This window comes from Monodelphis domestica, chromosome 6 (assembly GCF_027887165.1).
Source record: "Monodelphis domestica isolate mMonDom1 chromosome 6, mMonDom1.pri, whole genome shotgun sequence".
In the NCBI taxonomy this organism is placed as follows: domain Eukaryota; kingdom Metazoa; phylum Chordata; class Mammalia; order Didelphimorphia; family Didelphidae; genus Monodelphis; species Monodelphis domestica.
This window is the reverse complement of record NC_077232.1, coordinates 130,221,551-130,342,871: the sequence shown is the minus strand read 5'-3', so window position 1 is coordinate 130,342,871 and position 121,321 is coordinate 130,221,551. Positions and strand designations below refer to the sequence as shown.

At 35.6% G+C, this 121,321-nt stretch overlaps 1 protein-coding gene across 3 annotated transcripts; it reads right to left on the bottom strand.

Annotated features, from left to right (window-relative positions):
- Nucleotides 1-30,626: 30,626 nt before the first annotated feature.
- SLC30A9 (solute carrier family 30 member 9) lies at nt 30,627-103,410 on the bottom strand. 3 transcript variants are annotated; one of them, XM_007496510.3, is made up of 18 exons: nt 102,954-103,410; nt 97,044-97,229; nt 90,469-90,531; nt 87,381-87,480; nt 85,463-85,555; nt 84,596-84,678; nt 83,054-83,112; nt 80,456-80,523; nt 75,273-75,375; nt 71,575-71,630; nt 69,207-69,342; nt 66,991-67,030; nt 66,314-66,385; nt 65,541-65,648; nt 58,609-58,774; nt 51,400-51,529; nt 49,603-49,716; nt 30,627-34,443 (listed from the first exon to the last, which is right to left on the bottom strand). In XM_007496510.3, exons 1-18 carry the CDS (start codon nt 103,393-103,395, stop codon nt 34,399-34,401), a joined length of 2,064 nt encoding a protein of 687 aa, XP_007496572.1. In that variant the 5' UTR covers nt 103,396-103,410; the 3' UTR covers nt 30,627-34,398. The 3 variants fall into 3 exon arrangements, 2 of the variants coding, with proteins under 2 accessions (XP_007496572.1, XP_007496573.1); XM_007496511.3 differs by lacking the exon at nt 90,469-90,531; XR_008912863.1 differs by lacking the exons at nt 30,627-34,443; nt 58,609-58,774 and having other exon boundaries at nt 49,619-49,716.
- Nucleotides 103,411-121,321: the final 17,911 nt, after the last annotated feature.

The following is a 121,321-nucleotide window of genomic DNA, read 5'->3' as shown; positions in this document are numbered from 1 at the left end:
AAAGTATTTAATGAAATAATGAGATTTGCAATAAAATATCCTTCCCGTCTCCACAAACCCAAACTGCAGTCTCCCACAAATATGCACACCATCGGCGGGGAGAAGTGAGCACACATAGACATCAGTCATTGGTATCCACATGTGGAGAATAATCACACTTCTAATGCTGTGGGACTACTGATGCTTTCTGGTGATGTCCTACTGCCCTTACTGAGCCTGCTCCCCACGGTGGCTTCTCTGATGGGCATGTGGCACTGCTGATCTCATGGGGAAGGCTAGCTATATAGCTTCCATCAGTCCAATTGGAATATTGGTGATTTCCAATGGTGATTTCCATTTAGGCCGCTCTCCAATAGGTGCATTTCTCTCTAAGGATTAGTATCATCTGAACGTTGCTTTGGTAATGCCTAGGTTGAAGCCCATAGTCTCAGTTCTCTGCTATTGGGGTTCTTCAAGGCTTCCCAAGCCATCTAAGTCTCAGCACTCTGGAGTTCAGTGGCCAGAATCTTTACTTCAAAAGGGCAGGCTGACATCTCTTTAGTTACAATCACAGCTCACAAATCCAGTCAGGGTACTCCCAGGCACTGAGATTTGGTCTTTCTTTTTGATTCCTAAATCCCAGAAGAGATCAAAGCCCTTGGTTACTGGTTACTATCTAAGGTAGGATAGATACTTCCAAATCCTCTCAGGATTAGATTGCAAATAAAATCGACCCTGAACAAAAAGTAAGCCAAGGGCCCCATCATCTTGTTTTTGCTTATCTTTTGGCAGCAAAACCTGATTGATGTGGTGGTATTTTTTGGCCACCAGAAAAACCTCTGTGTTCTTTACCTCTTTATGAAAGGGAAGGTCTCCTGCTGGAATAGGAAAGCTCAAGAGCCATGGTGGAATCACCTGAGCAGAACCGCACATGTTTTCTTGTCCGTTTGAGTGGTACAGGTAAAGGACCAAAGACATTTTAATTATTTGCCTTAAATTAATGAAAAAAAAAGACTCTTGCAAACATTGGATTTGAAGGCAGTCATTTTCTTAAGAGGAAACATTGTGTCCAAGTAGTTTTCAATAAAATTCTAGTTTCTTTATACATTCACACACTATAAAATCCAACACATGTTTATAGTCAATATACTATTAAATATACTAACTCAGGAAATACCCATTAGATTTACACTTCTCAATGCATACAACCAAACTTATTAAACAAAGAATATAAACATTACCTCTCTACAAACTACTAATCTGCTTCTTAGAGGTTCCAGGAACCATCTTAAATCTGCTCACAACAAAGTTCTCTCTCTGAGGCAGCTAGTTGGTTCAGTGGATTAAGAAACAGGCCTGGAGATGGAAAGTCCTGGATTCAAATCTTGCCTTAGATACTTCCAGTCTATGTGACCCTGGGCAAGTCACTTAACCCCCATTGCCTAGCTTTTACCATTCTTCTGTCTTGGAACCAATACACAGTATTAATTCTAACATAGAAGGTAAGGATTTAAAAAAAATAAAAAGGAAGGTGTTACGAGATAATATCCAGGAATGGATGTACCCTAAAATGTGCACAGACCAGCAGCAGTAGGGTCAGGAAGGCACTGATGCTGAAACCACAGTACTTGAGCATCCATTTAAAAAAAAAAAGATTCAGCAGATCTTTGTACATCAGGTTCTTAAAGGGACCTGGAATAATTTGCCAGCTCCATCTGTGACCTCTCCTGTATTCTGATTTCCTGCTGCAATAGCCTCTAAAGGAACTCGCTGATGGTCTAAGGATCTGTTTCACCATCTTTTGGCTTTCAGTAAAGGTATCTCTTTTCTCCTTTAAATCAACTGATGGAGATAGTGATGCTAAAATTTTAAGCTTGTCCTTGGGTTTAGGACAGTTTCTCCAAGCTCCATTATTCAGTTTGCTCCCTGCTCTTCTAATGCTTTCTAATCAATGGCTTTGGTTTCTTCTAAGAGTTTCTTAACTCGTGTCTTAAGCAGCAAATAGCAGTTAAGCAATAATTCTGTGCCATTAGCCTCTGTGCTAAGCACCTTATAAATACTATGTCATTTGATCCTCACAACAACCTGTGGGGTAGGTGGCACTATTGTCCCCATTTTGCAGTTGAGAAAACAGAGGCAAACAGCAGTTAAGTGACTTGCCCATGATTACACAGAGAGTATCAGAGATCAAATTTGAACTCAGGTCTTCCTGACTTCACTAGCACCCTACCCACTACACCAATTAGCTGCTTAACATACAATGGGCCAATGTAATCTATCTGCAAACTGTTCCTGGAGCCCTGCCTCAGTTGATAGATCTGGGGAGCAATTTCAACAAATGATCCAGCCTTCTGGCAAACTGGTAAGAGTAGTATTACAGATCTTATACTTGAATCCATTTTGTCTTGTGTCCATTTCACTAAGATTCTATCGCATCACTATCCCCCTTTACCTCTCTGCCTTAGTTTGCTCACATGATCCACTATCATACTGAAAATCTAATAACTGGCTCCACCCAAGCCAGCTGTAGCACACCATCATCTTCCCCAAGCACAGAAAATCCAAGGCAAGGGACTGTGTTCTGCTGATCTTCTACCTTCTGCTACCAGTTACAATAGTTTGGGCCAGTCCAAGCCTAATTAATCATCCCTAAGCCTTTAACCTCCTCGTGATCGAGCCGATAGATTCACCACCTGAATGATAAACTCTTAGTAGCCAGAAAGTATCTCTTTCTTCCAGTTTCTGAATAAAGTTGTTAAAAATTTGACCTAGTTCAGCTCTGTTATAAATTCTGGCTTGTGAACTAGTCACTACATCCTCTCCATCCTGAAAAATCTGGAGATGGGTTAGAGGATGTGAGACCCACTAAAGACTTTCTAAATCCTCATCACTCTGGCAAGTGGATCATTTGACCCGCAGTCAAATGGATCACTGTTCCTCATTTGCCTTTTATTTACAGTTTTTTACTGTCCTATATCTAAAAACTACTTGACAAAGTACTTACAGAACCCATAGAATCTTTATTGTTTTTATGGTCTTGAACCATTTTCTGTTTCCATAGGAAAGGAGTCTCATTTCTGTAGCATAATGGCTATTTTTCTCTCCTAATTTTTTAAGTAAAAAATTCTTGATATCTTATAGGGGATATTCTCTGACATATTCCAGTGGTTTCAGCTTGTAAAAGTCATAATAAGTCTTCTTGCCACTGAGCTACTATCCCTGTCTTGGTCACCCAAGGTTCTTGGAGGACTTCCCCGATCTGCAATCATCTACCACTGCACCTGCTTATGAGTTCCCATTTTATCTCTAGGGTATCTGAAGAGATGAGGCTAGTGGGATGCTTTCTCTTTCCATGTCGATTCAATATCCCAGATTCTTTCTGACATTGCTTTTCTCTAAACCATCTTCAGAACTCCTTTTCTTTTACTCCATTGACTTACCCTTTCCCAAATTACTGCAATTTTTTTACACAATTTAAACTCATCACAAAACTTTTCTTTTCTTTGATCAGAGCTGAAACCCCAAGGTTTACAAACAGCTTCTTACTGTACCAAATAAACTTTTTTGCAATTTGTTTTCTTACTTAAAAACTTGAAGATGTATGGTCTATTTTAATTCCTTCTTGGGTGACGTTGCTTCTAATTTAACCTGGCAATTAAATTCTATGCCATTGACAGAGGACCACAGTGGCTGATTAAACCATCATCCTAAAATGAAATTTTGCCTTTTTCCAAATTTTTTGCCTTTTGGTTTAAACAAGTCTTTCTTTAAAATCTACAGAAAAGTTAATAGCTGTAATAGGCCATTCTGAAGGACCAGAGAAAACTTCCACATTTCAAACTGAAAAATGGCATGCTTCCCCACTCCCTTCTGCTTTTTTCAAAAAAAAGTACTTGCTCTCTATCTTAGTAACAACTCTAAGACAGAAGAAAAAGGGATAAGCAAATAGATCTAAGTGGCTTATCCAGGATCACACAGCTAGGAAGTATGTGTGTCTGTGTCTGTGTCTGTGTGTCTGTGTTAACATTCAAACCATATTCCCACCATAGTTTGGAAATACCTGTTAAAAGGATTATACGTCATTCACAATTCTAGTCTCTTTAATTCTCAATATCATAAATTTCTGCATTTGGGAGAAAGATCTTCCCTTTTAATTGTTTCCAGAAATAGGAACACAGAGATGGGAATATATCCTTAGAAAGGTTTGAAAGGAAAGAAAATTCTCACTCCTTTAACCATTTCCTTTGGCTGATCAGACTACAGTGAAAAGGGCAATTGGATTTATCAGAACATAGAGCAGACACAATGTTGACACATGTTCTCTATGTTACATGAAACAAATACAAATAAAACATCATGCACACTCTCATCTCAAGACCAAAAAAAGCACAAAAAAATTTTTTATTATGGATCTGAAGCCCTTTTACAGTTCTATCCCACCTTTGTCAATAAATGCAGCACAGTGTTGCTTACACCTGATTTACTGTTATATACAGCTAACTATTATATCTGGTTATATGACGGTTCCTGTGCCAGGAAACACTAGACGTTTACTTCTCAATGCATACAATCAAACTTCATAAATCAATCGATGCAAATAATACAAGCATCACTCCTTCTAAAAACAAACCACCAACCTGCTTCGTGGAGGACCTGGGAAAGGTGTTAGACAGATGCCCAAGATAAAGTTCCCTCACTACTACTCTGGGTTCCCATCCAATGTGGTCCTCTGCCTCACAAGTCACTGTCCATCAGCACTGACCTCAAGGAAACTCAGGATGCTCGAGTCTCAAGTGCAGGGTAAGCAGGATTCTGTCTTAGACAACACAGGAGCAGGCTGAGGGGTACCATACTAGAACTGTCCTTACAGTTCTAGCTCTCCATGTTCTAATTTGTTTACTACATAATTTGGTGGGTGGTTTTATTATATAAGATCTTAATAAAATTGTTTGGCATATGTTTCCATTGGTGGTCTGTCCTATAGCGGGGCAGATATATTGATATGATTATCAATTATTTAGGAACATATGCCAGTTGTTAACTAGATCATGCCTTGCAAACTTATCTAATTATTGAAAAACAATTTAAAAGAAAACATCTTATTCAAAACTACAAAATCACAAAATAGAAGCTTAAAACAAAATCAAGTATGCTGAGATGACACTTATTCTTGCCATTTTGTTACAGTATAAAACTCATTCTTACTATACACACACATGCGTACACACTCCCCAAGCATTGTTCTAGTAAGAGGAGGGGGGAACCTCATCTTTCTGCAGCTGCTACTTGTGACCTTTGAAAAATGAACAAATGTTGATTATGAATGGTTTTCAGGCAACAATCTGAGCATACAGCTTTGTAGCTGTTGCTAAACAAGGTGTTGATGTGATGGCAGATTCCTGCATTAAAATGTCACTCTTGCACATCTTATGTTTTTATCTCACTTTAAAAATCAAATATTTTTTCATAAAATCAGGGTTTTTAATCTGAAGAAAATGTAAAGGAAAATGCATTTTGTCACAAAGGCATTTGCCTTTAGGAAGAATGTGTATGTATTTTGGGTTTGCATTTTTTAAATACAAATGCTAGCTAGGTAAGCTGTGTAGCAAGGAGTTTAGATTAAAGACAAAATTGTTAGAACTACAGACTGGAACCTGTGGGGTTACAAATAGTTCGTCTGAAGGCCAAAAATTCAGAAGGATGAGCCAGGAATAGAAATAGAAACCACCAGACAGTCAATTCTGTCTGTGTTCATGGCTCTGTTTTTCCAACCTTCCAAGCAATAACAGAGCTAGTTGAATTAAATAATTTAAAAATGCAAAGCTTCAACAAGTAGCAAATTTAGTCCAAATGAGTTTTAGAATAGCCTCTTCAACTGTGACGAAACTGAACAAATTTCTAGGATGTGTATGTTGCCCATGTAGGTTATGTGTATGTCCACATGGGTCTGTCTAAATGTAGTTCTTAGGATTGTATGAATTGATACCTCTGGAATTTCAACCACCCCACTTCAAGGAGAACTTTTATTTCTGCCTAGAGAAAAGCAGAATAGAGCCACGAGACTAACCCTCTCTGATCTCTTAAGAAAGGGGATATTAGACTAGAATTGTATCTATCCACCTCATCCCTTCCCACAAATATTGCTGCTCTAAGGGGAAAGGATTTTTCAGGTTCAAGCTGCTTTCCCTATCTATCCCTTATGAAGGGAAGAAGTATCCCCAAGTTTGACCCTTTTCCACCAATTGCTAGTTATACAAAGACTATCACAAGGGGACAGCTGGGTTGCTCAGTGGATTGAAAGCCAGGCCTAGAGACGGGAGGTCCTAGGTTCAAATGTGACCTCAGACACTTCCCAGCTGTGTGACCCTGGGCAAGTCACTTGACCCCCATTGCCTAGCCCTTACCATTCTTCTGCCTTGGAGCCAATACACACAGTATTGACTCCAAGATGGAAGGTAAGGGTTTAAAGAAAAACAAAAACCAAAACCAAAACCAAAAAAAAGACTATCACAAATAGAAAATAATGAATAAAGCCATTTGTCCAAGTGGATAGTAAATGAAAATAAGAGAAAGTATATAGATTAGAATATGCCAGACAATACACAGAAAGAATAAACTCTCCCACTGGGAGAAAGATATTTTAGCACAAACAAGTTCCCAGTGTCATCTAAGAGGAAATTATGTGAAGTCTCTAGTGAAGCAAGCTGGAAGTCAGGCACATGTAGACGTCTGGTTTTTCTCCATGTTGACTTCTTTCCCAAATCTTTCTCTCCTTCCCCAGACCTTTCCCTCAAGTGAGCCTGGAACCTCTGGTGCAAAAGTCAAAAGATTTCTCTTCTCTCAGGTTCACACCAATTCTGATCCCCATTCAGGCACTGACCAGAGAATAATTCTTTCCATCAATGAGGAAAGTCTTAAAGCAAATGAGCCAGACCTGAAACCAGGTTTGGTTTTTTATTTGTTTGTTTCTTTTGTTTTATCACAACTGAAGCTTTAAAGCTGAATATTTAGGAATTTAGATTTCAGGTAGAATTGGGTACAAGTTGTAGCAACTGTAGATAGGTGCTGTCAAAACTGTGAAATAGGTGGTAGTTTTAGGAAGGGAAAGATGCATCTTTGAAACTGGCTAGATAAACTTTAGAGAATACGATTTAGTCCAATTTGCATTAAGAAGGAAAAAACCTTATTACATTAAAAATCTATCAAATTATTAGGAATTCACTGAATTGTACGCTAAAAGAACAATAGAAGAAAGGAAGGAAGTTGCAATAGGTAGAATCCTGGGCTGGAGACCAAAGAGAATACATGTGACTTTGGTAAAGTTAGATAATAGTTAACATCTATATAGGACTTTAAGTTGTACAAAATTGTTTACATGTATTATTGCATTTGCTCTTCACAACCACCCTCAGGAGATATGTGCTATTATTAGTCCTACAAACTAGGAAACTGAGGCAAACATACATAGACCAAGTGAATTGCCCCTGGTCACACAATTAGTAAATATCTGGGCAGGATTGGAACTCACCTCTTTCTCATTCTAAGTGCAAGATTCTATCTACTAAGCCTCCTGGCTGTCTATCATCATGATCATCATTGAAATTAACCTCTCTGGTCTCAGTTAAAGTTTGTATTTGATTATTTTTGACATACCTCCCAGCTCTACATTATAGAATCTTATGACTGATGTAGCTTTACAGTGAAAATAAAATTCACTCAGAGGATTATTAAGAGAAAGTTCCCAGGAGCAGGAGAATCACAAATCATGGAATCATGGAAAAATATTCTAAATTTTAAAAACAACAACTGAACAAGAACAACAACATAGAGAAAGTCCCACTGAACAAAGGGATCTAACATATGTCAGTAGCACTTTACATGCATTCATACAGCCAGGATTTGTGATCTGGTTGGGGAAGTCTACCCAGTGGCCATCTCAACCCATCTCTAACTTACAGATAACTCTTAGAGGTTTTCCTGAGGCTCAGAATGGCTAAGTGACTTGCTCATATCCACACAGCTACCAAGTGTCAGAGGAGAGGTTTGAAGCCAGATCTTCCTCCCTCCAAACTCAGCATGCCATTGAGCACACTACCTACATAGCTATATCATTCCATTTAATAGCAAAACCTAAAATAATCAGGCACATGCCCAGTGAAAGGAAAGAAGAAAGTCTAGGTCTATATAATGTCAAAACTATCGGGCTAATTCAGGGAAAAATTAATTTGTGAAGTCTGCTATTTTGTCCTTTTCTCTCCTCTCTCAAATCCAGTTTGACTTTTTCAAAGCTTTTTGATTAGCATTGTATTAACCATGTTAGAGGCAGAGTGTACTCAACAAGAAGTGATTTTTTTTAAAAAATTGGCATTTGCACTAGTCTTTACACTTTTAAAAATTACCTTTATTTTAACATTCGTTTTTCAATTTTGAGCTCCAAATTCTCTCCTTTCTTCCAGCTCCAACCCTACTCATTGAGAAAGCAAGAAATATGATAATCATTATACGTGTGAACTGATGCAAAGCACATTTCCATATTAGCCATGTTGCAAGAAAAACAAAGCAAAAAAAAATATGCTTCAATTTCCACTCAGAGTTCATTGATTCTCTCTTTGGAGGTAGAAAGCATTTTTCATGAGTCCTTCAGAACTGATTTTAATTATTGTATTGATCAGAGCAGATTATTCTTTCACAGCTTATCATCATTCTGTTTACGGTACACACTGTTCTTCTGGTTTTGCCTACTTCGTTTTGCATCAATTCATGTTTTCACAGGTTTTTCTGAGAGCATCCTGCTCATCCTTTCTTATAGCATGATAATATTCCATCACAGTCATATCCCACAATTTGTTCAGCCATTCCTCAAATGCCGACCATCCCCTAAATATCCAATTCTTTGCCACCACAAAAAGCTGCTATAAATATTTTTGTGCACATAGGTCCTTTTCTTTGTTCTTGGATCTCTTTGGGATACAGACTGGTAATGGTATTGCTGGGTCAAAGGGTCTGCACAGCATTAAAGCCCTTTGGGAATAGCTCAAATTGTTCTCCAGAATGGCTGAACCACTTTATAACTCCACCAACAATGCATTGGTATCCCTATTTTTACATATTCTCTCTGACACTTGTCATTTTCCTTTACTTTCACATTGGCCAGTCTTATAGATGAAGTTAGTACCTTAGACTTGTTATAACACATTTCTCTAATTATTACGGAAGAACATTTTTTCATGCGACTACTGATATCTTTTGATTTTAAAAGTGATTTGTAATTATAGTCATATAGTTTCTTTGTGTGTCTTAGCAGGCAGATTTCCAAATTTTTAAAAGCAGTTCTTAAGAAAAATAGTGACTGTTAAAACTATGATCGTTTAAGATAATGGAGTATGCACAATGGAGAATGAAACAATTATTTGGCTTGGTCAAAATGATTTTTATCATTTTATTGGATTTTATCATTTTATTAGCTTATTAGCAGATAGGAAACACTGTACACCTGGCTAATGGGTTAAACCAGAACTTTTCTTCTTAAGTTCACTTTAATAGAGTACTTTTAAATTTGCAAAGCATTTTCCTTCCTATGTACCTGTGAGACAGGTAGCACAAGTATTTCTGACCCCCATCCAACCCCCACATTATAGATGAGATAACTAAAACAGAGAGATGATGTCACTTGCCAACCATCAAGGACTTAGTAAGGGGTGAAGCCAGGACTCAAATTCACATATTTTAATGCCATATGTATTCCATCAACTCAGTATGTAGGATATTGTAGACAAAGTGCTGCTTTCTTCAGTTCTATGGGCAGTGGACAGTGAAACTTCAGATAAAGCACATATCTCAGTCTAAAACAGTGATGGCAAACCTATGGCACATGTGTCAAAGGCAGCATGCAGAGCATTCTCTATGGGTACATGACCACCTTCGCCCTCCCCTACCTGGTGTTCATTACTAAAAAGGCAGAAGGACTTGGATGGAGCTGCTCCCCTCCTCTCCATCAAGCCTGGCAACATTTTTTCACATGCCCCACCCCTCTGCCCAACAGCCAATGGGAGCACACAGGGGGTAAGGTGAGTAGCTCACAGGCAGAAGAGTTGGAGGGGAGGGGAGCCCTCTAACCCCTCCCCTCTCCATCTCTACACTTACTGAATACATTCCTCTCTTACCTACCCCTCTACCCAGCAGCCCAATGAGAGCACTTCCTCTCTCCTGTGTGGGGTAAGGGGGTGGGACACAGGGCATGCCTAGCACTTGGGGGAGAGGCATGACACAGCACTCAGTCCCTAAAAGGTTTGCCATCACTGGGCCCCGAGAGCACTGTGAATCTTCATTTTTCTCACCCACTTCAATGCACATAGGCAGACTGATCAGGTCAGGTCACCACTAATCCTTGCTTCTGGAGAAACTGAGGCTGGTGAAGCTCTTGAGTTTAAGCATTTCAGCCTCAAGTACTCAGTCAGTGAGCATTTATTAAGTTCCTAGTCTATGCTAGGTACTGTGCTAAGTACGTGGGGGTACAAAAAAGGGTAAAAGAGTCCCTTCCCTCAGAGACCTCACAGTCTAAAGAGGGAGACAACATGTAAACAATATGTTCCAACAAGATACCGGCAGGACAAATTGGAGGTCATCAACAGAAAGAAGACACAAGCATTATGGAAGGTCCAGTAAAGCTTGAAGGAAGCCAGAAATAAGGAGGGAGGACATTCCACGCATGGAGACAGCCAGTAAAAATGCTCAGAATTGGGAGATGGAGTATCACATGTGAGGAACCAAAAGGAGGCCAGTGTTGGTTGTCTGCACTAAGGCTAACGTTAATATAGTGAACCTCAGAGGTATGGAGGAGAGAGAGAAATTGGAAAGAACCAGGCTATTTAAGGAGGCATTTATTGGCCCAAATCAGAAATAGAAACACTGTCAGTTCATGCAAGACAAGAAGACCCAATCTCTAAGTAAGTAAATAGTTAGAGAATAGATAATCAAGCAACACTATTGTTATTGACAGTTCAATGCAATTGAACAAGCCTTTATCAAAAGCTTATACAATCCAACTGCTTTTTTAAAAAGACTTTTTTGGTAGTAGGAGGATGTCAGTTGAAATTTTTCAATTAACAGATGTATTTTTAAGAACAATCAGGGAAATTTAAAATAATGAAAAGTGTGAGCTTAGGGAGCCCAACTGCAAAAGAGAGCAAGCCTGGATGGGAGAAAAGAAAAGCCGATGAGAAAATGATGGCCTGGGCTGGGACCAGCATCTTTTTACCCAGACTGTTCCTCTAACACTGTATGTCTATCTAAAAGATCTCAGGATAAGCCAGGTTTTGAATAGCTGCCCTCCATTCTTAGCCAGTTTCTTGGGGAGGCTGGATTACATTTTCCCCCCAAGGGGATTATAGAAGCAGAAAGAAGATCTTTTTAAGTCTTTCCTTCTTTTTAGATACCAGAGACAAATTTCCTTTCTCCTTCCTGGCAACCCAGAAGCATTTTCAATTCAACTGAAAAATAATTACATTTGATTGTGGCTTGTGTTGTGTTTTCTATTAACATTTTGTGCTGAATAATTACCCTTTCAATTCCTGGTATATTTTTGGATGGACTATTTTTCTGAGACTGTGGAAGAATGTCAAACTAGAAGCAGTCATATGATATACGATAGATGCATGCTATATACATGCAAATATATACATGCGTGCACACATATGTATATATTCACATTCACAGCCCAGATGATATAGATACTGATGACAGGGATAATAATGATAATCAACATCCACATTACATAAAGTGCTTGCTAGATTCCAGGCACTGTGGTAAGCACCTCGCACACAATCTCATTTGATATAGATGTAGATAGACAGACAGACAGATAGACAGATACATACATACATACACACATACATACATAGAGACAGACAGACAGGCACATAGATAGAGAGAGAGATAATTAAAGAGGCAGATAGAGACAGAGACTGAGACAGACAGACAGGCCCATACCATAGATAGATAGAGAGAGATAGAGAGAGACAGATAATTAAATAGAGGCAGATACAGACAGACACTGATACAGACAGACACATACATACACACACATGCATACATACATACATACATACATATGTACATACATACAAAATATATATAGATACATACATAGATATACAGATACATAAATACAGAGAGAATGACAGAGAGAGATGATGGATGGATGGATGGATGGATGGATGGATGGATGGATGGATGGATGGACAGACGGATGGACGAACGGGCAGACAGACAGACAGATAGATAACTAAATAGAGGCAGATAGAGGCAGAGACTGAGACAAACAGACAGATAGACATACAAAAATATATAGAGATACATACAGAGATACAGAAATACAGAGATGATGGATGGATGGATGGATGGATGGATGCATGGATGCATGGATGCATGGATGCATGGATGGATGTGTAACAGTTAAAATTTAGGAATATGGGGAGACTGAGGCAGGTAGAAATTAGTTTCTCTCTGCAAGGAGTATTATATTTTTTAGAGGTTTATTAAAGGTTAAAGATTAAAGAATATACAAGTAAGAAACATGTGCCTAGGCCAGAGGCCTAGACAAAATAACCTCACATCACGGAAGAGACGGGTCTGCTCCAAAACGGAAGTCCAAAAAATTTTCACCACAACAGATGGATGTATGGATGGATGGATGGATGGATGGATGGATGGATGGATGGACAGATGAGCAGACAGGCAGAGAGGTAGTAGGTAGGAGAGAGAGATGCATAAAAAGATAGGGATCTAGATAAACTAATGTGAGAGCACAGGAGAGGATCTTAGAGTCCTCCACTTTGCCAAGCAAAAAGAACTGAGCACCCAAATGTAGTTCTGCCCAAGCACCTGCATAAGCTTAACAGAAATAAAGGAATGTTAGAAATATTAAGATTTTTTTCCCCTCCTGGGATGCCAAATTATTTGTGAAATTTTCCCACACCAAAGACCATTCTTCTCCCTGGCCAGGCTGCCAGTGTCCTTAGCCTAAAAGAAACAAATAGCCCTTGTTGCCTCCCTCAGTGCCTTCATGCAAAAGCAACAGTTACCAGTGTAATACCAGGATTTTAGGAAGGGAAAACACATAAGGATTAACATTTAAATAGTTTGCAGTCTTTATCTTTCCTTGATACACCAGGCATAGTCCACAGGCTTTTCAGCTTGTCCCTTTTTCTCACCCAAGTTCAAAAGAAATAAATCTAGGACATGAACACTCTTTAATACATCTTTTATTTTAAACCCTTATTCGCTGTCCTAGGAACAACTCTAGGACAGAAGGGCAAGGGCTAGCCAAACAAGGTTAAGTGATATGCTGAGGACAACACAGCTATGAAGTATCTGATAGATTTGAACCCAGGTCTTCCCATCTCCTAATTTGGTACTCTACCCACTGGGCCACCTAGGTGCCCCTTTTAATTCACCTCTACTAAATTGTCTACACTCTATATCTACTCCTACCTAGCCTTCACTAGAGGAAAAAAAATTTTTTAATTCTCCTTTCCTTACTGAGTTCCAGGTTTCTCAATCCCATTCCATACATTCTTAGGGTAAATGGGCACCACATTTCTTTAATAAGTTTAAATGGCATCAAAACGAAAGTAAACAATGAACTCCAGCTTCCAAATGTGGGCTACTTTAGCTGGTATCATAAAAGGGAGGAAAACATTTTTCTTTCTCCCACACCACTTCTTCTTCCAAGATTGGAGAAGAAAATGGAAAGCAAATGATTTGTAGTCGGTTCCCTTACTCCAGGGCATCTTGAGGTAGAGAAGGAGCTGGGAACAGGACCCACGTGGCCATACCTTCTGCTTCCGGCTTGATTGACTTGATCAGTTACTAGACAATAGTGCCTCACCTAGAATAAGCTCTAATGAATGCTATTGGCTGACTCCTCCCCTGAGCTCCCAGTTTCCCCCAGTTCATCTCTGCCCTTTAGCTTGTGAATGGTACCCCGAAGTCCTAGAACGTGCTGCGCTCTGATCCTCTCAGTATGTCATAGCTGCTTCTCCAAAGATGGACGGAGTCCTGTCCAACATGTCCTTTGGCAGGTGACCATGGGCAAATGCTCAGATTCATTGCTCCTGTTTTACTCATCCCTGGGGAAACTAGTGATTGGCAGGGATGCTTCCAATACTTTTGTCCAAACTCAATTCTGAACATTTCTCTAGGGACCCGAAAAAGCTGAAACATCTTCCTCTCACCAGTCCCTCTCCCAGTCCTTGCACCAAAGCTGCTTGACAAAGTCAACACGGCATGGTTCTTGGTGTTTTCCTGAATGTCAGTGTACCGGGGTTTTAGGACAATGCCCAAATCCACGTAAGATGGAATATACATGGAAGATATCAAGGACCTGCTTCTGGAGAAGCTTCCTTCTTTGACCCACTCTATGGGTGGGAGCAGTCTCTCCCTCTCTTCCCCCTTTCAAGAGGCATCTTGAGATGAAAATGTTCTTCCCCCATAGCATGGGTAACAAGAAGCAATTTAGCTAAGGAAAGTGCCTCTCTGTGACCCTGAGAAATGAGCTTGGGATTTGGGCCATTTCCTTGTTTTCCAAAAGAGAAGCCCTGAAGAGCCAGAGTTTGGGGACACAAACCCAGGGTGCTTTGGGCCTTGGAATTCTGTGAGATTCCTACCACATGGAAACTGAGCTAAACCGTAAAACTAAATTCTTCCCTTCCCTAGGAGCCAAGATGATAGAGGGAGGATTTTGTCTCACCCTAGTCTGGGATTTGCCTCAAGTCTTCCTAACTCTATACTTAGTGCTCTTAGTTCCCTGACAAGAGTAATGTTCTGTTCCTACCTAACAATTAGACCTTAATCATCCAGGATCAGATTACAGCTAGAGATGTAGGGACAAGTAAAGGGGATTCTGGTAGCTTTAGACAACAATTCTGGTGGGGCATGACCTTCCTTTTACCTGCCTTCCCCTCACAAAGCACAAAGCCTAGGAAGAACTTAATTTGGCTGATGATAAAAATTCTTTCCATCTAGAACCTTTTCTCCTTCCCAGAATTTCAACATAATTCCTCCTAATAGCTTTTACTGGCTGTGTATTCAAAGCAATATAATAAAAAAAAAAAAGTCTGTTCTGAAAGGTTAAAATGAAATGTCCAAATGAGTCCAGGAACAGGATATTTGTGGCAAAGACAAATGGACGAATAGAGGGGCAATTAAAAGAAGCCATACTGAACATGCCACAAATATAAAAGGACTTTATTTTCATCATTGCAATTAAGCAGCTTTGCTAAAACAAAAATGTCCTACAGACCTGTCCATCTTCTCGAGTTTGTGCAAGGCTTCATCCACTGGATGCTTGACAAATCCTACGTTATATCTTGCTTGTAAAATATTTACATTCAAAAGGTAAAAAAAATTAAATTATTCATGGCTATAAACAATCCTTCCCATATAGTTATCGGGGCAAGCTTACCCATTTATATTATAAGCAGACACAAACGCTGCATGATTTAGCCACAGATGTCAATCTATGATTGCTCCCTCCAGTGTCCTTTCCCCCATGCTCTCACCAGAAAAGCAAATGGAATTGTTTGGATAAGGTTCTTGTGTGGAAGGCCATCCACTGTCTATCTGAGTCATATAGGTAACCAACAGCAGAAATGGAGGGAAAAAAGAAAGTTCTGGATTGTTCTGCCCCAAAAGGCCATTTAACCAAGTTCACCACTGAAAATTCTCTTCCTCTCTGGGCCTGCATTTCTTACTCAAATGCTCTGAATTAAAAAGCTTGAGGCTGATCATCACTCTTTGGGATCAACGGAGGCACATCCCAATTCATATGTCCAAGCCTTAAACTAAAGGTGGTGACCCACATCTGTAACCCCTACTAGGAGGAAGGCTGAACATAGTGGTTTGCTTGAGCTGGAGTGTCCTGAGATGAAAGGTTCAGGACCAAAGATTTAACTGAGGGATAAAGTCACAGGGATGTCCATTTTAGGTCCAACATCAATATGGCGAGCCCCTGGGATTGGATTAGGGAGGAAAAGGGGAAGAAGCTGCCTAGGGATGTAGGAATTGCCCAAGTCAAAAACAGAGGAGGTTAAATATTCCCTGGGTATCCACAGTGGCATCAGGCCTTCAGTGGCCACTGTACATCCAGCCTGCCCAAGGTAAAGAGGCTTGGTCTCAAAAATAAATAGAAGTCTTTCAAATGAATATCAGTCTTGTGTTCTTGAAGGTCCATTTCCCAAAGCTTAGTAATCAAAGAATTATCAACAGCTGTGGCATAATGAAGAATTTCCTAGTTAAACCTTTCCTCTCCAAATCATTATAATTTTGGCAAAGTGAAAAGGAGAGGCTGAATAACTTTTGAAACATACGCCAAACACATACCAGTATTCTAGTATTGAGGGTCACAGTCCAAGCAGCTCGAGAGTACACACCAGAAAAATGGCTTGTCTGCAAGACGAACCACTTGAATACCAATGTGCTAGAGTTGAGTTCGCTTAATGCTCAAAATATAATCTTTATTCCCTCTCTCCTCAGTGACTTTGCAGAGCAGATATACTTGTCAAAGGAAGACACCAGCTTTCTCAAAGGAAATTTTGTAGATAATACTGTCTCTGTCAGAGAAAACTATCTTAGAATTCAGACAGAAAAGAAAAAATACACATCCAAGGACGGATCCACAGTGTTCAGAAAGAACATTCATTCATAGAAAGACTCCAGATCTATGGGAAATACAGTGCATTTCTTAAAATGCACGAGACAAAGATTTTTTCAGTCATTAATAATGTGAGCATATTTGGGGGAGAAAGAGGAGAAGACTGAGCAGCAGTGAAGGGAAAAGCTAGCTTGCTATGGATCGGTTTTTCCAAAATGTACTGAGATCTTGAGGGATTCAAGAATAATAAATAATAAATGTATAGGGAGGGAACTGGACTAGAGAGTCTTAGAGGACCTTCCATTTCTAATTCTCTAGGATAAAACAGGGCTCTAAAAGTACAGTGAATGTGCTCAGTTGGATAAGGAAAATGACTATCAGATCCAAATGACTTCTCAGGAAAATTCCTCACCTAGAAATCTTTAATCTTTGAGCTTCCAAACTTCTGTAGAAAGGAATACTATAGCTTGGGGCAAGCTCAAATAGGCTTGCAAGAGCCAACTGTTAAGTTTTCAATGAAAGTATTTGGAGGGCTACAATTCAGGGGTTGATTTACTGTTTTGCTGATTACCTAGATGTAATAAAATGAAAGGGAAAATGATAATAATGTAGAGTAAATGCTAAAGTGTGTCACTGAGTACATTTTGGGGGGAGAAAGCTGAATGTTAAACATTTACCAGCACACGGCTGATTGTAGTTCATCTTAGATGTCAAACTAAACATGGCCTTGGAAGTTATCTACAAGGTAACCAAGGTTCTCACCACTTTAGTAAAGCACTAAGATATTTTCTATGATTAGCCCCCTGCGAAATTCCCTTTGACAATCTCCCAAATAATGTGAATATATCCAAAATTCAATAGCAATAAAATGACAGGGTAGTTTTCATTGTCTTCTTAAGATTTATTTAGCATTCCTGTTCCACAATGAATAAATCAGTTTGAAGGTTCCAACAAGAAGCAATATTTTGTCATTGAACTCTACACCGTTATGTCAGTTTGCCCAATCCCTAGGGGGAAAGTGTACATTTCAGAATATGCATAAGGCATTATCTACAAGGACTCCAGATCTATGGGAAATACAACAAAAGTAAAACTCGCACAACATTTCAAAGATGGAGAGCATTTTTAAAACACACGAGGCAAAGATTTTCAGTCAGTAAAATGCACTGTTCACATTCACAAAGGCCACTTCATAGTTCCACCACTTGGCATTCTCTGGGACTACACAGCATCTTCTTCCCCCTAACCCTTAGAGGGCCCCTAACTAGAAGAAGCCAAGCCACTCAATATCAGCAGTGATAGGAAGGATAGAAGGACCAGGCAGCCTTCTCTACACCTTATCCCCCCCGATGAAAGCCCAAGGCACTCATCTCCCTACTCTTCCAACGCGCGCTCAAGACTGGATGCTAAACTATCATTGCTCCAGGAAACAGCTCATCAACTAACTGCCCTATTGTACCATTTGGCATTTTTGGAACTTCCCAGACCTGAACTCCAACCCTGGTCTCTCCCCAAAATATAGGGTCCTCCGTTGGAATGTAAGTTCCTAGGAGAGACAGACAGACAGACAGACAGACAGACAGACAGACAAACAGAGGAGAGATAAATTTATAAATTCTTTCTGACCTGACTCTCCAAATTGGAAGAGAAGATGCTGATGAGGCCACCATGTGCCTTTGTGAGGAGCAACATTGGCATAAGAGCTTTGGAACTGCTTCACGCTACCTCTGAGAAAACATGCCTAGCACTTGATTCTCTTGGGGGCCAAATCTGGATATGGAGAAATGCTTTGGAGGCATTAGATATAGAGGAGAAGTTGGCTCCTCGGCATGCCCCGATTGCCACCGCTGACTACTTGGAGAGTTTGAGGAATATCTTCTTGGGTCAGATAGAGCCTTCCCATTTGGTTTAAACTGAGTTAGCTTGCTTGGGGGATGGGAGGGGGAGAATTTTATTCTCTCTCTGTATTTCCTAGTACATTCTAATCTGTTTAACTTCCTTGACTTTTTTTAAATTGCTTGGATAAATAGGTTTTTACTCATTGTTCACCATATAGAACTAGCAATTGATAGGAAGGAGTAAAACTGGCAAATGTAAGCTTAAAGCTACCCTCCCACCTTTTAAGGGAACTTAAGTGTTTTGAACCTAAAAGTTGCGGCCCTAACCCAGGAACACTGAGGAGAAGATCCGGTTCCATGCCAGCACCCCATTCTCAGAGAACAGGGCAGCTGTTTCTAGGCCTCTTCCAGCAAGAAATCTTAGTCTCTCTTGGAGAAGGAGGCAAGATAACGGAGAAAGCTCCCCGTCTATTCATTTCGGCATCCCAGGTGTAAACACGCCTCTTATACAGGGGGACATGCCCATATACACCTGTACAGAGAGCATTTACCAGGCAAGGACTTCACTAGACTCAGAGGATGCTCCCATTGTAATGAGGAAAGATGCTGGGGTAGCAGTAGCCATAGAGGCCGATTCCACAGAGTGTTGAGGCATTAGGGAGGTGTAGCACAGCTGGAGGCTCCGTGGACAAGCCCCAAGAATTAGTCCCCTGTGAGGACGGGAGGGCCCACAGGTTTCTCAGTTTCATTGGCACAGGTAACCCACAGACGATGGGTGCAGACTGGCACTCTGATTTGCCCCTGGGTCATCCTGGCTCCAGAGCCAGTTTTCTATGCAATCTGTCATTCTGCCTCTCACATGCCTGATCACAAACTGTGATCCCTTGGGCCTTTTTATGCATTTGCAGTTATTTTCAAAATACTCAAATGGATTCGATCTCATTGACTCAGGAGCTCCCTTCCTAGATGCAGGTGGCAGCTGTGGAAAGGAAACTAAAACAAGTTCTGGACTTTCTGCCACTGTGTTGGAACAGGCAACAATGGGAATATTAGAGAGAGAAGAAATTGACAAGACTGACAGTTGGTGGGGGAAGGGGCAACTGGGAGTGGCAGTTGGTCTTGTGACGAGCTCTTCCTTCCTAGTCGCTGGATAGAGGTGCCTCTTCAGCCCGAAAAGACAGGCCCAACCTGCTCTAAAAGTCAGAACTTTTCTTGTTGCTGTCTACTGCTAAGATTTTGAAATTAAGAAAACTAGCACAGATATAGCATAGATGGAATAAGAGAAATCCTCCACCAGTCTGTGAGGCCTGGCCTCAGCTTCAAAGCTGAGAAAGACTCCAACCTTATTTAGGGATATCCATCCCTCTTCCCTTTACCCTGATACCTCTCCAATCCTGGTTATTAAAATTTATCTTATTTGAATATTGCAATCAGATAAGTAGACTATCTTTTCTGGGGCATAGAGGGAGCTGAACCTCGGTTCAGTCATCCAACTACAAACGGTCCTTATCAGCCCCCTGCTGGGTGACCAAAGTCTGGGGAAAGGCTTGTCCCTCAGGAGGGTCCATGTTTACCTGCTCTGGGGCATCTTTGGCATCAATCCATAGAGAAGACATCCCCACAGGCTATCATAAGTGGCCCATTTCTCAGACAACCCCATTTTGTTAAAAAAAAAATAGCCTCTCAACAGGGGGCATATCTTTCCTTTTGCCTCACCAGCAGCCATATTCCCTCTCTCCCTTCAACTCCTCCATTCCCTGCTACAAACCTTCCATATCCACTGTTCTTCTTAGCCACACATCTTTTCTGATAAACATTACACAGCCCACTTGTGCAACTTTCCATCCATGGAGTCCACCCCCAATCCTGACAATGCAAAGATACCTATAGATCACTGACTCTCCATGGAACATCCCTTTCTCTCCATGTGTAATGAGGCCATCTTCATCTTCCTATCATAACAGCTCATATTTATATACCACGTTCTCTGTGTCAGACACTGTACAACGGTCTCACTGGCGAACCTCACACCAGTCTTGGGATGTAGGTGTCATTATTATCCCCATTTCACAGTTGAGGAACTTGAGGCAAAAAGAGATTGTGATGGCCCTCACCTCACACAAATTATGCGAGTCTCCACTCTACAACTCTACTCTACTCTACAAAGGTGGCTTTTATGATAGGGTTCCTTGAAAACATCCTTTAGCTCTGCCTTTCAGAATCCCTCATTGCTTTTTTGCTGCAGTCTTCCTCTCTGTCTTCTCCCATGACTTCTCACACTGGTTTTAGTTTGGAAGCGGCAATGGCTTGGTTTTCCATGTCTTATTGCAGCTACACTGGTAAAACATTAGTCTTGAGAACACAGACTTTTGCTTTGGTGAGTCACTGCAGGTCAGCATAGGAATCTTTTAATATATCAAAAGAAATCTAGCCCTCTTCTTCCTCCCATTCCTGGCCCAACTTGTTCACTCATCTGTACTATCTGTCCCAGATATACATACTGTATGGACAAGCTCTACGAAATTTCTAGCTGTGCGCTAAAATCTAGGCAGCAGTCTTCATCCACTTGGTCTTTATTGAGTGGATGGGAAAACAAACAAAAAAAATTTCAGTGATTACAGATGAAAGGGATTGTGGGAAGATGGTATAGTAAGGCATGAAGCTTGCTCACCCTCCTCATAACCCCCACAAAAAAAAACAAAAATAACTCTACAGAATCAATAACATTAAATGATAAAAAACAGAAGGGAGTTCAGAGGGAAGTGGAATAGCCAGGGATGACTAGGGAGGAAGGTTTCTGACTTCCCTGGCCCCAGCCAACCATAGGCCCTGGGAGCAAGAACAGAGCAAACAGAGGGAAATCAACAAGGTAACCTCTGAGGGCAGGATTAGCAGAGGGTTTTAGGAATAGCTTTGTCTGCTAAAACCTGGATCCTCAGACTCCCACTGGCCTCAGCTGGGGATTGAAAGGGTGGATACCACAAAGCTTATGGGCACCATATCCTAAGGGGAAGAACTCAAGCTTCCCTGCTAATAAACAAGGGATTTTAAAGGCCAGAGGAATGAAAACTGGCCACTTACTCTATCCCAAGCTGTGGCTGTGAGGAAAGAGCACACTGGTGAATGTGCTTGCTAATGGATTGGGGGACCACCTACAATGGCTAATGATTGTAGATAATGGCTACTTCCTGGAAAGGGGAGTCCCTGGCTACTGCCAGGGTAGGAAGTGGACTGTCTGCTTGTATTTGCAATGGTAGAACTTCCTCCAGACTTTGCTTGGAGCACAAGAGGTTAATCACAGGGACTGGAGCAGGGACCAAGAGTGTATACAACCCTGGACTATAAAAATAGGATAACTAAATAGGACCTAGGGAAAAACAAACTCACACACTCAAAAAACAAGCTAAAACCTGAGGTAACCTACCTCAACATACTAGGAATCCTGGGACTCCAGCAAAAAAGCAAATATTTAAATCTACTGGCTTAGATAATAAAATAAATAAATAAAAATAAGCAACCTACGGAGAAAGAACCCAACTACTGTTAACTATTATGGGGACAAAAACCTTAGCTCAAACTTAGAGGTGTTAGATTTAAAATAGTTTTGAGCGTTAAATAGTTGTAGATAAGAGAGTGGGAGCCATAAAATGTGATAATTGAAATGTTTGGGAGCAAGGGAAATTATATAACAATTATGACCACTGAAATATGATTTCTACTGTGTCTTGGTTTTATATAAATATAAGATGGTCACCAGGGAATATATTCCCAATTTATGAATATGCCCAAGCCAACTGGATTTTATAGAGAAATTTAATTTATAATACACTGATTAATCAATAGAAAAAAAGAGAAAGTAAGAAAGGAATAGGAATGAAGGGCCTCAAGCCAATAAGGCCTAGACCTCAGTCCTAAGAGATAAATCAGTCAGTTGGTTTTATCACTCACCCAAGATCTCTCTAGGTAAGGTTTCTCATGCCAACCTCAGGCTCCACCTTCAAGAGAGCCTCCTTTCAAGAAATGTTTCCAGAGAATTCTCCTCCTGACTCCTCCTGAGTTCACCTTCACAGCCTCCTTCAAAACCTCTCCAGGCTCTCTCTCCAGGACCTCTCCTCTCAGACCTCCTTCAGAGCAAAAACTCCTCTCTCAGTCCTTAGACCCCGCTATCTTTAAGCCAACAATCTAAGTTCCCTCCCCTCAGTTCTCACATCTACCAATCACTGTCGATGTCTCCCCTGTGCCAATGGTGGCTCTAGCTTAACCCAGGACCGCCCAGAGGTCTTCCCCCTTTGCACAAGTCTGTTGAAGGTCATATTCTCAAATAATTAAATCTTGATCTTTGCTGCAGCCCTTCCTAAATCCTGTTACTCTGAGTAGGGTGGAGATTGTAGTTTCAAGACCTGGTTCTGTCATTCCAAGTATCTCTATTGTATCAATTCTAAAATCAATCATGACTCAAAGAACTTCCTGTTCTATGCTTAAGCATAGGTCAAAGCCCTTTCCATTGTTTAGCAAAAGGTTTCTGTCCTAAAGTAGTCTTAAGCAGGGAGGAGAAGGATCCTCCCATGCCAAGGAGTTTCATATTCCAATAGAGTTCTTACTATCAGTAGGAAATTTTTTCAAGTATGAAATTTCCCACTGGGGAAATTTCCAACATTCATAAGTCTAAGAAATTTTAAGGTTTACAGAGGACAGTGAAATTTAAAACATCCACTTCAAAAACACCAAACAAATACAATAAAGGGCCACAAGCTCAATAAAGATCTTTGGGAAGACCTTTAGAAAGACCTCAAAAACCAAATGAGAGAAGTTGAGGAAAAATTAGGGGAAAAAAATAAGAGCAATGCAAGAAAATCAAGAAAATTATGAAATTTCACCCAAATGGTAAAAAGAGATCCTAAAACTTCAAAGAAAATAATCTATTAAGAACTAGAATTTGATGATGGGAAACTAATGATTTTCTGAGAGAAGAAATAATAAAGCAAAATGAAAAGCATGAAATAATAGAAGAGAATATGAAACATCACAAAAACAACTGATCTGGAAAATAGATCAAAGAGAGACAAAATGAGAATAGCTGGACTCCCAGAATGTTATGTTCAATATCTTAACTGATCCAAAAAAGACAGGGATAATAGCCATGATTTCTGATCAAGTTGGGGAAAAAAATGACATAACTGAGGATGAATAAAGTAACTACATTATGTTAGGGTATACTATGGATAATGAAATATTATCAATAGTGGACCTATAAGCACCATATATATGCATATATATACATATATATATATATATATGCAGCATCCTTTTTAAAGGAAAAACTAAATAAAATAGAGATGGAAATAGAAAACAAAATAATAGCAGGGGACCTCAATTTCCCCCTCTCAGAGCTAGATAAATCTAACCAAAAATAAATAAGAAATTAAGGAGATGACTGGAACTATAGACAAATTAAATGACAGCTATCTGGAGATATACATAAATACATACACACACACACACACACACACACACAGACACACACACATGCACAAGGCTAGTAGTTGATCTAAGCCTAAACATACACAAAATCCAAACATACATTTCTGTTGGGACAACAATGGTTTAGAGCATAAATATTCTGCAGAAATCTTTAATACTCATTATATTGTGGAGGTAATTGGAACAAAAGTTTCACTGGGTGTGACCAAGCTGTATAGACTTGGTTTGGGAAAGAATATGATCCTGGGAACAGATTGTGTCTGCTGCCAAAGGACCAATTTAGCTAAATACGGCCCTGGTAATGTATATTGAGAACCAAATAAGTTAAGCTGGCCAAATTAAATGCTGATAGGAACATGGTAAAATAGGTTAATAGTATATTGCTAGAGCAGTTAGAAATTTTTTTTTGAAAGATGGAAACATACATTAAGCTGTAAAGCTGTTCATGCTCATTGACCAATTATTACTAGAATTGGGCCCTAAGAACATTATTAAGAAGGTAAAAAGTTAAGTAAGTGTGAAAATATTCATGGAAGTTTTGTTTGTAAAGGCAAAATAACTGGAAATAACACAAATGCTATGATTGAAAGAAATGGCTAAATGGATTATATTTGAATGTAATGGATGATATTATGTTATTAGAAATTACAAATATTGACCATATAAAGAAAATGTGGGAAGTAAATTACCTCCATCCTGTGGCACCCCAACAATGAGTGTTACAGAGTATTGCAAGAGACAAATCCAGAAACTTTTGAAATGGGAAAAGTCTGGAGAAATTGCAAAGATTCCATCAGTCAGTTGGTTTGCTCTCTCTTGACTGGAGACCTCCTGAGGAAAAGGTCAATATATGACTGGATCCCAGTCTAAGAAATCTTTCCTTCCCTGAACCTGATCACCATCCTCCCAAACCAGCGAGTGGACAGAGAATTGAAAAGGAGTCCACAAGATTTATCCCAATCTCCCTTTACCCTGAACTTGGGGACACTTGCTGTGTGGGGCCAGAAGCCAGGGTTCAACACTCTGAACCTCTCAGGAGCTCAGGCCACCAAACCTGGGTAACCTAACTTTGGGGAAGAGTTTAGCTAGCAAGGGATCCCTTTTCCCTCTTCCCACCTGACCCCAATTTACCAGCCATTCAACCTTATCCTTCATCCCTGTTGTTTAGAATAAACTTATTAACAAACTTAACTGACTCAAGACTGAGGGAAAGGCAGTTTCAACTGAAAGGGGGAGAGAGAAGTGATCTCTCCCCAGATTAAAGAAGCTTGCTATTTAGAAGGGGCCAAACAATGGGGAGTAAACAGGAAGGCTTAGTAAGGAGCCATAACTAAAGATTGGAAGCGGAAATAATTGACTCACCCTCCTTCTGCTTCTTGATCCAAAACCAACATCAACTCCTCCTCCCTTTGTTTGGCCTTGAAGGAGGGGAAACTCCATTCTCTCCCCACATAAAAAACCCCTCTATTACAGTATGTCGTATCTTATGGCCTGGCTTCCCGGGCATCCCCGTGAGAATCAATGTGCAATGGCTGCCACAGAGGAAGGAGCTAGTGGGGTTCAAAAGGTGAGCTTGGTAAGGAAAGGGGCTCTTGACTTCTGCTCTTGATCTATGAGTAATTGCCAGGCTGCATCAGGGACTCAGCCTGCCAAATGAAGAATCAGTTTGATTCAGTCTGATACCTCTTAATCTCTCTCTCTCTCTCTCTCTCTCTCTCCCCCCCTCCCTCTCCCTTTGTTAATAAATGATTACAACTCTGGCCAGATAACCCTTTTATTTGTTACAAAAATAAGATAAATACATGAAGAGGTGAAAAGAATAAAAAGAAATAAGGATACATACTAATACATTTTTTAAAATAAGTCAGAAAATCAAGAGAAAAAAGTATCAAAGTAAAATCCAAAGAGAACTCAAAAGCAGAGGATGTTTATATTAACACACATATATAATTTACATAGTTTTAAACAAAATGTAAACAATATTGTTTGTAGTTTTGCATATAATTTTCCATGCATTTATTTAAATGTTCTTTGTTGATGGTGATGAATAGTATAATTTTAAAAATTGAAAAAATAATTTTTAAAAAATGATTACAGATCTCTTTAAAAAGGATTTACAAATGAAATTGATTTTCGTATTTTTGTACCTTTCAATTCACTCTTCCTATATCACTTAAAAACTCAATTACACAAATTGTCATCTCTGTCTTATAGCCTGGGAAGAAATGTGCCAATCTATCCTTCAAATACTAAGCAAAAATGTGACCCTCTCCTATTTCAAGGTTAGTGACAAACCTGAGACACTTCTATTTTTTCAATCCTTCTTGAAAGTATTGCTCCTCTGTCTAAAATTCAAAACCTAAGCCTAGCCCTATCCTACTTTTTCAGTCATGTCTCACATGATGCTTCCATCATCTACTCTTATCCACTGAACATCTTCTATGATTACCCACCTCCATGTCTCTCTGTATAGGCTGTTTTCTCCCTACACTTGAAATTTCTCACTTTATTTCCCCTATAATTTTTGTACTTCTTAAAAACCCACTTCATATGTCACTTTTCTTTCATGTGGCCTTCCCTAAGCCTGCAGCAGAACCTCTTACCACCTCAGACATAACTTGCACTTTTGCTGTGCTTCTCTAAAGCACTATTGTACTCTTTTAAAGTATATCCATCTTTGCCATGTGTTATATAAATCATATCTTCCAATAATTAGCACACATTAGTTTAAACCTTCCACTGACAATAAAATAAAATTAAGTGTCTTTAATTCAAAGATTCCCACCTCAACCTTGATATATCCAATTATTTTTGGAGGCATCAAGGAATTGTCCAAAAATGAGTATTGGCTCATCTCAATTTTAAAAATCAATAACATGTCACATGACTTTTATAAAGATATATTAGTAGTAGAATATAAAACTCCAGAGAGTTAATATTCAATTCAACAATCATTTACTAGGAGTATGTTATAGGTCTTCCCATTAAAAAAAATAACTATTTCCTTAGGTAAGAATGTGAATATAGTTATAGATGCTATATTAAAACATGTTTCAAATATTGATAGCAGTTCTTAATCTTTAGGTATCCTAAAATGTGCCTAATAGCCTAAGATAAAGAGCCTTGATTTTGGAGGTGTGAGCTATCCCTGAAGAATACTCTGGGAGAAAAACATCTAACTTTTGTTTTCTGAAATCTGGGGACTTTTGGCAAGAGTATAAAGGCAGATTAAATTATTCCTATACATCTTTAACAGAAAGCATGAGAACCATGAGAACTGGTATCTGATAATGGAGCAAGCTATCTTCGTTCTACTGTCAACAGCTCAAATTCCACTTATACCAATCCCAGAGAAATAGACTGTGTCACTCAAGACAGAAGGTAGGAAAGCAATAGCTGAAACTCTTAAGGATTTAGTTGGTAGGAGTAGCACCAACCTACCATGCTCAACTGGGGAATCTTAAAAAAAAACAAATACTAATAATTTTTAATTTGTTTTTCCATGCATTCAATGAGGTTATTGTTATTAGTGAACTGAGGCCTCAGCATTTTTTGCCCTCAAAAATACATTCTTTTTCAACACCTTTTTATTTTAATAACAAATTTCCACATGAGTTTTCAGCAATCCAAATTGTCTCTCTGCCTTCTTCCTTTCCCACTCCCAGAGCTGGCAAGCAATTCAACCTAGGTTATACATGTGTTATCACACAAAACATGTTTCCATATTATTCATAAAACCAAAACCCTAAAACATATACCCAAGTAAACAAGTGATAAATCATGTGCTTCCATCTGCATTCTTACTCCAAGTTATTTCTCTGGAAAATATCTTTTTTTCTAAACCCTTACCTTCCGTCTTGGGAGTCAATACTGTGTATTGGCTCCAAGACAGAAGAGTGTTAAGGGCTAGGCAATGGGCATCAAGTGACTTGCCCAGGGTCACACAGCTGGGAAGTGTCTGAGGCCAGATTTGAACCTAGGACCTCCTGTTTCTAGGTCTAGTTCTCAATCCACTGAGCTACCCAGCTGCCCCCTTGGAAAATACCTTCTAAATAATGGCTATTATATATCCCAGTCACTGGTAAATAATTGGCCCCAAAGATCCAAAAATAAATATGGTTCTAAGCCAGCTAGGTTTCAGTACAGGCTTGTAAGTGTTGGCTACATAAGGCTGGCCCACAGGAAATTTGAGTTGGGGGTCTCTCTGGAATTTCTGGCCTAGGGTTATATTGACTAAGTCCCTAGCCTGTCCCCAAATCAACTGTGTCCCTGGTTCCTCAGGTTTAGGAATAACTTAGGGGTGAACCTAAAAACATATATTTGCTTTAAGCAAGGTAAATTAGTAAGTGATCATTTGCTCAATGGCATAGTGGAATAACGGCCAATCTTGGAAGTCAGGAAGATTTTAATTTGAATCCTAAGAATATCTACTAGCCCCCACAAGCCACAACCTCTCCTCCTGATTCATCTATAAAATGGAGATAACCAAAACTCCCTTATACACTAAGGATCAAATGAGATAATACTAGTAAAGTATTCTGCAACTGTTAAACACCACATAAATGTTACTTATTATTCTTACTGAGCAGTCATTCAATGTTTCATTGATCTAGATGTAGCCTGTTGCAGAGTAGATGCTGAACTACACTGAAAGAGGCGATTCCTTGAACCAGGAGTTCCTAGTCCTGTCTCCCTATTATTATCATTGAAGAATTCCTTTAAACATTGAGGATTATGCATTTAGAACATGAGTTGGCTTGGAAACATTCAATTTACACACAAGCTTTTGAGGAATCCCTCATGGCTTCTCTGCACAAGGATAAACCCTTCCTTCCTGGCTCCTTGCCAGCCCTGTGCCTACTCCATTCCATAACCACATCCTTCTATGGGTAAAAGATGGTCATTCATCTTCACTTGGTGTCATGCTGAACTACCAAGTAAATATTAGGTTCTCCATTAACATTCTAAAACCCAGTCTGAAAGGAAACTGTTCATCTGATGTATTTCTGATAAAGCATACTGCTTTAGGGTTACAAATGTCCCCCTATTATTTAGACTACTGGTTCACACATTTGAAAAATCTAGTTCAATCCCTTATTTTACATAGAAGCAAACTGAGGCCAAAAGAATAGGTTGTCACATCTCTAAGTCATTTATATGTACTGAAACATTTAATACTTTGGATAAAATTGTCAAAAAAATGTTACGTACCTGGATTTGAATTACACATCAAAGTTTACATGTCTTTAGCAGTTAGTTATTTGATTTACACTTTACATTGTATGCTCTAGATATGAGTTTCAGGAATATAAAATGTGTATTTCTTTCATTTATGATAGCTTACTCTATTTTCTTTTAAACCTTTACTTTCTGTCTTATTAACAACTCTAAGACAGAATGGCAGGGGCTAGATAAAGGGAATTAAGTGACTTGTCCAGGGTCATACAATTAAGAAGTGTCTGAGGCCAGATTCAAACCTACTGACTCCAGGCCTAGCATTCTATCCACTGTCACTTAGTTACCTCATTATTATATTTTTTAAATGCTATTTATTCCCACAATTTGCTTCAAATTTGTTCTACTTGATTCTAATCACTGACATTTAAGAAGCATCTTTTCTTCTCTAAGATAGTTTGTCCAATTTGCTAGGAAATTTGAATTATTAATGCTTAAAATAAATCTCAAAAAACTGAAAACAAATCTCTGGTTTTGCCTCAAAATTAAAGTACGTCAGTCTCATTTAATCAGGTAATAGAGGATAATCATAGCTACTCTGACCACTAAAGGCATAACTTTAAATATTACATTTGCTTACCTTAATTATAATATAATAAGCAAATTATTTCTTTCCAATTTCTTTACTACGCTTCTCCTTTGTACTTCAGTTTAAGCATATAAAAATAAACAGTACTATGATGTTAATTCTAACTTATTCTGTTTTCTAATATATAAATATCACCTTATGGTGTTTTTTTTTTCAGCCTACTATGTTGAAATTTTAGGAGATAATTGCACTTTTCCCCCCAAAACTAAATTGTTTTAAATTATTATATTATGTCTGTCTTGAACATAAAAATATAAATTCAAATTCAAAACACTTTTGATTATCAAGGGCTTCTGCAAAATGCATCATCTGTATTTTCTATTCCTTAACTGCCCAGGTGAATCTCAAAGTTATAAATAAACTTGATTAAACTATTAAAGATCTCCAAAATGCAAAGATGATACAGTAAGAAGTTATTAATATTAACTTCCTGGCTCACAGAGGTGTGATCTCTATGTATATAAATAACTATTTCTGACACATAAAGGAGCTATAAAAGCTTCTCCATGATTATATTTTTACTTTTGCAAGAGGAAAACCATAAACCTTTACTATTTACAAAAATCCAGGGGGGCAGCTGGGTAGCTCAGTGGATTGAGAGCCAGACCTAGAGATGGGAGGTCTTAGGTTCAAATCTGGCCTCAGACACTTCCCAGCTGTGTGACCCTGGGCAAGTCACTTGACCCCCATTGCCTAGCCCTTACCACTCTTCTGCCTTGGAGTCAATATATAGTATTGACTCCAAGACGGAAGGTAAGGGTTTAAAAAAAAAAATCCAATAAATTTTACTACAAAGTGTATGTGCAATTCTTATTTAATAGGAGTGCAAGACTACAAATGAGTTCTTAGCATGTGATGTGTACAAAAGTTCAACATTTATTCTACTGTTTCTCCAATGCCAAATCATAATATAAACTGGTCTTATTTGCATATGACATTTATTGAAGAAAAAAAGGAAGCATCTGGTCAACTTACTGTACCAGTAACACCAAACAGATAAAATACAAACCTTCTTCTCCACAAAACCAGATTTTAGATATTAATAAACTTGTAAAAAAAAAATAAAGATTGCTAGACACACCTTTTTTGTAAGTGCCTTTTAAAAAAGCTTTGTTTCAAAAGGACAAGGAAGAAAAAAAATCTATGGGAAACTCCTTTAAAATCAAGTTCATCGTTAATTCGTAGTATCATTCATTTCTGAAAGTTTAGCAAACTGGATGTCATCACATTTAAGATACAGCATCACGATTCTTGTATAAGGACAAAAATATGCATTCTAAATATTTTTGCACATTTTCTGTAGTACCCAACTTTCAACACCTCATAACAATTTCCTTGAAGTACACATAAAACTTAAAATGGAAAGAGATCATTATCTGAATTATGAGAAGACCTCAGTAAAGATAACATTTCATAACCCCTTCTATTGTGATAATTTAACATTTTAGATTATTTGGTCATATTTGGTTAGTTTTATTTTGTGTCTGTGTGTTGGGAAATGCTTCTGATCTGAATGTCAGCATGTGTTGAATAATTCTGATGCCATATCTCTCTCCAGAGTATTAGAGACTAGTGCTTAACAGCTATAGGCCTCTGATGCTAAGCCTGTCTTAAGGCTCTTAATCAAAATCAGACCAGATAACCCATTTAAAATAAGTTTGTCATTTCCATGGTATAAAAATGTGTACTCTTACAGATTATGATTAAAGATCACTTCACTTCTTATGAACTCACAAGGGTTAAGAAAAGCTATGCCATTCTTAATGATAGTTGCCAGATGCCAGCTTCAACTACTCAGGAATAAATTAGAACCCTTTGCAGCTAGAATGTCCTGCCTTCAATTACTACTCTTCAATGCTCAATGGAAGACTGTTCTACTTGATTCTAATCAGGCTTGTAAAGGAGCATCTTTTCTTCTTTAAGATAGTTTGCACAATTTGTTGGGAAATATGATTATAATGCTTCAAATAAATTTCAAAAAACTAAGGAAATAAATTTCTGAGTTTGCCTCAAAACTCAATTACTCTTGAATAACTTGGCTTCTATAATTAAGCAAAACTCTAGGCAGAACTGAATGATTCCCATTTCTCATTTTAGATTACTGATGTCACATACTAATTAGTTTATAATAATATGCATGTTTCTAATACATGCATATTATTATATCAAAAATGGTGCTTTAACACTGAAGGCAGTAGAACTATTTTATTCATACCCCTCCCACAAATGCATATTTTGCAACTTTAATTTCATAGGTAAAATTTTCCCAAAATTTTTAATATGCTAAGTTAATAGGAATCTAAAACTTTAGACGCATTAAGGTAAGAACAAAAAAATTCCCTATTGCCTATCTAGTATGCCTCTCAGTTTCTAAGAATTCCAATTCTCTGATGATATAATGTTAATCTGTTTAAAGTTAAAGAGGAAAATAATAGAGTTTAGTGAATGAATTTTTAGGTTTCCTGGTTCTAAATTCTAATATCCAAATCACTAAACACTTAAAATTTGTTACTACATATAAAATGTTATTTAAAACATTCTGAAAAATCAGAATAAGAAAAAGGAAGTAAGGAAAAAGCAGTAACATAACCTTTGATCATTAATATTCTCCAATGACGGCTGTGTTATTAACAACATAGGAAATGTTGAGGTGTAACAAAAATTAGAACCAGATTAAAATAAAGTTAGCAAGAATCAAAAACATACTTTTCTTCATTTTTTTTTAAGGAGGAACTGCAAAGAATGTAAAATGTTTCAGTAACTTTTATATGCCAGCCTTGAGCTTTTACTAATTTTTAAAGGGTTAATTCTAATGTCTAGCTCTGTTAAATTTTACAAATTAACAATTATAATAGAATTTGGATTATGGCCAGCTTCTTTGCAGATGGCACTTAAACAGGACAACAATTAACTGGTGGGAAGCAGAGAGAAAAAGAGGACAGAGAAAAATTAAATTAAAAAAAGAATGAAAAAACAAAAATGATGTTAAAGAATCTGAGACCATATGTACATGGCATAAAATTATATACATTATGTGCAATTTCATGCCCCTTTAGAAAAAATTTGGAATGTCATTTCACTTAAAATTCATAGCATGCACAATGCTCAGTAATGGTCAAAAATGTAGGTCAGTTTAAATTCTTATAATTTTCTGGGTAAATGACATCTTAGGATAAAAAACACCATTGCAAACCACTGGATCAAATGCTGATTATTCCAGTCTCTAGCATTGTAATTTGCTGTAATTCACAAAATTAAACCCAAATAATTTTTGGAGACTATTTCAAATTTGAATTCCACTTCTTTCATCAGCTAATCTAGCAATGGAATCACTATTAAAATTTCATCTTGTCACTATCTTTCCATGTACCAACACTCACTTTTACCTGATAATCCGAAAGTTCATATGCAGTTGGCTGTTTTGGTGAACAGATACATAACTGCAGTTCTTTCATTTAATTTTCAATTAGTGATCTATACCATTTTTACCTTGACAATTCAGTCAGTAGAAAACTATTTTTGCTTAAATTATCAGCTACTGTCAATCTAATGCTGAATGCCTATTTGATAAATACTAGAAACCCACAATTCAGGTAACTTAATTGATGCAATCAATACTATGAAAGTCTCTTGACAATTTTCAGGATAATAGGTTTTACATCACATGTGAGGGGCTTACTTTAAAATAAGAAATAATCCACAATTCAGATTTACACAAATTGTGCCTCTGCTTGAATAAATTAAAAATGTCTTTTGTCTGTAAAATTATAAATATTTCTAGAATATTTTACAGAACATTAAAACTTAGATATATAGTTTGTTTCCTACCTAATACATACTGTGGTATTACTGAAAAAAAAAAGCCACCACAAGTCCATAGTCCCTAGGAAACAGCCAAGATTTTGTTATAATTCCTGATATTAACAAAAATTACTAAAAATGAAGAAAAAAATATTACACAGAAAAATAGAGGCTCTACTATTTCTCAAGGAATCCATTGAGAATGTCTTTACTCAGTCCAGTAACTGCATTACCCCTGGATCCAGCGTATCCAGTTTATAATATTTAAAAATGCTTGTTAGTGGCCAGGCCAAAAAATCACTAAGCAATTAGAAATGAGAGTCTAAGCTCTATAGGCAACAGTACATACAGAGTACCATTTCACCAAGAGAAGGAACTACAGGATTGGAAAACTATAATGGAGTAAAGCATTTAGTGGTCTCAATATTATAAATAATAATCCTACAGACTCCATCTATGCTTACTAGTGTAAAGAAAAGAAACATGATTGTGAAGTACTATGCAAAGTGAAAGGAGGACATGGGAAAAAAGAAAAGAAATGCATCTACTGAAACACAAAAACATAATTTTTTTCAAATTAACTCAAATTGTAGTATTTCTCATACAAAAACAATAAGCAGTTTTAGTTCTTGGTCAGTTAAGAATGCCTGCTTATATAACACATTTCCCCTTAGATTCTTCCTCCAAGAAGTTTCTGCATTGTGCTGACTCCTTCCATGTAAGGAAAACTGGTAGAGGAGGTAAGGTGCTGATATCTCTGTGGTTTTGCTTAGTACTGGACAAAACTGTTTCCAAAAGTGTTCACCAAGGATGTTCCAACAAATTTATAATATTTCCAAATCTACATGTCGGATTTCAGGATTTAGTTTCTGCAAAGAACAACAACAGAGATTATTTATAACTAAAGAGTGTCATTGAAAAATCTCAAAAATATCAAATTCACATCTATGAGTGAATAAACCAGTAGTCCCATCTCCCTGAGTTCTTCTGAAGGAGTCTTTGGTTCCTAACTTTGGCTTACCCTTGAAATTTTTACTAGAGCCAACTGTTCTGCTACCTGCCCAAATAGTTCTTTAAAACTGTTAATTCCTTCAAAAATATTTCCCGAACTAGGTGTCATCTTGAAATGATTACTTCATTCCATTCCACTCTTGCCTATATATATACATATATATGCATATATATACATATGCTTTGATCATCTACTTTTCATAATTCCAAGTAAGATTTTGTAATAAAACAAACTGTTGCTGGTTAAAGAATTTTTGTTTTTATTGTTTAAACTTTCCTGTGGTTCCACAGAGTCCAGTAGGATCTGTGGAGAAAAGCTGTAATGGAAGGATGTCTAAAACCAAAACAGAAAACCCATCTCCTAGGTTGTGTTGGTTTCCACCTGTTAAATGTTGCTGCGGTTGAGGCCAAATGAGGAGAAGGAGGAAAAATAAACATGCAGAAACTGTATCAGTATCCAGATCCTAGCAGTCTCATGACTACAATAACTACTTATGTCAAAAAATGCCAGGGCCAGCAAGAAGGGAGGTGAGTTAAGTAGAATCTAGTGAGGTTTTTAGCACTCAGGCAACTAAAAGGAACAGCAAAAACAGAGTTGCTGCCACTCACTCCTTTGAAAGGGAATTCTTCATTCTCTTTGTCTATGTTGAGTTAACACTTGTAAAAGGAATTTCTTTATTATCTTTGTCTACTTTGAATTAATACTTTGTCAACTCTTTATTTTTGTACCGCTACTTAGTACCTAACCACTAAGTAAAGAGAGCTTGCCCTTTTAACCCAATCAGTCAGAAATGTGAATCCCATGATAAAAAAAGGTTTACACCTTCAGAGGCCTATAATAAGAATTAATGCTATCAGAAGTGAGAAGTGGATCCCACAGACACTACTCTCCTGGGCAGTGCTGGGCAATTTGGAATCTGTTATTGGCCTCTGCAAAGAGGGGAAGGGACAAAAAGCCACTATAAAAGGCCCTGGATTTCTGGGGCTGGGAAGTCAGCTTCAAGAAGGATGTAACTCTTTAAGAACATGCTACGCTACATTGGGAGAAGTCCCTTCACCTTGGCTGTCTATGATTCCATGTAAATTCCAGGTCCAATTCCTATCCCTATTAATTCCTATCTTATCCCTATTATATCCCTATTAGTACTAGATGCATACATATGAATATATAATGAAAAGACTTGATTTGAAGACCTATTAATTTTTATAGCCAATTAATCCTCATTTTCAATGAATAAATTTAATTACCAGTCAGGTCCTTTTACTGGCTAAGTAGCCAAGACAATTTGTTTCTTGCCTTTCTTACATATAGTATACCACATTCTATCTACTAGGCCATTTCTGAATTCACTTCCAGATAATCTTGTTGGATTTGTTTAATTAAAGGTGATTGAAAACTTTGATTCTAATGAAAAAGAAAATGCAAGGAGAAACCAAAATTGCAATTTAAAATATAGTAACAAGAAGATATTAAAACACAAGGAAAAGCCTTATGGACACAAATATGATTCTTGAATCAGCTATCTGTGCAGTCAGTCCACACTCGGAGTTAAAATAAGAATGTATAATAATAAGGAAGAAAAATGGCTTAGCCCTGAATTAAACAAGCTATTGAAAATAAAAAATGGGAAATAAACAACAGAAATGATATCAACACTAGCTATAATAAATTCAATCAGAACTAAAACCAATGGAAATTAATTCCCCCAACAAAGAGACAAAAATGCCTCAAAAGGACCTTAGTCAGCAAACATTTAACTTACTTGTCAAGTGGAGAGAGATGGCTGCCAAAGGCCACGTCAGTTTAGAATATTAACTCCTCTGTAAAATCTTACCAAGAAAGATGATGGATGATTATCAATGCTATCATTTGATAAAGCAGAAAGAAGCAGTGAAGGGTAAAACCAGCCTAAAGAAAGCTTGGCAAGAAATCTAGCTAAGCAAAATCATACCAAGGTTATAAAAGAATGAAAACAGAAATAAGACAACAAAAGAAAAATTGAAATTATTTACAAAAGCTAATACAACAAACTGCTTCATCTGTCAAGGTCAACTAACCCACCACACCTGACCCTCTCATCAAAGTAACTGAGGTGCTTACAGAAGTATAAATAGCTCTAAAGGAAACAAAGTTGGGGTAATCTACTGGATCAGATCAGGCATAGATCTATGCAGGAAGCAATATAATTGTAAGGACACTGATGAATCTGCAAAGTATTTATAAGAAGATACGAGTGGAAAAGATCTTAGACTTTATTAATTTCTGACAAAGAAAACATCAACTGCTATCGACGTATTCCTACTCTCCCACTTATACAAAACCTCCACAAGGGTCATATACACATGAACTGGGAGCATTTTCAATGATGGTATTAGTAGGAAACAAGCAGAATTTCACAAGCAATCTTCAAAAATGGATCACATCTTTACCATCTCTCAATTGATTGAAAGATATAGAGAATGCTAAGATCTCATTATGCATTCAGGTTCTTTTACAAGGTGTAAATCATACATAAATAAAGATCATTCAAGATTTTGTAGAAGATGCAACAACAATGACCTTATGATAATAAGTATCATAAAGAAGTGAGATGTTAAGTTTTCCATAAGCATTTGTCAGTGATGGAGGAGATCCAACACAAAGAGTTTAGGTCAAAAAGGAACTATGATTCTCCATATCTTGCTTGCATGACACTGTTATTATTAACTGCATCAGATCAAAACACTGAAGAGCCTCCTGGAATAAATTTGTAATCATGCAAAGGAGTTGGCTAGAAGAATGTTTACTACCCAGATTTTAACATAGATCCTACAGAATTGTCTGGCATGATGTCTAATATCTGTGAAAGTTAACAGAAGTAGACAATATACTCCCACAGGCAGAGAAAAGAGGGAGAGCTTCTTTTAAAGAAATTACATACAACCTTTACTGAACCCAAGCATCCCATCGTTACAATAAAACATTTTGCTGGCACTGCTTTATGACAACAACCCTTGGAACATCATATCCTCTAAACAACTCAAAATGAATATCACCCAGAGGACAATGGGAAGGCAGAGAGCGAGTGCAAACAAGATGTGACATATAACCAATGAGGAACTACAAGGAAAAGGAGCAAAGAATATCATCAAAGAAATGCAGGGCACAAAAAGATGGGTTGGGCAATATGGTAAAACAGAGGGATGGCTGGTAGTCAGTCAGTATATCCAGTGATACCCTCAAGATGTTGAGATAAAGTAAAGAAAAAGCTACAGAATGTTGGGTGGATTTCCTGTGGCAAACTTTTGGGAGAATATGGATAAGAGTTATATATGATATGCAGGCATAGATGAGTTGCAATCTACATTTCTAGAGAGAACTCTCCATGAGCCTGCAATATTAAGAAGCAAAAACCAAGCCACGCAGTACTACTTTTCCTCTTTCAATCTGGTATGAAATTCTTTTACACCTTCCCTATAGTCCAGTTAACAGACTGCTTCTCTCGTGCAGTACAAATCTTGACTGAATTTAATCCCCAAAACCCTTCCCCTGCAATCCCACTTTCTCATGTTCCCTCTCCTACAGAAAACCAAATTCCAACACAAAGGAGATCTTGTCCTCCTAGAGAAACCTGTCCTTGTCAAACTGACCCACAGGCACAAAATTCAACTAGAGGCCTGTTTACTCTAAGAGAAGTACCTGAAATAGGACGGAATGGGGATGTGGTGACTTTAAGACATAGGATACCATTTACTCCCCAAGAAATAAATGAATTTACACGAAATATCCCCACATATGAACAAGATCCTTTTCTAGTAGCAAAAAAGATGGGAGACATATTTTTTCAGTATAATCCTTCTTACAAGGACTTTGAGAACTTGCTACAGGCTTTTTTAACTGAACGTGAAAAAAATAAAATAATTGCTCATGTCAACAAAACCCGGGGGCTTAATGCAGCATATTGGCCATCTCAGGATCCCGAATGGGACTATAACAATCCTGAGGATTATCTACAACTATACCGTTGTAGAGAGGCCATCCTCACGGCTATGAAGGAATGTGCAGACAGTACAGATAAGTGGATGGAACTTGAAAAAAATAAGCAAAAGGAGGAAGAAACACCCTCCAGATTCATGGATAGAATAATCGAGTTTGGGGACAGATACTTAGATTGGGACCTAACTAAAGAGAGTAGCTTAAGACAAGTTAGAAAGATCTTTGTAAATAACTCTTGCAAAGCAATTAAGAATTATTTTAGAACACAATGCCCAAGATGGTCAGATATGGACCTTGAAGAATTGCGAAAAACTGCTATATATGTTTAAAGGGAAACAAAGAAAAGGAGGAAGAAAATAATGATGACATGGAGGAAATGAAGAAAAAAATGAGATATTTAATAGATAGGATAACTAAATTAGAAAGTGGGCATGATAATGAACCAACGACAATTGCCCCTCTCCAGAAATCCAATTATCAATCCATTACTTGCCACTTCTGTGAGAAGAAGGGCCACAAAATGATGGAATGTAGAACCTTTCTTAAGATGATTGAAAGGAATGCACAGTTTAATAATAGCTTTAGAAATAATAACTATAGAAATGATGATAATGGTTATAGAAACCAGAATTCTAGAAATTATAATAATGACTATGGAAATAACCATAATGAATATAGAAATAAGAACTTTAGAAACCAGAATTATAGAAATAGGAATTGGGAAAATAATGACAATGCTCCAAATGAAGAAAATTATAATGATAATGAACAACAACAATATATGAGAAATGGAGCTCGTCCAAAACATACTCGAGGTGCTAATGACCCTCAGAGAGGTGCCCTTCAGGAGGGTGCCCAGGGAACTTCCCAGTATAATGAAGATGATTCTTCTTAGATTGTATTGATTTTGTTGATGTTAATTAACCTTTTTCAGCTTTTTTCTCCCCTCCAAATAGTAGGAAAGAATGAACAAAGACCTTAAGACTATGATTGGCAAATTATGCACTGAGACCCATTTATAATGGCCTGAAATTCTCCCTCTGGCCCTATTTTATCTTAGAAGCAGGCCTAGAGGAGACTTACATATTTCACCATTTGAGATGCTTTTTGGACATCCGCCTATACAGGCTAAGCCTTTCTCCCCGGCTTATACATCGCTATTAGGGGGAGATATTACTATTGCTTCCTATATACAGGAGTTACAGCACAAACTACGTGAACTTCATGAATCCGGAGCTGCAGTACAAGCTGGACCATTAGACTTTTCTCTGCATGACCTGAACCCAGGAGATAAAGTTTATATCAAGAATTTCAAGCTAACTGGAGCAACTCAACCTTCATGGGAAGGACCATTCTAAATATTATTAACTACTCCAACATCTATAAAGATTGGAGAAAGAGACTCTTGGATTCACTGCTCACATGTGAAGAAAGCATCTTCTGCTGAGACTGATTGACTCTATCCTATCATATGAATTGTGACTCTATCTTATCATATGAATTGGAGATAATAACCCATAGACAAATGTATGCTGTTTTTTCAAGAATATATTGAATTACTGATTTTTTTCTTATTTTTCTTATTTCTTTTCTTTTATTTTTTGATCAGAATATTTGAATTTTTTTCTCATTTTTTGTACTGAAGATACACATAATTAATATTAATATTATTTTTTTTTCCTGCAGTAATACAAGTTAATATATATACTCTCGCTATAATATCAATATATGCCTAAAAGCTTTAAACTATGGGAACCTGCCATTTATTGATAAAATATTATAGGACTGTGATTAATGTTTGTGTCTAATTCCAGGAAAAGGGATAAAAACAAGGAGCACAGACTAAACCTGAATAGTGCCAATAGAGCACACAAGAAATATTAAAGTGAGACTCGAGGTTGCGACTCTTAACTTATGTTTAAGTCGTAGGACTTCCTTGTATCTACACTCTTTACGAAGTACTCAAACAAGTACAAAGCTTGACTATCATGCTGGCTCCCTATATCTCTGAGGAAAAAAAAAATCAGACGAGGGAATGACATTTCCCCATCAAAATAGAATTCTAATTCTTTTCTTCTTATATTATGGCAACTTCCTGTAGTCTTGGCTACAAATGGCTAAGTGAAATATTACTGCATTCTGTCCTACATACTTGTGGGATAGAAATTACTTTAAACTGGACCTATATAAGGCCTATTTTGAATTTTTCTTATGTTTTTTTATTATTTTTCTATTCTTTTGATAATTGACACATACACCCCCATAACTGAACATTGCATTCTGAGCTAAACTTGATATTTTTTTAATACTTACTTCAGGGGGGATTGTATTTTAATTTAAAATCTAAGAATTTTTTTTTGAATTTTTTTTTGTTTGAGATTGTATTTTTATAAAAATCCAAGAATTTTGAATTTTGTTTAAGATTTTACTGTTATAAAAAAATCAAAGATTTTGATTCTGTTCGAGAAAAGATCTTCAAGAAAGAAGCTTGAAACTTTTATATCCAGAGAATGAACTGTTGCAGAAAGATGCCGAAAACCTACACTTCATCAAGAAAATCAAGAATGAACTTTGGATATGATTGATTGGACTGAACTTTTGATTGAACATTTATTGTAATTGTACACATTTATGCCAAAAGGGACTGCCCCTAATTTGGCTTTCTGTCAATGCGCCTAGCAAAACATTGGTTTTGCTTTCTTTTCTTTTCTATTTCCTCTCTCACTATTCTAATTTCTCTTAGAAAATTGAATATTGTGTATATCTATACTTAGAAGTGCACTTAGAACTACAAAATGATTATGTTAAATGATCAATGGGGAGACTAGTCTCCCAATGATCATCAGGGGGATTTGTAAACCTTAAAATTTCTTAGACTTATGAATGTTGGAAATTTCCCCAGTGGGAAATCTCATACTGGAAAAAATTTCCTACTGATAGTAAGAACTCTATTGGAATGTGAACCCCCTTGGTATGGGAGGATCCTTCTCCTCCCTACTTAAGACTACTTTAGGACAGAAACCTTTTGCTAAACAATGGAAAGGGCTTTGACCTATGCTTAAGCATAGAACAGGAAATTCTTTGAGTCATGATTGATTTTAGAATTGATACAATAGAGATACTTGGAATGACAGAACCAGGTCTTGAAACTACAATCTCCACCCTACTCAGAGTAAAAGGATTTAGGAAGGGCTGCAGCAAGGATCAAGATTTAGTTATTTGAGAATATGACCTTCAATAGACCTGTGCAAAGGGGCAGACCTCTGGGCGGTCCTGGGTTAAGCTAGAGCCATCATTGGCACAGGGAAGGCATGGACAGTGATTCGTACAAAGACAGTGAGAACTGAGGGGAGGGAACTTAGATGGTTTCCTTAAAGATAGCGGGGTCTGAGGACTGAGAGGGTTCGAGAGGTTTTGCTCTGAGAGGTTGTGCTCTGAGAAGTTTTGCTCTGAATGAGGCTGGAGGTGGAGGCCGCTGAGACTGTTTCTCCATTTTGGTCACGTGAGTGATAGGGACTGATCTCTTTTCTTTGCCTCAGCTATCTAAGGGCTTGGGCCTTTTGACCCAGCCAAAACAGAGTGGGTATTTAAGCCCTATTCCCTTCTCTCCCCTCTTCTCTCTCTCTCTCTCTCTCTCTCTCTCTCTCTCTCTCTCTCTCTCTCTCTCTCTCTCTCTCTCTCTCTCTCTAATACCTTTCTTCCTCCTGTTTGTAATTTAAAACTCCATAAAAGGTTGACTGCTGACTTGAGTTTTCATTTAGGAATTACATAGCTGAATTCCTTGGCGACCTTAAATTAATATATATCAGTCTTTTAAAGTGATTTCCTTGTCACAACAGAACTCAAGAGAATCATCAAAAGGTAATTAAAAAAGAGGGAAAAAAGAAAAACAAAACAAAACAAAAAAACTTTATTTTTTAAAGAGACTCAATAAGTTAAAATGATATGTATCTATAAGAGAAGAGGTCATTGGTAACTCTTAAAAACTGTTGCTATCACCTGGGCAGCTAGAAGAATTACACTTAGAAGGAACAGTCACAAACTGTATAGGATGAAATGACAAGACATAAATAGGTATATAGATATATGTATGCATAAATACATGTACGTGTGTGTGTATATATATATACATGTACACAACTGGGGCTAAAAAAAGAGGTTAAATACTAAAAGAAATGGGAAAAGAAACAAAAGGGGGTAAATTTATATGTCACAAAGAAGCTCATGGCAGGAGCGGGGAGAACATCATTACACTGGAAAGAAAGGTAAAGAGGTTGGAGATAGAAAATACTCAACTCTTATGTGCATTGAAATTGACAAAAGAAGGAAGAACAATCAAATACATTGGAGCAGAGAATAGATTTGCACCATATAGGGGAGTAGAAGGGTAACAAATGGACGGGTGGGGAGGGAAGCAGTACAAGGGAGGGAGAGGGTGGGGGGGTAGTTTTAAAGACACTGCAAAGAAGGGGGGAAATAAAAAAGGGAGGGGATAGAAAGTGAAATAAAATAAGGGTGGGAACTAGGGGGACTGATTAAAAACAAACATTGGTGTGGAAGGAAATAGTAAAAGAAGAAAAGGCAGGACTAGGAGTAGAAATCAAAATGCTGGGAAATACACAGCTGGTAATCATAACTCTGAATGTAAATGGAATTAACTCACCCATAAAACTCAAGCAAATAGCAGAGTGGATTAGAATACAAAACCCTATCATATGCTATCAACAAGAAACACAGATGAGGAAGGTAGATACGAATAAGGTGAAAGTAAGAGGATGGAGCCAAATCTATTGGGCATCAACTGATAAAAAGAAGGCAGGAGTCGCAAGCATGATATCTGACAAAGCCAAAAAAAAATAAATCTAGTTAAAAGAGATAGGGAAGATAATCACATCCTGATAAAAGGCAGTATAGACAATGAGGAAATATCTGTACTCAATATGTTTGCACCAAATGGCATAGCATCCAAATTTCTAAAGGAGAAACTAGAGGATCTCAAGGATGAAATAGATAGAAAAACTATACTAGTGGGAGACCTGAACCTTCTTCTATCCAAACTAGATAAATCAAACCAAAAAATAAATAAGAAAGAGGTAAAAGAAGTAAATGAAATCTTAGAAAAATTAGTTAATAGATATGTAGAGAAAAATAAATAGGGACAAAAAGGAATGCATATTCTTTTCAGCAGCACATGATACATTCACAAAAACTGACCATGTATCAGGGCATAAAAACATTGCAAACAAGTGCAAAAGAGCAGAAATAATAAATGCAACCTCCTCAGATCACAATGCAATAAAAATAATAATTAGCATGGGTACATGGAGAGGTAAATAAAAAAATAATTGGAAATTGAACAATACGATTCTCCAAAAACTGTTAGTCAAAGAACAACTCATAGAAACAATTAATTTCATTGAAGAAAATGACAATGATGAGACATCCTTTCAAAACCTATGGGATGCAGCCAAAGCAGTACTCAGGGGGAAATTTATATCCTTGAGTTCATAGATTAACAAAATAGGGAGGGCAGAGGTCAATGAATTGGGCATGCAAATTAAAAAACTAGAAAGTGAACAAATTAAAAATCCTCAGATGAAGACTAAGTTTGAGATCCTAAAAATCAAAGGAGAAATTAATAAAACTGAAAGTCAAAGAACTATTGATTTAATAAATAAGACTAGAAGCTGGTACTTTGAAAAAACAAATAAAATAGATAAAGTACTGGTCAGTCTAATTAAAAAAAGGAAAGAAGAAAACTAAATTGACAGTATCCAAGATGAAAAGGGAGACCTCACCTCTAATGAAGAGGAAATTAAGGCAATCATTAAAAACTATTATGCCCAATTATATGGCAATAACTATGGCAATCTAGGTGAGACGGATGAATACTTACAAAAATATAAATTGCCTAGACTAACAGAGGAAGAAATAGATTACCTAAACAACCCCATATCAGAAAAAGAAATTGAACAAGCCATCAAAGAACTACCTAAGAAAAAATCCCCAGGTCCAGATGGATTCACAAATGAATTCTATCATACATTCAAACAACTAATCCCAATATTATACAAACTATTTGACAGAATAAGCAAAGAAAGAGTTCTACCAAATTGATTTTACAACACAAAAATGGTACTGATCCCAAAACCAGGCAGATCAAAAACAGAGAAAGAAAACCATAGACCAATCTCCCTATTGAATATAGATGCAAAAATCTTAAATAGGATACTAGCAAAAAGACTCCAGCAAGGGTTATTCACTATGACTAGGTAGGATTCATACCAGGAATGCAATGATAGTTCAATATTAGGAAAAACATACTCATAATTGGCCATATTAACAAGCAAACCAACAAAAATCACAGGATTATCTCAATAGATACAGAAAAAGCCTTTGGTAAAATACAACATTCATTCCTATTGAAAACACTAGAAAGCATAGGTATAGAAAGGCCTTCCCTAAAAATAATAAACAGTATATATCTAAGACAGTCAGCAAACATCATCTGCAATGGGGATAAACTTGAAGCCTTCCCAATAAGATCAAGAGAGAAACACCTCTATTATCTAACATTGTACTAAAAACACTAGCAGTAGCAATTAGAGAAGAAAAAGAAATTGAAGGTATTAAAATTGACAATGAGGAGACCAAGCTATCACTCTTTGCAGATGATATGATGGTATACGTAAAGAATCCTAGAGAATCAACCAAAAGTCTAGTTGAAATAATCAATAACTTTAGCAAAGTTACAGGATACAAAATAAACCCACATAAGTCATCAGCATTTCTATATATCTCCAACCCATTTCAGCAGCAAGAATTAGAAAGAGAAATTCCATTTTAAAATCACCCTAGACAATATAAAATACTTAGGAATCTATCTGCCGAGACAAACACAGGAACCATATGAACACAACTACAAAACACTGTCTACACAATTAAAACTAGATCTAAACAATTGGAAAAACATTGATTGCTCATGGGTAGGATGAGCTAACATAATAAAAATGACAATCCTGCCCAAATTAATTTATTTATTTAGTGCCATATCCATTGAACTACCAAAAAACTTTTTTACTGAATTAGAAAAAAACATAAAGTTTATTTGGAAGAACAAAAGATCAAGGATATCCAGGGAAATCATGAAAAAAAAAATGCAAAGGAAGGAGGACTTGCAGTCCCAGATCTCAAACTATACTATAAAGAAGTAGCATTCAAAACAATTTGGTACTGGCTAAGAGACAGAAAGGAGGATCAGTGGAATAGACTAGGGATAAATGACCTCAGCAAGACAGTCTATGATAAGCCCAAAGATCCCAGTTTTGGGGACCAAAACCCACCTTTTGATAAAAACTGCTGGGAAAATTGGAAGACAGTATGGAAGAGATTAGGTTTGTATCAACATGTCACACCCTACACCAAGATAAACTCAGAATGAGTGAATGACCTGAATATGAAGAAGAAAACTATAAGCAAATTAGGTGAACACAGAATAGTATACTTGTCAGATCTTTGGGAAAGGAAAGACTTTAAAACCAAGCAAGACATAGAAAAAAATCACAAAATATAAAATCAATAATTTTGATTACATCAAATTTAAAAGTTTTTGTACAAACAAAACTAATGCATCCAAAATTAGAAGGGAAGAAACAAATTGGGAAACAATCTTCATTACAAAAACCTCTGACAAAGGTCTAATTACTCAAATTTATAAAGAGCTAAACCAATTGTACAAAAAATCAAGCTATTCTCCAATTGATAAATGGGCAAGGGACATGAATAGGAAATTTTCAGCTAAAGAAATCAAAACTATTAATAAGCACATGAAAAAGTGTTCTGATTCTCTTATAATCAGAGAAATGCAAATCAAAACAACTCTTAGGTATCACCTTACACCTAGCAGATTGGCTAACGTGACAGCAAAGGAAAGTAATGAATGCTGGAGAGGGTATGGCAATGTTGGGACATTAATGCATTGCTGGTGGAGTTATGAATTGATCCAACCACTCTGGAGGACAATTTGGAACTATGCCCAAAGGGCACTAAAAGACTGTCTGCCTTTTGATCCAGCCATAGCACTGCTGGGTTTGTACCCCAAAGAGATAATAAGGAAAAAAACATGCACAAAAATATTCATAGCTGTACTCTTTGTGGTGGCAACAAATTGGAAAATGAGGCGATGCCCTTCAATTGGGGAATGGCTAAACAAATTGTGGTATACGTTGGTGATGAAATACTATTGTGCTCAAAGGAATAATAAAGTGGAGGAATTCCATGGGGACTGGAACAACCTCCAGGAATTGATGCAAAGTGAGAGGAACAGAACCAGGAAAACATTGTACACAGAGACTGATACACTGTGGTACAATGTAATGAACTTCTCCATTAGTAGCAATGCAGTGATCCTGAACAACTTGGAGGAAACTACGAGAAACCACTATCCACATTCAGAGGAAACACTGTGGGAGTAAAAACACCGAAGGAAAACAACTTTTTGAATACATGGGTCGAAGGGATATGGTTGGGGATATCGACTCTAAATGAACATCCTAGTGCAAACAACAACATGGAAATAGGTTCTGACGTCGGCTGCGGAAAGGGTGTGTGGAAGGGAGGGAGGGAAATAAAGTGATTATTGCAACCAAAATATAAATAAATAAATTTTTTTAAAAAAAATAATGTATATAAAGCAGAAAAAAACCATTATTACAGCATGGTGCTAGTCCTGGAATCACTATGTGCTGTAACTATCAACATATATCAATATTTTCATGCAGTGTTGTTTTTACAAAAAGAAAACCATGAAATAAATATAGGTTACCTACTATTTGTTTAAAAAAATAAAGGAAAAAGGAAAATGTATAATGAAATTTACAAGCTTCTCCAAGTCAAATTATCTCATAATTTGATGCTCAGTGACTTTAGTATTAAGTTGTATGGCTAATATGGAAATGTCTGCATAACTTCATATGTATAATCAAAATCATTTTAGTTGCCTTCTTAAGGGGAGGGGAAGGAACAAGAAGGAGAGAATTTGGAACTCAACATTTTTAAAAATGCATGTTGAAAAAATTTATTGCAATTGGGAAATATTTAACAAAATAAAAATGTTTTTAAAAATAAACATGAAGTTATGGCAATGACTTAATGAAAAAATGCTAGAAAATATGAATGGGGTAAAGCAATTCAATAGGCATTTTTTTGGTCAGCATAGAAATTGGGTTTTTTAAATATATTTTTTTAATTACATGTAAAAATTTTTAACATTTGTTTTTTTTTTAATTTTGAGTCCCAAATTCTCTCCCTCCTTCCCTGTCATCCTCTCTGATTGAGAAGGCAAGTGAGCTGATATAAGTTATATGTATATTTTCAGGGAAAATCTATTAGTGATATTAAAGAAAACAGACCAAATCATGAAAAATGAAGAAAGTACTTATAAATCAGATCTAGATAGATCTCCATAGGATAGATTGGAGATAATCAACAAAATAAAAGCACTATTATTAAGGGAGATCAGGAAAGAGTCTATAGAATATGGGATATCATTTGGGAATTGAAGAAGCTATGGAAGCCAGGAGAAAGAGATGTGGAAGAGAATTTCAGGCATGGAAGACAGTTGGTGAAAATACATGAAGTTAGAGCTGGATTGCTTTGTGTGAGGAACATCAGGGAGACGTGTCACTGGATTATAAAGTAGAGGGAAAGGAGGAGAAGGAGGATGAGGAGGAATGTAAGATAGAAGACTGGAAAAGCTGGGGAAAGAAGCAGGTTAAATACTACAAATCTTTAAGTCATTATGGCACAGTGGGAAATGAGCTGGATCTAAGGTCAGAATGCCTCAGCTTGATCCTGACTTTGCTCACTGTGTGGACCTGGGTCAGTCATATGACCTAAGTAGGTGTGGGGGGGCTGGACTAGATGAACCTGAGAGTTTTTTCAAGTTCTAAATCCATGACCTAATTATTGTCAAAGAGCACTTCCATGGATCATGTCCAAGCCAGAACAAGGTCCAAATGGAAATTCCTTATAGACAGGGTGTTCTCTACATGTGCCTTTTCACAGATGACTCTGTACTGATGATCTCACTGAGACCTAGAACTCTGCAAAACCTCCTCCATAAAGTCTAGAATTACTCAGAAGAGTCAGACCAAACTATTCCCACAGGAAAAACCAAGTGGGTTAAAGAACATCTATTTAGACAGTGACATGAAGTTGGAAGGACACCAAGCTGAATGTGGGAACTGAAGTGGAAGGTAGTAGATGTGATGGCTTTGGGGAAATTGTAGTGCTTTGAATCCAAGCTGCCATATGCAAACCATGAAGAACAATGATCTCAGAAGAGTCAAAACTGCAGCTTATGCAAAAGAAGAGATGAGGCTGCAGAATATTACCAGTGATAAAATGAATACAAAAGACCATTCAAAAGGACAGATGGGGAGAAATATTCACAAAGCATAAAGGATCTAGAAGAATGATTTCCATACATACAGTACCTGCTATAAAGGGTTTATGGAAAAACTTTTACAAAAATTACATAATAGAAGAAGTAATGGATGGATTGCAATCAGCAACTGTGGTGGGAGTATTCATTTTAAGGTCACTGAGACTGATATGGGAAAATGTTTATATGGCTGCAAATGTAAAATTTGCTTAAAATATCAGCTTACTGTCTCAGGAAGAGGGGAGGGGTGGGAAGCATTTGAGAGGGATGATAGGAAAGAAGAGAGACTTTAGAAATCAAGTTTCTTTAATGAATGTTAAAAAATTGCTTTTACATGTAATTGGGGGAAAATAATATGCTATTTTAAAAAAACAGAAGCATCACAAGATTTATATATAGAGGGCCTCTTGAGAACTCATCTCACCCAAACCTCTCATTTTATAGATGAAGAGACTGAGGCCCAAAAGGGTAAAGTGATTTGTCTCTGATCATATAGTTAATTAAGATGAAATGAGAATTTGAATGACCCCAGGACTTTATAATCTAAATCCAAGATTATTAGTGGTTACTATGTATCTACACTTAAATACATCTTACCTTCAGTTCCATCTCAAGTCGATCTACTTCAGCTCCTAAAGTATCAATAATATTTTCACCATGCTTAAGCATAAAGATTTCTAATTCCTCAGGAGTCTTTACTTCCTGAATTTCCTGCAAAAGAAAATTAAAGGGAATAAAAATAGGGAAATAAACCATTTTTAAAAGTCACAATTTAAGGCAGAGAATGGGAAGTGATCAAAACAACATGATTCTCTCTTAAATAATATATATCTACACTGGTTGTAGCAAAAAAAAAAACAAAAAAAACTATAATTAAAAACTTCCCATATGTTAAAAATATGTTAAAGTCTATCCAAATGAAACACTTATGTCTAATAAAATTTGCTCACAAAATGCTAGTACAATAGAAAAATATTAATCTAGTTGGTTATAATTATTGATCTTTATATCAAGTCAGTCAGAATAAGGAAAAGTAGGGAGTAAACAAAAAGCAAGAATAATTTTATTACATTAAATATGAAATAACTCAAAATAACACAACTTTTCATTTGTTTAATTCTCAAGAATCCACTATTTCATGTTTCAATATGTGTCCTTTTATTCTATAAAGCAGGGCACAGGCTTTGCAAATGTACCAGTCTCTGATCTCCTTCAATACAGAAGGGAAACAGAGATACTAATCAGGTGCTATGTCTTTTAAGGGCTGCAGAACTGATAGTGAGCCAGCTAAGGACTTGTGAGATGAAGGGCATGGCAATGGCAACTAGCCTGCTAATGGCATGTGGCAAACAGACTATGCCTACATGCTTTAAAGGGAGAACTATTCCTTCCTTGTTTCTTCAATAATGTTGCTTCTTTCTGAAAACTACAAAATACTTTAGATTCCACAGCACACATGGTAAAATAATCTTTAAAATAAAGTTGTTCGTCCTAAAGGAAAAGAGTAAAATTATACTATAGTCAAAGAAACAAATCCTTTATTAATCTTGTGCTTAAGGAAAACAGGATCTAGTACTTTTCTTCTTTTTTAAATCCTTACCTTCCACCATAGAATTAATACTGTGTATTGGTCCTAAGACAGAAGAGCAGTATGGGCTAGACAATGGAAGTTAAGTGACTTGCCCAGGAAGTGTCTGAGGCCACATTTGAACCCAGGACCTCTTGCCTCTGGGGCCTGGCTCTCAATCCACTGAGCCACCCAGCTGCCCCTCTAGTACTTTTCCTTAGAAGTGACACATATCCTAAGTGTTTTACTTTCAAATGCTTACTTATAAAGAGGAAACACTGAATAGTGGGCTAGACTTAAGAGTTACAAAGACAAGTGCTGCCTTGTACAACTACATCTATGAGACTCTGGGAAAGTCATTTAACCCCACATGCTATGGGGAACTCTCTAAAGGTTCTATAAATTGCAGAGAAGTTGTTGACTTACATGAGAATTTCCTCATTCAGGAGTTCATTACAACAATGATGTTAAAGGTTTAGTTCCTATCCCTATCCTTTGCCTACAAAGAACCTTTATTCTCTGCATCTAAAATCCATGAGTATACTTGTACCATCTATGACGAAGAGTTTTTCTTGTAATTTTTTCGACCATGACCCTCCATGTTTTCTCTATAATTTCATCAGGATGACATCTTCACCTTCAGTCCCAAGGATACCAATTTTACCATTATTGTAAATGGATTGACATCAAATTTACATGTCATCAACTTAAGAACAGAAAGCATCTGAACTTCTAAAAAGTAGAAAATTTTGCTTATTTCTAATCTTTAACATATACTTGATCATAGGCAAAAAAAGTAGTTACATGAGAATTTTTAAATAACTTACTTGCAACATCTGGTCAAAGTCTTGCTTTTCCAAGTAAGATCGAGTAACAACTTTCCCATCAAAATCTACTTCAGCCTTAAATCTAACTTTACCCAGTCCCAGGTCTGTGGCTTTAACATCATGAACTGCCCTAAAAGCAAGCAAACAAATATATACATTTAGAAATACAAACTTTTTAAGAGTAGTTAATTACAAGCTTAAAATTCATTTTCCTGAGGGATGTCATCTAATATGGCTTGAAGGTACTCACTGATAAATATCTTTTGCCTTTTCTCATTTGAAAGTAGTCGCTGACTTTTTTTTTTTAAGTATTTTATCTGGGGTAGCTGGGTGGCTCAGTGGAAAAAGAGCCAGACCTAGAGACAAAAGGTCCTGGGTTCAAATATGGCCTCAGACACTTCCTAGCTGTGTGACGCTGGGCAAGTCACTTAAACCCATTGCCTAGCCCTTATTGCTCTTCTGCCTTTAAACCTTAAGGTTTAAAAGCCTTAAGAGTTAAAAAAATTAATAAATAATTCTATTTCTTTAGTTTTAAAAGAGGGGTGGGGGATGGGAAGAATGGCAGCAGCTAGGTGACCTCGAGTCAATGATAGCAAACCTTTTAGAGATGGAGTACCAGACCCTGACCTCACACCATCCCCTTCAGACAGAGGGCTATGCCCACCCCCCATCCCCAGTGACCACATGTCATGCCCCTGAGTGCTAAATGTGCCTTGCCCACCGTTTACCACACAAAAGGGAGAAAGCCCTCCCATTGGGCTGCTAGGGAGAGGGGCAGGTGAAGGGAGGAATGTCCTCAGCAAGTGTAGATAGGGGGAGGGGAATGGCCCAAGAACTCCACTCCCTTCCAGCTCTGACACCTGTGAGCCGCCACCTTGCCTCCTGTGTGCTCCCATTTGCTACTGGGTAGAGGGGTGGGAGATGAGAGGTACATGTGGAGAGGAGCAGATCTGCCCAAGACCCTCTGCCTTTCTAGTAATGAACGTTGGGGGAGGGGTGGCTACATGCCCACAGTGCTCTGCATGCCATCTCTGATACCTGTGCCATAGGTTCACCATCACTGGTCAAGAGGCTAAAGAATTAATTCTCAAGTCATCTTCCTAAGTTCAAATCTGACCTCAGACACTACCCATGTGACCCTGGACAAGTCACTTAACCTTGTTTGCCTTAGTTTCCTCACCTGTCAAATGAACTCGAGAAGTGGCAAACTACTCCAGTAACTTTGCCAAGAAAACCCCAAATAGGGTTATGAAGAGTCAGATGTGATCAAAAAACAACTGAACAACAACAAAAATCTGTTTAGTTTGTTTTGCATAGGTAGGTACTTAAAAGATTTGGCAATAATCTATATAACTACTAGCATTGATCTTGCATGTTACACAGGCTGCAATTATTAAACTATATGTAGTTTCTTTCTATACTAAAAGTTGCCATGTTTTCTTCTCTCTCAAATAAGGTAACATAAAGTGCCTTTTAAACCTTAAAGTGCTATTAAAATGCTAATGGTTATTATTATTAGGAGGCATCCAGGTGATTCAGTGGGTAGAGCACTGAACCTAGGATCAGGAAGACCTGAGTTCAAAACCATCCTCAGATACTTACTACCTGTTTGATATTGGACAAGACACTTAACCTGTCTGCCTTAATCCTCTGAAGAAAGAAATGACAAACCACTCTAATATCTCTGCCAAGAAAACTCCATAGATAGTACAGTCTATAGGTTAACAAAAAGTCAAACCCAACAAAACATTATTACTTTCACTTGGCCCCAAGTTATTAAGAAAATTAACATGTCCAAACCCTGTTTTTCCCCCTCTGTTTCTTTTTTCTCTTTTGACAGGCAAAGCCCTATAATTTCATCAGTGACCGAGCATTCCCATTGTGGGACTGCCTTCCTGGGGACATTAAGAGCTCAAAGGATTTACAGATAGTCACACAGCTAGTATGAGTCAAGAGGAATGATCTGAACCCAACTCTTGCTAATTCTAAGCCCAGCACTCTTCCTTAGCCCAGCACTATTCCTTACGTAGCAAAACATTATGACTACTGAAGACAGGGAAATCTACTAATCTGAAAAGCTAGATAAGAATATACCTAAGTACTACTACTGGATTTGTCATTGATATGGCTTGCTCCTGAAAAGGATATTGAATACTAAGGCCTAAAACAGAGCTTACCTGGTTTAAAAAAAGGGGAGGGGGCTATGTTTACCAGATATGGAAGGTAAGAATAAGAAAGAATGACTTATTCATCACTGGAAAAGTAATTCTTGGAAGAAAAAAAACCTTATTTTGTAAAATTAAACGGTTTACATAAGACATCATAAGCTTTTATCATTCAAAACCCTCAAATAATTTTTGCTATTACTTAAAACAAATATTTAGATAGAGATAATATTAACACATGTTCTAAAACTCCTCTTTTACTTCATACCCATATATACAGACCAGATTCAGACATGAAATTGCTCCAAAATGTACATGAAATCATCTTTGGGGCACATATTCACTACTTCTTTAAAATAAACTCATGAATCTTGATTGCTTATCACAGATTATCAAATTTATCCAGTCTTTTCATTCAATAATTGCTTACTAGATATTGATTTCTTCAATTTATAGTTTATTACAAGGTAAAAAAAAAAGACTCCCAAAATAAGGCAGTACAAACAGCTGAAGTTGTGCCCATTATCATCTCTCTCATAAAATGAATAGCAAGAATAGCTATGTGACAGGGCCAGCCCATTTTACTGAAGTGTTATCATTGACTTCATTGCCTTAAAAACATGAGTGTGGAAGGTCTACTTAGAAGTGCTTTCTCACTACACCATTACAAAGATAACCTCTCAACATTTTATGTGGTGATTATTTAGATTTCCTGAAGGAACCATCATAGATTTTTCATTTTGATTAAGTCACCAAGTCTAATATAGAATTTAACACTACATCTCCCATCTACAAACCACTCTCAATCCATCTAAGTGATTGCATTTACTTCAAAACTGGACAAGAGCTCAAAATATAAGCGAAGTAATTTGTGATCGCCAAATGAGGTGCTTTACTTCCTCTAAAATTAACTTCACCTTTTAGGATTTTTAACTTTATAACTTCCTTTGGAATCTGTTTATCTATTATACCTCTAGGTAACTCTCCATTTTCCATCAGCTGCTCTACTTGGTTTTGTCTAAAGGGAAAAATAGGCTTCATCTAGGATAAACTGATATCTGAAATCTCATCATCTTACTGATTGATTCCATTTTTGTTACTCTTTAATACTCTTCTCAACTCCTTAAAGAGTTGCTTCTCCCCCTCTGAATGGAGCATAGAACAATAAACTCTCTCCAAACAACTGAGGGCACAGAATTTTCAGAACTTTCTGAATTCTCCATGTTCCAACCACAGCTCTGCTTGGTTTTGACTCCACAAAGCATCATGGTTCCATTGCAGTGTCCTTTAGTGTATTATCTTTCCCTACTGGATTGATGATCTCCTTGAGGACAAGAACTATTTTTTTATTTGCATCCCACTATTTAGCACAGCAGCTGACACACAGAAGGTGCTTAATGATTACTGAATTTAATTAAATTGTAAAGAGTTAAAACTAAGAATGTTTAAGATTAGTATAAAAGCCAGACCTCCAGAACATATAACTATACCACTACAGGAATGTTTTAAAAACATAACAAATATACTGTTGAATTTCAATGAAAAGATCATATTCTCAACAGCTCTTCAGATCCCTCTATCATCACTTCTTCTGAAAGATGTTTAAAAATATTTTTATTATGAACTTGAAAGACACCAACAAATGTGACCATTTTCATATATAAATAACAGAAAAAAACTGCATATAAAACTGTCAATATCTCACTTAGGCACAGTTTAGGTTTTTTAAGTGTATAATACATTTAACCTGATACATTTATTTTATTGTCCAATACTATCTGCTTGTGTGCTTCTTTTTTTCTGAACTTTCTACTGTTCTCATCTGTGTACTTTTCAATTTTTTTTCTTTTTGGTCCATTATTACTTCTCTCCTAGTTTTCTCCCCAAAATAATAATAATGATGGCATTAATAATAACAATGAAGTAGTCAAGCAAGGCAGATTTACACAATGGCAGTGACAGAAAATGTCTCAGTATAGTCCATCACTTCTGTTAAGAGGTAGGAAGTATGATTTATCATTTGTCTTCTGAAGTTCTGAATTGTCATTGCATTGATTAAGGTTCTTGAGGCTTTCAAGGTTGTTTTACTTTACAATGTTATCATATAAATTCTTTTCAGTATTATTTACTTCCCATTGTATAAATTCAAATAAGCATTCTAAGGTTTCTTGGAATATACCTCTTTCATCATTTCATTTGGTATAATAATTCCATCACATTCATATAACATTCTGTTCAGTCATTCACCAAATGATGGATGCCCCATTTAATTTTCAGGGTTTTTTTTCTACATCAAAAATACTACTACAAATAATTTTGTATATTTGAGTCCTTCCTCTCTTTCTTAAATCTCTTTGTGATAAAAGTGTTGTGTTATTATCACCAAGTCAAAAGGACTGAAAGGTCATTCAGTGACTTCTTGCTTCTTAGAATGGTTGGACCATTTAGTAACTAAACCAAAAGGAAGTTAGTGTGCTCACTTTCACACAGCCTTTCCAGTAATTGTCATTTTTCCTGTTTAGTCATTTCTGCCTATTTGCTGCATGCTAGGTGAAACCCCAGGGCTGTTTTAATTTGTAGCTCTCTTATTAGTAATAAGGAACATTTTTTCAGCTATTGGTTTTCAATTCTTTTGAGAACTGTTGTTATCCTTTGATCACTTATCCACTGGGGAATAGCTTTTGGTTTTACATATTTGTTAGTTGTTTACTTATCTTAGTTGATTATCAAATATTTGTCAGAAATATATGATAAAAATTTTTCCCCAATAAACTTCCTCCCTTTTTATCCCAGATGTGTTCATTTGTTTTTGCAAATGCTTAATTTCATATAATCAAAATTAACTCTTTTATCTTTTGTAATTGCCTCTAACCTTTCATTTAGTAAGAATTTATCCTTATCTATAGCTATGAAAGATGTATGATATGCTTCTCAATTTTTTTACGGCATGATCTTTTTAATCATATCATAGATTTAATCCTATCATATATATCCATTTTTACATCTTACTATGAAATTTTATTATTATATCCATTTCATTGTGGAATATAGTATAAGATGTTGATCTCAGCCTAATTTCTGCCAGACATTTTTCAGTTTTCCAGTAGTTCATGCTGGTGCATATGTTAGGATTAACTTTTTAAAACAAAAAAATTCATTTTAATTGTCACCTTTTGCTTTTACAACAGTTATTTTTCCATACCCTCTACCACCTAAATCCCTCCTTATAACTGAGAAAAACATTTAAGCAAATTAACACAGCATCCCATTTAATAGTATACACCATTTTCCATATTGGAAATACTCACTTCTCTACTGAGAAGAGGAAAGTGTGTCCATTTATAAGCTCCCTAGGACCAAGTCTGTTAAATTCAACAGAGTTCACTTACTTTTAGTTGTTATTTACATCATAGTCCATACTAGTCTCTACTTTCTCCATTCTGAATCACTTAACATTCATGAGTTTTTGCTTAGCCAAATTCCAATCAATAGGCATGTTTTCTGCTTTTTTATTGCTACAGAGTACTGCTACAGATGTTATATTTTGTATGCTGCTTTCTGACACTGACTTTCTAATACTATATGACCAGTAGAAGGATCACTGTGTAAAAAGTATGAACAATTTAGCAACATTTTTTGCATAATTTCAAAATGTTTTCATGAACAGCTGGACCAACTCACAGTCCCTCCAAACAATGAATTATTTAGTAAGCTGTCATCATATTAAAAATTTTTTTATACTCAATGTATGCAATGCAAGACAAGATGATGAAATGTTCCAGAAAATATGACTACTAATTGCCTTTAGGGTCATGAGATAAAACCAATCTACCTTCTTGTTTCCAAAAGAAAACCCATAAGCCAATCTTTCATTTATCTGCAATTGTTTTATGCTGTCAGATTTCATTTGGAAATATTAATATAGATCGGTTCTTCCGGTGATATACCAACTAACTGGTACCTGGACAAATCAACTTACTTAACAGTCAAAAAGCATTTAATGTATCAATAATAAAACCAATGCTATTACATGATTCTAATCACTCTCTGGTACCATTCACACTACCCTGCCAATATCACTATAGATTCACAGGGAGCCACACAAAACTAAAGATCATTTCTTTTGCCTGATTGTCTCATGGATTGCCGTGCCAAAAGAATACATCATTTAGTGACTAATCTAGATGACTAGATGATAAGCCTTTCAGTACTTTGCTATCAAAAACATCCTATTCTGGGACAATACCTGAAATCTTTTCAGCTCAATAGAATCTCCTAGAATTGATGTTCCACTGACATGCCCATCACAATGAGGTATGGTAAAAGGACTTCTATGGAGCTGTTTGGTTTTTTTAAAATATTTGAACCATAATTTAAATTTAAATTGTTTAAAATGTCAAAATGCTAAATAGAGTCAGCTACTTTCCTAGCTTCTATCAACATGCCACCTAAAAGCTCCAGGGAAAAAAGAGGATCCTTAAAAGGGCTTACAAGATCATCTAGCACATTCAATGGTTTCAGACAGGGTTGTGCCTAAATCATTTCAGAAAAATTAAAAGTTCCAAGTAGTAAGTTTCCACAATCTCTCTTGAAAATGTAATGATTATGAAAAATGCAATCCACCTCCAGAGAAAGAACTGATAAGAGTCTGACTGAAGATAAAATCATGCCATCTTTCACTTTATTTTCTTCATTGTTTTTTTTAATGTGTTTTCTTCTACAACATAACAAATATGGAAATATGTTTTGTGTGCTAACACATATATAACCTGCATTATGGTGCTTACTATCTCATGAAGGAGGGAGAAAAGTGGGGGAGGGAAGGAATTTGGAACTCATGTTAAAAAATAAATGATAACAATTGTTTTTGTGTGTGTTTGGGGAAAAAATATTACCAGAGTTTACAAATATATATTTTGTTTTTAAAAAACTATAATTGCTTTAAAAAGTAATCATTAATGTTTCAAAAATATAAAAATATTTTTCCCATTTTTTACTTTGCTCAAAATATAAAATTTGCTGTTCCTATTAAAAAAATTCTTACCTTACTGATGGATCATTTTCCAATAGTTCAGTTAGCCGTTGCACTTGTTCAGGTTGGATTGATCGCCCTAAAAGTGCGTTTGTGTTTGTGTAGATGAGAATCGTTGATATTATTCCCAATAAGGTTCCCACACCTAAAGAACCCAGGCTGTCATAGAGTGGATTGCCTAAATAAAATGTATTTTAAGTTAATAAATTTCATTTTTATCACTTTACATTGTCAGACAAAACTCCCCATATCAATGAGGTTCAGTGAATAAAAGACCAAACAATTTATAGAGTGTTTTAAATTCTATAATTTATCACTTTTCCCTTATATGCGTGGGATGGTATGCTAATTAGTGCTCCTGTTTTATAAATGAGGAAAGTGAGGGTCAAAGACACCAAGTTGTCTGCCTAGTAAATGCCAGAACCCAAGACTCTAAGTCTGAATCTTTTCAATATAGCATAGCTACTGTAGGAAATTGGGTGATATGAAGCTCATTTCAGGTTCCCTAAGTAAACTATTTTTATGAAATTCACTAAGTGTTACAGTTTTATTGTAAATGGAGTTCAAGAATTTTGCAAAGAAGAGTTATAAACTACCACCTATTTTCTTCATGGGAGGGAGCCAAAAATGCTTTCAGATGAAACACATAAAATAAATATTAACAATGCTTAGAGGATGAAAATTTCTTTAAATACTTATCAGAAAACTTGTTATTTTTTCTTTTGCAGTTTCACAAAAACATCATGAGAAAATCTAGAAGTCTGAGAAAAATATCTACTTTCCTTCCTCTATTTTTACAATCAATGAATTTATAGGGAATCTCCAGATAACCAAAGCAAGCACCAATAAATCTATTTTTATGTTTTAACTAATTTAACAAATTGTGTGACTAGGACTATACCTTATTCTATACAGGTAAGAGTTTTCACTCATAAATTTAACCTCCCTTCTCTCTCCTTTCCCAGAAATGAAAAGTAATTCAATCTGGGCTATACGTGTATTATCACGCAAAACATATTTCCATATTTTTGTAAGTGAATAATCTTACAAAACTAAAACCCCAACTCACAAACCCAAATAAACAAGTGATAAATCATATGTTTTCATCTGCATTTCTATTCCAAAAGTTCTTTCTCTAGGAGTGATAGCATCCTTTTTCATGAGTCCCTCAAAATTGTCCTGGATCACTGTATTGCTATTAATAGCAAAGTCTATCACATTTGATCATTCCACAATATTGCAGTTACTATGTATAATGTTCTGGTTCTGCTTATTTCACTCTGCCTCAGTTCATGTAGGTCTTATGAGTTCTTTCTGAAATCATCCTGTTCATCATTCTTTATAGCACAATAGTATTCCATCACCATCATATACCACAATTTGTTCAGTCATTACCCAAATGAGGTACACATCCCTTTAGTTTACAATTCTTTGCCATCACAAAAAGTACAGCTATAAATATTTTTGTACAAACAGGTCCTTTCCCATTTTTTTTTTAGCTCTCTGAGATACAGACCTAGAAATGGTATTGCTAGATCAAAAGCTATGCATTCTTTTACAGCCCTTTGGGGATAATTTCAAATTGTCCTCTAGAATGATTGAATCAATTCACAATTCCACCAGCAAAGCATTAATGTCCCAATTTTGCCACATCCCCTCCAAAGTTTATTATTTTCCTTTGCTGTCATATTAGCCTATCTGCTATGTGTAAGATGGTACCTCAGAGTTGTTTTAATTTGCATTTCTCTACTGAGGAGGAATATGGAACATATTTTCATATGATTATAGCTTTGATTTCTTCATCTGAAAAACCGTCCGTTCATATTCTTTGACCCTTTATCAATTGATGAATGCTTTGAATTCTTATCAATTGATGTAGTTCTTTATAAATTTGGGAAATGAGAACTTGGTGAGAGAAGTTTGTTAAAAAATTTCCCCCCAGTTTATTGCTTGCCTCCTAATCTTGGTTGCATTGGCTTTGTTTATACAAAAACATTAATGTAAAAATAATCAATATTATTCATTTTATATCTTGCAATGTTCTCTATCTCATAAATTCTTCCCTTCTCCATAGAACTAATAAACTATTCTATGTTCCCCTAATGTACTTATAGTATCACTCTTTATATTTAAATCATATACCCATTTTGACCTTATCTGTGTAATCCCATCTTCATATTTGGTATAGGGTGTGAGAAATTGATCTAAACTTAAATTTTTGCCATAACTGTTTTCCAATTTTCCCAGCAGTTTTTGTCAAATGGTGAGTCCTTATCCCCAAAGCTGGGACCTTGGGGTTTATCAAACGCTAAACTGCTGAGGTAACTTACTCCTTGTCTATTCCATCGATCCTCCCTTCTATTTATTAGCCTGTACCTGATTGTTTTGATGACCACTGCTTTACAGTACAGTTTGAAATCTGATGTAATATTTATTGGGAAAGGAAATGGAGGAATTGGAAAAACCGGGGGATAATGGGAGGTTTGTATGGAGGTATGTAGGAGTTGAGGGGAGAGATACTGATAGGCCATCATTTTTTTCTTTAGTTCCCTTGATATTCTTTGACCTTTTGTCTTGTACATGAATTTTGTTATTATTTTTTCTAGTTCTATAAAATAGTTTTTTGGTAATTTGAGCACAGAATAAAGTAATTTAGGTAGGATGTCATTTATTGCCTACCCATGAACAATTAATGTTTTCCAATTGTTTAGGTATAATTTTATTTGTGTGAAAAGTGTTTTGTAATTGTGTACATATAATTCTTGCATTTACCTTGACAAACAGATTCCCAAATATTTTATATTGTTTAGAGTGATTTTAAATGGAGTTTCTCTAGCTAACTCTTGATGTTGAGTTTTGTTGGAAATATATAAAAATGTTGATGGTTTATGTGAGTTTATTTTGTATCCTGCAACTTTACTAAAACTATTAATTATTTTAACTAGTTTTTTAGTTGATTTTCTACGATTCTTTTAAGTATACCATCATATCATCTGCAAAGAGTGATAGTTTAATTTCCTTATTGCCTATTTTAATTCCTTAAATTTCTTTTTCTTCTCTTATTGCTAAAGCTAGTGTCTCTAGTACAATATTAAATAATAGTGGTGTTAATGGGCACCCTTGCTTCACTCCTGATCTTACTGGGAAGGCTTCTAACTTATCTCCATTGCAGATATTTGCTAATGGCTATAAAGAAATGCTACTTATTATTTTAAGGAAAGGTATCTTTTATTCCTATGCTTTCTAGTGTCCTTTTTTTTAATCCCTTACCTTCCATCTTAGAATCAATACTATGTATTGGTTCTAAGGCAGAAGAGTAATAAGGGCTAGGCAATGGGGGTTAAGTGACTTGCCCAGGGTCACACAGCTAAGAAGTGTCTGAGGCTATATAATCTTTTTAATAGGAAGGGGTGTTATATTTTGTCAGAGGCTTTTTAACCTTTTTGATAGAAGAGAAAGAAAAGCCCAATTTGTCCAATTAATAATCTTTGATTTTTCAGTGTCCAAAAATTTAGTAAAAATGCGCTAAGAAGTAAAGCTGTATATTTACCATGTTATTACGATCTTAAACTCTTATAATCTGTCTTCTGCTGTCACCACTCTGAAACTACTTTTTGAAGGGTCATCACCCACCTCCCTAAACATAAAATGTATGACATGGTCATTAGTCTTCATCCTTTTTGTAACTCAGAATTTTACAATGCTGAACTTCCTCTTTATTTCTGCCATTTTCTAAATTCTAGTGGTTCTCTTCCACCTTTTTCCCCCACTCCTCTTTATCCTTTCCTGCTTTCCCTTTTCCACTTCAATATAAGCATTTAAGAAGGCTCTGTCTCTGACCTCTTCTCTTCTCTATATCCTCTTCCTCCATTACTTTATTCACTTTCACAGATTCACTATGATATCCATAAGGATGGCTTCCAAAATTCTCTGTCCTAAATCTCTAGGCCTACACTTTCAACTGCCTAGAGGACATCTTTGTTTGGATGGTCCTCAAAAAACAATACTGAATTTTTCATCTTTTGTTCAGTTTGTTCAATTTGTCCAGTGTCCCCACCAAAACCTAGTCCTCTTTTTTAACTTCCCCAGTCATTAAGTCTTATTACTTCTAGCTCTAAAATATCTCTCACTTCCATCCTTTCCTCCCTCATTCCTAATGGTATCCCTTCTTCAATGTCTTCTGCCTAACCTAATGCAATAACAATATCCTCTTTTACCTCTAATTAAACAGCCTTTAATTTTTCCCTACTTCAATCCAAACTACAGAGTGTCTCTACTGTTTGGGTGAACCTAATTTTCCAGTTTTTAGCTCCCATTAGTCTATATCTTGCACTCTAGCAAACCTGCAACAATCACTATTTACTGTTTATTTTTCTGTTTTCTCACCTCTGTGTCTTTGTTCAGTTATTCCACTATCCTAGGTCACCCCACCCTATAGCAGAAAATATTACTCATCCTTCAAGGTAAGAGGACACTATTCTCCGTGAGGTCTTTCATGATCCTCACCATGTAGAAGTGACCATTTCGTCCCTTTCAATTCCCAAAGCCTTTTTCCATCCCTCCTATGGCAGTTATCATACCCTATCTTGTATTGGTTATACCTTAACATAAGTCACACCAATATGAGGTAGCAAAAGCTTTTAAGGATGCCTTTAATCATTAGTTTCAGAAAAATGTTACTGTATTTATTTTTATCTTCACCTGTTAATCTTAAAATGTAATTCATGTGAAATAATCATACTACTAGGACAGAAATTCTTATATATTTGACTGCAAAGATTTATGTTGTCAGGTGGAAAAGATCTTTATTAAAAGTAGTTCTGTTCATCATAGACAAATTATAAGCTTTTTCAAAACTGTGGCTAAGTGAAAATTTGGATCAAAAACTAAATCCTCAAGATGCTAAAGGCAATTAGATGAACCAGCTTCAGTAGTACTCCTAAAAGTGTTTTAAGATACATACTGTCACAGAAAAATTTAGAAACAGCCACATTTAGATACAGATATTTTAAGAGAACTAAAGAAGCTGATCACACTATAATTACTTTAAATGTTAAGGGAATAAATGAAATGATTTGGGGTCTATTTCCATTAAAATCCTAATGTATTCATTCTCTCAGTAGTTCTTTACTATGTAATATTCTTTAGTAAATACATTATATGAAGGGACATATTTTAAATTATCAATAATTTCTAAAAGTGCAACAAAAAGTTAAAAGGTGCTTCCTAATTGTGAGGTAGTCAATATTCTCACTTAAAATATTATTTTCATTTTATAATTGGTATTTTAGTTAAATAAAATAGCACAAACAGTAGTTGTCTGACTTCCTAATAAAAATAAACTGACACAAAAAAGAATGTCTGTGCGTTTTATCTTCAAACATCCAATTTAAGCACGCTATGTAAATGAAGGCAGAAGTATCTAGGTTTGGAAACCCAAGAATAATATTTCTGGACAATAACAGGTGTACGAAACTGAAGGGAATTCTTAATAGCAATATAATAAAATGTCTGCATATAATAAAATGTCTGCATATGTGTTCCTAAAGTATCATATTTTTAAAAAAGGAAATTGATAATCTAATTAGCTACATTTAAAATAATCTTAAATGTTAACTTGAGTAAATACCCAAGGGGAGGCAGCACACACAATTGACATTGAACTCTAAAACAGCTCCAATTTTCCCTTCTCCAATCTTTGTTAAGTTCTCAAAGGTCCCTTCCATTTCTAAGTTCCTATGATTCAATTACAATGTAGAAGCATATTGTTTTTACACACTAATAAGCTACACAACTGTTGTTTTTATGTTCTACTTTTTTACCTACCATTACTCCACCTAATTATTATTGTGCATCAACATAAAATACAATCAGTCCATCAATCAACAAGTTTTTATTAGGTGTCTACTGCATGTCAGACACCATGCCAACTACTAGCAATACAAAGAAAAGCAAAAAGTGAGTCCCTGTTCTCAAGGGGCTCACAGTCTAACGAAGAGACAACACATGTACTTTATTAATTCTTCATATTTCCCAAGGATTTTAAACAAAACTGTGATTTTACTAGCAAAGGGGTATATTTTAGGGAACAAGTTTTTATCACTAATGTTTTCCTCACATTTTACAAACTATAGTGCTTTTCTGGTATGTTATATATCATTATTAATAGTTAATATTTACATAGATTACTATGTGCCAGTCTAAGCATTTTACAGTTATTATCTCATTTGACCATCACAACAACCCTACAAGATTGGTGCCATTATTATCCCTATTTTACAGATAAAGAAACCAAGGCAAACAGAAATTAAGTTACTTCTCCAGGGTAACACAACTGGATTTAAATTCAGGTCTTCCCAACTCTCTAGGCCCAGTGTTTTATCCAGTGCACTACCTAGGTGCCCATTATAAACAAATATTTATTTTTTTATACATTTAAAGAATGAAATAAGAGATTATAGTATTTGCAAATATCCATCACTAACAATATTTTGCTTAAAACAGCATAAAGAACATTTTAATAACAAATTAGAATGTCTCCAGATTATAAAATAAAATAGGGGAATATTTTCCTTTGCAAAACAAGTCTCAGAACAGCTAGGTAGTAGAGAAAGTGCCAGGCCTAGAATCAAGGGGACTTGGGTTCAAATCTGACCTCCAACACTTCCCAGTTGTGTTACCCTGAGCAAGTCACTTAACCCCAATTGCCTAGCCCTTACCACTCTTCTACCCTGGAACTGATATTTAGTAATGATTCTAAGACAGAAAGTAAGGATTTATAACGAAAGAATAAGTTCATGCATTCTACGCTAAAAATCCCTGCCATAAATAGATATTTGTATAGCCCATAATAAGATCATTCTATGTCCTTAAAAATGTCTTATATACTCAAAAGCATTATGAAATAGTTCAAACAAATCATATTTAAATAGGAAATTTCTTACCTGTTAAAGAAGTTAGGCCCATACAAGTAGCTGCTAGCATCACTCCTAAGACTGCTGCAGAATCTTCCAAAAATACCACATTTGTACTGGGATCTCGACTTTCCATTACTTATTATTTCAAAATGAGGGGGAAAAAGTGAAACCTTCAGAAATTGTAACTGGATATAGCATTCTAAATACAAATTCTAAAATCAAGATACAAAGAGAGGCATAGCAAATTTACATAAATATGAAAAAGTCTCCATATTGGACAATAAGATGTTTTCAGGTTAAATGTAAATATTGGTGTATACAATTATAATTCTACAAAAATTACTGAGTATCTATTACATAGGGCAACAAGGATACAAAAGAGCAAAATAAACAAAAAAGCCAAAAATTTCCAAAAATATTCAAAAATATGGAAAAAAGCAAAAGATTTGTGTTGAAATTTATTACATGTTTCTCTTAAAAGGTTTAAACAAGGGAGCAGCTGGATGGTTCAGTGAATTAAGAGCCAGGCCCAAAGATGGGAGGTCCTGGGTTCAAATCTGACCTCAGACACTTCCTAGCTGTGTGACCCTGGGCAAGTCACTTAACCCCCATTGCCTAGCCCTTATCACTCTTCTTCCCTGGAACCAAAAAAAAAAAAAAGGTTTAAACAAGAAGCTATTTACTTATAGATGGTACTAGACTACATTAGTATATACACTTCTGTAAAGAATCTATTGATCACTCAAATAATTTTAAGCTAATAATAAAGAAGTAATTGATCTAGATTGTAAGAAACATACCATACTTGTAAAATGTCAATCCTTTAGCCTGAGCACTCCGCCGAAGCTCATTTACAGCAACAAGGAGAGTTGCTGAAAAGAAAAGCATTCATATAAAATGTGCTTGTTCTTGTGTTTTACAAATACCAGCAGAGTAGTTTACAATTCAGTGAAATCAACTTCACACAAAGATCCAATAAGGAACAGGAGACTGTGACTAGCACATACTGAATGAACATAGAATTCTGCATGGCAAAGAACTAGACACTACTGCATAGTTGAAGCTTTCAAAGGAAAATTAAAATCATAACACTACAACACTATTCCCTAATTAACAAATTGTGTTAACCATCTCAATCTAATCAGTCCTTTATATTTTTATATTCAATATCCACTGTATTACTTAATGTGGATTGATATGGGGACTTAGGCACTCTATAAATGCTAGCTATAATTGTTGTGATTGCTAATATTATTGTAACATAATGAAATCTCTTACTTCCTGTAGGGGCTCTATATTCATGGATAGGCCATTTATGGAGCATCACACAAAGAAGACTAATATTAAATAAACAGTAACTAAAGGCTAAGTTTGGAAAAAACTATTCTTAGGTATTTGAAGAGAAAAAAACTTGCCAAAATATAATAAATCTGTAATACTAACAAGAATAAAATATGTACTTTGTGGGAGGGCATACCTCCTTCAGACACCAATGATCCCGCTAAAATACAGTAAGCCTAGAAAACAAAAAATTTTAAAGAAAAGCATGAATATTTCAGTGAACAATAATAAGTCTATTTAGCAGTTTTGGAAAACCTAAAAATGGAACACGGATTTTAATTCCAATAAATCATTTAGGTCTTTATACAAAACTAATCAAGTAGGTACCATTAAATATATACTTCCTACATAAGGGAAAATGTTTTTCATGCATAAGCTTTAAAAAAATGATTAAACATTTGATTTTTATTTTAAAAAAAATTTTTAAGATGACTTCACCTTGAAATTTTAGCCTTGTCAAATTCAACTTATTGAGAAAGTCTGACATACCTAAAAGTTTATAAATCATATGTGAAAATATCTACTTAACTAATCAAAAGCAAAGTGGGGGTTATATAGATTCTGAGGGCCTAGGCTCAAATCCCAGCTGTCCCATTAGCTACTTGTCATTTATCTCCCATAGCCTTGCTTTTCTCATATGTAAAATGAAGATTTGGAAAAGTTGATCTTTAAAGAAACTTGCAGATCTATCCAGGATCTTGTGTGCCTCAAATACCTGCCCACCTTAAAAAAACCGATAATGTACTTGTCTCCTTCATTAAAATGTAAAGTCTGTGAGAGTAGAGATTATTTTCATTCTTGTATTTGTTTCTCTAGTGCTTAACATAGTTTCCGGTCCATAAGGAGTATATAATAAATGCTTTTTGCTTGATACCCAAATCTCTATCAGTAACAGTGAGCTTGACAGTGAGATAAGTATTTCAGATGGAGGAGACACAGTAAGTCAAGATGGTATCCAGTGTTCTTTCTAAAGTCGTTCTGAGTATTTTAAAGGGATTAAGGTTTAAAAATTAAAAATTTAGGGGTCCCTAAGAAAAAGTTGGGAAAGACTGAAGGTACAGAGAAGGAAGTTCTCTAGTCTTCCAAATCATAGATTCTGTTAGCTGATTCCAGAAGCCAATCCAAAAAGCAGGAATATAATATTAAAGTTTTTATATCCTCCTTTTCTCTCATCCTCTTCATGCCATTTATAATCCCAGGGCTCTTCAAGTGCTCAGTAAGAAGAGGAAGATAGGAAGGTTTTTCTATGTTGCTTTTCATTTTACCATGATTAATGGTATCAGAAAATGAAAAATGGAAGAATACATAGAAATAAGGAATTTAAACATGGTGCTATAGAGATGGTGGATAAAAATAATGTCACCATAAAACTCAATGAACCTACTATACAGTATTTTCCTCTCACCTATAGATAAGACCTCAAAAACCTAAGTTCATCTATCCAACAGAGGGAGGACAGGGAATTTTACCAGGGTATTTCAAGATGTTACTCTTCATAAAAACATTAGTCATTTGGGATGTATTTCTGGATTGTAATTATCAGATCTAATTAGGTCATGAAAATGCTAAAGGTCAATTTAGCTGCCAGAAGGCAACAGTCTCTATAAGGGCTGTAAACTTGCATTCTATTTACCAATTAGCCAATTACTCAATGCCTGATTTTGAACTAGACATTTTACCTCCTTGATTTCATAAGCAATAGAATACACTTATATAAGGCAAATAAAAATTACTAAAAGAACAAGATAGCTACAAATTAGTTTAAATTTCTCAAAATCAAGACAACATATATAAATTACTACATTATCTTTTCTGAAATGAAACTGGCCACAAATGAAAAGAGAAAAAGTATAATATTTCAAGCTCACTGTTACTGATAGAGATTTGGGTATCAAGCAAAAAGCATTTATTATATACTCCTTATGGACCGGAAACTATGTTAAGCACTAGAGAAACAAATACAAGAATGAAAATAATCTCTACTCTCACAGACTTTACATTTTAATGAAGGAGACAAGTACATGCATCCTATGGCCTCCTGAGCTTTTTGTCAACTCCGCTACTGACCCTTTAGTCCCTCTGGCCTAAATGAAATGTGACCTACTTGAGAGCAGGATGATTTTCTTTCTCTGTCTGTATTCCTAGTATTGAGCATGTTATTTGGAATACACTAAGTATTTAATAAATTTTTTTCACTCACTTATCAGAACATGTCCTTTGAAACATAACTATATAAAATTCTGATATAATTGCATGTTAGTCCTATTCAATAACTATAGTATTAAAAAGAGACCTCTAATGTATTTTTACAATTTATTTCATATGAGTAAAACCAAAAAGAAATCATATTACCCAGAGAAGAGATTCCATAGGCTGAGGATGAATCAATCCCATGATTCCATGGTACCAAGAAAGTCCTGCACCCATCATAAAAATACCAACGCCACTAATTAATGAGGAAATATAGCGCATATTTGAGAAACCGTACCTAAAACAATAGAACAAATAAATCTGTTGCTACAGAAGAAAAAAACTTTCTTTTTACAAATACTTTTTAAAAACTCAATAAAAATGGAAAAGAAGAAAAAACAACTTTGGTGTATTTGCAGAGTTTGATATCTCATTAAAATTAAAGTGCTAAAATCACAACTAATTAGAAAAATAACGCTGGAACTAAAAGTGACTAGAAGTTCCTTGAAAACACATAAAATAAAGTGAACACTATTTAATTTAGATATTTTTCTAATTCCTTTTCCATACAACCTATTTTGATTTAATCATTCTCTTTCAATATTGTGTACCACAGCAGCTGATGAAATTAAATTAATCTTTTTTAAAAGCATTCAGATGTTTAATGAGCAAGATAGCATTTAAGTTTCCTTGCAATACAAATTTCTAATTGAATTCTTTAGTCTTTATGAGCAGATAGTTTAAGATTTACATTATCTTTAATTTGATCCTATATACTTCTTGATTCTTAAGAGTTCAACAAATTGTAAGTACTATTTACAAACTTCAATATAATTTCCAGTTTCTTTTATACTTAATACTTTAATACAGTTTTTTTTAAGCATCTTGGGACAATGTGTGCATAAAGTAATAGCTCAAAAAGAGGAGGAAAAGAGCTATGACAGACTATAGCAACAAATGAAATTTTATTATTTACCAGGTATTTTTTTCTGGAAAATTTACTCCCAATACCCAAGTCTTAAAAAGATCTTGACTGGTAAATGAAAATCTAAACAAGATCTTTAAATGAAAACTGCTCTCTGAATTATTACTGAGAGGCAACTTTTATCCAACCTTAAACCTGCTTCATGTAGATGTATGAAAAATCTCTAGATTCACAAAATCTGAGACCTAGAAAGAACTCCAGGGACTAAGCTGACACCAGAAAAAAACATTCTTTCTACATTAACCTTATAAAAAGTCATAAAGACCTTGCTTAACAATTTCTAGTAAGGGGAAGCCTACAACCTCCTGGTTGTAATGATGAAGTAATTTTTCACTACATCAAAATCTAATTCTGCTCCTTCCACCCACTGTTCTTGGTTTTGCCTTCTAAAGCTAAGAAAACTAAGTTGAATCTCTATACAACAGTTCTTCAAATACTTGCTGATATCTTCCTAGGCCCTGCCCCACCCTAAAAAAATTTCTCTGTGCTTAACAAAAGATAAGGCATTGTAACATCAATTATTTATTATTATTAATTATAAATTATTTAACTGGCATCATTAGAATTTTCTCCTTCTCCATCCATAATAAGATACATAACACATATGGGGAAGCAGTATCTCACAACATATTGAGTATTAATTTGGATGGAGATTTGAAATTCTTAGTCATAAACCAGTAAAAGCCTAGGAAAAGAGAAGTAGTACTCTGTTTTTTAGTACAAAAGATGTCTAGACTATAACATCTTTTTTCCAAATGTTGCTCCCAAAACCTAAATGTACACTTTTGTTAAAAAATTATGCATCCAGGGGCATCTAGGTGGCTAAAAAAAAAAAGCCAGGCTGGAAGATAGAAGGTTCTAGGTTCAAATTTGGCCTCAGACATTTTCTGAATGTGTGACCTAGGGCAAGTCACTTAATCCCAATTGCCTACCCCTTCCTGCTCTTCTTAGGACCAATAGATAATTATGCACCCACAGCATTCAAAACTTCTATATTATCATCCAAGTGGAATTAATATATAACTATCATGTCAAATAATTAATGATATGGTAACAAAATCAAGACATACAGTGAAGGGCTTTGGAAAGGAAGAAATTTTAAATCCATACAACAGTTCATTTCATATCACAAAAGCAAAATAAATGGTGTGAGGGAGGTTTAACAGCAGCATTTTATGATGCTGTTAGTTTTATTATCTCAGACAGACTATTAATCCAAAACCAAAATGTGTATTTTGGGGGCTTGTATGAAGTTGAAAATTGGTGTAAAACAACTTGGCAAGGTCTTTATATTTATAACAAAAGACAGTATAAAAGTTCCAATTCAAATTTCAAAAATAGTCTTTGCCCTTATTAATCCAATACAACAACAAAAAATCAACCTAAAGTCATAGCATTATTTTAGAAAATAAGAGTTGAAAAATTATCCAATGTACTAGTGTAATGATGGCATATAAATCACAGAAATTATCTGAAATATAGTCACTCATCTCAAATGAATAATAACCTCAAAAAGGAAAAGAAAAATATATACAATGTACTTACGGGTGAGTAGAGTCTGGTCTCCGTCCAGACTGAGAGATGCCAATTGCTAATAAAATCTATAAAGAATAAAAATGTTACCATGAGTCTGCACTGTTTCAAAACATTTTTTTTGCATCATTTGTATTACATATATGGGAAAAGTCAATAAAAAAACAGCAATAACTAGTGTCAAATATACTTCAATATCACTTTAAGTAATTTTTTTGAAAACAAGTTTCTCCTTCTAAATGCTCAAACTTTTAAATTTTTAATTATGTTAGATGTATTTTTAAAAGCACATGCATTTCCTTGGATTCTTGGAAATATTCTAACCATAGTTTAATTTTTTGTCTTTGAGTCCTGAGTGCCTCAGCCCAGTGCTTGGCATGAAGTATGAGGCCTAACAAATGTTTGTTGAATGACAAATTCTTGATGATATAGGGCAGTGATGTCAAATTCAAATAGAAATAGGGGCCACTAAACTGTACATAAGGATACACAGGTCATACTGTGACTGTGAAAACTACATATGAACATTATGTTTTATTAGAATTAGAATTGTTTTCTAATTAGATTGTTTTCTAATTGATTTTGTAATTTCCAAATTACCTTTTAGTCTATCTTGGGCAGCAGCAACAGTCCCATGTTTGACAACTCAGATTCAGGGGATCATTAAGAAGATATGTAAGTGTACTTTCTATGTCCCTGATGCCCCAAGAATGTGAGACAGTTTGACATAAATTACTACATATATCCTTTTTTCTGTTTTCTATAGTTTCTCCATCTCCTCTTTTTCATACATATATGCCTTCTCTCTTCTAATCCACCATAGGCTTTGAAACCAGAAAACCATGACTGTTAGAAATGAGTATCAAGTAAGAATAAAACAAGCTTATGAGAGATTATCTTATGAAAGAAGAAATCTTATTTCACTGACTTTCGTCATTTTTAGTTTTAGTGGCTCAAAGGCCTTTTCTATCTGTTCTCAGGTTCTCTTGGCTGAACTCTTAAGAAAGGTGGCATGATACTCTACTAGACAATTTTTGGTATATTAGAAAGAGTTCTTTATAATTTTTCACTATTATAAATGCACTGTAAATATTTTCCCACAAATATATCTTTTTTCTCCCTTTCATTATTCCTTCAGAATATTTCCAAGAGTGTGATAACTTGATATATGGCTATTGTTGCATACTACAAAAAGGTAGAAACAATTTGAACTGCCACCAACAATTAGTTTTTAACATCATTTATAGAATATCTTGTATTTTTTGTCTATATTTCTTTAATTAGTAATGAGGTCCATCATTTCTAAGTATTTATCTACTAGTTGTCTTTTTCTAATTTCTGATTACTTTTCCACTAGAAACTAAGTATTAGAACTGGACTTTGTAACTAGATCCCTGCAAACATTTAAAATTAAGTTCCTGCCTATCAATTTTTTGCCTATCATGTATTTTTCATTCCATTTTATTACCTTTATTTCTATTTTAGTTTTATTGCTTCTAACTGTATAAAAACCCTTTTTTTCTAATTTTTATATTAAACCCATCAACTTTGTACCTAATTATTTTTTCAATTAATTCAATAGTTAAGAATGTACACCTCCTCCATATTTGGGAGAAAAAAAACATAAAAGATTCCATTTTTCAAAAACTTAATTCAACAATCTTGGAGTTTAGTGTGCTGGGTACTGTGAAATATGTATTTAAATTTATTTCTCTTCACATTGCTACCCATTTCTCCCAATAGAATCTCATATATAAAAATGCAACATTTTATATATACATATAGATAGATCACATGTATGTGTGTTATTTGCATTTGTTTCTAAGATTTCAACTATTTTACTGATCTTTTTTCCTAATTTTTTTAAAATGCAATACAGTAGTAGACATTACTGATGATTATCATTTTACAAAAATTGTTTGGAAGGGCAAGTCCTTTATACCTTTCTTATTTATACTCACCAAGAAATTCCTTGATGTTTCTGTCTACCAAGTTTTCTTCCAACTAAACTACAAAAAATCTGTTTAATTATATAAAATGTGATTGGCATTTTAAGCGGTATTGTTAAATTTGTAAGTTAACCTGAAGAGTTACTGGATTTTAACTTTCACTTTTCTGGAAAGCCTTCTATTTTTCTAAAAAAAAATTTTCCTCCTGATCAACTTGCCTTAATTTGAGTTGTTCATTCTTTAACCATTACAAATTCCTTCATCCTACATGTGTATGGGCTGATACATCATTGTACAAATGATCATATGTAGCTTTGAATTACTATACAATTGTTTCAGGTCATAAGCTGTAGAACTGCTCCCAGTCAGACCACGTACTCCTCCAGGACAGGCAGTGATATACTTCCTATTTTTTTTAGATTTCCAATTCTTATCTACTAAAGTGAGTGTCCAGGGACTCATTAAAGAGTTAATGAATATTATTATTATTATTAATCCAGAGTTTTAAAGTTAAAATGAAGTAATGCCAAACTGTACAAATTAATAGAAACTTTAAAGAGTAAATTATAGTCAATAAAACTAAAAGCTTACTTAAGACACAGATTTCACATAAAATCTTATAGTTTCATGAAGACAATTTTAAATGAGTCAAAAAACTAACAGGTGAATAAAAATTTAATAATATATTCCTTAATATTTGGCCAAGTCCCTATTTCCCTCCAAAAAACTTCCTCTGGCCATTCCAAGGCACATACCATTCATCTGCCATTTAATTATATGCTAGTTTAATGAAGTAGTTCTTATATTTTTATCTTGCATTGTTTTTTTCACTTTTGTCTTGTCCTTCCAATTAGAGACTAAAACCTTGGAGGTTTTTGGTTTTTTTTTATCTCCTTCAGAGCCCATCACAGAGGTATATGAATACAAGTGCTTAATTGCAATATGTCGAATTTTTAAAAAGTAAGAAATTCCAGGAAATATGCAATATTTATCCAGGTAACAATTTTTTTCCTTTTTATAAATGTGCATCTGATAATTAACCTAATTGACCAGTTGTAAGATTTAATTTTGAACTAAGGTTCTATTTTTTCTTTGGAAAAGCATAATCTTTAAAACTACAAAGTTAAATGTTACTGATATTTACACTAACTTCCTTACACACAGTTTTGTTATGATGTTAAATGTCAAAGTTCTTAGTAAAAATATGAATGAAAAAAAATTTAAGTTATCTGATCATTTGAAATTGTACAATTGTGAAGAAAAGTTATATTCAACGCCTAACAATAAATGGTATAGTTTAGTTTTGGGGTCTGAGGCACTTAAGTTTAAATGAATTTAAGTTAGAAGGGTAAATTTTAACAATTTTCTAGAATCATTCTATATACACATTATTAAGAAACTAGAGGTAGTGATTGTCACAATCACAAAATCAATATTTTTTTAAGTGTGAATTCATTCGCTTAAATTTAATTTAAATCATCTAAATTTCTCAGATTCTGTTTTAAAGTTTTAAAAGGCCCTTTTCCTATAGCTGGAGAGTACCTCTGGGATGTCTCTTAAAGGTACCATTGAATGCTATATACCATGGCAGAACTATAAAAGCAACCTGAGTAGCCCTATCCACTTAGTAGTGCTTCCCTTCTATCACTGGGTCAAAGTTAATATACTTTTCATTCAATCTGCAAATTTATCAGCATTCAACATGAAACCTAGAAAAGTCTGCTGGACTAGAAAAATCAGTACAAGTCTGAAATCTCTTACCTGGTTGCATGTATCAGATAATGAATGCACAGCTTCTGAGAACATGCTTGCGGAACCTGTATAAATCCAAGCAAGTAATTTGACGAAAAAGTTCAAACCATTTCTAGGACAGAAAAGAAAACTCGAATTGTAATGGTATTGGTAAAACTGTCACCAAAATATGTAAAATATGCTAACACGCAATATATAGTAAATAAGAATTCTAGCCCCCAAGAATTATTTTTTAAAAATATTATTTCCAGATCATTTGAACACATGAAGAAAGTATGTTTATTATATGAAACTATAGGAATAAGTACATTTTGTATGCTATAGAGTTGAAGGAAAGTACCATGAGGTAGGGACAAGTGGGTCTGAATGAACAGGGCATTTCATCTTGGAGTCCATGGAGTATCACAATGAAGACACATCTTAAGGAAAAGAATCATTTGAACAAGAAGCCAAAACAAGGTGTGCTGCAGACAACAAAAGCTGAAGCTCGGTGAACAAGTAGAAGGCCAAGGCAAATCAAAGAAGTTCTTGAGCCATAGCCTCAGAGCAACATCACAGAGAGATCAAGAAGAAGCCAAATGTTTTGATGGGTATAAGAATAAAGCCTTTTTATTTGGGGGGTAACCAATGTCCTGTCAAGGCAACTAGATGGTGCAGTGGATGGCATACCAGGCCTGAAGTCAGGATGATTCATTTTCCTGAGTTTAAATCTGGTCTCAAAAACTTACTAGTTATATGACCCTGGGCAAGTCATTTAACCTCTGTCTACCTCGAGTTTCTTTATCTCTAAAATGGGAATAAATAGACCTACTTCACAAGGTGGTTGTGAGGATCAAATGATGTAGTATATGTAAAGTGTTTTGAAATACTTAAAGTATTATGTAAATGCTAACTATATTACTATTAATATTATAATCATTAAGATTATGAACTGGGCTTCAGACAAAGATTCTTCTTGATCTGTTCCTTATAAGAAGCCATCACTTCTCAATAGCTGGCAGAGAACCAACCCATGGAGGAAGTAAATCTTAAAAACCATTTGAAGATACACTTAAGAGATGTTGGCAAACATTAAAATGAGTGAGAAGGAAAAGTTCCTGGTTAAAGATGACTCTGAGAATAGGGGAAAACACAAATATGAGAGATCCTAAGATGACCTGGTAAAAGAAATTACAGCAAATTTTATAATAATGTCCTTCAAAAAGTGCTGTTCTGATGCCTCAATATCATGGCATGGAGACTTAACCTAGCTCCAACAAGTGAAGTAAAAAATAACATTACCTGGAGGCAGCTAAGTGGCTAGGTGAAATAAGAACCAGAACTAAAAACAGGATATTCTGGGTTCAAATCTGAACTCAGACACTTCCTAGCTGCATGACCCTGGGCAAGTCACTTAATTCCCATTGCCTAGCCCTTACTGTTCTTCTACCCCAATAACCAACACATAGTATTGATCCTAGGATAGAAAATAAGGATAAAAAAAAAGGAGAACACTATCACAAGCATGTCTCTCATGCTTTGAACATGGTACTTGTAATAGTGAATATGCTTTCTAAGGACAAGCCTAGTACACAGAGGTGCATTTCTAAATGTAAGATCTCTGTCCAAAGACCAATAGGTATAGGCATGTTAGTAGATAAAATGGATCTGATCATCCACAGTATTCTCAATAAAATAAAACCAACGAGAAAAATTTATAACTAACTGGTTCTTGAGTTCTCTTGGAGTCAAAATAAAGGAGTTGATTAAATTAGCTACATAATGTGTCCAAAGACAACAAGAAACATCAATTCATGGCACATCTGGTCATCTCATATATTCCAGTGCTCATTGTAAATATTTGCAAAGCCACTACCAATAAAATAATTGCTACCTATGCACCAATATCTGTGGCAAAAAGATAAAATGGTAGAGAAAGTCTATCAAGAACTCCAAATTAAATCATCATATAATTTCAGATTCAGTGACTTCAATGTAAATATAGAAGCAGATAAAGACAGAGATATTCTAGAAAATATACATTAAGACTAAAGAACAAAATAAATCAAAAAGTTACCTATTGTGAATTCTTTCTTCAAAAAAAGAAAAGGATCAGAAGGTGCTAGACATGATGAGTACCAAATAACACTAATTGAAATTCATGATCATTCCTAAATCAGTTGCCTATATATTGTCAGACTGCCAATTGGTGCAAAAATCAAAATTAGTAATAAACTAGAATAAGAGAAATGAGAACAATTTTTTAAATCAAACAATTAAAACAATTCCAACTTGACTTGCTGACAAGTTCTTTCACAAAGAAGTTTAATCAACATAAAACAATTGCTATCATAAGGAAACAATAGCCCTAAAACCAATCTTGGTAAAAACACTTGACTTACTTTTCAAGTGGATAAATATGGAAGCCAAGGGTAACACTGGTTTTAAATACAAAATTATTTTGAAAATCTTTCAGAGGAGGATGGTGATAGATTATGAGCAACACTGCTTCATAACACAAAGAGAAGTAGTGAAATTTATAAGTTTGGCAAGAGAATCTACTAAACAGTTATCCTGAGGACATCTACGGCTAAAACTGGAAGATAATAAACAAAAGAAGGATGATATCTAAAAATATTTCTTATAATGATCTATTGTATCATCAAAGGCAGTGAAGTCGCCATACTTGGGCTTCACTTTACAGTTACTGAAATGCTTCAAGAGGCAAAAATTAAATTAGCAAGAACTAAGGCAGGAAAAGAAGCTGGATCAGAGCAAGATGAAACTTCGTGGGAAAAGACACAATTGTGAGGGCAATAAGAATTAGAATCAAAAGTTATTTGAAGAAAGGCACTGAAAAATATCTCAAATCTACCCAAAAAATGACTAAGAGAAAACCTATATGCCCACTTTCCCATCTGTATAAAATCTATATGAAAATACTCTATATACACATCAAGAATATCTTTGAGTCAAGTAATAGTATGGAACTGTATGGAATTAGATGGGTGTTTGTAAATGATATTACACATTAGAGCATGTCTTCCCCAACATAAAAATAAACGATATAAAGATTAAAAGATCTTATTGTTCTTATTGTTTCCTGCCCATTTTTATTATGATTATGTGTTTTCTTTCAAAGGATTTTAGAGGAGAAAATGTCACTTATAGGCTGTTTTCAAAAAATGTCTCCATGAATATGAAAAAAACTTTACAAGATTCTTTAAAAGCTATATTAATCATTTTGACAATTCTTTAATTATTAATATTAAGCAAAGCATAAAAAGGAAAGCTATATGCTTGCCAAGGATGTGTGCTATCATAAGGGCAGAGATCCAACAGAAAGAACAAGCTGAAGAGAAATGAGGAGGTCTTCTTAATACACCTGTTTGCAAATGACATTACACTAGTTCTTTCATACCAAGAAGACTCCTGGGCAAGATTTACAATCATTAAAAGAGTGAATTAACTATTCACAGGAAAAAAAAACTAAGTGAATAAAAAATGCCTACTGTGCAGATTCTGACATGCAAATTATGTGGACAACATACAGAATAAATCCATCACTATCTATGTCTTGGACAGACAAAAAAACAGAGTCCATAATTAAAGAGACAGGAGAAAGCAAATTAGACTGCTTCTGGGAAACTGTAAACTCCTTTAATAATCAAAAATCTCCTCCCTTAAACAAAGACCTATTCTAGCAGTTAGGCTAGAGTTGATATCCTTTAGTCTCCAAAGAGGTAAAAATTAGAGTCACTGGAGAAGTACATGATTGGTGTGCAAGCTAAAGCGCATAACAAATTAAGAACTATGAAAAACCAAAGTAAACAATGTAATCAAAGAAATGTATGATTGAAAAAGATGAGCTAATCAAGTTACAAGAGTGAAGATAACTGACAGTCCTCCACTGAGATTCTTGTGGTAAACAAGTGATTATTATAAAATAGCCAAAGCATACTGGGTAGATTTCCTTTGGAAAAATTATAGAAGGGCAAAGATAAGGGCAGCACAGAACAGAGAGGTAGATAAGTTGCTCTGGTATCATTGAAGAGAATATCTAAGTTGCTGAGAGCATCAATTCATTTGCATAAAGGGCTTAAGGGGTAAAGGAATGCCAAAAAGGGAAGATATAGTACACCTGTTCTTTCACTGGTTTGAATAATAGTCTCTCTTCTTCTGAGTGAATATCAGTCAAGAATATTGATCCCACTTTCCTTTCCTCTTCACCTCTTATCCCCTAAAGATTAAAGCAATAGGCTGGCTTCTGCCTTGGGAGAACAGCAAAAAAGGAAGTCATCTAGCAGTGAGAAAGGAAATGAAATCATCTCAATTCCCTTTTTTTCTCTACCTCAATTCCTATTCAAGACATCTATCTGGTAAAAATATTATTATCTCCTGTTACTTTTAAACATTCAAAAATTAAATATATTATTTAATTAAATAGCCCATTGTTTGAGAAGAATCCTAGAAATCTGAACTCTCCTTGCCCTCCTATCCTCTGTTGAAGATACTAAATAATCGACATAAATGGTGATAACAGGAAAAGGAAGACAAAAGAAAAGGGCTGAAAATACAGGATGAATTACTGTCTACTTAATTCCATAGTAAGCATGGGAAATATTTCCCATATATACAATACACATATATGCATATATACACACAAATATTCACTAGCAACTACCACTTGGGGTCAATTAATAGAACTTCTTAATTACTTTAGCAGTACAATATATGACAAGAGTGAAAATGCATTTCTGTACATCAATTTCAGTAAGTAGCTAAAGTTTAATCAGGTAGCAGTCCCCAATAAAAATACAGACATACAGACCGAAACACTCTATATGGTCATTTTTTTACACCTTTACCTTCTGTCTCAGAATCAATTCTAAGACAGAAGAAGGGCAAAGCCTAGGCAATTGGGGTTAAGTGACTTGCTCAGAACCACAACAGCTAAGAAGTGTCTGAGGACATATCTGAATTCAGGTTCTCTCAACTCCAGGCCTGGCTCTCTATCCACTGTGCTACCTAACTGCTCCTATACTGGTAATTATAATCAAGGAATCGATTCAACTTATTTTTAAAATAAATGTGGAAGGAAAAAATAACTACTTTTCTAAATACCAAGTGGTAAACCTATATATTCAGACCTAGGATGTACAGGTTTCAAAATACATAATCTATCTTTAAAAGGTTTAATTTTCCAAACTTACATACAAACAGCAACTATTACTACTTTTCCTGGTCCTTTAAGAAACACTGATCCTGTTCCAGACCGTGGCTGGAAAAGAAAGAAATTAGACAAATTATAAAAGTAAGCAATCACAACTTTAACAATCCATAAAATGTCTCCATTTAATTCATAATGATGAAGCCAAAATATTCTACACCTGACTTATATGACATATAAATGATATATTTATATGCTTATATGCTGTATATATGCTTGCATAATTTTCTTCACCTAATCTTTAATATTTTCATTTTAAAATAATGGAATGAAGTAAAATTATTTAAGCAAATGAGTCCTGTCCCATTAACACCCTGAAAACCTTTATTAAATTCATAGTAAGATTTACTTTAAGAAAAAGTGATTAAACAAAAACTCCCTAGAATCAATAAACCTACCTTAAACCTAGATACTTTAAAACATCTTCCTTTACTCTACAACTTTCCAAGATCAAAAAAAAAAATGCTTTCACAAGAAAAGAGTACTCTCAGAGGTTTTTCATGCATGTTGATGAAAAGAGTGGAAAGAAGAAAATCCAGTAACTAGAATATGTTTAAGATTTCCATTCCCTTTAAGTTTCAGGTTTAGAGTTTACACACCTTTGACCCTCCAGGTGAAGGATAATTCAATGTTACAATCTCATTTAGTCCTCTGAGTTTTCCCAAAACTGGAAATGCACCTAGAGGGTCTATCTCCTTATTCTACTTCCTTCTCTCTTTAAGAGAAGGTAGGAGATAACCAAGGATTAAGAAGGAGCAAAAATAGAATTCTGAAAAAGACCTTAATCACTATCCCTACCAACTTCTCCTGTTTTGGAACCAATACTTAGCATTGACTCCAAGATGGAAGGAAAGGTTTTTAAAAAAAGTGATATTTGTCCTATAAAAATGCAATGGTAATAACAATTTTATACCTAATAAGGTACTGATGGTAAACCTTTTAGAGATGGAGTGCCAGGCCCCACCCCTTACCCCACACAGGGGAAGGAGGAAGCACTATTGGGCTGCTGGGTAGAGGGGCAGGTGATGTGAAAAAATGTCACTAGGCATGGTAGAGAGGGGGGAAGAGAGCAGCTCCCCCGGAGTCCTTCTGCCTTTCTAATAACAAACTCTGGGGGGAGGAAAATGGGGGGGAGGGTGGCTGAGTGCCCAGAGAACACTCTTCATGCCATCTTTGGCACCCGTGTATTAGGTTTGCCACCACTGTAATGAGGCAATTCTACTATAATTTAAAAGCATTAAAAAAAAAAAAGAAACCTTTCTTTCTTAGTAACAATTCTGAGGCAGAAAGGAAAGACACTAGGCAAACAAGGTCAACTGACTTGCCCAAAGTAACACGTGTAGGCTGTGTCTGAGTATCTGAACCCATATATGAAACCAGGTCCTCCCAACAACAGACTTCTATCCACAGTGCCACCTACCTGTGCCTAATTCTCCTCCTTGTGTTTCTTGATACCTGGGCTTTCAGCTATTTTTCCATATTTTTGTTTTAAACTTGTCTATATGGTCAAATTTTCTATTCTGGGTCCTATTTATTATTCCTTAAAACAGAAACTAGATTCCAATCTCATCAGCCTGCCCATTCCTCAGGAGCAAGTGGGATAGAAGCAATGGGAGGCCTTAGGGAGAGGCACCCAGCATTTCTCCCTCCCAAGAAGTTTTAGTTTACTGCCAAGGTTACTGCTACCACCCCATCTCATTCTTGACTAACTTTCTGGTGGGTTATAAGAGATTCCAGGAAGAGAGAGGGTTAAATAACAATGAACAGTCAACATTACCTCATTTGTATATTGCTTCAAAGATATCAAAGCCCTTTCCTCACAACAATTATATGAAGTAGGCAGTATTAACATATCCATTTCACATATGAAGAAAATGAGTCACACAGCCAGTGATTTTTCCAAAGTAGAAAATATGCTGGCCCTCAGCTCCAAGAAGTATTCACATCTCACAGAGATTCTCCATCTGGCATCCCACTCAATAAATGGAATGTCAAACTCACAAAAGTGATAAAACAGGATATGAACTCAGATTCACTAATTCCCATCCAAAAAAAAATTATAAAAAGGGTTCTACACAACAAAGTGACTTCTACTGTATTAACACAGCTTAGTCAATCTAATTACTACAATGATTCCTTTGGGAAAAATAATAAAGTACAACAAATTATTTTTTATCAATTAAACTACATGTGCATTGAATGTACTAAAAATTAGAAAAGAACTGAGCTAAGAATATTCAGAGCTCTACTGTTTTAAAATCCAGCAAAATATCTTTCTCTCCTTACCCCTTTATATTTTCTGCTAGGGGTAAGGGATATAATAAATCCAATAACAATTCCCAATGATTTCATTATATTTTTTAAAGCACTAACAGTAAGCATATCCTGGATCCTCTACTCCTTTCCTTAAATGGATTCGTAGCATTTATAATTAATAATTTTCTAAAGAGAACTATGGTCTTACTTCTGGTTTCAGCTCCTTCAGACACAATGGAATTTCATTACTTGGTTGCAAATTAAAATAATGATGAGTCTATTCTATAAGTAATATAAATTTACATTATGATAAAGAACCCATTACCTTTGTATGTCCCAGGAAGTCTGTATACTCTCGTAACAGCTTTTGATTCTTAAACAACTCTGTGAAAAAATTAGAAAATAATTTTTCCTCTTAAATTCTCTCACCACATATATTTTAGACTAGTAATTATTTTCAATTTAAGCCACTCTTATAACTGCTACTTAGTATTAGTACTTGGCTATACAGTATAATAATGAATTCTTTCATTAATCTAACAAATACTGAAAACCAATTTTATTTACCTATATATACACTGAGCTGGGCACTAGAGGAGGACACAGGCCTTGCCTTTGAAGAGTTTAAATGGAGAGGATGGGATACCTCTATCTAAAATTTTACCCATTTCTGAAGACCCAGATATAATGTCCTCTCCTTCATGAAGTCCTCCTTGATACCCTAAACAAAAGTGATCTCTCTCAACTAAGATTTCTCATAATATGTTAACTGAGTATTGTTTGCATGCCTCTTATGTATCAACTTCTAAGGTTGTTATTTATTTGATAGTTGTATAAATGTTACCTCCCCGAACTTGTACCATAAACTTCTCTGGTGCTTTACAGTAGACATAATAAATGTTGGTTGTATTTTTTAACAGAATAGTATACTAGTAATATTAGAAAGGAAACTGTAGCTGCAATGAGATTTAAAGGAATCAAAATTTAAAAAAAAATACCATGCTTTCATATTAAACTGGAATTCTAACTTTTTAATAACACAGGATTATTTCAATGCTTTAAAGACATTTAAAATTATAATTTTAATAACCTTTAGGAATTTAGTGATTTCTCTGTTTTCCTTTGACTTCTTTACTAGCCAAATCTCCAACAAGAATAAAAACAAAAATATTTAAAATATTTTATTCTTTGATTTTTCATTGTCTTCACAAAAAAATAAGCAATTTAAAAAGTTAACTATGAAAAACAACTGTAATCTTTTATAATGAATATAAGACAAATCATACACTGCACAGCTCATTTTGAACAATCAACTAAAACTGAAGGCGAATAGTTGTAAAGACTATAACAGATAACGTATATATAATTGGATGAGAATTAACTATAATATACTAATTTTTTCTCAAGAGTAATACTTTATAAATGGTTACTAAAAGATTTCTTCATGAATAAAAGGAAAAAAGATTACACAAAATGTTTCTCATGACCAGGGAAAAATTTCTGCTGTCACATTGTTCCTGGGAATTATTTTAGTTTCCCCAATGACAATCTTCCTCTAAGAAAATGACTGCTAGATTTGTTCTATCATTACTATTATTAGTAAGCTAAAACACAGGTTTGTTTTGTACAAATTATTGAAACCATCATACATTTTGCTTTCTTCACCCATAAAAGGCTAAGATAATGTTCTATGTGAAAATGAGAGGTCCTAAAATTGAATCACTAACAATAACTAATCAAAAGGGAACAAATAATATACAAGTTCTGTATAACAATCGTATAATACTTTTATATAAAGGGCATATAAAATATGATCCTGGTCCATAAGACACTATAATAATAATTCAGCTTCTAAATGAACACTTACTCTCTCTATATTCTCTTTCTGCTTCCTTACGCAGCTTTCTCTCTCTGGCAAGGGCCTCAGGGCTTCCCCAAACCTCCAAAGCCCTGAAAACATAAACATAAACACAAACACAAACACATACACACACACACACACACACACACACACACACACACACACACACACACACACAGATGTAGCATTTCTACTGTATACATAATAAAACTTAAAGGATCTATTTGAAAATACATTAATGTCCTTTCAGAAAAATAAAGTCCACAAGGAAATTTCCTAAACTAAAGCTATAGAACAAAAATAAATTCAATCTCAAATCCTAAAAGCTTTTACTAAGTCATATCATACTATTATTTTAATTGGGGAAACCAGGGTCTCAAAGAGAAATTCATCTGCAAAGAGGAGAATGACATCTCTGTGACCAAAATAAAATCTTTTCTGTTATAAATCTAATTTTTTGTTTACAATTTGTCTCACGGATTCTACTTAACACTCACTACTTCTCAATACTAAAACTTCAAAAGATCCACAATCTCACTATTATATGAGCTCTCTTCATTCAAAATCTTAATCTGCAGTATTCATAAACTGGTTATAATTGAAAAAAAAATTGTCACCTAATGGCCCAAGTTCTAGTAAATAGTCCTTTTGAAAGAACTAAGCTGATCCAGTCTACAGCCAGGCAAGTACTTATGGTCTTTTGCAACTTAGGAAGATAAACCAGAATTTGTGCTCTATTAAAATAGCTCTCAAGAATCCAGGAGGATCAGCTCCACACCACAATGAGGCATTGGAGGACTTTACTGCAATGTATAACCCAAATTAAATGTCTGTTGTTGTTTCTTTGTTTTTCCAAGAGAAATATGCTCTTACTTTGCCTCTACATCTGATCTCAAGAATACCGTAAAGGATTCAGTATCTTCATGGGGACTTCTTTGTCTGATTTTCCGAAGTTGGTCTAAATCACTGTTGGAAAGAAAAAACATGTTCAATTTATTCTAAGAAGGTCTGTGTAATTAACAAATAAGAAAGGCATTTAGAGTATAGAAAATCAATTATACTGATTATGGATATGCGAATCTTTTGAGAGTAAATTTAAAGGGGATATGTTCATCTAAAAAAGTCTAAGTAAGGAGGACTCTAACCAAAACTATTTAAATATAGTTTGTAGCTAGTGAAAACACAATGAAATATGAAGTCCAAGCTGAGTTTAATAGTGATCCACTGTGCTGTGCTGAATTTAATAGTGATTTCATAATACCATCAACTTAGTCTCGGACAAAGAGATTTGGACTGGGAGTCAAAAATAAGGACATCTTTTCTGATTCTATCACTAATCCACTATATAGATCAAGGGCACTGATAGCAAAACCTTTTAGAGACCAAGTACCCAAACTAAATGCTAAATGGAATAATCCTCATGCTACATATGAGCGACCCCCTTACCACAGATAGGGGAGGGAGGAAGCACTCCCATTGGGCCACTGGCCAGAGGAGCAGGTCATGTGAGAAATGTCTTCAGGTGCAGTGGAGCGGGGAAAGGGAACAGCTCCCTCCAGCATGTGGGCCATAATTTTGCCAACAAGGACATAGGGTAAATTATTTACATCATCAGACTAAATGCAGATTTTAAGATAGACAAATCTATCTTGAATAAAACCTGAGTAAGATTAAAGATATAACTTTTTTTTACTTTCAAAGAGATCTCATTTTAGAGACATATCTTATATTCAGGAAGCATTCTATATTTGGATAATGATGTATGCTTATTTATCTTTGTAAAAGTAGAACAATAATATCCTTCCCAACTTTTAGGATTGGGGGAAAATAAAAAGAGATAAAATATAATTATACTTTTTAAAGAGCATAAAATGCAACATAAATGAAGGGTATTCATGTTTTTTATTAACTAATGAGCAATAATTATCCCAGAACCTAAGCTATTCCTTTTACAAGGAATATTAAGTATTTAAGGATGTGTACCAAATTATTTAGGAAATAGAGACTTCTCATAAGGTAATAAATATTAAGGCTAAAAATGTCAGTCTCTGCCAGTGATCTGAAAAAACAATGTTAAGAACAGGTACTTGTATGTATATTTTGTTTGTATGTTGTCCCTATTAAAGATAGGTGGGTGGCACAGTGAATATGGCACTGCACCTTGAGTCAGAAAGCCCTGTGCTTATCTAATCTCTGGCATTTCCTAGTTACATGACCTAGGGCATATCACTTAAAGTCTCTCAGTATCAAGTTTTTTCATCTGAAAACTGGGAACAATAAAACAACAACACCTACCTTCCAAGGTTATTATGAGGACAAAATGAGATATTTATGAACTGCTTTGCAAATTTAAAAGAACTACAGAAATGTTTATTATTATTACAATTATTATTGCAACTATAGAGAAAATGACCTGAACTTCACTCAAATTTAGCAACACTTGTGGGTCATTCAAATACCACGGAAAAATCTTGAAGCCTTTAGGGGAGATTTATTAATGATATACATGTGAAACTATTTGCATTTTTCAGTTAGGCACAGAAAGTTCTTCTGAAATAGTAAACCTGTGAGAACCTCATTTTTATAAATTGTTTTAAAAATAGATTATATAATTATTCCTACAAAGAATTTCAATTTAGCAGAAAAGTCAAGAAATCTACTAATTTTGAATGCTATTAAATGTTTGACTACATTTGGAAAGGACCAACTGAGTAGTTTATATATATGCCAAATACAGATATGAATAAATCAACAGCTATCTTGATAGCCAATAATAATTTCATTGGGGTACCTGGATTTAAGACAGAATTCATTTATTGCTCTGACTCCAGTGATGAAATTATTCTTGGTGTATTTTGATCCATATTCCCTCTTCTTAAGAACTGCTTTAACTAAAATCAAAAGAAAATAGTAAAACAAATCAAATATGCATATTTTAAAGTCAGGGAGCTATGAGAATAAAAATTATAATTTTTCCATGTCTTATGGGATGATGTCATGAAATGTTACAAGCACAAATATCCATCACCTGGTGGCCAAGCTTCTAGTGATGACCACTACTAATTTAGCTTGATTTTCCAGTGACAGACACATCACCCATTTCTATTCGCATACTTGAAGCCTTCCTTGCTTGGGGGAGCCCTGTTGGAACCTGTGCTTCCCTCATATAGTCTTTGAAAACTCAAGTCATCTCCTTGTCATGAGGCAGAAAAGGATTTCAGAAGATAATCAATTATGTACAGGTAATTAAAACAACACATTTAAGGATTATTACAATGCAACTGGACAGCAATGTGTCATAGACCTAAGTGCACAAAGCTTTCAAAGATTGCCAACTTTTAATGTACTTTATAAAGAGCCAAAAAAGAAGAAAATAAATCTTCCTACATTGATGAAGGAGAGAATTCAAAGAGGAAAGCACTCTCTTATTATCCCTAAAAACTGTGATCTTTTTATCTATAAAAAGTACCAAAACAACTTTGCTCTAATACATATTTTGTTATAGATGTTTCTGTCAAATCTATATTAAATTAATACAGCATCATTTATTTTGAAACAACCTAAAAATTAATTAAAAGTTTTAACCAGAGATGTAATTGATTAACATGTGGTAATCAAATGTATCTAATTCAAGCTTTTAAATTCAAGTCCTTTCTAATGTCTTACCATGCCATAAAGATGAAACCTTGGGTTATCAAAGGCAATGTCACCCTAGCACAAAGATGGGCAGGTCCTACCATACAATGAAAGTTTTGAAAATGATTCCTGAACACTTATTCAAACTGATGCAGAGTGAAGTGAGAACCAGGAGAAAAATTAATACAATAACTAAATTAACAAACTGCTAAAAAACTCCCATCAATGCAAAAACCAGTCATGATTAGGAAAAGACCAATAAAAGCAGTATGATTTCCATCTCCAGGCAAAGCAGCATTGGGTTAGAAGTACAGTGAGAAATTCTGCACACAATTTTCAGACATAGCTAAGGTATGAATCTATTTTTCTTGACAATACTTTTCTGTTACAAAGGAGAGATTCAATTGTTGACTAGGAATTATCAAAGGAAGTTGATGGGCAGTGACAGTAAAGCAAAAAAAAAGGAAAGAAAAGGAAGGGAAAAGGAGGAAGGAGGGGAAGAGAGAGAAAAGAAGAAAGTGTCATTGATCATTTTAAAATTAAACAGAAGAGATAAGGAAGTTGACATGAGACCCAGACATGCAAGGCAGTTTTGTCACTATTCTGCTAAATGGAATAAATTTTTTTAAAAATGTAATAGAAGTTGACAGTTTCATATATTATCTTTTTTTGTTTTTCACAATAAAATGTTCATGCATATGATGGTTAATAAGTATAAAATAAAAAACAAAAATTTAAATAAAAGCAAACAACAAAGAATGGCCCCTGAACAAACTTTATCTGCTTTCAGAGGCAAAGCTTCACTAAATGCAGAGAAAATAATCATAAGTAGTTTGGCAATTTTATGATTAATTCTCTGATCATGGCAACTCATGAAACAAAAATACAAAGGTCCTTAGGAGCTGAAGCACAGAGGGAAAAAAGGGAGAAGAAAACATCAAGAATCACAAGTTTGAGACTACTCTCTATATGAGATTTTTTTTCGTTACCAGTGAGTGAATACACCACTGAAAGAACTGAATCCTGTCCTGTCCCATCACCACTTGTCTCTTGCTAAATCTCAGTCCCATTCCTGTAGAATAACTGCAGATCACAGAAGGGAGTCTCACAACCTAGTGGAATTGGGTACATTACAAATTAATGTTATTGAAATTCAACTGAGACTTCTTTGTGGCAAGGCAGCACTCCCTAAGCACATTCCTTACAAAAGCTATTCCAAATCTTTTCTTCTCCTCAAACCACACCCCCTTCAGGTAAGAAAAAAATCAGATCATTTGTTAGGAGCAGCTTCTTGGCTTTTTCTTCATCTCAAAACCCTTTGGCATTACTTTTCTCAGGACTCTGACAATGAGGTGGCCCTTCCATTTGCCTTTGTAAGCTAGGAAAATCAAGTTTTGTTTTGTTTCAAATCTAGTGGAGGTATTCACCAAGACAAAATAACTCTTTTAATCTTTTAGGAACCTCCTCCGCTAGTCCACTAACTCAGTACATATCATAGGAAGAAATATGAAAATTGGATTTATTTCTGAAATAACCTTTACAAATCTTTTGGATTTTAACACATGTGATAGAAAAAGTGCTCTTACAGGAGGTAGCACTTAAGCTGAGCTTTGAAGGAATCTAGTAATTCTAAGGATAGGCAGTAAAGAGACAAAGTATTGCGGACATAGGAATGGACTGTCTGTTGTATGTGAGAGACAGCAAGAAAGTCAATTGGCCTGGACAGCAGACTACATGAAGGAAAGTAATATGAAATTAGCCTGGAAAGCCAAACTGGAGACAGGTGAGAAAGGCTTTAAAAGCCAGAGATATTCCAAAGGCCTAGAGCTGTTTGAGCAAGAAAGTAGCCTAGTGAGATGTACTTTAGTAATCACTTGGGCAGTTGTATGGAGGATGAATTAGAAAAGGGATAGTTAGTTTTAAGGTAAGAAGACTTCATGCAGACTAGGACGCCAATACTAGAGAAGTAACTGAAGACTTGAACTAAGGTGAGGACCACATGAGTGACAAGGAGGAAAATGCAAGAGACTTTTGGGCAGAATGGGAGTGAGGGGCAAGTTTCAGAAAGCATAGAGTTAGAAGTGGCACTTAAGTTTAGAACCTGGATGACAGAACAGCAAAAATAGAGAAGTTAGGAAAAAGGATAGTTAGTAACTGAATGCTTTTATCTCCAATGAACTAGAAGAAAGGAAAACTTTTAACAACACAAAATATAAGAAAATAGAAATAAATCACATATTTACCTCTTACTTGGAGAGGTTCTTGCTTAATAAGTGGGGTTTGGAGTCCAATGTTGGTATCAAGTACTGTAAAATTCAAGAGTTGTTTATGTATAGGATATTTAGTCATTTTCAAATTTATAAATTCAAGAATCAGATTTTTTAAAACATCCTATCATGAACAATGATGCTATTTCTATTGTTAAATACAAGTCAATTCCATCTTGTTGCTTACACTTTCTAGTTATTGAAAAAAAAAATTTCTATATGGTTTTTCTAGCTTCTGCCAGAGCCACTCCAAAATCTTTGCCAATTTCTGGTTTGTGAAGTATGATGTCTTAAATAACATTCAAGTATCACAGAGTTAACAAAATATCAACAAAAGAGAAACCAACTATATTTTGTATATATCTAGCCTAAAAATCTAAGATCTCATTGGGGTGGGCACTCCTTCTACATATTTAGATTATGAGGTTACACGATGGTATCTTTAAATGTAAGCGATAATTTATACTTAAGTAAAAGTGATGACTTGGTTATGTTTCATGAAGTTAAATAAGATCTACAAGGGGGGCAGCTGGGTGGCTCAGTGGATTGAGAGCCAGGCCTAGAGACAGGAGGTCCTAGGTTCAAATATGACCTCAGACACTACCCAGCTGTGTGATCCTGGGCAAGTCACTTGACCCCCATTGCCCAGCCCTTACCACTCTTCTGCCTTGGAGCCAATACACAGTATTGACTTCAAGACAGAAGGTGAGGGTTTAAAAAAAAATAAGATCTATGTTATAACCTAGTTATATTGTAATTAAATAGTATTAAGTAGTACCAATAGTAGTTAGGGGTAGCATGGTTTAGTAGACAGTGCATTGGACTTGGGAGTCAGGAAATCCAAGATTGAAATTCCCCTTTTGAGACTGACTTGTGTGACCACAGGCAAGTTATTTATCTGACTTTGTCTCCATAAATTTAAAATGACCCTCCTCAGTTAATATGAATTTCAAATTAGAAATTCTATACAAAATACCTTTTGAAAACTTTAGAGTTGCATACATGTTGGTTTTCATTACTTAGAAATTATCAGAAGAGCTACAGTTTATGATATTTATTTTAAATCATTTGGCTTCTTACAAAGAAAAAAACAATGTTTCCAAAAATTAGTTCTTTCCATTAGATCATGTACAACCAAAGAAAGCTGGCAAAGGTTTTTTCAGAGAGCACCATCATATCTAAAGTAATCAAAGTTATTCAACCAAGTCACGTAAAATGAGTTTCTCTTAGGCTGATATTTCTAGATATTCTACTCATTACCAACTGTCAAGTTGTAGTCACTAATTATAGAGTGTTCTGAATCACAAGCCAGAAATGCTATTAAACAGCTCAAATGCATGTATGAATACTTATTCTGCACATCATCTTAATAAACTTACCCTGCATCATCATCAGAATAAAATCTTTATGATTTCAATAACTAACTAGACATTCTAATCCATGAATATCTCCAGACATTTTGTTTTATGCTCAAGCACTGGATGTTTGCCACACATCTGCTGTCATTAGGAAAATTAAAACTAATTTTATTGAAATTTAAATCATCTAAGTGCTCCTAAAAAACTTGAAAATTCTCTAGTAAGTCTCTGTCTCTTAATGAGATGCTCCTGACTTTACCATGTGGTTTGAATTATTCAAAAGTAAAATATTCTCAAAATCTCAACTACACAAATTATCTTTCAATCAAGCAATTATTCACTTGCTGCCCTATCTTGTGGCTAACAAGGCCTAATTTGATCTGAGCAAGAATTCATCAAAAATCTGGACCAACTTGAAAATAAACAAGCATTTTGATCTCAGTAAAAGGAAAAAAAATAAACCAAGGTGTTCATTTCCAAATATTTAAAAGTTACTGCTCCAATCATATGTACCCATAACATTACATTTTTCAATGTCAATTAAATTACTTCCTTCACTTCTCCACATTCTGTTACTTAATTTCTTCCTTCTACTCTAGTAAACATTGTTTTCTTGTTCCATACTTGTGTAAACAATACATAGGACATTATTCTCATTTGCCATCTTTATTTTTTTTTTAATTCTTACCTTCTATCTTAGAAGTGACACTAAGTATCAGTTCTAAGGCAGAAGAGCAGGAAGGCCTCGTAAGTGGGATTAAGTGACTTGCACAGGGTCACATAGCCTAGGAAGTATCTGAGGCATTATCTGAACTCAAGTCCTCCTGACTCCAGGTCTGGCTCTCTATCTACATAGCTTAATTTGCTATCTTTTCCACCTAGAATGCAAGAATTTCCTCAAAAAGAATTCTTAGTCATTACAGTGGGCAAAATAAGAAATTTAATTAAACTGAATCAGAAAAGGCATTTCCCCAATACAGGCTATTCAAAGAGTATATAAATCTCCAAAGATTATAAATAAAAATGTAAAGATCAATCTGGTTACAATATTAAGTGATGGTCTTAAGGTTGCTATTATTCAAAGGACTTTTAAGAAAATGATTTTCCAATTAGAAAAGTCAGGAAAAGAACAAACTTCATAATCTGTTTTTTCTTTCCTCACTATATAATGTCTCTAATAACCAACATTTTTCTGTAACTGCATAAATTTTCTTAAAATAAAATGGATAAAAAGCATGAATGTTCAAAATGTCATTTCAGAAGGAAAATTTTCCTGACACTGTCTCTGATGTTCTGTATGAAGTATATGTACTTGAGGGCATTCAACTACAAAAATAATTTTTTAAATTAATGTTCACAATAATGACCCTGATCCACTGTCAAAAAAGACAGGAGGGAATGAGGATACAAGTAGAAGAATCAGCATGGAATAGAAAAAGGGCAATCTCTTTACCAACGATTAGAGTAAAAGAGTAGAAAACGAGGGATTGAGTGGAGAAAATTTAAGAGGTAGGGTAGGGAAGAAGAAACTCATTATAAACTAGACTATTTTTTCAGTAAAGTAATATGTGAAGTCTTTTGCTGAGAGGGTGAAGGAGCAGGAGAGGTATACGGGGATTGAAGAGGAAAGGTTTGTACAGTCTCTGCTGAGAGTAGAATAGAATCCAAATTAATCAGTTAACTTGCAATTATTAAATAACTACACTGTGCTAAGTATTGGAGTTTTTACTGGCTACAGTAAGGAACCAGTTAAAATCAGACAACATGAAATTTTAATGGGCCCAGTTGGATAGATAGTTACATGTGACTTCTTCCAATACATAAGTAGGAGCAAAGAAGGTGAATGTGGACTTAATTTGAGGCTCAGTTCAGGTGGGAGCAATGGGAGGACAAGGGAGTAAAAGATTCTATAGTAGAAGACCATAACTATAGTGTCTCAATATGGAAAAGAAAGTGAAATCAGAGTAGCATTGATGTTCTGTGGGAGTATGGAGACATAGAAGGGACTAAAACTCAAAGTAAGAATGAAGAATAGGTTTAGAAAAAGGGAAGCATAAAGGTGGAATATGGTTGAATAAGGGAATTTAAGAATTCTTGATCATGGAAGGTAAAATATTTGAGTTGATAGCAAGATCAACTCTGTGTAGATAAGGTAGCAAGAAGGAATAGGCCATAAGAGTTGAGAAGTCTGAGTTAAGAACCATGAAACCAAAATATCTGAAGTCCCCTATTGTAATTACAAGAGTTAGAATTGAGAGGAAGACTGTAAATCATGTACTGAACCCCTTGAGAAAAGAAAAATAGTCTGAAATAATCCACTGCTAGCAATAGAAAGTAGTAGGTGGCAGCACCAATATTTTGACTGGGTGATGTATTTGGACAGAATGAATCTCAAAGTAGCAGCAGAAAGAGAGCAGCAGAGCAAAGTACCATCCCTCCCCTAATTCATCCAGTCCATTATCTTTATCCTGGTCTCACCATCCTCTCCTCACAGTTTTGACACTACAGTTGACCAGTTAAACTATACACTACCCCCTAACTCTTTTGCCTTGTGCCCCATTCATTTACTCATCAATTTTCAAGAGAAGAAATCATAGCAACAAACTGGCTGAGTGTTCATACAAATTCTGGTAGTCTCTAATGCAAAGCAAAACTATCAAGACTCCCCTCAGTAGCAATCAGTCTTCTCTATCCCATCTCTCATTAGGTCTCCTTGTTTCCATCTTTAATTTTTAGAGGATTTCCAAATATGATCGATAAAAAGACCAGAGCTGTATAAAAACTAATGTTCAAACACAGGAGTTAAGAGCAATATAAAAAGGTAAACTTGAACAGTCATAAGAGACTAAAATAAGAATAAACTGCTTGCATTGAAATATGAGAAGATACATGTGTCCTCCCTGAACCCTACCATCATCAAGGGTCAGAGAGAGAATCTAATTAAACAAGGGCTGAGAATGGGTCTGTTATGTCTTGATCTTGAGAGAAGGATGGAAAGGAAGGGGGAAAAGTAATATGCTAGCAAAGAAAGAGTAAGTAAAATTAAATTATTTAATATAATCATGTTTTGCAAGTATACATCTATATAAACAATAGAGGGAGAGCTGCTGACATTTAAAGCTTACAAGTTCAGTCATCTGAAATGGTCAGATGGAAGGAAGAAAATACACCTAGAGTTGGGTAAAAAAATTTTTTTCACTCAAAAGAAAATAGGAAGAAAAAGGGGAGAGGAGACAACTAAAGGGAAAGTGGTTAAATGAGAGATTATTGCAAAGATTATTCCTGAACTCTTAACTAAAGTTGTACAAAAACATGTAAATTTATTTTTGAGGTGGCAAAGAACAAAAATCTAGGGAGGTGTCTATAAATTAAGGAATACCTGAATAAGTTATGCTATGTAAATATGATAGAATATCATTGTGCTGTAAGAAATGGTAAAAGAGATGGTTTCAGTGAAATGTGGGAAAACTTAGATGAACTGATGTACAGTGAAACAAACAGAACCAGGAGAATAATTTATACAATGACAATAATATAATAGCTAACACTTATATTGCACCTACTACATGCCAGGCACTGTGCTAAGCATTTTACATATATTATCTCACTTACTCTTCATAATAACAATGGGATATAAGTGCTATTATTATCTTCATTTTACAACTGAAGAAATTGAGACAAGAGATTATTAAGTGATTTGCCCAGGGTCTCACAAGTAGTATCTGAGATACAATTTAAACTCAAATGTTCCTCACTCCTGGCCCAATATTTTATCCACTGTGCCATCTCAACTTTGGAAGAATTAGGGACTCTGATTAGCATACTGTTCAAACATGGTTCTAGAGAGTTCCAAGATATGCTACTACACTTTCTAATGAAAGGACGCCAAGTAACAGAGGTTTTGTTTTTCTTTCATTTTCAACTGAAGAAAAAGGATGGGAGACAGAGAAAGAAGGCAGAAAAAAAAAAGATATATATATTTTAAAGAGATTATTTTATCTAACTGCCTCATTTTACAGAGGAGGAAACTGAAGCCCAGACAGGTGAAATAAGTTGCCTCAGAGTCATACTGTAATTAGGTGACACATCATAGAATATTAACATTGGAAGGTATTAAAAAGCCCATCTAGTTCACTTTATGAAAAATCTCCTCTACAATATCTTCAAGTAATTATTCAGCCTTTAGCATGAAAATCTCAATTAAGTCCTAGTCTCTAACATTCTTTCCACTATACCATTCAATCTGTGAATACTTTTTTATTCCTGCATCCAATCACCTGCTATTTTGATATTCTAAGGTATGAGTCAGAATGCAAAGCAGTGGGGTAAGAATCAGGAGACAATGGATTGAGGACCTCTTACCCTGGTTGTATGGCCTTCACAAAACCACCAAACCTCTTAGATCCAGGGTCTATTCATCTGCAGTGACCCCAAACCAAAAAATTATTTTGGTGGCTACTTCAAAACTGTAATTTTGCTACAGTTATGATTTGGAATGTAAATACCTGATGTGCATTATATATTCTCATTGCTACAAACTGAGAAGTTGAGAACCGCTGCTCTTAGGTCTTCTGTAGCTCTAAAATATTTCATGATCCTACATCTGTCCTTCCCCAAGATCAAGACCCTCTTTGTGGGTCAATCCTGACAAAAATACTCTATCTCTACCCTACCAAATGAGAGGATTAGTCTTTTAAGAACTAGAGTATGATGAGAGGAGTTAGGCTTTCAGCATAACTTAGCTGCCAAAACAACTTAGCCAGACCATCAGTAAATAAACTCCATTCATATACGCTCAGTCTTCATAATTAACCATTCATGTAATATAGTCATTCTCTCAAAAGAGAAATATTAAAGAAAATAATGCTAATTCAAGTTTAATTCACACAGTGATGAAAAGTTGATTTTCATTACCAATTCTCTCTTACTAGTAGTATATTATTCCAATGATCATTTTAACTAGCCAAAAAATGAACTAGAATCATTCAAGAATTTTACTTTTCAAAATAATATTAGAAGTAGCTCAACACCAGATTCTATGTATATAATAAAACTCATAAGTTTTAAATTGCATTATCTATAATTTTATAAAGCAAATAGTAATTCTGCCAACAAAAAAAAAAGGGTAAAAATTATTCAGAGACAGTTTCTCAACCCATCACTTCAGGACTTAAAAAGAAAAAAAATATGTACCTTTTGTTTCATCAAGAATGGCCTTCTGTTTTCCTGGAGCTGATGGTATCTGAATATTTTGTGCTTCCAGTCCTTCTTTCTGAATATTGGTAGAATAAGTTCTTACTTGACTCAGTGAGTAAATGTGTAGATGACTACATGGGACAATGCTTGAGAAACTTCCAAGTGTCACTAAGCTCTGCCATCCTAAAAAGAAGTCCATTTTAAATAAAACTCTAGGGAACCAGGATAAATTGTATTTACATTTAAGGATACAAGAATTTTATATAAATTTCTAGGGCATAAAGACAAGAAAATTTCCTGTCATATTCATATGGAAGAGTACTTTGCTCTTCATATGTAATAAGGCAGAAGGAGTACAAAGCCACTTGCAAAGGTAAAGACTTTTTTGAAAGTGTGAACATTTTGCCCATAAACGTTCTATTCTATTTTAGGTGAACCACTTGGAAATATAGAGGAAAAGATATAGAACAGAAAGCAAAAACTACCAGAAGACCCTCAAATCAAAAATATCTGCATCTCCCTCCCTCCCCAATTCAAACAATTGGAGATGAGCTCCTCTTTGGAGAAACAAACACATTTTTAAGAAGGTCGATGTCAGTCATTCATGTAGGTAGATTTTGCTTTAATTAGCAAGTTAAATCAATACATAGCTAAGATAAGGGACTTCAGTTGGCAAAAATTAAAGATGAATTAGAAGCATGGGACACTTGAGTAGAGCTCTGGATTGGCTTAAGAGGGTATTGAGGGAAGACAGGTGAGAGATCAAGGAAGAATTTTGTCTATTTCTAACTCTACCTAGAGTTCTGGCAGTCCTTAAATAATAGAATAAGATACTTAGGCTAGTCTGGAAAGCTGAAAATCTTAGCTATCAGTCTTGCCCAAGTCAATACTCTTATCTCCTTTTCTAGTTTCTTCTTCCTCTGGAAAAAGGAAGAAAAAAAGGGAAAGGGGATAATCTTGCCCATCCCTTGGTGCTCAGGAAAAAAGATGTCATACTCTTTCTCATTTATCCTTCTTATAGCTTAAATATTTAAGATTCCACTTCATTATGATTACTATCTCTCTATCATTATTATACACATTGGGGACCAACCCTTAGAACTCTTGCCTACTAACATCCTATATATAAGTCACTCAATTATATTGCTTTAGAAATACTATAAACTTCACTTATTCTAGAACCTTGTGGAAAGTCATTAAGGTTAAGACTTTTCCAAATAAATGAAATACAGTAAATACCAACTCTTTAAAAAACAATTTTGTGGAAATCTCTCTAAAATGTACTTCTCTACCTCCATAAACAGGAAGAGTATAATGGATTTTATTTTCTTTAATGATTCAATCATCATAAACATCAGTTATGTTCTTATGAAAGCAGTAGCCATGTAACTTGCTTTTATTGAAAGATTATCTAACCCACTGATAAAAAATGTTTCCCTAGAACCACCTTCTGACAAAGAGGTAAAAGATTAAACACATTATTAAAACAAATATATTGAAAGAGATAAACGTTTTTGGACACAGCCAATGTTTCTTGGTTTCCTTTTTCTTTTTTTTTAAAGTAAGGAAGGAAGAATGCTTGTGATTAACCCCCCCCAAAATGTTTTTAAGAGCCTTTGATATCACTTGCCTTTTAGTCATTTGGCCTCTGTTCAAAAGGGTAAATTAAGAGTATAACTTCCTTAGCAATATAGCATAACTTTCTGCAAAATTACTGACTTTAGTTTCAGAGGTAGTTTTTTCTTGATCTCCGGAGAATCAACTTCTTTACTATTCCTATTACTTTCTTCTGACAGTTGAGCATCTTTCAAAAGAATTACCTAGAATATCTATACTAATCCAATGATTATGAGCACCTCCCTTAACTTAATTCAACAAGCATCTACTAAGCACCAACTTAGCGTCTGGCTTTTGGAAATTTAGACCCAAAACAATGATAGTTCCTGATTAGGGAACTGGTATTCTAGAGGGGGAGAAAGCAAGTAGTTCAGTTTGTACCTACTCTTCTTGCTCACATTCACATGGTCACACTGTTGATTCATGAGCCACAAGAGGAAAAACAACCCTCATAGTTTCAAGAAGCTGTGTAAGGGTATTCTGAAACATTCTTATTGAAATATCCTCATTAATCCAAGATTCTGAATTTTTTTAAAGAAGTCTCAAACAGCTCTAAATTATTTTTCTTTGGAAGATGACATTACCATAAAATGGCCAGGACACAATTTTTTCCCAAGCTGTCCCTATTATGACTTTGAAAGGAATTCCAGGCATGAGCAAAATTTAAAATGGCATCTTTAATGTCAAGATTTAAAGTGTTGTAGACTACACAAAGATGCACTGACTTTTTCATTTGCTGTCCTAAAAATTTTCATATTTTGAATAACATACTGATCCACAGACTACATCAATAAGGTGATAGTGGCAAGCAAGGAGACTATAATATTAAGTAGATGGTAGATACATTCCCAAATACAAATACAATGCTTCCCTGTAAACCCTACAACTGACCAGTAAAAAAATTACTTGTCTTTTGACTTATGATGCCTTTAAAATTACACACTACCTTTTTGGTTACTAAACTTTTCTCTTTGCTAACATACCATAACAAAGTTTTTGTTTTTTGTTTTTTCATGGATCCTGGCCTTTAATAATGCCCTTAGGAGGCTTTATGGGATAGAAATGATTATGCTAGCTCCTTCCAGCCCCCAGATTCAGATTCCAGACTGTTCTGTTTCCTTTATCACTGTCCTCCACTGTCAAAGGTATCCCTAGCTAAAGCCCTATTTGCTACCAGCACTGCTTCTTCCCTTTTCTTCTCTTATGTTGCTTGTCTCTACCTTTTCTCCCTTGCTGTTCAGCTTCCTGCATAAAACACTGGCTGTTTGGACATTATCAAGTAATGGGGTCAGTCTTTTCCTTCCATTAAAGACTGGCCTGCAGGACTAGTGTAATTTTAGGGTGTGGTTGCTTTTTCACTTTCCTAGTTATCTCCAGGTCTACAGATAGATAGAATGTACCTTGGTTTTACTTTCTCAGAGAATTTAATTATCTAGTAGTTTGTTCTACATAGTACAAAACTTCCAGCAATTATAAAATTAATGACTTATGTGTTAAAATTACTAAAACTGAATTAAACTACACTCAATAACTTGTCACTTCCATGTTTTAACATAATCAAAAATAATTAAGTGATAAAGTCCAATATTACCACTCTCCTCTTTGCTTTTAAACTCCTGTAAGCTTAGCTGCGCGCAAGTCCACTCCACATGTTCAAGCCAGAGGTTTAGAACCTTTTTTTATGTCAGACCCCTTTAGCAGCCTGGTAAAGGCAAAGGTCCCTTTCTCAGAATGTTTTTTATGTTTATAAAATAAAGGTTGGAAAAGAAACTAATTATATTGAAATAGTTATGTCTCACTGTTTCCTAAGGCAAGTACTCATAGTACTTTATCATTTCAACTAAAGTATTTTCCCACAAAATCAGACTTGATAATATTGAAATGTAAACTAAACCATTTTTATAATATCAATTCCAAAGATATTTGGATTGGGTAGGGCACTTTCTGTAAGTATTAGCACAAATAATTAATGTGTATGTCTGTGCATGAATACACTCTTCATAAAAACTTATTTTTAATCTTTTTTCCTAGTTACTTGGCATCTTTGGTCTAAAGTTATAAAGTGATACTGATTGATGCTTGGGGTAGTAACTCCATGCTTTACAAATTAATGAACCAAAACTAAGATAATTTAAGGATATGCTGAGATCCATAAGGGATAGCAGAGAGAGCTTTGCATAATTCTTTTCTAAAAACTGTTTGCACTAAACCAGTTGGAAGTATATGAAATTCTATCATAAAAATTTGGAATCTTGTTAACAGGTATCAAAATAATCCTATATAATTGTGGAAATTTTTATTCTATTTCTAATTGGTACTTGAATTTTGGGGTTTTTTTTTGGGAGAACGTAGGCCAATCCACAAATAAATCTGCTAACATGAGGCCCAATGTTAATCTGAAGGGATAACAAAACATCAAAGAAACAAAGATGGCAATAAAATGTTAATTCTCTATTTTTTTATTCTTTTATGCTTTTGCATCCATTTTATAATTCAGACTAGGAAAAGGTTAACACTTTAACATTATACACTCTTTTAACAAGCACTCCAAATGCCCACTCAGCATCACAATGCATTTTAAATTTTCACTAAACTTAAAATTCCCTTACAAATACATTTGGCTGTAGGCTTTCTAAAATTACTTTTCTTCCACAGGATTTTTACTTACTTTCTAATTTCTCATGAATATAAGAAAGTAAACTCTTGAAGTTTTCAAAGTTAATTTTTTGAAAACAGTTTACTGTAGCTGCCTTTTAACAATGCTTTGATATTTCATTTGTAACTAGTGTTCATAACTAGTTGATTTTAAAAATTGAAATTACCCAATATTTTTGTGTGTATGTCTGTGCATGAATACACTCTTCATAAAAACTTATTTTTAATCTTTTTTCCTAGTTACTTGGCATCTTTGGTCTAAAGTTATAAAGTGATACTGATTGATGCTTGGGGTAGTAACTCCATGCTTTACAAATTAATGAACCAAAACTAAGATAATTTAAGGATATGCTGAGATCCATAAGGGATAGCAGAGAGAGCTTTGCATAATTCTTTTCTAAAAACTGTTTGCACTAAACCAATAGCTCCTACAGTTACAATTTAAATATAGAAGGCAATAATGCTTGCTCATTAGAAACTGCCTACTAGAAACTAGTCCATTAAACTAGATGTGGGACAGTTGAAATCTAGTACAACTCCATTCTCACTTTACCAATAGGAAGTATATGGGCAATTGGTAGAATTTCCAGACAATATCAAGTGAGATAACACAGTGAAGCATTGCTATCGACTTGTTTTAAAACGCTAAAACTATACTTTCCTTATCTTCAACATAAACTGAATTTATTCTAGCCTTTATATGTAGAGCCTGAGGCTTGTGATTACAGTATAAGCTTGAATTATGAATACACATTCTGGCATCTGACTGCCTCCAAAATCCCCCAAATACTATCCAACATATATTTTCAAAGAAAAGCACAGTGTCGGCACATAGTCACTTGCCAAGGTAGATGAAAATTTAATTCTGCCCTCTCCCACTTTTTTCCTTCTAACTATAAACTTTTCTAATGTGAAACTATGCTTCTAGGTAGGAGAGATTGAGTCCTATTTCCAACCTGCATCTTCATATGCAAACGTTCCAATAAAAGTAAAGTATATAAAATAGGTAATTAAAATCTATTTCCTCAATATAATTTTAAGTTACAGAGTTCACATTGTCGGGTGAACTAAAGAAAAGTCATTTTGTAATGCGTTACAAATCCTGTGTCATTTCTAACATAAATTCATTTCCCAATGATCGGGCTGGGAATGGGTTGGGGGGTGGGGTGGGGTGTTACTTTTTTTTCTTTTAACGTGCAAAGGCACACTTTTAAAAGTGTGACACCTTTCTCTCCAGGAAGGAGGTGATAGCAGGTGAGCCCTCAAAAGACAAGGCCAAAAGATGTTGGCCATGACTGAGCAGTGGAGGACAAGCTAGCACAGTATCGCTGGGTGCCCGAGATGGTTTATCACTGTGGTCGGGCTCTATTATGGCGTGAACAGCACAATAAACCCGCGGAACTTGCACCTTCCCCCGGGGGCAGCCTCCGAGGGGGAGGAGGGTTCTACTCGCAACAAACGCCGGGGCCAGGCCGAACCCTCTGGAGGAGGGGATAAGGCAAGTCTCAGCTGCGGGAGTGTTAGGTGAACGCAGCTGGAGGCCAGGAAGCGGCCTAGGAGACAGGACGGAATGATTACAGGGAGAAGCGGCGCCCTCGCCCTCCTCTCCGGCCGGGCTAAGGCCGGGTCACTCACCCTGGCCGCCGCCACCGCCGCAAGGGCTACTAGGCGCCGCTCGGCATCTCAGTGGGAGCCGGGACAAGGAGGACCAGCCGCGTCTGTGAGCAAGGACGGCGGCCAAACCAGGTAGCATTCTGCTGGGGCAAAGGCCCCAACGCGGGCTCCGCCTCTTGCCTCCGCGATGCCGCCGCAGCCACCGCAACCGCTGCCAGCAACTAATAGCTCCATAGACCGAGCACCTGCGGAGAACGACGCCGGAGCCGCTGCGGCCGACCTCCTCAACCCGGAAGCATACCTGAAGGCCGGAAGCCGGGAACGGAAATGACGAAAGACGTGTGTGTATGTGTGTTGCGTGATGCACGTGCTCCCCGATTCCCCCGGCCTCTAGCTTCTGATTTGGCAGTGTGGGCTTGCGTGTGAAGTTGTCTTTTTGAAGGGCTTGGGCCTTCTTGGGCATCTCTGGTACGTGGTTCTCGATCTTTTTCGTGGAAACGCAATGTGAAAAAGTCGCCGCACCCCTTCTCTAAATGCAGTTTTGAAATGTTTTATATACTTAAAATTTCATAATTAACAGAAGGCAAGCACTGGAATGATAGCTGCTGGGGAAGGCTTCTTTTAGGAGGTGGGAGTTTAGTTGGGAGGTCAATAGTTGGAGCAGAGGAGGAGCAGTCCCAGGCGTGGGAATGAATTCCCAGAGCTGAAAAACAGTGTCTTGTCCTTTTTTTTTTTTATTCTTACCTTCTGTCTTGGAGCCAACAAGGCAGAGTGGTAAGGGCTAGGCAATGGGGGTTAAGTGACTTGCCCAGGGTCACACAGCTAGGAAGTATCTGAGGCTAAATTTGAACCTAGGACCTCCTATCTCTAAGCCTGGCTCTCAATCCACTGAGCCACCCAGCTGCCCCCGGAATATCTTGTTCTTGAAACAACTAGTGTCGCTGTTAAGGAGTAGGGGAGACCAGGTGCTGAAGGACTTTGAAAGCCAAACAGTATAAAATAAGATTCAGGGAAACAAGAATATTGAAATGCAGTTATCAAAATATTAAGAAAACCTGTAAATTCCCCTGCTCCAGAGTCAAGTAGGTCAATCAGAAGATGGAGGAGGAGGGGGGTGGGCGCGTGGCAACTAGGTGGCTCAATGGATTGAGAGTCAGGTCCAGAGACCTTGTCCTGAGGTCAGATGTGATCCTGGGCAAGTCACTTAAACTCCATTGCCTAGCCCTTACCACTCTTCTGCCTTAGAAACAATACACAGTATTGGTGGAAGGTTATGGGTTTAAAAAAAAAAAGATGGAAGAGGTAGGTCATCTACCCCAGTAGAATGAATGATCGATCTCCTTGACATCGGAATGTCTTTTACCTCTCTTTTGTATGCTTAGAATTTAACATAGTGCCTGGGTCAATATAATTGTAGGAAGAAACTACAACTGCATTAGTAATTTAGTCATTTTCAGTTGTGTCTGCTTCTTCATTACCTCTTTTAGGGTTTTCTTGGCTCATTTTACAAATGAGAAACTGCGGCAAATAGGATTAAATGACTTCCCTGGGGTCACATGACTAATGTTTCCTGACCTCTGTTCTGCTTGTCTGTTTCCTTTTCAGAACAGAGAATCCATTTGATGTTATTTTCCTTTATGTTACCACTGTTGTTTATATTTTTCTTCCTTTTTATACATCTGTTTGTGCATATTTTTTCTAAATTCTTCATATTGATTATTTCTTACAACAAAACATTCTGTTTCTTTTGTATGCTACACTTCAGTTATTCCCCAATTATTAAGTACCCACTATTTTTTGTTATTTCCCCCCAAATTGTTAAGAATATTTTAGCTTCTATGGGAAATTTCTGTCCAAACTCCATAAGGACATGTGCTCAGTAATACAGCTGACAGATTTTACAAAATTTTTTAAAGATTCAAACTATAGTATTTGCAGAACAATAAATAATATTAGAGGCACAGCAAGAATTCCACATGTTTATCCATTCATAATAACCTATTCTTCATAATAATGTATCCTGGCTCTGTTACTACCTCTATAGTGAATATTGGCAAATTATTTATCAAGTTTTCTTATCTGTGAAGGACTTTTAGCCCGATTAACTGTAAAGCTTATTTCATCTGTAAATCCTATGAGATGATATGGTAGGCCACTGCCTTCCAGTCACTTGCCAATGAGGTATATGCTTTGTAATTTTTATTGTTTTAGTTACTGTCTAGTTCCCTCATGCAACCAATGACACCTTCAAAAAAAGTGGGGTGAACAGTCTATGGAACAGATTAGTGTTAACTGACATAGCAATCCTGTACTTATTAAGATTATCAGCACCCAACCTAGCCAACAAGCAATCTAATACTTGTAAATAATAAATTCAGTAAACTTGGTTTTTCTTCCTTTTTTCGCAAATGCATCCATTCATCAAAGTTACTGCATTTTGGCACTGAACTGAATAATACAGTTGCATCTGAATGGATAATAAGAGGAGATAGGAGGGAAAAAAAGTTCAAATATAAAAAGAAGAAGGAAGGTAGGCTTAGTCATAGGATCCTAGGGTCATGGATTTAGAGCTAGAAAGAACCTTAAGAGTCCATCAAGTCCAACCCCCTCATTTATAGATGAAGAAACTTAAGCTAGAAAATCTTAAGTGCATTACTGAAGATCACCAAGGAACTGTCAGTGACAGAATTTGAATCCAAGGGTTCTTGGCTTTTAAGTTCAACATTTTAAACATCATGCCATGTGAATGAATTACTAAATGTCACTGTAGTATAGTGACAATATTGCTCCCCTCAAGATTCCTGCTATTGTTTTATATCTTTTGCTTTAGTATAGTTCAAGGGATGAATTTTTAAGATTGGAATCTTCCCCAATAGTAGTTTCTGCAGTAAAGTTCACTCTCATTGAAGGCCTGTTCGTCCTTTGCCTATTTTTGATACACCACACAGAAGTATGAATGTATACATATTCAAGCTTCTATGTGATACATGCTAAAAAGAGGAGAAAAGTAGGGGGAGGGAGGTCTAAGAATTAGTATCTGCCCTAAGAAAGAAATTCCAGGTTGCTACTCCCTGAAGAATTAGATTGAGATAGGAGTGATTTTATTATTGTTCAACGGTTTTAGTCACATCTTCATGAATTCATTCGTTGTTTTCTTGGCAAAGATAGTGGTGTACTTTGCTATTTCCTTTTCCAGGTCATTTTACAGATGAAGAAACTGAGGCAAGCAAAGTGACGTAGTTAAGTGACATCTATGTAATCCTGGTAGTAAATGTAGTAGTATCTGAGGTCTGATTTGAACTCAGGTCTTCCTGATTCCAGGTCTGGCACTCTATTGACTGTACCACCTTTTGCCCACATCCTCTCCAACATTTATGATTTTTTTTTAAAGGTAATAAGGGCTGTCTTGAAGCCAGGAAGACCTGGGTACAAGTCCAACCTTCAATTGATACTGACTGTGACCCTATGCAAGTCACTGTGCTTTTCATTGCTTCTCTAGGCATCTCTCCAACACTTTTTAAACACTGAAAGAAGTTTACAAATAAGCAAAAACGCACCTGCAAAGAGAAAATAGAGAAATTTACATCCCAAAGTGCACAGAAGTAGGGCATCACAAAGGAAAACCTTGAGAAAATTGTTTGCAAACTCCTATTGAAGGAAGTATCTTCTCTGAAGTAAATAAACAATAGTATGCTAGAGTTTATACCATCTGTAAGCAATGGGAAAGTACAGCTAGAAACCTTCCTAAAAATTAATTAGGATGATCCAACCACATTCAAGGGAGAGTCAGTAGGCTGAATTCTTACACTCTGAAGGAATCAACTCTTTTTTTAATTGATTCCTTCCCACTTCCTCACCCACTAACTTTATATATACATTTAATTTCACTTACTACTAATTACCTTATCTTTTTAGTAGCAACCATAGTTTTTTCCTTTTAACATATATATATATATATACAGTTATTACTGAAAAAACTATTATTGAATACTACTGAAAAAATAACAATTGAAATTTATTACTAAATAATGCAATGTCTGTTTTGGACCACAACCTAGAATCCCACCTAACAGTGACCCATAGAGCTTCATTATTAACATATTTCACTAACATCCAAGAATCTTGACAAATTTGAAAAATTATTAGGCGAACTGAATTTTAATATTGCTGTTGAAGGGGCAAGGTGATCATATGCCTTATAGACATATCAGATTTTCACTATGTATAGGGTGTCCCAAAAGTTTTAGTGCAGTAATTGCATAGAATTAAAATCTGATATAACAGCCAATAAGGCATGTTTTTGTGTAGTTTTAAACTTTTGGGGACACCTCATATAAAACTGTTCCTAAAGAGACATGGTAGAGTATTAATCATCTTTGAGTCTTCATTCTATCAGCCCCCATGTCTAATCAGTTGCCAAATCCTGGCAGTTCAGATTCCGTAATTATCTCTTGCATCCCTCTTTACCTTTTTGTCTACTCTTTGACAGCTGCCTCCCTAATTAACCTAATTCAGCACTTCTTGCCTTGAACCACTTGCAACAACCTCCTAATTAGACTCCCTGCTTTCAATCTCTGCCCTTTCCAATCTATCTTCTAAAGGGCTGCCTAGTAGATATTCCTAAAGCACAATTCTGACCATGTCACTTCACTGCTTAAGAAGCTTCAGTTGCTCCCTACTGCCCACAGAATAAAATATAAACACCTTTTTCTAATATTTAAGGTCCTTTACAGACCTACATGAACAGATGCAGAGTGAAATAAGCATATCCAGGAGACATCACAAACAGTAACAGCAAAAATACTGAATGATGATCAATGTGAAAGACTTAGTTACTCTCAGCAATACAATGATCAAAGACAATTCTGAAGGACTTGGGATGCTTTCCAGAGAAAGAACTATTGGAGTCAAAATGTTGCCACTTTAGTTTATTTGTGTTTTTATTTTGAGGTTTTGGTTTTATATGAGTATTCTTTTACAACAATGAACAGTATAGAAATAGGTTTTGCTTTATAATACATATATAACCCAGATCAAATTGCTTTCCGTTTCTGGGAGGGGGAGGGAACTGAGAGAGAGAGAGAAAATTTGGATCTTATAACTTCAGAAAACACATGGGAAATTGATGTTACATATAGTTGGGAAAATAAAATATCTTTTTAAAAATATAAAAAAATAAAAGCTCTTTACAATCTCTATCCAATCAGTCTTTCCAGGCTAATCACATACATTACTCTTCCTTTACATACTAGACAATCCAGTAAAAATGGATAGCTTTTACAATTTCTTATACATAACAATCCATCAATTCCCAACTGTGTCCAAACCATGCTAGCTGATACACAGATCATCCTCTTCATCTCCTCCCTTCAGAACTCTGTAAAGATTAAAATTAATATATAATAACTAAAGCAAAAGAACTGTCTGAATTCAGCCCCGTCACAGGTCAAAGAAAAAAATGGGAGGAGCATACATCCACTTAAATACTGTTAAGGGTAACTTTTAGGGTTGAGACTTGTGGCATTTAAAAGAGTGGATGCCATAAACTTATAATTAAAATGGTTGGATGGTCATAAACTGTAGTGATTAAAATAGTGGAAGATATAAATTGTAGTAGATATAAGAGTGGGTGAGTATATTGTGACCACAGAAAATATGTTTTCACCACAGTGTCTTGTTTTAAATCAAATATTTAAGGTGGTCGCCAGGGAAATATTCCCAATTATGAATATGCCCAAGTCAACTAGGTTTTATAGAGAATTTTAATTAATAATACAATGAGGAATTAAAAGAAAGAGAGAGAGAGAAAAAAGTATAAGTATGAAGGGCCTTAAGCCAACATGGCCTAGGCCTGAGTCTTAATAGAGAGATCAGTCAGTCTTTATTCACTCACCACAAGATCTGTGAAGCAAGGATTCTAGTAACACCAGGCCAGCATCATCTCAGCTGCTTTCACCAGCTCAATCCTCAATCTAAATGTTTCAGACTGTGTCTCGAGAGAGACCCTTCAAGGCAGCCTTTCCCAGCTGACCGTTTCAATTCAGCATTTCCCAGCTGACTGTCCCCAGAGAGAGCTTTTTGTCTCCTTTTAAAGGGAATTTTCTCCTTTGTCACCTCCCCTAAATTCTTACATCTACCAATCACAGTAGACATTTTTCAAAGGACAGACCATTCTTAATTCACATTTTGTTATCACCTTCTTAATTCACATCTTGCTCTCACCTTTTCTGGGTAGACTAAAACTTCTGAGTAATTCACATCAGGAAAGCTCTGAGTAAGTTTTCACCTCTTTGCTCCTTGTAAGTTCACAATTTGCCTGACCTTTATAGGTACTTAGCACCCCTTCCTAAAAATAGGCATGGCTTAAGTACAGGTTTAAGTACTTTTCATTGTTCAGCAAGGAGTTTTCTCCCCTAAAGCAGTCTTAAGTATGGGTGGAGTAGAGGTCTTCCCATTTCTGATCCAAGCAGAGTTCTCACTTTCCAAATGGGGAAGGTTCCCAGTAGGGAATTATTCCAATGGAGAATTCCTCAATGGGGAAATTTTTAACATTCACAAGTCTGAGAAATTTCAAGATTTACAGACTAAATAAAATTTTAGTGGGTGCCCGAGATTTAAATTCTAAATCCCAATGAAATACTCAAGTCAGAATGGAATTTTATGGTAATTTATTTACAATAGAAGGAAGAAATTAAGAATGAGGTAGAGAGAGAAAGGGGAAATTCTGCTCTGGCCTGGCCTGAGCCAGGGGGTTCAAAGGCCATAGCCAAGGGGCCTTCCCAGAAGATTAAATCTAGCTCAGCTTCCAGCCATGAGGCCTCCTCTAAGATAAGGGCTCTCCTTGAAGGCTGGTGCTTTCAGAAAGCCAGGGAAAGGGGATTCAGCCTTGACACTCATCATGTGCTCGCCTAAGGGAAGCAGTCTGAGGTTCCACGCTGGAGCTCCTCCAAGTCCAATACCACCACCAAGGCAGCCAAAGTCCCTCTCACATGAAGTGACATGAAATATAAAGGAAGATCTTTGTATCACTTCCTGTGTCTCACATGTACCAATGGTGGCTTAAACTTGGCTTTGGATAGCCTAGGTCAGTCAGTTGTGTTCTGATTTGTTACTTGCTAATATATGCGGGTCATAGACCTTCCTCCCTCACACTTAATCCTTAAGTGGGGATTTATACATTCCTGGTTGCTAAAATTCTAAAGACTAAGCAGGGTGGAGTAAATCTAAAATTCACAATCCCAACATGATCTCACCAACATGGAGATGCAGGAGAGATTATACGGAATTTAGGAAATACTAAGGATTTCTGGGGAATTAATGCAAAGGTTCAAAATCTCCATTTATACATACGCTTCCCCCCCCCCCCCCATCCTATTGGGAAACCAGTTTCCCCAAAAGGATCTTGGAAATATAATCATCTTAAAAATTGCAATAATTTGTGGATAAAAGGGGGAAAAAAGAACAAAACCAATGATTACTAGGTTGACAAAAAGCCAATTTGGGGGCAGTCCCCTTTGGCATGAGTATACATTCAAAACAAAGGCATTTCAAACCCCATAGTTCAATTCACATCCCAAAGTTCACTCTGGATCTTCTGGTGCAGCATGTGATCTCTGCATGCATCTATCTTCATGGCGCATTCTGGATTCTGGGAGATAGCAAGTTTCTTATCCTAAAATTGCTCAAATTTAAATCAAAGTTCACAACAATAACTTTGCCCCCCTGAGGTGAATAATAACAAACACAGGGATCACTCAAGGATGCATAGCTGAGTTTTGAGGTATGTGAATCAATTTGCAAAAGAAAATAAAAAACATGAAAAAATCCAAATAAAAGAGAAAAATAACTTGTGGATGAAATACAAAAGGTAAAAGTCTTATGTCTAAAAAAATCTAAGTAAAGGAAAAACAAATCTATAACGTCCTTGAATGAGGGCCCACTTAAAATGATTTAAGCAATTATGCATTCACCCAGTCAGTAGCCAGGACTATAGAAAGTTTGCCATGCCATGAAAGACAGAAAAGGGACTAGATTTCTGTAGCAAATATGAGCCTAAATGGCAGCAAAAAGGAGGTGCTTCATAGAATGTGGCTCCAGGAAGTCCTAAATCTAACACATGTTAAATAGCCACAACCTCAAAACTGTGAAAGAGGAATTGGGAAAAGCATGCAGCAAGACAAGAAGCAGTGGCTGAGTGGTGACCTGTCAATCAAACTAAGGTTCCATTTGGAATGTTACCGGGAAACAGTTGAAGGCAAAAGCCAACTGTGGCGGAGCTCTGGACCTGACTTCTCCTGGAAGGAGGAGCTGATTTATCTCTTGGACTTGGAATAATCTCTCTGACTTGCTCTGTTAGTAATAGTGATTGAAAGCCAGACCTATCAATCATTCCTCTCAAGTTGAACTCTATCCCAATATCCTCCAACCTAAGGTCAACCTGTAGTCTAGGGAAATCCTTAACCCTCTTACCTCCATTCTCCATCTTTTCCTGTCTTCCCCAAATAAACCCTTACTTAAGATAAAAGAAGATAAAGTATTTTCATTTGAGACACCACCAACTCACCCTGAGTGATTTAGTAGGCAGAAGAAGACAAAGGGGAAGGAAGCTGAACAGGCTGAAGAGGGAGGCTGGGAGAGAGGGAGGAAACAGAAGGAAGGGAGGTATAGAGGAAGGAGGGGAAGACAGAAGAAATAGGATAACTGCCTGATCTGTTATCAATTAACCATCAAATATACCCTCACATTATTATCTATTACAAAACCCAAACAAGTTCAAGTCCTCTTGTCTTGGTTGAAAATTACATCAATCCCACTGGGATCTTGTCTCTTTGATCTTGTGCTCCATAGGCACTATGCAGGTGCTCTGTGCTTCTGTAGCACTGTACAGTGGCTCTTTTGTATAGTCCCTTATTCTGGAATTAGACAGAATCATGAAACAAAGTCCCATAATTCTTTTAAACAACCAATGGCATCATTTTTATAGTCTAAAGCTTTTGGGTATGCATTAATATTAGAACAAATGTATTTTAAACTTATATTACTGCAAATGAAATCTCAATACTGTTGACATGTACTTCAAATACAAAAAGGGGAGAAAAAATAAAACTCGGGTACTATTTTGCACATACAAGGAAAAACAATAATAAAAATTTTTTAAAGTTTTAAAAAATCAAAAATGCATAGCTTAAAATCAGTGACAGTCAGCCATGTGTGAGTACAAATGATTTTCGGAATAAAACTAATAATAAAACAGTAGATAATGCACAAAGAAGTACCAAAGTCCCCCAAATTCACAATAGTCCAGTTAATTACAATAGCAAACAAACCCACTATCATATTTCACATAAGTTGCTATATGACATAAAAAACCTATGAACTGATGGATATTTGTCACAATTTTTACAGATGTAGCAAATCTTTCAAACTTGGCAAATATATTTTTAAACAAAGTAAAACTTATTTGGGTCTAGAACATCACTAAGAAATCTAGATTGTTCATGTGAAAGTAAATTAACTTGAAGAGTTAAATTATTATGAATGAACAGAAACTCTTTTTGACTTCTTGCTTTATATGAACTTTTTACCTTTAATACAACATTCTTTATAACATATAAATATAAAAAAATCATCTATTCAGAAACCACTAGGTATCTAAAATTATTTCTGAAGACCCCTTAAAATTACAATTTAAGTTCTCAGCTCACTAAATTCTCCAAAAGTTATATATAGCTTTTGATGTTCATCAATCATCGTCTATGTGACAATTCACAAAGGTAACATGTGATCTTTGATGAATCTAATGTGTAAAAATAAATTTTGGTGAGTTACAAAAATAAAACATTTAGATAGAAAAACTGTTCAATATACGTTCAAAACGTTTCAAAACTGTTTAACTCGCCAGTCAGATTCAAACTGTTCAGATACTTTTGATAAGGTAATAAAAAGTATCCTCAGTGATGATATGAAGCTCAAATGTAAACTTCCCTTCAGGGTCAGGTGCAAGGACACTAAAGAGACTCTTATTATGAAAATAAAATATTTATTGAAATATATAAGGATAAATAAAGGATTTTTAATTCTAAGAGATTCTAAATGCACCCAAATAAACTCCCAGGTTTCTCAAGGAACCACTTCTTCTGTGTTTCACAGGCTACACTAATCCTCCCTGATCTAACTAACCCAAATTTATACTATCTAAATTAAAACTGCCACTATTTTCCTTATAAATCTTAACTTTGCCTTCAAATTATAAAATAGCAAAGGCTAGCTGGTTGAGCCTCAACAACAATCAAGTCAAGACTTAGTCTTAAAAGACTCAGAGTCCAGACCAAAGACCAGATCTTTCTTTGGTCTTCTCAGATATAAACCAATCTATAAAAAACACACTAGATAGTCACTAGTGTTTCCCAAGTTGGGAAAGGAAAACACTGAGCTCTTTCAGATCTTCCCCTCAGACGAGAGAGAGGCAAAGATCTTACCTCCTCCAGCCCTGAGAGAGAGTCTCTGAGTGTGTGTCTCTGCCAACTGCCAGAGACCAATTCCCAACTGCCAGAGAGAGTAATTGAAATAGAAAAACGGTTATAACTGTCATATGTGAGATTTAAAATGGTTGAGGTCTTAAACTGTAGTGATTAAAATAGTGGAAGATATAAATTGTGATAGATATAAGAGAGGGTGAGTAAATTTGACCGCAGAAAATATGTTTCACTACAGTGTCTTTGTTTTAAAATCAAATATAAGGTGGTCGCCAGGGAAATATTCCCAATTATTCAAATACCCAAGTCAATTGGGTTTTATAGAGATTTTAATTAACAATACAATGAGTAATCAAAGAAAGAGAGAGAGAGTAAGAAAGGAATAAGTATGAAGGGCCTCAAGCCAATATGGCCTAGACCTGAGTCTTAAAAGAGAAATCAGTCAGTTTTTTAGCATTCACCACAAGGTCTGACTAAACAAGGATACTAGTGACACCAGGCCAGCATCCTTCCTCAAAGAGTCTTCCAGCCAGAGATTGTTTCAAAGGGCCTCTCTCAAGAGCCTCCAGAGGGACAGAGCCCCTCAGAGGAGCTCCTCAAGGAACTCGCCTTCAGAATGAGAGTCAGAAATCAAGATCCTTGAATGAGATCCAAGCTTTTATTTTTAAGGGCAAAATTTCCTCTGTCACCTCCCCTAAGTCCTTACATCTACCAATCACTGTAGATGTTTCTAAAGGACCACCCATTTTGAATTCACAGCTGAGTAGTTTTAATCTCTCTAGTAAGTCAGAAAAAAATGCTGCTGTGTCAACAAATTTCATTAAGAAAAAACCTCTGAATAAGTTATCACTCTTTTAGGTTTAAGTAGTTTACAAGTTGCCCCACCTATATGGGTACCTAGCATCCCATTGTATCAATTTTAAAAACAGGCATGACTCAAAGAACTTCCTGTCCTTTCCATAAGCATGGTCAAAGCACTTTCTTTGTTTAGCAATGAGTTTTCTGTCCTAAAGCAGTCTTAAGTAGGGTGGAGCAGGGACACTCCCATAGCTAGGAGCCCCCACACTCAAGCAGAGTTCTCACCATCTGCTAGGGAATTTTTTTAAGTAGAAGATTCCCCAATGGGGGAAACCCCTAACATTCATAAGTCTGAGAAATTTTGAGGTTTACACATATCTAAAATTAAAACACTCTCTCAGCTCTACTTCAAACTCCAGTTCTTTTCTCAAGCAGCCACTTAACTTCTTATCCCTAAACTAATAAAACAATACTTATTTTCTAATATCATCCTTACAATTCCCCCCCTTTGAGCATATGGAGAGATGAAAACTCTCCCCCAATAGCTCACTATTCTATGTAATTCTAAAGCTATACCTCACCTTATTATTATTATATTTCCTTAAAATAGTATAAATCATATGCTTATCTTATCCTATTCTTATTGCTACATTTTATCTATGCTAACCTGTACTAGGGATATAAATGAAAGAAAAGAAAATTTCAATGAAAACAAATAATCAATGAAAACATATTTGTACAAATGCAAGTGCAAAACATACAATTTCAGACATTCAAAATGGAAAACACAAAATGCAAACTTTTGAAAAACTTTTGAAACAATAAAATACAATTACAAACTAACTTATGTTTTACAAAAAACTAAAGTCTATATAAAATAATAACTATGCAAAACTCATGCAAACTTCATTTTACAAATCCTATTTGAACAATTCAAACAAAACGTTTTACTATGCTAAGACTTTATCCTATCATTAATACAGAAAACCAAAACTAATGACATTAAAACTCAAAATCAACTTACTATACTAATAAAATCAAAACTTTGTAATAATTTAACTATATACACATCTATATAAATATATAGATCTATACAATTTCTACATCTATGTATATGTTATGTATAAACTATTTACATGTTGCAGGAGGAAAATAAACTTCCCCCCTTAAGATAGTCTAAGAAAACCTTAAAGATTTTCTTTAGAAAGTTATGTATGTTTTCTTGATTTTATCTCCTAGGAACACATAAAGTCTTCCTGTGAGGTAAAATCTTATTATTTTAGTGTGTATAATTATTATGTTCCCAAGGTGATTTATCTGTATTTATTTATTTCTATGAATAATCATCACCTGGTTATAATGTTGCAGAGTTTGTGAGAAATGTGTCTTATGTGTGTATGTTATTTTGTAGTGAATATTTACCAGATCTTTAAAGTTACCTCCTCTGCTACTGCCTTCTGTATTGATGTTGTTACTATGTAGTGTTTGTTTGCAACTATAGTGAAAGTGTGTAGTGTTATAATGGCCCAAAATTCTTACAGTTCATGTCCATCTTCAGTCTGTGTTCCTCTTCTCTGTGTTGATTTTTTCTGCAATATCTTTGTTACAGTTCAATCATCCTTTTTGCTGTCATCTAATGTTTCTTCTATGTCATCTTCTCCTTTGTCTTGATCTTGATCTCTGTCTTCATTTCATTCTTCTTCTGATATATTTTTAACTGCAGCCATGTTGTCTGAAGTAACTTCTTTTGCTGTTGCTTTTTTCACATGCAAGCTTTCTTTCTCTAATACATGAATAGCTGATGGTGTTGTCAAAATAACATGGAAAGGTCCTGCCAATAATAGTTGTGTTGCACTAGTTCTATTAAAGTTTTTATGTAAACGAAATCCCCAAGTTTTATCTAATGGAATGCATAATATAACAGACCTCCTTGAGTTAAAATTCCCATTTCTTGAAATTCTCTAACCCTGCTTTGTAACTCTGTGATATATTCAGCAAGTACAAGATCCCCTCCAAGCATAGATACATAAACTGTTATAAAATTTTTTGCCTGAAATGGTGAATATCCAAATAACATTTCATATGGTGAGATATGCACATCTCCTCTTGGTCTAGTGCACAGATAGAATAGAGCTAGAGGCAAAATCTCTGGCCACTTTAAATGAGTTTCCATGCATAATTTCCCAACCATAGTTTTGATTTCTCTATTTAGTATCTCCACCTGCCCAGAACTTTGGGGGTGATATGGGACATGAAATTTTGGTATGTTACTCAGATTCTCATAAACTTGTTTTAGAACTGAATCTGTAAAATGGCTCCCTTTGTCAGAATCTACTCTTTGTGGTATACCATATCTTGGAATGATCTCTTTTTTTTTAATATATTTTATTTGATCATTTCCAAGCATTATTCATTAAAGACATAGATCATTTTCTTTTCCTCCCCCCCCACCCCCCATAGGGAATGATCTCTTTCAACAAGATTTTGGCTACAAAGTTTGATATATTTTTACTAGATGGAAAAGCTTCTGGCCATCTAGTTGGTTGGTCCACTATTACTAGACAAAATTTAAATTGTCCTGATTTGGGCATGTTGATAGAATCTATTTGCAAATGCTCAAATGGTGTGTGAGCTGGTGGATGACCACCAAAAGCCTTTTGCTTAAATATGCTTTGGTTAAATTGTGCACATACAGCACAAGCTGAGCAGATCTTATTTGCCATAGTGCTAATTCCCGGAGCTAACCAAGCTCTTTTAACAGTATTAATTAATGCTTATGTCCCAAAATGACCCTTTTTGTGCATAGTTTGGCATATGTAAGAGTAAAATGCTTTTTGAAGAATTGGTTTTCCAACTGATGCTATCAAAATCCCATTTTCTTTTCTAGCTCCAAAATGTTGCTCCCACTTCTGAATCTCTTTGTTATTGTATGCTTTTTCTAAATCTGTGGTATCTATAACAGAGAGATTCATAATGCAAGCTGGAGCATTTTGCACAGCATATCATGCAGCCATACCTGCCAAACGATTTCCTCTGGCAACTAAATCTTGTCCTAAAGAATGCCCTTTTCAGTGAATCACCGCCAACTCTTTTGGTAGTTGGAGAGATGACAGTGATTCTTGAATTATTTCTGCATGAACAATTCTTTTCCCACTAGATGCTAAAAATCCTCTCTGGAGCCAGAGAGAACTGATGGCAGGGCAAATTCCAAATGCATGTTTGGAACTTGTATAAATATTTCCACATTTGTCTCTTGCAAGCTCACATGCATATTTTAAAGCAATTAATTCTGCTCCCTGAGCACTGAGGTTCCTGGGTAATGAAGCAATCCATAGGGTCTCAAATTCACTTACTACTGCAGCACCTGTAAATCTTATTCCATTCTGCATATATGATGATCCATCTGTGAATAAGATCAAGTGAGGGTTGTCAAGAGGTGTGTCTGACTTTTTCTTGAGGTCTTTCTATTAATTGAACTACAGTTTCACAATTGTGCAATGGTTCCCCCTGTGTTGATAAATCAGGTAATAATGAAGCTGGATATAAGGTGTTGCATCTCTTTAATGTTATATGTTCATTCCCCAAAAGTACTATGTCATATTTAGCCAGGCTTTGATCTGAAAATGTCTGCATTCTGAACTTTCAGAGAAGTGCCTCGATTTCATATGAACAATAAACCTCAATTTACAAAGAAGATCCCTACCCACTAGATTCATTGGGGAATTGGGCATTAAAAGAAAAAAGTGTTCTATACTTAGAGGACACTAAAGAGACTCATTATAAAAATAAAATATTTATTGAAATATATAAGGATTTATAATTCTAACGGATTCTAAATCCACCCAAATAAACTCCCAGGTTCCTCAACTTCTTCTGTGTTTCACAGACTACACTAATCCTCCCTGATCTGACTAGCCCAAATTTATACTATCTAAATAAAAACTGCCACTATTTTCCTTATAAATCTTAACTTTGCCTTCAAATTATAAAATAGCAAAAGCTAGCTGGTTGAGTCTCAACAAGAATCAACAAGAATCTGAGTCTTAACAGAATCAGAGTCCAAACCAAAGACCAGATCTTTCTTTGGTCTTCTCAGATATAAACCAATCTATAAAAAACACACTAGATAGTCACTAGTGTTTCCCAACTTAGGAAAGGAAAACACTGAGCTCCTTCATATCTTTCCCTCAGACAGAGAGAGAGGCAAAGATGTTACCTCCTCCAGCCCTGAGAGAGAGTCTCTGAGTGTGTGTCTCTGCCAACTGCCAGAGACCAACTCCCAACTTCCAGAGAGAGTAATTGAAATAGAAAAACGGTTATAACTGTCACATCTGAAATTAACACCCTCTCTCAGCTCTGTTTCAAACTCCAGTTCTTTTCTCAAGCAGCCACTTAACTTCTTATCCCTAAACTAATAAAACAATACTTATTTTCTAATATCATCCTTACAAGAATTTGCTCAATGCTTTTCTAACAGATCGTGAGAAAAATAAGATCATCTCTCATGTTAACAAAGTCTGGGGGCATGGCACAGCATACTGGCCAGCTCAGGATCCTGCATGGGATTATAACAGTACCGAGGACCAGTTACAATTAAATCCTTGTAGGCCATTATAACAGTTATGTGAGAATACTCTAAGGATACAGAAGCATGGTCAAAATCTGAAAGCCTCATAGGCATTTCCAAACAATACCACCATATTTAAACTTCTCCCCATAATCACCATTATATTGTATTCTCCCATTAGGAGGTAAGCATTTGTTTGGTTTTGTTTGGTTTTTGTGATATTTAATTTTCTTTGGTGAAAGGTATTTTATTTTCCCAACTCTATGTAATAATAATTTTCCACATATGATTTCTGAAATTATAAGATCCAAATTATCATGCAAAACATACTTCCATATTGGTCATTGTTGTAAAAGAATACTCATTCTCCAAAATTTCAAAATAGAATGAAAAATAGTATGCTTTGGTCTGCATTCAAGTCCAACACTTCTTTCTCTGGAAGTGGATAACATTATTTGTCAAAAGTCCTTCAGAATTGTCCTGGATCACTGTATTACTGAGAGTAGCTGAGTCTTTCACAGAGGATCATCTTAGAATATTGCTGTTAGTATTTACAATGTTCTCCCTGTTGTGCTTATTTTGCTCTGCATCTGTTCATGTAGATCTTTCTAGCTTTTTCTGAAATCATCCTGTTCATCATTCCCTATAGCACAATAGTATTCCATCACCAACATATGCCATAATTTGTCTAGCCATTCCCCAATTGATGAATATCTCCTCAATTTCCAATTGTTTGCCACCACAAAATGAATAGCTATAAATATTTTTGTACAAATAGGTCCTTCCCCCACCCCTTCACCCCACTCAAATTTTTTTTTACCTCTTTGGGATATAGGCTTGGTAGTGGTATTACAGAATCAAAGGGCAGGCAATCTTTTGAAGCCCTTTGGGCATAATTCCAAATTGCCTTCCAGAAAGGTTGGATCAGTTCAGGATCCACCAACAGTGCATTAGTATCCCAATTTTGCCCACATCTTCTCCAACATTTATCACTTTCCTTTACTGTCATATTGATCAATCTGATAAGTGTGAGGTGGTACCTTACAGTTGTTTTAATTAGCATTTCTCTAATCAAGAGGGTTTTAGAACTTTTTTTTTAATGACTATAGAGAGCTTTGATTTCTTCATCTGAAAACTGCCTGTTAGGGCAGCTGGGTGGCTTAGTGGATTGAGAGCCAGGCCTAGAGATGAGAGGTCATAGGTTCAAATCTGACCTCAGACACTTCTCAGCTGTGTGACCGTGGACAAGTCGCTTAACATCTATTACCTAGCCCTTACTGTTCTTCTGCCTTGAAATCAATATTCCAATTGATTCTAAGATGGAAGGTAAGGGTTTAAAAAAAACTACCTGTTCATATCCTTTGATCATTTATCAATTGGTGAATGACTTATAGTCTTATAAATTTGACTTCATTCTCTATGCATTTGAGAAATAAGACTTTTATCAGAGAAATCTAGTATAAATTTTTTCTCAGTTTGTTGTTTCCTTTCTCACTTTAGTTATACTGGTTTTGTTTGTATAAATCTTGAAGGCAAGTACTACTTTGTTTCCTTTATTTGTACCCCAGGTATATAACACAGTACCTGGCACATAGAATGTACTTCATAAGTAAATGTGTTTTCATTTATTTATTCACCTTCCATCTCTGAGCTACTGCCCAGAATATCTTCAAGGGTTTTGGCTTTGACCTTGGATTCTTTGAGATTTGCCGTTTTGAGGAAATGATTCAGTCTTGTGCTTTAAGGTAGCAAAACACCAGGGTGTCTTGCTTTGAAAAAAGCTCACTTACGAAAACCAAAAAATTGGGAAAAAATTACTTACATTTTTTAAGTGTTAAAACCAGATATAAGGGATAGAAATATTTTATGCAACTACTTTCTTACTGTGTTATTTTGGAAGTTTTCTGCACTAAATTTGGACAGAGAAGACCACCCAGCAGCTACAGCTGGGATTAAGTGAACTAGCACCTGATAACATTAGAAGCCAGCCAATAAATAAACCCTACCAACAATCCGGTCTCTACTAGTTCAGTTGAGATTCATAGTTCTGTCACTTCCTGTGTGTGTTCTTAACTGGACAGAATAGAAGAGTGGTACAATTGAAAATCTCACATGGACTCCATTTGGGAGACATTTAGCAGCTGACTTCCCAGAGGTAAACTGTTAAGAGCTGAGAAAAGATGGTTTCATTCAAGGTTCAAGACTGTTGAATTTTGACTTGCTACATCCTTGAATTTGAACATTAAGAACTCTGGTTGAAACTATGACCCCAGTTACTTTGCATTGTTATTCTAAAACCTTTGGAAGAAACACATGGGAGAAAGGAGAAAATTTTGTCATTCCGTTTTATACTGTTTTTTGCAGAAGTGACATGTTAGCATGTCCCTGTTCCATGATAACTGAAGCATTACAAATAGTTGAATGAACACAGGAAATGATTAAGTTAAATGAGATGGAAATAGAAGTAGGAAGAAGTGGGATAGCAGTCTGAAATTGCCTCACACCACATCTTCAGTAAAGGCTTCCAACTTTTAAGTTCTCTCCTACAT

Bases quoted from the DNA above. Each gene is read 5' to 3' on its own strand.
- SLC30A9 (XM_007496510.3), bottom strand. From the start codon at position 103,395: ATGCCCAAGAAGGCCCAAGCCCTTCAAAAAGACAACTTCACACGCAAG. The intron at 87,481-90,468 runs GTAAATATGTGA...TTTTGATTTTAG, and splicing joins AGAACCTCTCCAAGTAAGAG to TTAAAGCAGTTCTTAAGAAG. The intron at 75,376-80,455 runs GTAAGTTTGGAA...TTTCTGTCCTAG, and splicing joins GTAATAGTTGCTGTTTGTAT to AAATGGTTTGAACTTTTTCG.